The 121896-nt window shown below is 35.2% G+C and overlaps 10 protein-coding genes, 1 long non-coding RNA gene and 6 pseudogenes across 37 annotated transcripts; 5 read left to right on the forward strand and 12 right to left on the reverse strand.

The window, feature by feature from the left end:
* Positions 1 to 2961: 2961 nt before the first annotated feature.
* On the reverse strand, positions 2962 to 6387 carry LOC147938787 (CDPK-related kinase 6-like). Its single transcript, XM_087463714.1, has 11 exons — positions 5599 to 6387; positions 5372 to 5502; positions 5219 to 5260; positions 4982 to 5090; positions 4818 to 4896; positions 4414 to 4710; positions 4220 to 4329; positions 3867 to 3971; positions 3694 to 3756; positions 3421 to 3588; positions 2962 to 3350 (listed from the first exon to the last, which is right to left on the reverse strand). The coding sequence occupies exons 1-11, from the start codon at positions 6163 to 6165 to the stop codon at positions 3210 to 3212; spliced, it is 1812 nt and encodes a 603-aa protein (XP_087319840.1). The 5' UTR covers positions 6166 to 6387; the 3' UTR covers positions 2962 to 3209.
* Positions 6388 to 7284: 897 nt separating this feature from the next.
* LOC104711447 (protein IQ-DOMAIN 15-like) lies at positions 7285 to 10622 on the reverse strand. 2 transcript variants are annotated; one of them, XM_087466326.1, is made up of 5 exons: positions 10482 to 10622; positions 8761 to 8927; positions 8260 to 8499; positions 7918 to 8121; positions 7285 to 7830 (listed from the first exon to the last, which is right to left on the reverse strand). In XM_087466326.1, exons 2-5 carry the CDS (start codon positions 8902 to 8904, stop codon positions 7393 to 7395), a joined length of 1026 nt encoding a protein of 341 aa, XP_087322452.1. In that variant the 5' UTR covers positions 8905 to 8927; positions 10482 to 10622; the 3' UTR covers positions 7285 to 7392. The 2 variants fall into 2 exon arrangements, with proteins under 2 accessions (XP_087322452.1, XP_010426448.1); XM_010428146.3 differs by having other exon boundaries at positions 8761 to 8930.
* Positions 10257 to 14085, reverse strand: LOC104711446 (polyadenylate-binding protein-interacting protein 10). Of its 2 annotated transcripts, XR_755285.3 has the most exons (12): positions 13754 to 14072; positions 13107 to 13658; positions 12315 to 12422; positions 12189 to 12233; positions 12017 to 12089; positions 11832 to 11944; positions 11686 to 11745; positions 11519 to 11566; positions 11355 to 11420; positions 10952 to 11013; positions 10482 to 10628; positions 10257 to 10407 (listed from the first exon to the last, which is right to left on the reverse strand). XR_755285.3 is itself a non-coding variant. In XM_010428145.3 (11 exons), the coding sequence occupies exons 2-11, from the start codon at positions 13590 to 13592 to the stop codon at positions 10580 to 10582; spliced, it is 1110 nt and encodes a 369-aa protein (XP_010426447.1). In that variant the 5' UTR covers positions 13593 to 13658; positions 13754 to 14085; the 3' UTR covers positions 10257 to 10579. The 2 variants fall into 2 exon arrangements, 1 of the variants encoding a protein (XP_010426447.1); XM_010428145.3 differs by having other exon boundaries at positions 10257 to 10628; positions 13754 to 14085.
* A 10198-nt stretch (positions 14086 to 24283) lies between these two features.
* LOC147938788 (uncharacterized) lies at positions 24284 to 24901 on the forward strand. The gene is made up of 4 exons (XM_087465763.1): positions 24284 to 24301; positions 24398 to 24584; positions 24667 to 24763; positions 24838 to 24901. The coding sequence occupies exons 1-4, from the start codon at positions 24284 to 24286 to the stop codon at positions 24899 to 24901; spliced, it is 366 nt and encodes a 121-aa protein (XP_087321889.1).
* A 2413-nt stretch (positions 24902 to 27314) lies between these two features.
* Positions 27315 to 32934, reverse strand: LOC104711448 (uncharacterized). 4 transcript variants are annotated; one of them, XM_087467226.1, is made up of 16 exons: positions 32641 to 32934; positions 32468 to 32552; positions 31972 to 32074; positions 31795 to 31879; positions 31637 to 31723; positions 31363 to 31442; positions 31154 to 31223; positions 30278 to 30695; positions 29979 to 30060; positions 29466 to 29639; positions 29327 to 29380; positions 29103 to 29195; positions 28947 to 29012; positions 28807 to 28853; positions 28030 to 28728; positions 27315 to 27936 (listed from the first exon to the last, which is right to left on the reverse strand). In XM_087467226.1, exons 9-16 carry the CDS (start codon positions 30045 to 30047, stop codon positions 27531 to 27533), a joined length of 1608 nt encoding a protein of 535 aa, XP_087323352.1. In that variant the 5' UTR covers positions 30048 to 30060; positions 30278 to 30695; positions 31154 to 31223; positions 31363 to 31442; positions 31637 to 31723; positions 31795 to 31879; positions 31972 to 32074; positions 32468 to 32552; positions 32641 to 32934; the 3' UTR covers positions 27315 to 27530. The 4 variants fall into 4 exon arrangements, with proteins under 4 accessions (XP_087323352.1, XP_087323351.1, XP_010426449.2 ...); XM_087467225.1 differs by having other exon boundaries at positions 29466 to 29615; positions 30274 to 30695; XM_010428147.2 differs by having other exon boundaries at positions 30274 to 30695.
* A 159-nt stretch (positions 32935 to 33093) lies between these two features.
* Positions 33094 to 37965, forward strand: LOC104711449 (uncharacterized). The gene is made up of 16 exons (XM_010428148.3): positions 33094 to 33210; positions 33403 to 33565; positions 33788 to 34028; positions 34148 to 34237; positions 34323 to 34413; positions 34590 to 34656; positions 35180 to 35222; positions 35337 to 35508; positions 35592 to 35690; positions 35830 to 35898; positions 36071 to 36209; positions 36374 to 36575; positions 36964 to 37085; positions 37167 to 37206; positions 37332 to 37573; positions 37726 to 37965. Exons 2-15 carry the CDS (start codon positions 33431 to 33433, stop codon positions 37535 to 37537), a joined length of 1716 nt encoding a protein of 571 aa, XP_010426450.1. The 5' UTR covers positions 33094 to 33210; positions 33403 to 33430; the 3' UTR covers positions 37538 to 37573; positions 37726 to 37965.
* A 2666-nt stretch (positions 37966 to 40631) lies between these two features.
* On the forward strand, positions 40632 to 44361 carry LOC104711450 (serine/arginine-rich splicing factor SR34A). 5 transcript variants are annotated; one of them, XM_010428150.3, is made up of 14 exons: positions 40676 to 40761; positions 41385 to 41667; positions 41822 to 41942; positions 42055 to 42120; positions 42208 to 42282; positions 42383 to 42524; positions 42615 to 42661; positions 42745 to 42802; positions 42960 to 43009; positions 43093 to 43149; positions 43440 to 43588; positions 43679 to 43759; positions 43872 to 43920; positions 44025 to 44361. In XM_010428150.3, exons 3-14 carry the CDS (start codon positions 41856 to 41858, stop codon positions 44043 to 44045), a joined length of 882 nt encoding a protein of 293 aa, XP_010426452.1. In that variant the 5' UTR covers positions 40676 to 40761; positions 41385 to 41667; positions 41822 to 41855; the 3' UTR covers positions 44046 to 44361. The 5 variants fall into 5 exon arrangements, with proteins under 5 accessions (XP_010426451.1, XP_010426453.1, XP_010426454.1 ...); XM_087466831.1 differs by having other exon boundaries at positions 43706 to 43759; XM_010428149.2 differs by lacking the exon at positions 41385 to 41667 and having other exon boundaries at positions 40632 to 40761.
* Positions 44362 to 57365: 13004 nt separating this feature from the next.
* On the reverse strand, positions 57366 to 58195 carry LOC147938789 (uncharacterized). Its single transcript, XR_015565493.1, has 3 exons — positions 57890 to 58195; positions 57595 to 57653; positions 57366 to 57504 (listed from the first exon to the last, which is right to left on the reverse strand). It is a non-coding gene; the product is annotated as an uncharacterized LOC147938789 (long non-coding RNA).
* A 2791-nt stretch (positions 58196 to 60986) lies between these two features.
* On the reverse strand, positions 60987 to 62117 carry LOC147938790 (F-box protein At3g49450 pseudogene; annotated as a pseudogene).
* A 186-nt stretch (positions 62118 to 62303) lies between these two features.
* LOC147938791 (protein kinase STUNTED-like) lies at positions 62304 to 65231 on the forward strand (annotated as a pseudogene).
* Positions 65232 to 68837: 3606 nt separating this feature from the next.
* LOC147938792 (putative pentatricopeptide repeat-containing protein At3g49142 pseudogene) lies at positions 68838 to 71424 on the reverse strand (annotated as a pseudogene).
* Positions 71425 to 80139: 8715 nt separating this feature from the next.
* Positions 80140 to 80922, forward strand: LOC147938793 (putative F-box protein At1g53550). The gene has a single exon (XM_087465764.1). The coding sequence runs from the start codon at positions 80140 to 80142 to the stop codon at positions 80920 to 80922; it is 783 nt and encodes a 260-aa protein (XP_087321890.1).
* A 977-nt stretch (positions 80923 to 81899) lies between these two features.
* LOC147938794 (putative pre-mRNA-splicing factor ATP-dependent RNA helicase DEAH3 pseudogene) lies at positions 81900 to 85944 on the reverse strand (annotated as a pseudogene). Of its 6 annotated transcripts, none has more exons than XR_015566540.1 (6): positions 85688 to 85883; positions 85096 to 85166; positions 84917 to 84943; positions 84725 to 84821; positions 83951 to 84081; positions 81900 to 83425 (listed from the first exon to the last, which is right to left on the reverse strand). The product of XR_015566540.1 is annotated as a putative pre-mRNA-splicing factor ATP-dependent RNA helicase DEAH3 pseudogene, transcript variant X6 (transcript). The 6 variants fall into 6 exon arrangements; XR_015566539.1 differs by having other exon boundaries at positions 84917 to 84971; XR_015566536.1 differs by having other exon boundaries at positions 84917 to 85005.
* A 16129-nt stretch (positions 85945 to 102073) lies between these two features.
* LOC147938795 (F-box protein At3g49450 pseudogene) lies at positions 102074 to 103377 on the reverse strand (annotated as a pseudogene).
* A 4418-nt stretch (positions 103378 to 107795) lies between these two features.
* On the reverse strand, positions 107796 to 110775 carry LOC147938796 (tubby-like F-box protein 1). Of its 12 annotated transcripts, XM_087466285.1 has the most exons (9): positions 110375 to 110711; positions 109926 to 110250; positions 109737 to 109859; positions 109522 to 109587; positions 109342 to 109365; positions 109123 to 109255; positions 108967 to 109037; positions 108376 to 108756; positions 107796 to 108267 (listed from the first exon to the last, which is right to left on the reverse strand). In XM_087466285.1, coding segments are annotated over exons 3-8 (324 nt in total). In that variant the 5' UTR covers positions 109765 to 109859; positions 109926 to 110250; positions 110375 to 110711; the 3' UTR covers positions 107796 to 108267; positions 108376 to 108754. The 12 variants fall into 12 exon arrangements, 11 of the variants coding, with proteins under 11 accessions (XP_087322411.1, XP_087322413.1, XP_087322416.1 ...); XR_015566465.1 differs by lacking the exon at positions 110375 to 110711 and having other exon boundaries at positions 109342 to 109355; positions 109926 to 110067; XM_087466287.1 differs by lacking the exon at positions 109342 to 109365 and having other exon boundaries at positions 110375 to 110775.
* Positions 110776 to 111238: 463 nt separating this feature from the next.
* LOC147938797 (paraxanthine methyltransferase 1 pseudogene) lies at positions 111239 to 112259 on the reverse strand (annotated as a pseudogene).
* Positions 112260 to 117677: 5418 nt separating this feature from the next.
* LOC104715465 (large ribosomal subunit protein P1-like) lies at positions 117678 to 119168 on the reverse strand. The gene is made up of 3 exons (XM_087465765.1): positions 119100 to 119168; positions 118711 to 118800; positions 117678 to 117791 (listed from the first exon to the last, which is right to left on the reverse strand). Exons 1-3 carry the CDS (start codon positions 119166 to 119168, stop codon positions 117678 to 117680), a joined length of 273 nt encoding a protein of 90 aa, XP_087321891.1.
* Positions 119169 to 121896: the final 2728 nt, after the last annotated feature.

Consider the following 121896-nt stretch of genomic DNA (forward strand, 5'->3'; position numbering starts at 1 on the left):
ACTTCTACAAAGCTTGTAATACATTTTTAGTATACTTATCATTATATTTAGTTCTTGTGATCCAACATATAACTATATAAAGATCATTATAATGTATTGTCAAAAAAAAAAAAGATCATTATAGTGTTTATTTAGTTCAAATTTTGTACTTAAGAATTCTATATTAAATTTTTTGATATTCCATGTACAATCTAGCTTGTACTGCAAATATGAAGATATTAGAATTAAACCTAGCAATATATACATGAAGGGAAATATAAAAGAGATTAAAAATAAAATAATCTTTGGGATTTTTTTGAAATTTTTGATTGTGCTTCGTATGATTTTTATTGGAAATGTATTTGATTCGTTACTTAAATTATAATAAGGATTTTAATTATTAATTACTTTATTTTATATTGAAAACTTAAACTAAAATACTTTAATATCATAGAAAATTTTCATTTTTCTTATTAACATACCATTAACAATGTTTTTTTTTCCTTTAATGCTCCAAATACCTAAGAATCTTATTATATAAAGCTTGATGTCAAATTTATTCATTATCAAGATCGTGACATGTGTCAAATATACTGATTAGATGTTGACACATGCCAACATAATTTTTTTTTTATAAACGTGGTAGGACAACTAATTATATTTAAAAAGTTTTACATGTTTATATGTTAAAAATTTATTTTTCTAAATCAAAAAAGAAAACTAAGAAAATCAATATATTTTCCATTGTATGCTCATTATATTTTATGTGTGTTCTCAATCAAATTTTACATGTGTAAGCAAAAACTTAATTTATTAAGCATGTATATTAATCAATAAATAATAAATAACAAAGTTAAAATAATAACATAAGTTATTTAACACAATTTTAGTCGGATATAAATTGTATTTATCGTTGTAATATAAATTTTTATTGTAAGCAATGAACTTAAAAAGAAAAAATTTCAAAACATGATGTGTATTAGTATAGTTTTACATGTTTTATTTTAAAGATTTTAATTCATGTAGTAATATGAGAAACCTGGAAAAAAATAGAACAAATGAGTTTGTAGGAATGAATTTTTGGTTAATTGATGAAAATTGACAAAAGTATTACTTATGAAATTATCACATATAGAAGAATAATATTTTGGATATTTTGGATCTACAAAAGAATTGTGGATGTTAACTGATTTTTTTACTGATTAGTTTTATTGTTAAATTTAAAATACTAACCAATATACATATTATCTCATATGATGCGAATATTATTTTTGTTATTAAAATTTTAACTCTAATCTATGAAGAAGTGAATTATGGTTTTACGATGAAATAGATAGTTAAATTTGATTACTAAACTGAATGTATAACAATGAAATTTATTTTAGATTAATTTTTTCAAATATTAATATGTATCATTATAAACAAAATTCATTTAAGAATATTAGTAACTTTTTTTTATGTTTGATTTTATAATTTCAACACATGTATTTTTGTAATGCATATGTTAAAACATAAGATAATTCAAAATAAATTATAATTTATAGGAATGAATCTTCAGTTATTTGATCAGAAAGTCTCTATTATCTTTATATATGTATTTATTTTATCAATTTCACTCATTTAAAATTGATTATGACATGAGATAAGTACTTATGAGATAACAACATAACAAATATATCTTAAATAATGTTGATTCAGTTTTTTTGCAAATTATATTATGTTAATTTTTATTTTTATTTTCAATTCTTACTGAGATATAGATTTGATATGATGTATTAATTGTGTTTGATATAAAATATTTAGTTCTATGCATTAAGATGAAATGCGTAATTAAACTTAAAATATGGTTTATTATGATTGTATATATATTTAAATGGTACTCATTGTCCTATAAGAGTTTTTGGGTAAAAGCACAAAGATTAATAAACAATAAATATTATGTCATTTATAAAACTTAAACCAATGGAAAAATATACTGCATAGTTCAAATAGTCATAAATTTTATATTAATAAAAATTGTACATAGAAATTTGAGAAAATGTTATAAAATAGAGCAAAAACAGCCTTGAAACTCTTATATAATGAAACTAAGAGACTATTAAAATGAAATATGAGAGGTTTTCAATATTAAAATGTTACAAGATAAAATCTAAAAACATGTATCTTACTACTTAATTATTCTCAATAATTTTTTTTAAATTTTTACCTGCGTAATAACGCGAGCCTTATCTAGTACTTTTATAAAAACTGAATTATAAAAGAAACATGTATGTATGATTATATATAAATAATTTATATACTTTGATATTGTATGATTAAATAAATAAAAGTGTAAAAATATTTTTGACATTTAGGAAATTTATTTGTTATATATATTTTTATGATTATTAATTAAATTAAATTAAATTAATAAACATACCTAATTATACAACAATCTGTACATATGTTCGGGTTATTACCTAGTAACAATGATAGATAACCAATTAATATGTCTTTTCAATTTGATGAGATTGTGTTAGTTCTCTTAGCTTTTTTTGTTTGTGATGTTGATAAGAGTTGTCTCTTTTGGAGATGTTTAAATTTTTTTTCTATGGCTATAAAATTCTAAAGTGAGGTGACAACTAGTAGAGAAATCCACACACACTATCTACTATCTACTGCTCTCAAAATGCAGAAGACTCAATATGATATGCTATATTTACTTGAACATTTATTTTAATTCAAAATTTTGTTTTACGTTTATTAATTTCTTACAACAAAATTTACCATGACTTCCTTTCACTTATAAAAATAAAATTAAATGATTGTATGGTAACAAACCAATTAGCTCAAATTTTAAGTAAGCAAATGATATGGATTGTTTTATTATTTCAAATTTTTTTTGAAAATGTGCATAGTGCAGTTATCAGCTAGTTTAGAAGAGGAAATGATATAATTAATTTTCGAATTAGCACAAATTTTGAGTTTTTAGCTAGACTTTGATTTATTACACCTCCAATACCATTGCATTGCCTTAGTGGACAGAAAACCACAACCGAACCACAACAACTCAACTAATGTTCTATACAAACAAGAATATATGTATCTTCCTTTTTGTTTGTTTGGATTTAGTATGGTTCCCCTGAAAACAAAATGCTTAATACAAAAGAGGTACCTTTTCTTCCGGTCGATGTTTTTTTCCTTGAATCGACATGTTTTAATGATTCGGGTTTGACATGCAAAGTTAGAAGTCACCTTGTTGGTCTCGAGCTCGAGCTTCGAACAGTCACACCATGTAAGAACTTGGCGTAGCCTAAGAAATTCAGCTTTCCATCTGAACTTCTTATCCAATCCTTGAGCAGAGGATATGCATTTGGTCCCAAACTCATCTCCTGCATATGCAAAAAGATATTGGTTTCACAGAATTACAGATCTCAGGGATATATTGAAGTCCCTACATACCTCTGCGAGTTCTTGGACAGAAATGGCTCGGCTTCCTTCACGTTCAAAGTTGTCAAAGGCTATCGTTGCGATCTGTTCCCATTCTTCAAGAGCCTCAAGTTGATAAACGCTGACCGCAGCCGCACAGAACTCTTCAAAATCAAGTTTTCTATGTGCCAAGGGTTGCATCTTCAGTCAAACAAGAAGGAAACACACAGAAAAAAAAGAGTATTACAATGTATATTACAACCACAAACTAGAAATGCTGCGACTTATAAAGATATGTTGATGTACCATGTTCAAAATGTCAGGAAGCCTAGATTCGATCATAGCATCCGTAGCATATCTTGTCAGAGCCTGCATTTAGCATAAGATAAGAAGACTCTCAGATTCATAAATTGAAGAACAGTGACACTAAAAGCCTATTGTTAGACCAGTAAAGATGAGTGTGGAAATCACCCACTGACCGTGGTGAAATTGTGTAGATGCAAGCCTCCATCCTCTGGGTCGAGGAGCATAAACTGTGCTTTAAGGAACACGAGTTCTTCTTCGGGTATAGCTTTCGATAGAGCCTGTGGTACAAGTAACAGAAAAATAAAGATAACATAAAAGACACGTTATCAACTCAATTAAGAACAAAAGCTAGGATCAAACAAACTAATGTAAAAAAAAAATATGACAATAATCCTAAGAAAACTGTTAAACTCTTGACAAGATCTGAACAACTTGGTTAACAAATGGATCTGATCTATTCTGTCACACATGTTATCGTATTTGCAAGGGTAAACTACAACACATATGTTAATTATTAGAGAATCACCTTAAGTGCTGCTCGTCTGAAAGGCGATGCTCGAATATAAGACTTGACCAATTTGTAAATAGAGAAATCAAGAAGTAAACCAGGGTTTTCATCTCGAAGCCATGGATGAGCTGCAAATTTAATCATACTCATCATTACGTTTCCATCAATCAATGTCACTAGTTTTTAACACTAGTGGTTAATTAGGAACTTACCTAAAGCTTGAGCAGCTGTCATTCTTTTCCTATGGTCTTTGTTCAAAAGCCTTTTCACAAAGTCTTTGGCAATAGGAGATATTGAAGGCCAAGGCAAATCTTCGAAATTAGGATTCGCTCTAAGCACACAACGGAAAATAGCAGACTCGGTTCTTCCATAAAATGGTCTACTTCCACAAAGTAATATGTAAGATATGACACCAATACTCCATATATCTGCTTCAGTGCTATATGATCTGTGGAGTACTTCAGGTGCAACATAGTATGCACTTCCTACCACATCGTTGAGACGCTGATCTGATTAAACACCACCACAAAGAAAACATTCATCCCTTTAAGTCGACATAAAATTCTACTAAGCAGAGTCATGTATAAGAAAGAGAAGTAAAGAAATAGATCATTACCGAATCTAGCGAAATCAGACAAACCAAAATCTATAACCTTGAGTGTTGCATCCTCATTTTTGCTGGTAAAGAGAAAATTCTGGATAAAACAGTACAGAACTTGTTAAAAAACACAAGCAAATCATGATATATTATTCAAAAACTGGTAGAAGCAGAATGTGTACCTCCGGCTTCAGATCACGGTGCACAACACCTTGAAGATGGAAGAAAGCAGTTGCAGATAAAATCTGCACAAGAATACGCTTTGCATCTGCTTCCGGGTATCGACCACCTCTGCAGTAAAGAGATATATAGACATTACAAGGTGTTATACAACACAAAGCTACCTCTTTAACCTATATAGACCAAAACTGGAATACACAAAGAAATGAAAACAGAGGAAAGACTAGTTTTGATTTTACCTCGCCAAAATTCTATCCAATAGCTCTCCACCTTCACATAACCTGGAACCATAATGGAGTCAATACATATTCATTAGAGAAAGACCGAGACAAGTGTTCCAAATCAAAAACAGAATTGTTATACATAGAAAGCAATGAAAGAGACATACTTACTCCATAATAACAAAGACATTATCAGCATCTTCAAACACATCGTAGAACTTAACCATATGACTATGCCCTGACAAAGCTTTCAACAACTTCACCTCTCGACGAACATCTTCAATTGATAAAGCTGATGTCATCTGAAAACACCACAAAACACCCCACATTGTATCAACAACACAAGAACCAATTCTTATGTTTCCAGTAACTTTGGAATCGATCACATTGTAACAAACCTTAGATTTAGAGATGATTTTGACAGCAACAGTTTGACCTTTGATCTTGCCTTTCTTAGCTTTAGCCCAACAAGTATGACCAAAATGCCCTCGACCCACCTCTTTCCCAAGCTCATACTTTGTTTCAAAGTTCTTAGCAAACCCGAAATTTTTGTCCAACCTCCCTCCGATCCCGCCTCCGGCACCGCTACCTCCGGCTCTTCCGTGATCGACTTCTTCCCTATCCTCAGGGATCGGACCATCTCGCGGCTGTGGTGCTGCACCTCTTCGCCGTCTCAGAGCCGCCATGATCGGTTTCGCAGGTGAAGGAGGCGGGAACGGCCATTTGAATTTTCTTCCCGGAGTACTCGCCGGAGATGGAGCTACTCCAGCCGGTAACGGGCTTTGGAATGGGCTGATATTGTAAGGGTTGACTTCCGAAGCAGCCGGAGACTGGGGAATCGACGATGAAGTCTGGTGGTTGTTGTTGTTAACTGAGCGACGATGACGTAACTGAGCGGTTACGGAGGGGATCTCGTTGTCGTCATCGTCGACGGTGGAAATGTTCCGGCTGTAACAGTGACCCATCGTCGCCGGATTGTTTGAAAGTCAAAGTTTAGTTTTTTGATCGGTGAGAAAACAAAAGTCAATACATCGGACGGTGAGGAGACGAAGTTGAATAGTGTAAAGCTTTCACAGAGATCATTTCAAACCCAAGAGGAAAAAAAAAACAAAACAGAGGTTTGAATGACCGCTGGAGAAAAAAAAGAATTAATTAAAAAATCGAAAGAACATAAATATAACAGTAACGGAAGAAAATGCCGGTGGTTTTGCTATAACGACAGCGGAGGAAACGTGATTACTACGATAGCCACGTGAGCTAGTGACGTGTGATTAATGATTATATTTATTATGTCTTATTTGTCTCGGATTTTTTTTTTTGTTTGCTGAAACTATATTTTAAAATTTTAAAAATAATTATGTTTGGATATATAAGATTTTTTTTGGCTAAACACAAAAAGATTAAAAAATAATAATAATAATAGTTTTAATAAATTGACTAGTATTAAAAATAATTACAGACTTCATATAGTTATAAACTATTATTACATTAATATAAAGTCTGTAGAGATTTTGAAAAAACCTAATAAAATTGTACAAAGGAAAATGTTTAAAATATCTTAGGGACAGAAGGAGTATTAATGTTTTTGAATTTGAGAAAATGGATAGGTTATCAATTTTATAGGTCACGATCATTACTCATTTAAAACATATTTCCAATCTAGTTTTCCATTTTCTGAAATTCTGAAATGAAATAATTATTCTAAATGAAGTAATATTTCATTAGAAATTGTGTTTTTCAACGCAAGTGGAGAAATCAAACTCCAAAATGGAATTATGATTTAAAATTTTTCAACTAAAGGAAAAAAATTCTACATTCTTATTTCTTATTTTACAGCTGAAAAAATTAAGGACGGTTGGAGGAATTTGACTTCGAGAATCGAGTTTGGATAAACAAAGTAAATATGCCAACCATCAAATAAATAAAACCGGTTTAAATCCACTTGGTATGCATTCAACCATCGGTTTTGTTCAAAGCTGCGGACGTTTGACATCGAATTAGTCATTAGTCACGATGTTTTTAGCATTGAAGAAGAAGTCTAAATTGATAATTGTTTGGTGCAATATTAAAAAAAATATTAAATCTTGGGTCCAATACTTATAGTATAAAATAAAATATCTTTGATTGGATCATCGGTTCAATTCGGCTACTCAATAACCGATTCGGTTTATTTAATAACCTCGTGAGCATTCCTACCAAAAGTAACCATCACCGTCATTATAACCGTGCGATTGCGTATTATCCTTGTGAAATGACAATCGCTTTCTAATCAATTGTAATCTTGGTTCGTTCTTATCTAAACCGGTACGGTTTGATCTCTGCTTTGGTACGCTTTGTGGCCGGCGGAACCTAGCCACGGTTGAGGCAGTGTTAGACATGTAATTTGGCATTGAATGGACTTGCCGTGTGAAGCAAGACTTCCCACTTGGTGTCTGGTCGTTGAGTCGTTGGAGGTGGTCTGAGTACGTATTATACGTATCGATCTCAACTGTCTTGACTGGTTCAACGATAGCCTGATCAGTTGACATTCTCCTTCCGGTTTCTTGATAACCGAACCGGTTTAACCTACTCGGTCTTGTGTCCTCTAATTCGCTTTCACTGTGAGCTTCTCTCGTTGTGGTTCTCCACATCTTTGATAGTTAACCCAAAGCGTTTGTCTATTAGTAAAGTTGTAATGAAAATTTAAAACAAAATGGTAAGTTCGATATTGGTTGAACCTGTTTAGAGAAAGCACGAGATAAGGAATTTTCATCGACGGGGTTGGTTGTAAGTTTTCTCCGGTGGTCTAGAGCTCGAGCCTGGAACCGAACCAAAGCCTGAACCCGAAGCAAAGTGATGCTAGTTCGTCTACGCACGTTGTGGCCTCTCACTAGGGCTTGTAGTTTCACAACTCCTTGTAGAGCCCTAAATGCCGTTTTGGCCTTCATTTACAAGTCATCGAAATCAAGCTTAGTTTCGTCAATAGAGTGATACAAATATATGTTCATTAATTAATAATCAACCTCATTAAGGTAACAAAAGTATAATAAGGGGCTATACAAGTAAATATTGATTTTTACCAGGCATCCTCGGAAAGCTGTCTGAATGAGAATAGCAGCCACGTGTCTTTTGAGATAGACAGACGTCCGACAGAAAAAGACGGTTTCCTTGGCCGTCGAAGACGCAGTTTTCTCGGTTTCCTCTGCCACAATCACGTCAACAGCCGTCGAGTTAATGTTGCCGGCGTTTCTTGTGTTTGTGACGTCTATTGCAGAAGGATCAGAAGAAGCTTTCTTAAATAGCCATTTTTTTCTTCTCATCTTCACCAACAAAATTATTAAATATTTAACAAAATTTATATATTTCATTAATAAATAAAATCTTAAAGTTAATTAGATTATCAAAAATCAGGTTCTCTCTCATGCTGATGAAGTTTTTTTCTAAAAGTTATATAGAGCTATCCAAACTTACAAGTAAATGTTGGTGTATTAAGTTATATCATATAGTTTGAATTAACGAAGAGTAGGGAAAAAAAAAGAAAAACAAAAAAAGAGAGAAGTAATTGAGTGAAAGGTATATACCGGTCGTTGGTGTTGTTCGTCCTCTTCTTCTTCGACGAGGTCGTTGTCTTGTCGACGAATTCTTCTTCTAGGGATTATCTTCTCGGGCGATCGGAAAACTTTCTTAACCGCCGTGAACCATGAGCTTCCGCCGGTTTTCCCCATGATTCAAGATCAATCAACTTCGTCTGCTGCTCGATTTATGTTAATTATATATTGTCACTTTGTTGATAGTACATATGGAATGAGCTATATAAGCTAAAGGAACACTCACTGTCCTTTATGTAGAACAATAACCTTTTTTGTTCCCCAATATTAAATTTAAAAGGTCAGTACATATATGTACATGTATATTTTGGCATTTTGCGATGGTAGATGCATTGATAAGTGAAACTCGAAACTAGGATTTATTTATTGATCATAGGAGTTCAATGGTTTATATGATTTTTTTTTTGTAACAGTATTCCTGATTTCTTATTCATATTGGTATTTCTACAATTGGAAGAAATATATGCATCATAATGTATCGGTCAAATGGAAAATGATCTCTAATGTAATCATATAATGGCTTTGCATCCGGAAAAGCAGCAAAAGAGGAAAAATGTTGGAATAAGAAGAGTAACGAAGCCGGAAAATAAAATAAAATACTAATAGATACTACTCCATAAAAGATAAAGAACAAAATGAAAGGAGGAATGTAGTACTAGTAATATAGGTAGGCATGCTTTGTGTTTACAAATTAGATAGCTTTTGTGTCAGAAATAAAAATAATAATTGTAACATGAAAGACTGTGTCAATGTTGGAATGCAACTATCGAGAGTGCATAAAGTTGTTCCTTCTCTTCTTTCGTATATGTCTTTTTCATATATAATAATTTCTCACAAAAAAACCATTAACGTCGCTATTTAACTCGTTTATCATGATTTCGTGTATTCTCACTCTTTGTAGCTTTGATTGTTTTTGATAGATAGTGATTGAGCTCCACAATAAAAGAAAAGAATATATACTGTAAACACTTTGTACAATACTATTACAAATTGTAAACCTTTTTTTTTTTTTTTTTCTTTTAATTGAACCTAAAAACTAATCACGATATTAGTGCATTAGAAGTATATGATTACATTAGAATTATATGTTTAGAGGAAAAAATTATAACAGAAATATTTGAGTTTTTTTCTTTCAAATATTTATTTTGCATCAAAATCTTTACGAAGTACGTACATAGACCATTAGTACGTAATTTGTAATTGCATGATTTCTTTCGTCCGATTGTTTATTGAGCAATAACTGTAATTCTCGTTTTATCCTATGCAACAAAAAACACTCGTAGTAATTTGAACGTTTTAAAAACTATACATTTTTCATCGGAAAAAGGTAATATACTAGCCAGAAAAACATATGTTTTGATGTAACGAACGCTAAGAAGGACAAAACAAAGAACAAGAAAATCAAAACTAGACCCGCATTCAGACAAGACCTAAACTGAAATCAAGAAGTACTAATAAAGAAAAGGAAATTTCTCCAAATGTCTTAAATAAATCATAGAAATATTCAAATTTGTAAATTTTAACAACATGATTTGTGTTTTTTTTTTTGGGGAGAGTAAATAGAAAGGAGAAAGTTTTAGACCAAAGTTCTTGAGTTGTTCAAAGATACCCGGGCAGGCTCTGCGACCGCGAAGCAAACTTAAAAATAAAATCTAAAAAGAGTTTTAAATATAAATACAAAACGCCTCAAGTACCTTCTTCTTTAGACTTCTTCTTCTTCAGCTTTCTATCTCTCTCTTTTTCTATATAATTTTGACATCTCCGGAGAGAAGAACGATAGTTTTCACTTGAACTAAGCGCGGGGAAAGTGCGGCCTTACTGGTGTCTTTGATGGGCTTACCCTTCAAGAACAGATAAAACCAACACAAAGATGAATACAAATCTTCCAAGAAAAAGGACAATACTAGATAACTAAAGAGATTGGTTATACTATCACTCTCTAATCATGGAAATATATTTAACATACATAGAACTGAGAAAGATGTCACATTTTAGGCAAATGAACCAGAAATAGAATTAAGTGAAGAGCTAGCCAAGTCCTATCGATCGATATCAAGTTAGCTTTTTAGTAATGACTAAAACAACAACCTACCATTCAAAATTTGACATTTAAGGGGATATGGTAGAAAGATGAAGAAAAAGGTTAAAATGTTGAAATCTTTACCTTAGTGGGAGTGCCCCCAAGAACATACCACTGCAGTGAAGAGCAGCAATTGCACTTTCCGCCTGAGAGAACAAAGCAAAGTACATGAATCCCGGATTAACAATCCAAAACGAAGTTTGAATCTTGGACCGTTTTACGTAAACTTCAGATTTGAGTTTATGCATCTAACTCAGAGATTCAAAGAAGCTCAGAAGGGGTCTTTCAAATGTAAGAAGATATAAGAAATGCAACGACTCAAGTAACTAAGAAGGGGTAATCAAGTTTCCTTAAATGGATCAACCCGGCATGCAATTCTAATAGTACAATCTTTAGTTTTTTACTAGCAACCGAAACTATTCAATCATCAAAACTAAAGTCCATAATAGAAACACTTTAGTTGAAAACCTAGGCAAAGAGAGTTTACCAGCGCAAACTCAACAAAAGCAATACGGGTTTGGTGATGATAGTCTCCAAGCCTCAGACGATGAACCTAAAAAACATATATAACAAAAAAGTTGATTGCAGAGCAGAAAACAGTACTTAAGAAAGCGTAAAAATATCCTCGCACTCCAAAACCAAAATCCATACCTCCCCACAAAACATTTCAAAGAAGCCTTTCAAGTCAATCTGAGTGATCTGCAAATTTAAGCAATAAGACACTGAAGAAAGTTAGTTTCTCCAATACTTAAGCTGTCAATGGTTTCCAATATAAGATTAAATCTCATCGAAGAAATGGTAATTGGATATAGACTTACCCGCTTGTCAATGTTGGTACAGTAAACAGTCCTCACACACATCTCACGCTCATCCTCAGACTGAGAGAAAGAGAGCACCATTAGGCTCAAGAATGATTAAAATGACAAGATTTTTACCAAATTTAGTCATAGTTATGTGAACTTACTCTTGGAAGGAAAGTTGGGTTAACAGGGGCAATAGCGGTTTTGGAAGGAAGAACCTTAAGAGGGTAAAAACCAAGCACAGTACCTGACATGCTCAAAGCAGCCCTAGCTCCCTCTGCAGCAACATCTCTTGATTAGATGTAAGAAAATCTCAACTAGAGTAAACAAAGGTTGACGAGGAAAGTACCTTCATTGGTGAACTCAATGAAAGCAAAACGAAGGACAGAATTTGGGTCACCGCATACACGACAATCAACAACCTTTCGATTCCAAAATGACAAAAATATGATATGAGGAAACAAACTAGTTACTGCAAATAATCAAAACATTTGGAACATATTAAAGATCATTTCAAGTACCTGTCCACAATTAATAAAGACACCTGCGAGGTTCTCCTCAGTAACCTACAAACCAAAACAAAGTAAGAGAGGCAATTCCTTTACCAGAAAAATGTTTATTGAAAATAGCTTCTTCCCTCGTTTTACCTGTTGGTCGATATCAGAGACATATACAGTTCTCCTGATCACATCATCCTTCTGAGCCAAGCTTGTCCTTTTGTTCATTCTTCGCTTCCCTTGACCAAAACTCCTTCTCTGTAGCAAACAGTAAAAGAAGAAGCACATGTGTTACAAAATTGTTTGAAGAATGTGTCCAACACATCTGACAGGTAATACCATTGTTTGAAGAATGTGTCCACAGAAAAAAATGAATACTTTCTAGTTAAAAACCCCAAAAACTTCAAAGCTCATACAAAAATAGAAATTTCTACCAAAGGCAGTCATTTTCCTGAAGTGTAAGTGATAAGAAAAAGCAAACAGTAAACAAATAAAGTTTAACAAACCCACACACAAAGTGAAACTGCTTATGCATCAATGATCAAGCGATAGACACAAGAACACGTAAAGCTCAAAACTTTTTTTCAGTTATCTATATGCTGAATGTACCAGCATACAAGCGTTCTCAATCAAGAAACAAGCTAAAAATTAGCAAATCATGGTAAACAAAAAACACACAAAAGCTCAAAACTTTAGATCACCAATTCTCTGCCCCTCACTGTATCATCAAAATCTTCAGAATATTAAAAAAAACACAAAGATCGGAACTCACACACTAATGTAAAAAGGACATTTCATACATCAGAAACACATCCATTTACTAGAGATGTAACAATCAAAACATCGCAAAACACAAACTTTATATCCATCCAGAGAACAAAACGAAACAAAACAAAACAAAGCACAGAGATCATAATTCAGCAAGAATGTATAATAACATACCCTTCTAGGAAAATGATCAGTCCCATCTGCAACAACAAGTTTAGGTAGCGCTGCAAAATTGTTAGTAAACCCTAATCCATTCCTCAAAACCCCAGATTGACTTCGAGAAAGAGAAGGAGGAACAAATTCCTGAGCCATCGGATTAAGCTTAGAAAACGCATCAGCCAAATCTTTGATCTCACTCTTGAGACTACCTCCATTGTTCTCACCACCATTCTCCGATTTCGTAGACTCGAAACCATTTCTGCTAAACCCATTCAAAGTCTGACCCTTTTGAGAAGTCTCATTGATCCGATCGTCTGTTTCTGGAGCCGAATCAATGCTAGGAGGATTCGATGAGTCAGATTTAGGGCTCTGATCATCATCAACATCAGGACATGGCGGCTTCGTCTCGGTAGCTGATGAAGCAGTGTTGTTGTTGTTGTTGTTGTCTAAATTCTGACCAGAAGAGTCCACTTTGACACCAGCATTCTCAGCAACAGCCATGATCGGACCAAAAAAGGTTGAATCTTTGAAAGATCAGACAACAACTAGTTACGAACTCGCCGATTCCTGTATAAAAAGCAACCAAACTAAGACAAAACTCAAAAAAAGAGAGAGAAGAGAAGAGAAGAGAAGAGAGAGAGAGATCAAGAAGTGATACGAACCCTGATAGGCTTATCTCGATCAAATGGTTTAAGCCATAAATGGAGAGAATCCAACTTAATTTAAAGGATCAATGAGCAGAAGAGAGGACTGAAACAAAAGAAAAATTAGAATTTTTTTTTTTTTTTTGTAAAGGGGGATGATTAGAATAGAAGGATCACAACACAAGACCGACCCTTTGGTTATAAATTAAAGACTTTAACTAGTTTATACTTTTCTTCTTCAATATTAAGCTTCTTGTTGTTGTACTAGTTTCGATGATGGCCTTTGGACATCATCCTAAATGAATATCTTTTTTTACTTTATGTTCTTTCTCACTAGGAGGAAGCTTCCTACTTTTCATATGTAATTAAGACATAAATATATTTTTATGAATACGTTTGAATAGTGTTTATAACTGTAAGAATTTGCTATCTGTATTATTGGTTAAAAATTATCTTTAAAATTTTAGTACTTATAAGTTTTTAATAATCATATCAAGTGGTATATCCAAAAGAAATTTAGAAATGATACTGTTAATTAACTGTTTTTTTTAATATTAATTAATGTTAGAAAATATGGCTTGCACTACCATATATTTACAGTGATTTTTATTTTTTTCTGTTTTGAAATTGATTCTTTATTACAGAGTCATATCCCTTGATATTTAAATATAATGCTTCCATTGTAACGTAAGTTAGTACTTAATAAAGATTAACTTCACCTTTTTGGTATAGTAACATATACTAGATTCGGAGCCGCACGTACATGCCAGGTTGATTTAAAAAACTATGTTTGCTTTATAATATATTACATATATATGAAGTTATGTTTGTAAATGTATTATTTTTTAGAAATGTTAGACACATTCAATATCTATATTCTACCAATTTTGATTTATTTTTAATTCGGTTTAGACAAAAGAGTGATTGGATTTGTTTCTGTTATCAACAAAGATAATCACATTAAAAAAATAGTAAGAGAAATGTGGTATGTTATTTTGGGACAGTAAATATGTCATGCCCATTATATGTTAAGTTTTTATTTAACTATTTGATATTGTATATTTTAGTCCAACGAATAAAGAATATGTAAGAGATTTAAACATGCACGTACGTGCCTAGATACGGACCCGCACGTACATGCGGTGTTGTTTTCATAAGTAATATTTGATATTTTGTAACATATACATAGTTGTGCCAAGAGGAAAACTTTGTTTACTAAGTCCTGTTCAGAAAAGATGAGAAAGGGATATATATTTCTTTGCTTACCCTAAATATTTATTAACTTTTTAAAAAACCTTAATTGTTGAAGTAATTGTTTTCTACTCACTTAATTAAGCCCATATCAAAGCCCAATATTTGTTTCGTATTTATCTATATTATTAACACATTATTTTAGCATAACCATTCAGTCTCATATAAACATAAGTTTATTAGGACTAAAGTCTAAATAATATATGCTCCTAATATTTTCTCCAAATTTTGATGCCCTAAGCGAATGTTTCTTTTTTCCTAACTATGGCACGGTTCTGAACATATAGTTATGTTGTTGTTAATAGAAATGGTTATGGAAACTTCTTAAATATAATTTTCATAAATATTGGGTATGAAATTATTGATATACAAAAAGTTTATTTCAAATAGTTTAATATGTGTGGATGGATGCACTTGCTCCTTAATACGATTACATGTTTTCCCATTTAAAAGTCTAAACACAATAAAATCAATCACAAGTAGTATAGTCTTCACATCACAATTAAAGTCTCTTAATTGTTGTAACATCCGCGAACCGGACTTTGTGATTTTGAAAGGAGTGTCGATCGACACCCTAGTGGCATCGATCGACACCACTAATTTCTGGGTTCGGCCGGTTTGATTAATTGCCGAATTGGTTTGGTTTGGTTCAATTAAATCCCTAAATCGTGTTATAAGTGTCTAAGGACGAATTTGAGGGTTTTGGGAGTTCTTTTTGGTCGCCGCTTAGTGAGAAAAAGAGAGAGACAGAGAGAAAACGTTCTTGAGATTTTTTCTGGGCTTGTTCTTGGAGATTTTGGAGAGATCTGAGGCAGTAGAAGTGTTAGCTGTTGCTGGAAACGAAGGGGGAGCTTCTGGAGGTGTTGTTTTTCCACGTTTCTCAACCCAATCTTCCTGTTCTTGAGGTATGTGACGTGGAATCATGGCGATGAGGAGGAGGATGAACTAGGGTCTCGTTTGTGTGTTGTTGGTCTTTGTTATATTGTTTAGGATGGAACCTTGGATAGAGATATGTTAGGTTGCTGGATAGAATGGATAGAAATGCTATTGTATTGGTTTTGTATTATTGATATGTTTCCGCTGTGCATGTAATTGGATGTTGGTTTATTATTGGTTGGTTACCGGGTGTGGGTTGGTTTGTTTAATTAAGTAGTATGGGATACTTAATTATATATTGTATTTAATTATTAAAAAAAAAAAGGTCGGGTTGTTTCATTTTGATATCAGAGCCTTTACGGTTCTAGGATGGTTAAATGGATGGTTAGAGCGGTTAGGAATTTAATGGGGTGAATTATTTTCCTTTTGCTTGATGCATGATGTTGTGTGATGGAATTGATTATGAGTAGTTAGTCAATTTGTTTGCGGTATGGAGTCCTAGTATCATCCTCTTCGAGCCTTCAATGAGATTCCACGGTAAGATGTGTACTCTATGTGCGGTTTTTGAATTGTGTGCTTAGCCTTCTGTTCTGGGTAGTGCAGATGGCTAGAGAGGGTGCTGTTGGTCGCGGTCGTGGTCGTGGTCGTGGGCGTGGTCGTGGTCGTGGTCGGGGACGAGGTTAGGTTCCTGAGGCCAGTGTGAGTGTAGCCCAGAGCATGGCCAGTGAGGAGGTGGCGGAGTCACAGGTTCATCCTAGTGTGTCTGGAGACCAGGCTGGTTTGGGTGACGGCAGGGCGGATGGGCCCGGTGTCGGTCACGGTGTTGCCCCGGGTGTGGGGGTTGCAGCGGGAGGTGCTCCAGGCAGGGAGGATGTCTTGATGGACTTGCTAGCTCAGGTTTTGCAGCGACTTCCAGCAGTTGTGCCGCCAGTGGTTGGTGGGCAGGATCCAGTAGTGCCGCCAGTGGTTGGTGGGCAGGGTCCAGTAGTGCCGCCAGTGGGTGGTGGGCAGGGTCCAGCGGTGCAGCATGTGGCGGGTTTGCAGGCAGGTGTGCAGCCAGGGGCCGAGGTAGTGGATGCACAGTATGTGCGGATGATGGAGCAGCTGCGGCATGTGGGAGCCGGGTATTTCTCAGGAAGTACCGATCCGAGTGTAGCGGATGAGTGGAGAGAGCGGATGGAGGAGATTTTCCTTTCACTTAGGTGTCCCGACCGGTACAGGGTGGATCTGGCAGTGTTTTACTTGTCAGGAGATGCTCGTGTGTGGTGGAGGTCGGTGACAGCACGGAGGGTGCAGCGGGGTATGTCTTGGGGAGATTTTGTGGGGGAGTTTAACTCCAAGTATTTTCCTCAGGAGGCTCTTGATCGTATGGAGGCACGGTTCTTGGGTTTGACTCAGGGGGACCGTACAGTGCGGGAACTGGATGCAGAGTTCAGTCAGCTTGTGGGGTATGCAGGCCGGGCTTGGGAGCCAGAGTCAGCTCAGGTGCAGAGGTTCTTGCTGGCTTTGCGAGATGATCTGAGGACTCGGTGCAGAGTGAGGAGCTATGCCACGAGGGCGGAGCTGGTTGAGGTTGCAGCTGGGATAGAGGATGACTTGAGGTCACAGTTAGTGGTGGTCAGTCCAGTGGTTCGTTCAGAGGAGACATTGGAGCAGAGCATTCCAAACAAGGATAGGCAGTTGGAGCAAAGGCGTAAAAGGAAGCGGGAAGAGACGACAGTGGCGAACCAAGGTGGCCAGAGAGGTTATGGGAGCGGGAGCATGGATCACGTGTCGGCAAGCGGGGCCAGGGGAGGTGATTCGCAGGAGTACCGTCGAGTGTGTTATCATTGCGGGGAGGAAGGGCATATCAGGCCTTTCTGTCCTAAGAGGAGGCAGATGATGGAGGTTGCGGCGCAGCCGAAGGGAGGACCGGGTGTCCATTCCGGCGCTTAGTTTTAGCTTATGTATTCTTTCTTTCATTATGTATTTTCATTTGGAGTTGTAAACGATTATTGCATCTGAGGTTCTAATAAAAGTTGGAGTTCTTTGGTTTTGGGATTTGTGAAAAATCATTGGAAAGGAAATAGCACGGGAGTCTATAAATGGAAAGTTTCCATAAATAGAAGGTTGCTATAAATGGAAAGTTTCTAAAAATAGCAGTTTCCAGAAATGGAAAGTGTTGAGGTAGATCTAGTCGGGAGATACTCGTTGACATCGGACTTATTTGCTCAGGATTATGTGGGCCCAACTCATGTGATACCGATAGCTCACTGGACTTTGTGGCCAGAGAGTGGGAGTGGTATGTTTGCTTCGGATGACGATCCGTGAGCGCGCTTTAGGGTGACGACCTTAGAGCGGGATTTTGAGACTCCCTGGATACCGTAGCTGTGAGCCGTGGCTCGGCAGTGAGCCGGTATGTCTCGAGGGTTGCGACCCGAGAGCGGGGGGAGTGGGCGTGTGAGACTCCCTGGATACCGTAACTGTAGGCTGTGGCCTGGCAGTGAGCCGGTATGACTCGAAGGTTGCGACCTGAGAGCGGGGGGAGTGTGTGTGTGAGTGACTTCCTGGATGCCGTAGCTTAAGGCGGTTGGTCTGATAGCGAGCCGGCATGATTCGTTGGTTGCGACCACGGACGGGGGAAGCACTGAGTTGTGAGCAAATAGTGTCTTTGATGTGAGTATATTGACTAGAGGGAGACCTCGTGGTTCAGTCGGAGGTGTGCGGGCTGTTGCGACAGTGCACGGGAAACCTTGGCTGACGGTATTTAGTCCGGTCGGGGACGTGCGGGCCGTGTTGACGGTGGCACGGAGGTCCTTGACAGTTGGACGGTTTTGCGGGATTCGAGCACGAATCCATATTGGTGGGGGAGAATTGTAACATCCGCGAACCGGACTTTGTGATTTTGAAAGGAGTGTCGATCGACACCCTAGTGGCATCGATCGACACCACTAATTTCTGGGTTTGGCCGGTTTGATTAATTGCCGAATTGGTTCGGTTTGGTTCAATTAAATCCCTAAATCGTGTTATAAGTGTCTAAGGACGAATTTGAGGGTTTTGGGAGTTCTTTTTGGTCGCCGCTTAGTGAGAAAAAGAGAGAGACAGAGAGAAAACGTTCTTGAGATTTTTTCTGGGCTTGTTCTTGGAGATTTTGGAGAGATCTGAGGCAGTAGAAGTGTTAGCTGTTGCTGGAAATGAAGGGGGAGCTTCTGGAGGTGTTGTTTTTCCACGTTTCTCAACCCAATCTTCCTGTTCTTGAGGTATGTGACGTGGAATCATGGCGATGAGGAGGAGGATGAACTAGGGTCTCGTTTGTGTGTTGTTGGTCTTTGTTATATTGTTTAGGATGGAACCTTGGATAGAGATATGTTAGGTTGCTGGATAGAATGGATAGAAATGCTATTGTATTGGTTTTGTATTATTGATATGTTTCCGCTGTGCATGTAATTGGATGTTGGTTTATTATTGGTTGGTTACCGGGTGTGGGTTGGTTTGTTTAATTAAGTAGTATGGGATACTTAATTATATATTGTATTTAATTATTAAAAAGAAAAAAAAAAGGTCGGGTTGTTTCAATTGTACTACTCCCTGGTAAAATGGTTTTGTACTTGTTTCTTTTGTGATCCAACATTCTCCTTGGCTAAAACTCTTCATAAACACACCCTAATTATTAGCTAATTTAAATACCAAACAATAAATTACTTAATGTGTTTAATTCCCAAGTCCAAAATATCAAACCAAAGTTTGCCATCCTCAAAAACAAATCTTCAAAAACAAAACACACAAATTAATGATACATTAAAAATAACCTTTACTACAATTAATTCAAACCATAATTGATGAAATTTTATTAAAGATTTTAAATTATACTATTATTCGTTATTTATTTTAATTAAATATAATATTTTTTATAAAAATAGATTTTAGACAAAATTAGAATTTAGTAGCTCTATTATTTAAGAACAATAAAATATTTTCATAACAATAATTTTCGGATATATATATTACCTATAATTTAAATATATTCTTTTTAATCAGTTTGAAATCAATATAAAAGACCATATTCCTTTTATAGTTGTTTCATTAGTCATTTTATTATTATTAATTATTGTTTCATTTTCATAAAAAAATATGATTAAATTTTAAAACAAATTTGAAAATCTAACCTTTAAACAGAATGAAAAAGCCAGAATGATGTAGTCATGCTTCATACCATCTAGCTCGATTACTTGATTTGAGGATCCATGTTCTACCAACTGCTCTTCTTTCTCTTATCCATATCCTGATTAGTATTTAATAAAAACTCGATATTTATGATTTTTCAATCAAGGGTGTGTCATAAAAAAGAAAGATCAAACTTTAACATAATATAAAATCTACAAAGTCAATAAACTAAGTAAATTTAAAGAATAAATAGATCAAAGTACCATTGGTTTGAAGAAACAGTGACACACAAGGTGGAGAAACAACCATTTCCATGCTCTATTCGAACGCTGAAATCAAGAATATAAAACTCAAATTAGATCTTCAATTAGCAAAAAGAACAAAAAAATTATGTGCTATTAAAATTGAAAAACGAAAAAATATATTCTAGGCTTAAACAAAAATTTTCGTTATACATAGAAAAATGGTATAGAAAAAGTTCAGTATCTGTCTATGATTTTTCATTTATTATTAAAATATTGTTTGCCAAATATATTGCTTAAATTTCGTAATTGTTCGTTGATAGTTTCCACAAAATTCGCCATCATATCGCCTATATTTTGTTTGAATATTTGTTTCATAACTCAAAATAGATTTTAATCACACCATAATCGATGAAATTTTATTATAGATTTTAATTTATACTATTAATCGTTATTTATTTTAATTAAATATAATAATTTTGTAAAAATAGATTTTAGACAAAATTTAAATTTAGTAGCTCTATTATTTAAGAACATTAAAAACTTTCATAATTTTTAAAATAATAATTTTTGGATATATATATATATATTACCTATAATTTAAATATTTTCTTCTTATTAATCAGTTTGAAATCAATATAAAAGAGCATACTCCTTTTTTAGTTGTTACATTATTTATTTTCTTATTATTAATTATTGTTTTATTTTCATAAAAAATATTGTTAAGTTTTTAAAGAAATTTGAAAATCTAATGTTATCTATTTCTATTTCTGATAATTCTATATTTACTTTCTTTAATTAACCACGTCATTTATAGTATCAAATTAGGTTTGACTAATTCAATTCCTTATATAATAAATTGTTGTTTCCAGAAATATATCTAAATATATTACCAAGTTAAATATGTTTACATATATATAATTCTGAATTTAAGTGTCCGATTTTTATGGTAATAAATTTAATTTTCATAAATGTTAGGTAATTTTTATTATTAGACTGTGATCTATTTGGAAACCGATTTAGAACCCATCTTAATTGCACCCGATTTTTTAGGGTTATATCTTTTAATTTCGGTTCAGCTAATACCACTAATATCAATCTGTTTGACTCCTATTAAATATCAATATGTTTGGATACATGATCTTTATATATCCTTATTCTGTTTTCAGTGGCATTTCATGTAATAATCTCTTAACCTATGTCTATTTGTTTCATAACTCAAAATAACTAATTACTTCAATTATCTTCAATTAATTCACACCATAATCGATGAAATTTTATTATAGATTTTAATTTATACTATTAATCATTATTTATTTTAATTAAATATAATAATTTTGTAAAAATAGATTTTAGACAAAATTTAAATTTAGTAGCTCTGTTATTTAAGAACATTAAAAACTTTCATAAGTTTTAAAATAATAATTTTTGGATATATATATATATATATTACCTATAATTTAAATATTTTCTTCTTATTAATCAGTTTGAAATCAATATAAAAGAGCATACTCCTTTTTTAGTTGTTACATTATTTATTTTCTTATTATTAATTATTTTTTTATTTTCATAAAAAATATTGTTAATTTTTTAAAGAAATTTGAAAATCTAATGTTATCTATTTCCATTTCTGATAATTCTATATTTACTTTCTTTAATTAACCACGTCATTTATAATATCAAATTAGGTTTGACCAATTCAATTCCTTATATAATAAATTGTTGTTTCCAGAAATATATCTAAATATATTACCAAGTTAAATATGTTTACATATATATAATTCTGAATTTAAGTGTCCAATTTTTATGGTAATAAATTTAATTTTCATAAATGTTAAGTAATTTTTATTATTAGATTGTGATCTATTTGGAAACCGATTTAGAACCCATCTTAATTGCACCCAATTTTTTAGGGTTATATCTTTTAATTTCGGTTCAGCTAATACCACTAATATCAATCTGTTTGACTCCTATTAAATATCAATCTATTTGGATACATGATTTATATATATCTTTATTCTGTTTTCAGTGGCATTTAATGTAATAATCTCTTAACCTATGTCTACTTATTAAAAATGCTTCCCTTTTAATAGTATATATATATATATATATATATATATTAGATTTTTTATTATCCTTGATGAATTCTTTTCGTATAATTCTTACTATAACACGTTAAGTAGTAGTAGTATTACCAGATTACAGAAACACTAATTATATGATATGTGTATAAATTTGTAGTTGTACCAAAACTAGTTTATTAATCGGTAATGAGAAATTTTACGTTATAAAAATCTCTATTTTAATACTATTAAAAGAGAAGTACAAAATTGAAAATTGTACAAAATTTTCAAGATTACCACTCAATTAAGCATGAAGGAAAATGTTTATTGAAATCGAGAGGGGTAAAATTGGAATTAGAAAACTTAATAAAATAATCCGATCCAATGAGGAGGATCCGCGTGTTTTCCAAAAACCCGACCCTCAATAATCTAGATGTTCATGTTGGGCCTCGGTCCATCCAAAATCTAAAATTGGGTGAGTGTAAGCAAATAAGATTTAAAATTAAAACAATCGAGTCATTAATGATACTTTCGACATCTATACTAGTATTTTTGCAGCAGTTTTTGCTCAAAAATACTAATATGGAAAGTTTTGCAATTAATGCTCTTAAAAGACATTCAATGTCCTAAATTTTATGGGTCTATTAAAAGACATTCGACCTCTTAGAATTTTATGGCCTCTAGATGATATTCGGTTTTCATAATTCATAATTTATGGGTCTCTATTTGTTTAGGTTGTAGTGGAACACTCATTTGCTGTACCTTAGACATAAATGATATACCACCAATGGAGTAGACAAAATATACATAATTTTCTTTACTATAGGAAGTTCATTATACAGCGTAATAAGGAATTGACAATATTTCCTTAAACAAATTGACAATGTTAATGTTTCCTAATGACATAATAAGGAAGAAAAATATTTCTTATAAAATTGAACAAAATCATCATCGATTCCAAACATTGCTCAATCAAATTTTCCACCGATCTCATACTTGGTCACCAAGAATAACATTAACTACAACCTTTATCACGATACTCTCTCCAGTATAAATAATTCTACTGCCTAGGCCTGGGCATTCGGTTAACCATTCGGTTTCGGTTCGGTTGTATTCGGTTTCGGTTATTTTGGATATAGTAATATAGTAACCATTTGGATATTTTTGAAATTTCGGTTCGGTTCGGTTCGGTTTCTTTCGGTTCGGTTTCGGTTTGGTTATTTAAATAAATAACCATAACTAACATAAATTATATTAACATTAACCAAATAAACCAAATATAACCAAAACTAACCGAATATAACCAAAATTAACCAAATATACAATAACAAAAATACAAAAAAGGGAAAAATATGGATTCAATTTTACAAAATAGTATTTAACTTTGTAAATTCAAAATAATAACATTTACATATATTGATTATTTAAAATATTTAATTGTTTTGAATCTAGAAATAATTTATATTTTAAGTTTATTTTATAGTTTTGCATAATATTAAGTATATAATATTTGATATCTTCTAGGTTTTCGGATATTTCGGTTAACCATTTAATTGTCGGTTCGGTTCGGTTCGGTTTCAGTTAGTTTGGATATAGATTTTTACTAACCATTCGGGTATTTGAAGAATTTCGGTTCGGTTCGGTTTGGTTTTTTTCGGTTCGGTTTCGGTCGGTTATTTGGTTATCGGTTATTTTGCCCAGCCCTACTACTGCCTATCATCTTACCTCACATCTTATCCTAACAAATTTGCATATATCTTACAAGTAAAACCTTCTTCCTCTATTCAATGGCAGCTTCATTTGCTCTTCTCCCTGAATTGCGTCCCTAAAAATCTTCATGGAGGGTCCAAGTCAAGATTTTCCATTCATGACGCCAATACACTGTCTAAACAGGATAAACATTAGAGATGGTGCTTGTAGATACACAGTTCAGGACTTAACAAAAATACTTGCAGGGACGTTTTTTATGGTATATGTCTAACTCTGCTAAGGTTTCATCAATATTTTAGGGTGTTAAAATACATGCAAGCGTGAAGAAGGATTTAGTTCCGCGTTTTGCTTCTCATGTTCGAGTTGGTGAGTGAAAGTTTGTAGAAACCTTCGGACTTACTCATTCAACTGGTCAATTTTGTCGAACCAATCATTTCTACAAGATTGGATTTCAACCTAGCACTGTTGTCTCACGTTGTGAGAATATATCTGAATCCAACTACTTGACTCTTGCTAAGTTTGAGCCAATTTTGAATGAGGAGATTAATCCATGTATGTTAGTTGGTAAGTTTATATTTTTATTAACAAGTATATGCTCATATCGACGTATCTTCTACTATTTATGAAAATACCATTTGTTTTGTAGATGCAATGGGCCAAGTTGTTAACATAGGAGAACTGGAGCTTAATGAAACTAATAACAAGCCGAATCATAAGCTCGATTTCGAGTTGAGCGATGAAAAGTAAGTTGTATTTTCAAAATTTCGACTAGCAGTCAGTACACTTTTATTTATTTAGTAACTCAATTCTTATACAGGGATGTAAGGCTACCTTGCACACTGTGGGGTTCACATGTCGAAGAAGTGTTTAAGGCTTGCTAGGAAGCTAATGGAGTAATGGTGATCTGTGTGATCAGATTTGCGAAAGTTAAAAACTATAAAGGTATGCTTCCTTTTTAATCATGTTGAGTAAATGTATGCAGTGAATCATATTGTTCTTCTTGGTAAAATGATTCTTATCAACTCATCAAATCGTCATGTTTTTCAGGGGTTGTGAGATTGTCTAATTGTTACAATGCTACACAAGATTGTCAAATAAGATCAAGTAAACAAAACAATGGCCCAATAATGTCCACCAAGTAAAATAAAATCAAGTAAAAAATAATTATTTATACTATTAGATTAGAATATACATAAAAAATATATCATTCAGTTATATACATTAACAGATTAACTCATATTATTAAGTCACACAATGATGCAAGATAAATAGATTTTTAAAAATAATTATACAAGAAACTTAGAAACAAATTATATTTTAATAATCTATAGATTATATTTATAAAAAATAAAATAAAAATTTGTCCCGCGGTGTACCGCGGGTCCTGATCTAGTCTTTCGGTATTTTTATTAAAACAATTTTGATTGAAAGCATTTATTGGTTCAACAATTTTAGAAAACAAATAATATGATAAGATTATGGAGGAAGTTTCGTTTAATTTCTAACTTTGCACCCAATCTAAAAATTTTCTATTTTATTAAAGCAATAACATCAAGATTTTCTCGAGTACGACAAATCCAACCCTAATCATCTACGACATGTATAAATAATGGGATCTATCAACAGACCCCAAAAAAAAACAGCACACCGATAGAGAGTTTACCTTTTACAATCACAAAGCTTCTTCAAATTTCGAATGATGCATTTGTTTCAGTCTTTACAAAATCATGGCGAGTCTATGTTGAAAGATCCTGCATTCATGGAGGCATACACAAGAAAGGTCGTTGATTTTTTTTTTTTTTTTTATAATAATTAATTGTATTTAAAATAGATGATAGTGAACTAATCTATGCTTTTTATGTAGTGAGAGAGAAACAAAATGTGTATTAATATACGACAGTTAGGGTTAGGATAGTACAAATGTGAAAATGATTGCTTTTAGATTTCTTGAATTTACAGTATTATACGGGTTATTTTCTTGATTTAAGATTTCTAAATCATCATCTTGACATGTTTTTTTTTTTTTTTTAATTTACAGGTTAAAGAATATAACTTTTCTGAAGACAAAACAAAGTTTTGAGTATAAGACAATCTGATTCTCCTGGGATCTGAGAATAGTAATATATATTAAGGGCATATATAAGCTATGATACGTGAGTAAAATATTAATCTTTTTTTTTTTTTGACCTCTAGTGAAATATTCATCTTTTTTACTAACACAACTAATAACAATATATATCTAGATATAATATATATATATATATATATCTGTCATTATAATCGTCTTATTGAGAAACCAAGACCAATATTTTCTATATATATTTACTTTGGTTTATGAGTAAACACAATCCGCTAAATTTACAAGTCTAATATAATAGTTTCTATAGATATTTATCATCGGTACTAACCTTTATCATGTATCTATATTAACATTTTTTAAGTATATTTTGGTTTATGCCCTTTAAATTTTTTTTTACAACATTAACCCCTAAAACAATTCCGTTATTATTAATAACATTGCAGAGAAAGTCAAATACTAAACTTTCTTAAATTAACTTATTTTGTTTATTTTTAAACTTGATAAAAAAACTTATTTTGGTTATTTTTTTATGCAAAAAACTTATTTTGATTTTGATGAGACGGGTTGGCATTAATTCGTGAGTTAAGTGGAATTGTTTTTTTTTTAAAAACACTTTTAGATGTTTACTAAGAGATAAATGTATTACTAAACTATACATATACCACATGGGTTAAAACCTTGAAAACACTACAAAAATCCTATATTTTGAATACTTATATCAAATACATGTAAAATTTTATATTTTTGAAATTAATAATAAAATAATAAATAAATACAATATAAATTTTAAAATTTTAAAATTAAAAATATTGTCCCGCGGTGTACCGCAGGTTAAATCCTAGTAGTTGTATTAAAATTGTCAACTTATAGTAAGTAATCCATCTTGTCAATTTATCGTAATCCATCTTAACCCGCAAAATGGTTTACATTAAAGTGAAAACATTAGTGTTGCTAAAAATCTCGGTTAGTCTTCTCGTAATGTTTTAATGTTTTGTACAATAGTCCGTATAGCTCAACTAGTCTCTACAAAAATAAAATATGTTTTTGATAGCTTGTTACAAACATGTGAATTGTATGACTCGAATAACGTACTGAAACTATTCCAAAATTGGCTAATGAGATTTTTTTTTACTTTATAAAAGTTTAAAGGTTACATCAAATATTATGAAATTGTAGTTTTCTTGTAGAATTACATAGTTCATAAATTATCATTATTTTTGGAAAGTTAAGTTTGTTTAATCGTGTTATTGACAACTTTAACAACCGCTTAGTTCAGTGTAAATCCAACTTTATCTGTGGTTGGATCAGTTTCGACTCTTGAATCTCGGTTTGATACTGATCCGGATCATATATGTAAAATACAAGACTACACACATAATAATAAAATACAGTTTTATCTACCTAATCCTATTTTTCCTTATAACTTATTATCACACAGGTGAAGCAGACAGCAGAAACTCAGGCTGCTTTCTCTGCAAGAGAATTCCACAGAAGAGGCAGAACGGTTTCGTGGCAACTTTGCTAAAGGAAGATTCTGGAAGCGATTTGAGATCACTCGGGAACGAAGGCAATGCAAATAAGGTCTCTGGAGCGAGTTTTAAAGTCATTCGGCTGCAGCATTTGCAGAACCACAAAGGAGTTGGTGGACATACTTGCATTGAGACACAACACCTCTCAAGCTTGTGGCTTTGATCATGTCTCTCTTTGTCTTTGCTCTTCTTCTTTTTTTGGTGTGGAGATTCGCAAAAGGCTTCCTCTGCTGACTGGAAATTGACTGGCGATGTGCAATAAGGACATTTCTCTTCCTCTAATCTAGCTTCTGTGCTATTGCTTGATCTGTGATGAATTAGAAACATAAAAGATATGAATTGTAAAACATTCTAGTATCTATTATTACGGGAAGAAGAAGAAGGTATGTGAGATACTTACCTTATTAGACTAGATTTCACTTCTGAGGAAAGGGTTTCTAGCTGACTAGGGACAATATCATGATTGATCTCAACCCATTGCTGCAACTGAGCCAATCCAGCTGGACGCCAATTCCAAGTAGAAGGCGAAACAGTACCCTGAGATGACTCCGCTATTAGATAAGCCGAGAAACTGAGACCAACCAGTCTTTCTCGGAGTTCTCGTTCGCTTTCTTCAAGTAGTTTGAGCCAAAGATCAATCTCCTCTTCATTGTTCATTCTCTGACCTTGCAGTTTTCTGTTGACTTCCTCCGTTTTGAGCTCTGATAACATTACACGTCTGGAGATTACATTGAGAATGTGTAACAGCCTGGAAGGAACAGCAGAGAAGCGTTTGGAGATCTTTGGCACGAGATCTTCCATGGGGATATCAGCATGAAACCCAAGGTATGACACAGAGAGCCATTTGGTTAATACCAGTTCAACAAACTCTGGCATTGACTGTTTGAACGCCAGCATTGCAGCTATCATATCCCAAAGAACTAGAGGCTTATTCAAATCTTTGAATTCTTTCAATGACCAGAGAAAATTAGTTTCCCAATATGCAAATTCATTCTTTGAGAAACCCAGAATAGCTTCGGTTACCATCTCTGAAGAATCTTCAGACTCACCAGATTGTTGTGCACCATTCCAGAGGAATTCTACAGCAGCCTTCTGCGACCTGAAGTCAAGAAAGAATGAACAGTCAGGTTTTGTAACGAGCAGGACACAGAAACGCTACTTAATGAATGAAAATCACCTGGCTTGGTACATCGGATTCAAGAGCTCAACGTTAAAGCTGCGGACCTGCAAAATTTCAAGAGAAATCTTAGTTTTCTACTTCTGAAATTCATGCTAGCTTATTAGTCACAGAAAACCAAGTTTCTGGGAAGATCATACCAAAGCAACAGCAAGGTTTCCAGGGGACAGTGCCACACCAAGGCATGATAAGAAATCATCAGGAAACTGCAGAGTTTTTTTTCATTGTTTGTAAAGATAAATTAGAGTAAGGGATAAACAAAGAGACAATATTAAAAAATTCACATAGTGACGTACATCAGTCGTGCTATTGAGACCAGGAGTGTTTGCAGGAATTGGCACTTCAGAGATGGTATTCTCACATAATATCCAGTTCCGGACATAATTATCCTGCATATGACAAAAGTAATAGATCACAATGTAGCTCATAGCTTAGTTTTTTAGGTAAGAAAATCATGTTTGTTTGTCTGGCATAAGATAAGCAGTACAAAAGCTGTTTTTACAGAGAAGCAATATATTACCTGACTGCAACTGTACAAACAACGGCCATCATATGACCAAGCTAGACCTGTAACCTAAAAAGAGTGACATATGTATCAATAAATGGAACACTTCTATTGTATTTAATAAAAGGTTTACAGTAACAATATAATGACTTACCACGTGGTTATGAGCATTAGTTGAAACAATTTGTTCAATCTTTCTTGTAGATAGTTCACACTTCCATACTTCGAAAGAACCAGATCCTTTGCCTATTGCCAAGTGCATTGCATTATAATGGTTGCTTATAACAAAAGAAAGCGTTGAAACCTGAACAGGATTCAATGCTACAACCTATAAATAGGCCGGAAAATGTCAAAAAACAAAACTTTTAGTGTTTGCTCAATGAAAACAGCCTATACACTTGAATAGAATGCAATTAAAGCGAAAAGCGGACTGAAACTGATAGATTCACAAACAAGGAAATAGATACATATGGAGTCAAAAACACAAGGATCTACAGACACAAAACGCAACAAAAATCAAACTTACTTACAGAAAAACTACAAAACGGATCATAATCAAAATTCACGATGGTCTCAATCACAATCAACTCAGATGCTATACTCAATCTGTTCCTAATCAGAATATCAGACAAAGTAGAACACATAGGGAAGAAATAGAAAGTGTTACCTGTTTCAATAGAAAGAATGAAGATTTATAGACCTCCACAGATTTTTGCAAGTCTTCTTTATTGCTCATCCAAATTTTTACACTGCAGAAAATGTGGAATTAAATGGACCGAAAAGTGTTAAATAAAAAAAGACTCCATTGAGAAGCATATGCAAATGGATGGACATTAAACTGGCTTATTTCCAAGAGTGAGAGTCTCAAAGAATTTCTAACACTTATCCAATCACTGACGACAAATTTGTTTGTTATGGTTTACAAATATTCTTTTATTTCTTGTAAATTAACACTAACTTACCTACCATCGCAACTTCCAGTAACCAACACCATTTTCAGATTCGAAGAGTCACAGCCAGAAATTCCCCAACTCATAGTTGAAACCCATGAGCTATGGGCCTGAATTATAGCAGTAAGTTCCACGACGGGAGATAAATCGCTACGTTCAATGTGATAGCATTCAGGTGCATGAACTTTCCATATGGAAACGCTACCGGACTTTGAACCAATTGCCAGAAGAGAGAATCTTAACATATTCTCACAAGAACTTCCTGATGAGAATCTTAGTAGAGATGACCAGGCGACGGAAAGGGAGGATAACAATGCCTCACGAGAAACATATGTTTCTGGACTTATCTCTTCACTGAACTTTTTCGAAGCTTTAGGCAAATAATGACAATCTTGGCCATTGCTTGCCTGTTTATATACTTCAATCTCAAGTACCTGGGAACATAACAAATCGAGTTAGATATGAGTACAATGCAACAATTTGATTCTTACTAGATGACACTTGAGAGTAAGAGTGTCAAAATTTCTGAGAACCATATGGGGTGAATGATGATGCCTTAAAGGATTCAGGTGGAATTCAAAAGCATGACAGGACTCGAAATGCATAAAAAAAACACGCACACATGTTCTTCTACAAGAATACTGGAGGGAGTTATACAAAATATAGCAATATAATAATTTACATGATGAAATGACCTTGTTTCCTATTAATTACTAATCCTAGCAAAAACGAGTTTCCAAAAGAGACAAGGATAAGATACAATCTGCAGGGACAGAATTAGAATAGAAAACACCAAAAAGGTAACATAAATAAGTTGGAGGAGTCATGATAGAACTTTTCCACAGAAATACACTACAGCAGAAAGAAATTAGTGAAGAGATATGAACAATACATTATGCTCTGCTTGACTGTCTTGCTTGGAACATGATGCACGATCTGTATAATTCTTTTCTTGTAAGTTGCTAGAACGAATTCACAGATGAAAGTAAGTTAGTAAAGTGAACAAAACAGAACAAAAAAAGAGAAAGATTTTTTCTTATCTCAGACCACTAGTATGCATCTAAGGAAATTTAAGAGTGAAAAAAAAAAAATGCTCTTTACATGTTGTTTGCGCTTGTTTTTCTCCGCTTACGTGTCTTTAGACTCGAAATCCTTTCATCCTCTTCATGGTGATGTTGATCCTGTGATAAAAGTGTTGTCCATTAATAACTGATAACAAAATATGTTAACAATTTGTTAAGATGAGCCCTTCTCTAAATGTAAAGGTGATAGTACGAAGACTATCTAAGTGTCCCAAATATAGTTCGCGAGAGTAGTAAATTGTCCTTCACGGTGAGAAACTTTTTACTGAAAAGTGTTAGGAGATACACGTTACCTTAGATGATGAAGTAGAAGGACTGTTGGACTCTCCAAAGTTCATGCTTGATAGATTCTCATAAAGCATTTTAGATACATCAACAATCTGTGAAAGAGAGGAAAGCTACTGTAATGCATGAGATAGTTATAAAAGGCAAAAGAAAATTTACAACCTACCTCAATCCACTCAGCACAGAAATCAGAATATGGAGGTCGGTATAGCTTAACCCTTCCTTCCGCTGTGCAAACAGCCAGCAAACACCTGAGCAGCGTTGTTTAAAATCACCAACTTAGGGAATAGAGACTAAACAAAACTAAACATGTTACAAGAAACTATAAGATTAAGTATAATACCCGTGGTTTGGAGACATTCCTATATCAGACCATGAGAGAGATCGAGCACAGGGATGTCTTTCCCGTTTTAAACTCGAAGGTAAGAGTCCACCAGTCAGCAAATCTACAAACACATCATCACTTATATTGTTTATCCAGAACTCTGAATGATCAAAATCACAGAAACAAATGTCTTCCTGAACACTGAACACAGGCAAAATTTTGATTTTTTTTATTCGCAAATCTGAATTAATACATGCGAAGTCAACTCAGATTTACACAGAAACAAATAGAGATTTGATCTGCAAAACACAGCTTCCTGAACACTGAAAATTTGAAAAATCTTGAATTTTTTAATCTGCAAATCTGAATTGGCACATAGTAAAGGTAGGATTTTGAAACTAGTTTCATAATTCTGTAAATTCAAAGAATCTGCACCACTTGATACTGTAAATTAGACAATTCATAATTGAGATTCTGTTATGTAACAATGAGCAGTAAAAAAAAAAAAAAAAACCTTGAGAACGAACACGGCCAATCTGATAAGGCTCAGCATCAGGGATAGTGATCAACCCACGAGGTCCAGCAGGCAAAGCCGGATTCTAGAAAAAATTAAACAAGTCTTTTTTTAAAAAGACTCAAACTTTAACCTCAAAAAACGAAGCAGAAGAAGAAGAAGAAGGAACTTACAATGATGATAACGAGGTGACCAGCAGCGACGGCGATCAGATTTTCCGATGACCAAGCCACTGCGTTAGGATACGATGGTGAAGTAACCAATGAAGCTTCCTGGAACCGCGACGCCATTCAAATTCCGACGAAACTGAATTTTGGAGGGAAACAAAACCAAAGCTCTGCTTTGCTTAGCTTAGCTTTTGACAACAAAACTGGATTCAAGTACGGAAACCCTAGTTCGAATCGCAGTGACGCGCAGATGTGATCCCTCTATATTTTATTTAATTTCTTTCAGAGATTTTTTAATTTAAAAAGTCAACGTGTTGGCTTAGAGATGTTAAAACGGTGTCGGCTAACAAAGTGGGCTTAGCCCAAATTATTTGAGTCCACTAAAGAAATTTTTTGACCGGAGTCAACCGCAGTGACGACGAAGGGAACGGTGCCGTTTAGCGACAGAGGCCCAAATATGTAAAAACTTAAAAAATTGAGGGTTTTGAAGCCGCCAGGAAAAATATTCGCCGTCGCCGATGTCGGGAAACAGAAGAAACTGAAGCAATCTTTTACAACTTTACGAGTCTTTTCCCGGTGAGTCTGAACTTACCGAATCATAAAGTTTTCGAATTTCTTTTTGATTCAATAGTCGTTATCCAAATTCTCTGGTGGTGAAGGCAGCACAATGAAGCACACATTAGTGAAGATTAATAGGAGTATATATAAAACTTGTAATCTTCCAATTGCATTGGCGTCGTATTTATGAGTTTTTTTTTTTTTTTGTAGTAGGAAAGAGTAGATAGGGATAGAAACAATGGGAATCATAGAACAAGGAACAATCTCAGGTACCTTGCCAGGCAAGGAGGCGTTTGTTGTACACTTCCCTGGCTACCCATTTTCTATTTCCAAAGCCATTGAAACTCTTGGAGGAATCCAAGGAATTACACAAGTAAAGCTCTTAACTTTTTCTTTAAACACTCTTCCTTTTTTACTGAAATTGTTACCATATGGTAGTTATTAGAGAGTCTATATTGCTGTTACAGTCTTTGGTATATGCATCCATATAGCTCTAATCAACACAAAATTTCAGATTTTTCTTGGTTTAGTAACAAGCTTGTGTTAAAGTATTGCACGATTTATTCAGTTTTTGAGTCTTTGTATAATTGGGTAGGCAAGGGAATCGATTACAAACAAACTTGAGCTGCGTTTCCGGCCTGAAGATCCTTATGCACATCCTGCATTGGGTGAACAACGTCCTTGCAATGGTTTTCTGTTGAGAATTTCTAAGCAGGATACTAAAAAACCTGAAAGCCAACCTGTTCTTGCCACTAGTGATGGATCTTTAGAGGAAGCTAGTCCAGCTTTGTGTGCAGATATTGTAGCTCATGTGTCTGAATCGTTTCACTTTGATGGTAACAACGTACCTACTCTTCTTTTGTTTGGTTCTTATGCATCTGAAATTTGTCTTCTGTATGAGAGTTGAATTGATATCTTAGTGTTTCAATATTTTCTTCTCTTATTCATTTTCTAGGCATGGCTGACTATCAGCATGTTATTCCTATTCATGCGGATGTTGCGCAGCAGAAAAAGAGAAAGTGGATGGAGTTGGATTCCCTTACAGGTGACACTTGCATTTTAGGTTTCCCTTTTCAATTTATTCCAAATATCTGGTGTGATCACTCCCCAATCATATTGCATTTATGCAGGAAATACTGATTTGATGGGCCTGGCTGATGAAGATGTAATGATGTTGTTGCCACAGTTCTTTGCACCCAAAGATATACCAGACAACGTAGCGTAAGATTCCAGTGCCTTTTTCTAATTCTTTCAATTGTATCCTTTTTTATTTGGTGGCTTAAGTCGTTCACTTAGTTTTGAATATGTTAGTTATGGTTGAAAGATGAAAAAAAAACATAAATGATTGAACTGACTTCAGTTATTGTGCTAATTTTAGTTTTCCTGGGTGATTTCAGGTTGAAACCTCCGGCAACAAATGGTCCCAAAAAGAAAGATGATGCAGAGACTCAGAACTATTATGAGGTAAGATAAGGAAATGGAAACATCCAAGTTTTCTAAATAAACTAAACGCTGACTGTTGGTTGCACCATTAAATAAAAAATAGACTGTTTGGGAACAAATTCGACTTTTATCATCTGATCTTCATCGATAGGGACATACCACTGTTGTCCATCTGTAACTAATTGTCTAGTTGAGAGTCTTAATTTACTGATGATTAAGTACTGGGATTGTCTTGATGGGTTGGCATTTTTAAGCCAAACCTACAATTGGATTTCGGGTGCTAAGAAATAGGTGGTTTAATTTCTACTAAAGAATTGTCATAATAGTCGTTAATTCGCAAAAAAATATATCTGAATCCTCAATCCTGCTAATGCAGTAGTTATAGATTTGAAGCATGTAAAATACTCTTATGAACCATCAAGCATACATGATTCGTTCTGTTCCATTTTCGATATTGATAATGCCGTGAAAATTTCCTTGTAGTTTATTTCCTGTTGCTATTTGCTAATTGATCTTTATGATGATATGTTCTCTTATGATGCAGATTGATGTTGGCCCAGTATTTGCAATTGATTTCAGCGTCAAAGATATCCTTTTTTTATATGCTACTTCTTTCAATTCTTTTTTTGACACTTTCTCTTGTGGATGATGCGAGTAGAAAGAGCCGTGTTTGCTTGGTCTGTCCTTAGCTTTCTTCATACAGATTCCAAAGAAACTAAATTGGGAAGACTTTGTTTCTCCCAGCTCCTTCCACTGGCAATGGCAGGTATGTGTGTCTGCATTGTTTAACGAACGGCCTATATGGACAAGGGATTCTGTAGTTCAACGACTACTTGATAAAGGTCTGAAATGTACACATCATATGTTAAACAGGTGAGACAGCTTTTTAATGCAGGTTTCGTATACTCAGGGTGTTTTTAGTACTACATTCATTAACTTGTCGTGAACTCTTGTAGGTTTCTTCTCAGGGCTGCTTATTATTTCTCCAATGGTCCGTTTCTTAGGTTCTGGATTAAAAGAGGCTATGACCCACGGAGTGATCCTGAGTCTCGTGTGTGAGTTAATATCTTCAGAACTTGATTAATGTATTCTTGCTGCATGGTTTGTGACATGTTAGGTAAAATGGTGATACACACAAATGGGTGCGTAATGATTGATTTTGACATGTATCTCCATTGAATAATTGTGTATCAGATATCAGAGAATGGAATTCAGGGTTCCACCTGAATTACGAAGTTATTGCGATGCCAATGCAACTAACAAGTAAGTCTTTTTTTTATTCAGGGTTCCACCTGAATACTCTCCATAGCATTCTAAGATAATTGTTGTAGGACTGTATCCTAGATTTAGCGTGATTTGTTGGGAAATTTGCAACTGAACCATTTGATTAATGAAGAGGAAAGTTTGATTATATGTTATTTTCTCTTTGCTACAGCTCAAAGCCAAGCTGGAGCGACATTTGTGCTTTTAAGATATTTCCTTTTAAATGTCAAACCTTTCTGCAATTATTTGAACTTGACGACGAGTACATCCAGCGAGAGATAAGAAAGCCTCCTAAGAAGACTTCTTGTAGCGTGAGTTCTCAGCTGAGCTTTTGTTCATGAAGTCAATACCCATTAATCATGGTCTTTTGCCCGTTATGTTAAAGATTAAACGCACACAAGCTGATGCATCTGCACCAATAGATAAACTTTGGCAAGTTCTAAAGTTTATGATCTAATTTGTTTTTTGTTTGCAGCATAAAACAGGATGGTTCTCTGAAGCCATGCTTGATACTTTGAGACTCCGCGTAGCTGTGAGGTTTGTGTCTGTGTTTCCTGAGCCAGGGTTCGAAGATGTATTTAAATCCATCCAAGAGGAGTTTGAGAGGTCAGGGAAGATACAAATTCAGAAAGAGACACTTAAACCATCTCTAGTGAAGCACCAGGAGGCTACTAAAGGTAAGCTCATCAATAATATTATGTGTTTCATTTCTTTGAACGTTTTAGGAAGTCTGTGTGGTGTACGTTCAGCAGATTCCTTAATGTATTAGACCCTTATACCTTCGCGTTTGTAGAGAGTATTTTTGGAGTCTATCAAATCTTATAGAAATTCAGTGGCCTCAATTAGTGAATTTGACAGCAAAAACTGGTTGATCGTACTGCTCTACGAGTATGTGCTTACATATATATTAAACAGAAATTTGTGTAACAAGAATTCTGTAATGAGTTAAAGTTCTAAACTAATTTTGATACATTCCGCATGATATGCTTATTGTCTTTAGTCATGGAACATGTTTTCCTTGAAGACTCTGAAGTAACAGCTACTGAACAGTATTTTAATTCGCAGGTGCTGAAGACATGGAAAAGTGTAAAAGCGTAAACGAAGATGTGGATGCTAATGTTAATGAGGATGGATATGATGAAAACCTGGATGGCGAAGAAGAGGAAGAAGAAGAAGAACTCGACATGGTAGTATTAATGTAAATGATTTTTTTGTTGTTTTCTTCATCCGGTAGGATTCACCATTACTATGTTCCTATTCTTTTGCAGGCTGCAGGAGACAATGAGAAATCTTTTGATTCCCATGGATGTATCCTTCAAAGTTTACCCTTTTCTTGAGTTTTGGGAATTAAGACCAATCAATTAAAGCTTTGTGTTTGGTTCTAACACCGTTTTGACTCTCTGTTTCCTTAGATTTTCCTTAACTATTAAAAGATCTTGAGAGTGAGAACAGCTCCAGGACGTACCTTCAAGGTTTATTTGATAGTTTCCCAACCAGTGAACCTGGTTTATACGGAGATTTAGCAGTTGATGATGGGAGTGATGGAGAGTTTCAAATATACGAAGAAGAATCTGAAGGAATGTATTCCATTGATGATAATAATGATGACGAAGAAGAAGACGATGATGACGACGACTGATGAGTAAAAACGAAAGATCATCAGTTCACACCACAGGTACTGTTTCTTGTCTTTCATCCATAACTTGATCAAAAATTGACAACGAAAAACGCAATCTTGTGGATTCATCTTTGAGCATTTTGGTGTAATCTAGTGGGATTGGTAATTTTAACACTACTTTTGTTGTTGTTTCTATTGTGATGTTCCAGGTGAAGTAGGCATTGTTCTAATGAATCTTCTTCGTCCAGAAATGAGACGTCACCAGGCCTCAGCTCCATCAATTCAATTGGTTGCAAATTGCAGCGAAATGTTTTAAATGGAACTCCTTTGTTTTTTTTTGGTTTTCCCAGAAGAAAATTAGTTATAGGTTACATATCAAACTTTGACCAAAAAAAAAAAAGTTGCATATCAAATTTTGAAACTAATTAAAGAAAATTACAGTAGAAAAAGTCATTGTATAAACCAACCATTACGCATTACATAACGGATAATTCTTACGAGATGAAAAAAACCTTACAATAAGTTTAGTTTACATATATATGTAAAACAGTCCATAATAGTTTACATATAATATGTAAAGCTCCAATAGCAATAATTCTGGTTGTTTTACATGTTTTTTTTTCGACTGAAAATTCAAAATATCGATCGGGTTTTTACAATCTGACTACCAAAAAATTAGTAAGGATCAAAGACAATCAATCACCGCAAGAGAAAACAAAAACATTACATATTAAGAGCTTGACTGGTTCTCCCGCTAGCTCCCGCAAACGCTGCGTTTGCGTTTGCGGGCGGTTGCTAGCGTTTGGGGCCAATCACACAAATCGCTCCCAATCGCTCCCAGTCGCTCCCAATCGCTCCCAACCGTTGAATTCCAAAAGCTGGTTCCCGCAAGCGTTTGCGGTTGCGGGCGTTTGCGTTTCAAATTTTTTTTTTTTTTTTTAGAAAAAATTTGAAACAAATCAATGATAATGAAATATATTTTATATATATTTTTTACCTAACTATTTTATTCATTAAGGATGAGAGAAAATGAAGTACGGATAAGATTAAAAATATTAAAAAAATAAATAATTGGAAGAAAATAATATTTCAATTAACAATAACCCAGAAAACTTGATGTAAATTTAATGGCACATCGCACATAAGTTCAAAAAAATCTAAATAAATATAACGTTTCATCAGAAATTTAAGAAAATAAGATTATTTGTGAAAAATAAAAACAAATCACGAGTGACTCTTCTCAACTCTCATTTGATCATTACTACCGATGCAAATACTGCCCCACAAAACTTATTGAGTGTGTGAGATTTAAGAAAGAAGATCTACGATCTAAAACATATGTTTTAGTCATTTATCAAATTACTTAATTAAAGTTTTGGTAAAAATCCAAATGCATAAAGTAATAAGTATTTCATTATGAAATTTATTTATTTTTAATAATTATTTTAGTATTTTTAATGAATTTTAATTATAAATCAAGTTTAATAAAGTTTTTGATATTTTAAAACATTTATATAATTATATATCACATTTATTATGTTCCAACCGCTATTGCACCCGCTGGTCAACCAGTCGTAAACCTCCCGCAAATGCACCAATTTTAAACCGCTAAACCAGTCGTTCAATACGCTTAATAACGTTTGAAACCGCAATCGCCCACTTCCGCAATCTCCCGCAATCGCAACCGCAACCGCAGCGTTTGAACCAGTCAGGCCCTAAGTAACGTACATCTCTTCAGTGAACACTTCATGCAACCACGAGAACCGACGGCTACGTATGATTGTCCACAATATTTTTATTTATTTATATATTGACTTATTAGACACTTTGTTAAGGTTTAAGAGTATAAAAAAATATAAAACTAAAGACTTTATATTTTAAATTCAAGATTAAAAGCCAAATAATTTTTAGCAAAAATATCTAAATTCTACTTGAATATAATTAGTTTGTATAATAGAACTTTTGGTTTTTGTTTTTTAGAAATCATTTATAAACTCATTCACGACAAAAAAATAAAAATAACATATTGTGGACAATCATACGTCAATGTTTGTATGTAGTGATCAACTATGCATCTCTAACTTAGACACATGTAGGAAAATAAATATCCACAAAAGAAGTACAAAATGTGTTCAACACTTCCATGACAAACGGGCTGTTTAGTATAGGCGAGGCATGCAAAATATATATCCGAGATTGAATTGGATCACCACAACATTGAATCTTTCATACTCCTCGATAAAGGTTAGTCTTTAATGACAGATTTGATGTGAGAGCGATATGAGATCTCTGCGAAAACCAAAGCTAAATTTCTGATCGATTCTGGAGAAGACCTAACCAACACTTCGTTGATTAGGTCATGAGGAAGACGTTCGATGTTTCGTAGTAGTGGATTCATAGTTTTTGTAGGAAATTTTTTCAAATTTATTTTCTTTTGTCGATTTTTTAAATAATTGATGTTATTTTTAACTTAAAAAACTAATAGCAACAAAAAAAACTAAGCTACTAAATCCGATCGGATTATCCAATTTGTACTGATTTTTAAACTTAACAACTTTTTTTTCTATTCACCGCTTATTTAAAAATAATATTCATTACAACCAAATATTAAAAATGGTCGGTTGGCGTTTTTTAGTATTTGCTTTTATAATATATTTTTGCAACAACTCACCTTAAAAATAATAATTTTTGGTCAGCTAACTTTCATTAATTAAGTCCAAAATAAAGAGAGTTACAAGATGAAAACGGAGTCCAACAAACTAAAGCCCAATCATAAATTTAATAATCTAATACAAAATACAGCAAAACACAAATAAGTCTAGAAAATGACACATATTGGACATGTGTTGATTTACAAAGTTGGGGTGGAAAAAACGACTGAGTTACACCACCTTCCACCGGAGACTCAGCTCCGATCAGATCTAATAATTCCGGTTGTAAAATAACTTATGTTATTTGTTTTATACAGTATATAACTTAGTGATTTTGTTTGACCAAAAGAGAAAGAAACAAAAACTTAGAGGTTCTATTGGTAAACAAATTGCTTAAAGAGGGACCGAAAAATAAATAACAAAAGAATTGAATGGATCGACATAAGGGTATTTCCGGTAATTCAATTAAGTTGAAAGACGATAATAAAATGATAAAAATGAACAAACCCTAGTTTAAACTTTCACGGCCGACCTATCTGTTTAGTTCGTTCGTGTGACCAACATCTTCTCCGGCGCTATAGCGACGATTCTCCGGTACGAAGTCATTCACCTCTCTCTCTCTCTCTCCTCTCTCGTTATCTTTCTCTCTATCCTCTCTCTGAATTTTGGTTTCTGTGTGTTCTGCTTTTGTCTTTCTTGTTTTCGTCGCACTTGTATGGATACAGAACAATCTGGGATTTGGACTTGTAGATGTTCAATTTTGTTGAGAATTCTTGTTTGGTCTGTGTACATGTTCTACACTCTTGTATTTAAAGCTTTTATCTTTAATGTTCTTGAGTTGTTTAAAGTGATTTGATTCAATTGAGGCGTCTTCGTTATGCTAAGAGATGTTTATCTTCTTACTTCGCACATTCTTTTGATCATAATTCTTAGAACGATTTCGTTTCAGTTACGAAATTGTTCTTAGTTAACTTCGCATTAACTATGAATTGGGAGTTTTTCTATCTTCTACATTGGTATAGGTTCCATGTTTCTTGTTTGATTTTTCTATGTCTTGAGGAGGAAAGAGTTTAACTTGCGTTGTAAAAATTAAGTAAACAGTAGAATTTTGTGCTGTGTGTTTGTGCGGTATGAATGTTTTGAGTAAGGAAGCTGAACAAGGTAGATGCATGAGTCTATGTTACATGATGTCATGACACATGCTTTCTTTATGATAGATGGCAAGCGCTTGGAACATGAGCATTGCAATGGTTCATAGGGATATAGAGAGGGAATGGGGGAGATCAAATGTGGAGTTGTTTCTTTTTGTTTTTTTTTTTATTGTTATTGGAGATTCTTGCTCTCTTTGGGAACCAGTTTAGTCATCATGGGACGTTCTGGAGAGAATATATATTTCAAATTTTATAATAGCTTTTGGAGCACATTGGAGAGCAAATAAGCATTTGGAGCTTGTGGAGCAACTGCTCTGACCAAGGATTGCTCTCACTTGGTTTGCTTCATGTATTTTTTGGTCTTACCACGCTTTTTTTATAAAATCATCATCTCATCTTGATGCTAAGGCTATATGGAAAGCTGTCTGAGTGGAGATTCTTTGTCTATAGCAGTATAGCTTTGGTCCTTTACTTATCTGTTTCCTTTTTATTCACATGTGCAGTAACCTCTTTGGTTTATTTTAACCTTTGCAAACAATGAGTGGGCGATTTTCTCGGTCAATCTATGTTGGTAACTTGCCTGGTGACATTAGAGAACATGAGATTGACGATCTGTTTTACAAGGTCAGTTTTTAGTTATTTGTTTGACTCCATTATCGATATTATATTATCCCTATAAGATAAAATGAAGATTCTGGAGCATCTTTTGTGTTTACCTTAATGCTCGTGTTTGCAGTATGGCCGCATAGTGGATATTGAGCTGAAGGTTCCACCTCGTCCTCCATGTTATTGCTTTGTTGAGGTAAGCTTATTCGCTTAACGTACATTTTCCTAACTAAATTTACAAGATATAGTTTCACTCAACCAAGCTTTGTTGAACGTTTTGTAGTTTGAGCATTCTCGGGATGCTGAAGATGCCATCAAGGGACGTGATGGCTATAATTTTGATGGCTGTCGCTTGAGGGTAATCAGACATTCATTACATCCTTGCTATCTTTCAGCTGACAGGAGTGGTTTGGTGTTTCTATTCATTAGTCCATAGTTTATAATCAGAACTTATGCAGGTTGAGCTTGCCCATGGTGGCCGAGGACAGTCTTCAAGTGATCGTCGTGGTGGCTATGGTGGTGGAGGAGGCTATGGTGGTGGAGGTGGGGGTGGTGGTGGATCTGCTCGGTTTGGCGTCTCACGACACTCAGAATTCCGAGGTTTGTGTAATTTCCTATGAGAAGATGGTATGGATTAAAAGTTTGGTTTTATATTTGCTTTTTCTAATCCTTGGATGTCTTATTTTACAGTTATCGTGCGTGGGCTCCCATCATCTGCTTCATGGCAAGATTTGAAGGTTTGATGACACTTCATGTTTTTACTGTACCATATTGGCTTCTACTTCCTAGTCTTAGTTTTCGTGTAAAACCTTCATTTCAGGATCATATGCGGAAAGCTGGTGATGTGTGCTTTGCTGAGGTCACTCGAGACAGTAATGGTGCGTTTACAGTTTCTTATGCCCAATTAAGTATATAAATGGCATACTATCTTAGCAATATCTTACGTTTTTCAGCTTGAAGCAGCATTTTTGTTTGGGATATATTTTATAGTTGTGTCTTTTTCTTACACATGACTATCTTTAATAATATGATCAGGAACTTATGGTGTTGTCGACTACACCAATTATGATGACATGAAGTATGCTGTAAGTTGAACTATGTTCTTCTCTCTTGCTGAATAGCACACTATGATTTCTGTTGTTTCTGAGATTCGAAGTTGTGATTTCAGATAAGGAAACTTGATGACACAGAGTTCAGAAACCCCTGGGCTAAAGCTTATATCCGGGTACCATTTCTCTCTGCAGTCTTTTTTTCTTTGCTCCTTTGTCATTTTACTTATATGATTATATCCGACACTTGACATGGTCAGATTTGATGTGTGGTAGTAAATATATGCTTCTATATTGAAATGAATAGTGAGAAATGGAGATACTTTTAACTAGATGGAAAAGATGAATATTAGAAATTACGTTTTTAGGGTTTTAGGTATCTCAAGTCTCTAAACAGTATACTTTGGTAGATGCTTCATTCTCTCCCCTCCCGTTTATGTTATGTCTGTCTTCGGCTCATATTCAGGTTAGGAAATATGAAAGCTCCCAATCAAGAAGCCCAAGTAGAAGCAGGAGCAGAAGCAGAAGCCGAAGTCGTGGCCGTGGCCATAGCCGTAGTCGCAGCCGTGGTAGCCGCAGCCTTAGCGGTAGCAAGAGCCCAAGGAAGGATTTGAGGTGCTATGTTTGTTATCACTGAACCTTATATATCTCCCATTTTCAACAACTAAAAAGTTGGAGTTTTGTGTTTATGAATCTTTATCGCAGTAAATCACCAAGACGATCCCTTTCCAGGTCGATATCAAAATCTAGATCACCATCTCCTGACAGGAAAAAGAGTCCCCCCAGGCAAGTTCTCTCCTTTTGTTTTTGGTGTTTGCTCCTTCACCGTGTTGGTATTTTTTTGTCTTTCTTTTATTTCTCCTGTGATTAAGTGTGGTTTTTTTTTTTTCCAATTTAGGGCAATGTCGAGATCTAAGTCCAGGTCCCCATCAAAATCTCCTCCCAAGGTATAATAAATAAGCTGCATTTTAGCATAGTTTTCGGGAAATATGCCAAGTTATAGGCTAAAGACCAAAGAAACCAAGATTTAAAAATTGTTTTTGTTTCTCAGGTTCGTGAAGGCAGTGAGTGATTTATTAGGCGGTGAAAATGGCCAGAAGAAAAGACTGCTTAAATTCTCAAGTCAAGATCCAATCTGTGACATTGTTGTTTTTGCTGTTTTTGGATAATTGACTTCTTCTTCTCCTTGTGTTTCTTTGCTTTCAAATCTTCTTTGCACTACTCTCTTTCTCTCTTTTATGTTATGGATGATTCCGTGAAAATCACCATACCTCTTGAACTTTGTATGATTAGACTTGTTCGTGTCCTTTACCATTTTAATGTCCTAGCGACCCCAGATTAGATTTCTTATGATATTTATGAAATATTTGACTGATTTATTTGATAAATGGCATCCAGTTAGCAATGTTAAAAGTCTTATGAATTCCTCAGCATTTCCGTAAGCTTAGATTTGTGGCATGGTCTATAGAGGTGCAAATCTGTTGACCCATAACATGTTCAATGGCTTGGATTCCAATTTTTTACCATTAGCATGAGGCTGTTCAGTTTCACCTCTACTGGTCTGAGACTGGTCATCCCGACAATGTTTGATATTGTTTTCCTCGACTAGGTTCTTCCAAAAACGTTGATATCCCTTGACTATTTCTATTGATCGGCATTGTCTAGAATCAACAACTCGTGAACATGATAATCGAGTTAGGATGAAGTGCACATTATCCACCATTGCTTATGCTGATATAGCTAAATAAGAGGTTACAACGTGAAGAGTAGTGCTGGGCACGGGACGGGTACCCTTGAATTTTCTCCGACCCTTTACTCGTCCCGATCCTAACGGGTAACAGAAAAAATTTACTCATACTCGACCCTTAAATAACGGGTACCCGGAAAAATGGGTACCCGGTAAAAAATAGTTGACCCTTTACTCGTCCCGACCCTTTATTATTACCCGGAAAACGAGTACCCGATAAAAAAATGTTAATAATCGCAATAATAATTTTATCTTTTGAAATCCAAAAATGAAAAATTCATAAATTTATGCAATATATAGTTCCAAAATTATAAAATTACGAATTTTGAAAATAAAAATAATATATTAATTCAGTTAGGCTAAGTTGAACTTAGGTTTTAACTCTAACTCTATAATTAATAATAAATAATAATAATAATAATACAAAATATTAACGGTTATTTACGGGTCGGGTAGCAAAACGGGTAAAAGGCCGAGTAACGGGACGGGTATTGAAAACTAAACTAATACCCTATACTCGTCCCTTACTCACGGGTAATATAAATATAATACCCTTTACTCGACCCTAAAGCTGCGGGTACCCTTTTTTTTGGGACAGGTACGAGCCGAGTAACGGGTCGAGTAGGGTAACGGGTATTAGTGCCCAGGCCTAGTGAAGAGGTTAGGTATAATGTAAACATTTTAGCAAATATCTAATATATTAAAGGAGAAGTCGAGAGAGCTCACAGCCAATCTCACAAAAATTGACCTTATTTGCCCTTAATGAAAAATACCCTTAAAAATATTTTGAAGAAGATTTTACACTCTATTTAGGTTGCTGAAATGCACCACATTCATCATCAGACTTAAGATTACTAATTTACCATTAATGAGATTCAAAACTGGACCTTTTTACCCTTTTCTAAATTTTATTAAAAAAAAAAAAAAAAATCGAAAATTAAAAAAAAAACGAATTTTGTTTTACAAAATCCGAAATCTAATATATTTACACAATATCTCTTTTTAAAAAAATGAAAGATAAATATTAGAATATATTACGAATATTTGTTTAAAGAAATTTTCTATTTTTTAAAAATTTAAAATGGTAAAGTTAATTATGACGATTTTCCTTCTAAGCTATATATATATATAGAGGCTCACCCAAAATAGTAGAAGTCGGATTCATTAAGCTAAACATATATTTTGAGAGTATAATATTTTTTTGTATTATTTTGGTTCTAATGAATCAACTTTACTATTGTGTGATTTAGATTTTTTTTTTCATGTTGATGTACTATCCATATGCTTTGGTGCTTTGCATGATTAATTTTTATGCTGCTATAATTTTTAATTATTATGTTGAATCATATCAAAAGTTTTACTCATTTTGTACTGTTTGGCTGTGTTTTAGGTGTACCTGCTATGGACCATGGATGTTTTTTTGTATATCAAAAACAAGATTGGACGAACAAGTTGATGAAGCAAGCAAAAAATCAAATCGGTAAAGTGTTTTTATTAATTGTAATATTTATTTTTTTATAGTGGTGATTGTTATTCAATTTTATTCTCTTGGTTAAACATGATCATATTTTTATTCCATGATTTTTTTATTCTACAAGAAAATGAGCAAAGACAACTTTTGAAAATTTTATATGATTCATCAGATACTAATTTTTCTGCGTTTTTTGTTGTAGTGGTTGTTTGGAAAGCAAGATCAAGCAATCATAGACTTTGTCTATCTTTAAAAAATATAGGTTGTATTATTTTCTATATTTTGTTTTGTAGTTTAGTAATTTGAAATAAAATTTTATATGTAACCTAATACATATTTTTTTGTTTCAGTTGAATTCATGGATGATCATTGATCATAATTGTGGATCTACAAAACTGGATATAATAAAATTCAGGTATTAATTTTTGCTAATCTGAATCTTTATTTTTCTAAAAACGAAAATTAGAAGAAAAAAAACATAAATCAAATATTCATATCCAATTTAAATTTTTTTAAAAAAGTGGAAATAAATACTTAAATCTTTTGTAAATATTTGTTTCAAGAAATTTTATATTTTCTAAAATGTTAAATTTCTGTAGATAATTATGACGGTTTGATTTGGATAGAAGGAATTGAAAATCTCGAGAGGATATATTAAAAATATCCATTTAATTTGATGATATGATACAATCTTTTGTGATATCGACAAAATCTCATAAGGTTGATGTAAATCTCCGGAAAACCCATGTTATTCCGGCTGGATACTCTATCACCAAAAGGAGGAACAAAGATTCTAAATAAGACAAAAGGTCCTGACAATTAAAATGTATATATATTGAAAATATAAATGAGTAATTTTAACAAATTATTTTTCTTTGACTTTTAAAAATAAACTGTTAAAAAAACGTATTATTATTTTTAAAACAAAATTAGAAAATCTCAAAAATAAAATAATCGAATCCCATTTTAAATTATTAAAAATGGAAAATAAATACTGTTTTTGAAAATTAAATTATAGCTTCTCTTTTAGTTAATTCTTTTCCATTTACATTTTTGTTGGAATCCTTTTTAGCCTTATAATTAATTTAGTTTTTGGTTTGTTAAATTAGTTGAACTATTATATATTTGCCCACACAAATTTATAAAAGAATTGAATTAGTAATATATATTTGACCACAAAAAAGTTTAGACAATAATTCTTTTTAAAAAAGTTTTTTCCCGCACAAGTCAAATTGTTATTTGGTTAATTGAATGTAATTTATTTTTCGCAAAACAAAATTATAAATAAGTGTTTAACTTTACTGTTGTAGGTCTAATGTTGACACATGCTCAGATAGAAAATATATGTTTAACTGAAATAGAACTGATGCTGCGATCGAATGGAACGTCTCTTACGGCGTTTGAGAAAATGCCTAAACCAGATAATAGTATGATAAACACATGTGTAAATAGGCTTATCGCAGATGAGAGAATATATAAACCTCATAAACAACAGGAATTGTACAATGAGTTGTTACCTATGCTAACTGAGGAGCAAAGACGTGTTTATGAAGAAATCATTCACTCTGTGAATCACGACAAATGTGGTATGTTTTATGTTTATGGATTTGGTGGTACTGGAAAACTTTCTTGTGGACTATTCTTGGTGCTGATATAAGGTCTAAAGGTAATATTGTTATGAATGCTGCTTCAAGTGGTATAGCTGCTTTGCTTTTGGAAGGTGGTAGAGCGGCTCATTCAAGATTTGGTATTCCAATCAATCTTAATGAATATTCTGTGTGTACTATCGATGCCGAATTGGATCTTGCTGACTTAATTAGAGAAGCAAAACTCATAATATGGATATTGAAGTAATAATTTTAAGAAATACTAATATTAAAAACATATCTAAAATTCCATCTTTATTTTTTTATTTACAGGTGAGGAGAGACGATATCTTAGGTCTGATAGTATTGAAACGTCAGATAAAAATGCTCATGATAATATGATCTACGCTCAGAAATTTCTAAACAGTATACAAGTTTCTAGATTGCCAAGCCATATTTTAACGTTGAAAATAGGAGCACCTTCATATTGCTAAGGAATATAGATCCTAAGGGAGGTTTGTGTAACGGTACAAGGTTAATTATTACTCAGATGGCCAATCATGTAATCGAAGCAAGAATCGTGACAGGAAAAAAGATTAGTGATAGAGTACTTATCCCTAGGATGTATATTAGTTCACCTGATGCAAAGTTTCCCTTTCGTATGAGGCAACGACAATTTTCTGTTACTTTGGCGTTTGCAATTACTATAAACAAAAGTCAAGGTCAGACGCTAGAATATGTTGGATTGTTTCTACCAAAACTGGTTTTCACACATGGACAGTTTTATGTTGTCTTCTCTCGAGTCACAACCAGAAAAGAATTCAAGGTGTTACTTACATATAAAGATGGAAAATGCCAGAATAAAACACTTAATGTTGTTTTCAAAGAGGTTTTTGAGACTGTATAATGATGGTTTGTAGTTGGATAATTGTTTTGGATATTTAGACTTGAATTATATTTCTTCTCTTAAATATAGTGATTTTTAATATCTTTAACACTACCTCTATTTTATAGTCAGATATAGACTTTGACATTGGAGAAAACCATTTTCTAATTTAGACTTATTCTATATTATAAAATAATAGATGAATACACTATAGATGGTCTAAGAACATATTATTTAAAATTTCACATGATTATATCTTATTTGGTTTCAACAATGTTGTTTGAAAACATATAATTGTTAGCTGTATCATAAAGTGTATATATAATTTTACATCATATCTATTAACTACAAACTTTACCTTTAATCTGTAATTATATATACTAGGATTTCAGCCCATAAGTTATCGTACGGAAAAATGAAAATTTAAAATGACTAACTTTATGGTAATTCTTTATCTGTATAGTATAAAAATCATAAATAATGACTAAGATTAATCAACCAAATAGTTAAATAAAATATTTGTTGTATATATAAAATGAAAAATCGATTCAGTGAAAATAAGAGAATAATGTTAAACATATATAAATCTAAGTCTACTGAATCATACTCAGATAATCAATTTTGAAAGATATTCACATTAAAAAAAATTAATCATTATTCTATCAAAATTTATAAAAAATAATAAGAGAATCAGGGAGAAAGAGCTATAGCTGCAACAAACTAAATTGACTAAAAAAATAAATCTATAAAAAATTAGAAATCACAATTAATTACCTAAATTAATACTTGGAAGAGATGATCAATACAGGTAGATGGAAAACGACACCAAATAAAAGTTAGATGAATAAATCAATAAATAAAACAATTCAAAATTTTTTAATAAAGATGAGTGAATCAATGTTGATTAATAAATTGAAAGAAAATAATACTTATAATTTTTAAATTTGGAGGTGTTAAACAATACTCAAAGAACAAAAACTCTTTTCAAGGTCCATAATATATATATGTCCATAATAAATGTGAACACTGAAAGTTGTGAATACGGCGAAGAAACACAATTGTTGGATCAAAATATTACAACTTTTAATATCATTAATAAATTTAAACATCTAGATGAGATAATAAAAACAATCTTATCCCTTATATTTAAATTGACACCTAAAAGTGAGTTTGCTATAATATATAAACATATAAATCTATGAAAAATTAATAATCATAATCAATTACCTAGATTAATAATTGAAAGAGATGATTGATGCATGAATAAATGGAAAACAACATCAAACAAAAGTTAGATGAATGAATCAATAAATAAAACAATCCAAATTTTAACAAAGATGAGTCAATCATGTTGATTAATAAATTAAAAGAAAATACTACTCATAATTTTTAAAACTTGGAGGTGTGAAATATACTCAAAGAACAAAAACTCTTTTCAAAGTCCATAAAAATTTGTATATATATAAAAACAAAAAATGTGTGAAAACAAAGAGGTGTGAAACAAAAATGTGTAAAACAAAAAGATGCGAAAACTAACAAGTGCAAAGATTGAAAGCTAGGGTACGAGGAAGAAACACAATTATTGGATTAAAACATTGCAACTTTATATAAACAAAAAGATGTAAAACAAAAAGGTGTGAAACCTAACGGGTGCCAACATGGAAAGCTGGGGATGCGACGAAGAAACACAATTATTGGATCAAAACTTTGCAACTTTTGAGATTATTAACAAAGAGTGAGATAATTAATGATATTCAAAGAGCAAAAACTTTTTTTAAAGTCCATAAAAATCTGTATATATATAAAGACATATATATAAAAACAAAAATGTATGAAAAATAAGAGGTGTGAAACAAAAAGGTGCAAAAACTAACAAGTGCAAACATTGCAAGCTAGGATACGACGAAGAAACACAATTGTTGGATCAAAACATTACAACTATATATAAACAAATAGGTGCAAAACAAAAAGGTGTGAAAACTAACAGGTGCCTACATGGAAAGTTGGGGTGCGACAAAGAAACACAATTATTGGATCAAAACTTTGCAACTTTTGAGATCATTAACAAAGGGTGAGATCATTAATAATACTCAAAGAACAAAAACTCTTTTCAAATTCCATAAAATATACATAAAAACAAAAAGGTGTGAAAACAAAGAAGTGTGAAACAAAAAGGTGTGAAAACTAACAAGTGCAAACATTGAAAGCTAAGGGTACGAGAAGAAACCCAATTTTTGGATCAAAACATTGCAACTTTATATAAAAAAAATTATAAACAAAGAGGTGTAAAACAATAATTTGTGAAAACTAACGGGTGCCAACATGGAAAGCTGGAGGTGCGACAAAGAAACATAATTTTTGGATCGAAACTTTGCAAATTTTGAGTTCATTAACAAAGGGTGAGATCATTAATAATACTCAAAGAACAATTTTTTTTTTCTTTCAAAGTCCATAAAATTCTGTATATATATGAAAACAAAAAAGTGTGAAAACAAAGAGGTGTGAAACAAAAAGGTGTGAAACAAAAAGATGTGAATACTAACAAGTGCGAAAACTAACAAGTAAAAACATTGAAAGGTTGGGGTACGACGTAGAAACACAATTGTTGGATTAAAACATTGCAACTTTATATAAACAAAAAAGTGTAAAACAAAAAGGTGTGAAACCTAACAAATACCAACATGGAAAACTGGGGATGCGACGAAGAAACACAATTGTTGGATCGAAACTTTGCAACTTTTGAGATCATTAACAAAAGGTGAGATAATTAATAATACTCCAAGAATAAAAACTCTTTTCAAATTCTATAAAAATATGTATATATAAAAACAAAGACGTGTGAAGACAAATAGGTGAGAAACAAAAAGTTGTGAAACAAAAAGATGCGAAAACTAACAAGTGTAAACATTGAAAGGTAAGGGAATGACAAAGTAACACAATTGTTGGATCCAAACATTGCAACTTTATATAAACAAAGAGGTGTAAAACAAAAAAGTGTGAAAACTAATGGGTGCCAACATGAAAAGTTGGGGGTGCGACGAAGAAACACAATTGTTGGATTAAAACTTTGCAAATTTTGAGATCATTAACAAAGCGTGAGATCAATAATGATACTCAAACAACAAAATTGTTGGATCACAATTGTTGGATCACAACTTTACAAATTTTGAGATCATTAACAAAGGGTGAGATCATTAATGATACTCAAAGAGCAAAAACTTTTTTCAAAGTCCATAAAAATCTGTATATATATAAAAACAAAGATGTGTGAAAACAAAGAGATGTGAAACAAAAATGTGTGAAACAAAAATGTGCAAAAACTATCAAGTGAAAACATTGCAAGCTAGGGGTACGACGAAGAAACACAATTGTTGGATCAAAACATTACAACTATATATAAACAAATATGTGCAAAACAAAAAGGTGTGAAAACTAACATGTGCCCACATGGAAAGTTGGGGTGCGACAAAGAAACACAATTGTTGGATCAAAACGTTGCAACTTTTGAGATCATTAACAAAGGGTGAGATCATTAATAATACTCAAAGAACAATTTTTTTTCTTTCAAAGTCCATAAAATTCTGTATATATATAAAAATAAAAAGTGTGAAAACAAAGAGGTCTGAAATAAAAAGGTGTGAAACAAAAAGATGTGAATACTAACAAGTGCGAAAACTAACAAGTACAAACATTGAAAGGTTAGGGTATGACGTAGAAACACAATTGTTGGATTAAAACATTGCAACTTTATATTAACAAAAAGGTGTGAAATCTAACAGGTGCCAACATGGAAAACTGGGGATGCGATGAAGAAACACAATTGTTGGATCGAAACTTTGCAACTTTTGAGATCATTAACAAAAGGTGAGATAATTAATAATACTCAAAGAACATAAACTCTTTTCAAAGTCCATAAAGATATGTATATATAAAAACAAAGACGTGTGAAGACAAATAGGTGTGAAACAAAAAGATGCAAAAACTAACAATTGCAAACATTGAAAGGTAAGGGTATGACGAAGTAACACAATTGTTGGATCAAAACATTGCAACTTTATATAAAAAAAGATGTGTAAAATAAAAAAGTGTGAAAACTAACGGGTGCCAACATGAAAAGTTGGGGGTGCGATGAAGAAACACAATTGTTGGATCAAAACTTTGCAAATTTTGAGATCATTAACAAAGGGTGAGATCAATAATGATATTCAAAGAACAAAATTGTTGGATCACAACTTTGAAAATTTTGAGATCATTAACAAAGGATGAGATCATTAATGATACTCAAAGAGCAAAAACTTTTTTCAAAGTCCATAAAAATCTGTATATATATAAAGACAAAAATGTGTGAAAACAAAGAGGTGTGAAACAAAAAGGTGTGAAACAAAAAAGTGTGAAACAAAAAAGTGTGAAACAAAAAGGTGAAAAAACTAACAAGTGCAAATATTGCAAGCTAGAGTTACGACGAAGAAAAAAAATTGTTGGATCAAAACATTACAACTATATATAAACAAATAGGTGCAAAACAAAAAGGTGTGAAAACTAACTGGTGCCTACAAGGAAAGTTTGGGTGCGACAAAGAAACACAATTGTTGGATCAAAACTTTGCACTTTTGACATCATTAACAAAGGGTGAGATCATTAATAATACTCAAAGAACAAAAATTCTTTTCAAATTCCATAAAAATTTGTATATACATAAAAACAAAAAGATGTGAAAACAAAGAAGTGTGAAACAAAAAGGTGTGAAAACTAACAAGTGCAAATATTGAAAGCTAGGGGTACGAGAAGAAACCCAATTTTTGGATCAAAACATTGCAACTTTATATAAACAAAGTAATAAACAAAGAGGTGTAAAACAAAAATTTGTAAAAACTAACGGTGCCAACATGGAAAGCTGGGGGTGCGACAAAGAAACATAATTTTTGGATCGAAACTTTGCATATTTTGAGATCATTAACAAATGGTGAGATCATTAATAATACTCAAAGAACAATTTTTTTTCTTTCAAAGTCCATAAAATTCTGTATATATATAAAACAAAAAGTGTGAAAACAAAGAGGTGTGAAACAAAAAGGTGAAAACCCTAATTTGAGAAAATCATGAGATTCGATAAAATTGTTGATCTTCTTCCCGGAAGAACTAATTGGCGTATAAACGCCAAGGTCTTACATTCTTGGAGTATCAGCAAGTTCTTTACAATAAAAGTATTGCTTCTTGTGGATGTACATGTTAGCGTTGTTAATTGAACATCATTCTTACTTAAATTTCAAATTTTAACAGTTCTTATATATATATATATATATATATATATATATATGAATTCTTACATAATTGTTATTAAACTGTGAAGGGTAACACAATTGAAGCTACATTTTTACACTCGCTAAACTTCAAAAATATATCGACGATGGTGACTGATATGATATTAGAACTTTCAAAGTAATCAATCCAACTCTGAATGAGAGGAATACTCATCATCCTTATCAAATTAAATTCACGGACGATACTACTATGACGTTGGTCCAACAATTGAGTCCAAAGAATTACTTTTGATTCGAGGATTTGGATGATATATATCATGGAAGCACAGTTAATATTGATATGGTACAATCTGTGAGTATAGTTAATTGTAACTTTGTGTTTGGGAATCTAAAATCATTATAAGATTTGTTGTAACTTTGTGTATTGGCCCCTCTCTTAGAAAAGTATGAATTAAACTTTTACAAAATGTAGATTTGCAACACTTTGGAAAACTAAATTCTATCTTTTCCCCAAATTAGATGTTTGTGGGTGTATAGATGTGGAAGATAAAAGAAGACCTGAGAGTGCCATTAAACGTAATGAATTTGTTTTCACGTTGTTGAATTGCAGGTAAAAGACATTTACTCTACCTTTAGGACAATTACGTTTTAAAATTGTCTCTTTTAAGATTTTTTATTAATTTGATAAACATGTAGGAATGAAACTGTGAAGTGTCGTGTCAAAGATAACTACGCTTCTGAATTCATGTCTAAATGGCAATCAAACAGGTGCCATCTCATATACAAAACCGAACCTGAGTCTTGTGTAATGCGGTTTGTGAAAGTCGGAGAATATGAAGGTATGTAACATAAAATAGTTCTGATATAATCATCATAAGGTAACCAATATATTCTCTCTGCAAATGTTTATAGGGGCACCATGTATCGAAAACACATTGACCTCTTCGAAGATCTTTATAAACCACAGTTCGAAGGACTGGTAAGATTTGATTATGTAAAAATAACTTTGTACACTTTATATATGATTATGTATGATGTTAAAATAATTTTGTTTCATACACTTAATATATTTATAGGTCTGAGTTTGCTGGACGTTATTACATAAACCATGTAATGGAGCATCAAAGTGAGAGCTCGGAGATTCAGTCATAAAGAATGGACTCAGAAATGAAGTTACCGTGGCTTAATGAACTTTTTGTATATGCAAACTTTAGTATAATTTTGAATGTTTGTAGTACCAAATACAATGGTCTAAACGAAAGTATATTTATGGATTGCTTAAAATATTATTTTAATGGTCTAAACAAAATTACATATTATATTGTCCCAAATTATTATATCAAGATAATTAAAATTGACCGTAACAATTGTATTTGGCTCATTTAAAACTTTGTTACGGTCAATTTGGGCTTAAACTTTATAAATGAACTTTAAAATTTTAATAAAACTTTAAAAATGGACTTTAAATTCTAATTTATATTTTGCATATGTAGAGTAATACTATCAATAAACATTTTATTAACTATTCATTTTGTTATTTTAAAAAATGAAAAAAAAATATTTAATACAAAACTTACAATAAAATAATTTATGTCTGAACATACGAACTAATATAAAAATTAAAAAAAATTAAACAAGCTTTTTTTTTCTATTCAGTTGGGTTTTCTATTTTGAAAACCCAACTTTATATAATAAGATTTTTTTCTCAATCAGATTTTGACAAGTATAAACAAAAAAATAATTCATTAAGCATATATATTATTATTAATCAATAAATAGTAAATAACAAATTTAAAAAGAATAACATAAGTTATGTCAAAAAAAATAATATTTTTGAAATTAATTAAGAAAATAACATTATATCTACACAAAAATTATGTTTGTGAAGTGGTCATCCCTATATAAGTAAAAGAGAAGTACAAAATTGATTATGGGTCGGGTCAATTTTAAAAAATAAAACGAAATAACCCGAAATTAAAGAAACGGGTACGGGTGAGAAAAAACCGTAAAGTAATAGTTGGATCATCCGGCTATTAAAAACATTCTTTCGATTTATTTCCAACTAGTATTATACCCGGTGCTATGCACCGAAATTATATTATATTATCTTAATTGCATTACAAATTTTATAAAAAATAAACAATTGTAGGAATTTTTTATTTTTATGGTTAACAAACCCAAATTACAATTGCATGGCACACATTAACTAATTTTATAATATGTCACAAAGATTAGTGATAGCAAAAGAAAAATCTTAAAAATGCCATAAATTGTTGACTTAGTAAATATGCTATTAACTAACATAGAAACAATTTTACTTACAATACAAAAAAGGAAAATGTTCCTTACCCAAAACATGGTATAATTAAAAATTATTTGGCTGCAAATCTTTGGAATTGATGTTCTACTTTCACAAACGTCTCCAATATGAAGATCTTAACTTCCTTTGACTTTCTTAAAAATGGTTTTTCTCTCTAGTTTTTAGTGATTATTGGAGAAAGATCAATGAAGGAAAAAAAAATGGAATAGAGAACTCAGAAAAGAAGGTGAAAATGGTTTTCTTTCTACCATAAAACGTAGTAGTAAAAGGAAAACTGACACTTTTTTTATCAATTAATTTTGTTTTTATTAATTTACGTTCTGTTTAATTTTGATAAACTTGCCCACATGTCAGTATTTAATTGATCAACTAACTTATATTTAGTTGAATAAATATGTAATTTGTTTTGTTTTTCTTTTTTTACCACGATTTTTTTTTTTCGAAAATAATTTGTTTTCACATTAACTGTATTTTAGGAATTTGTAATTTTAGGAATTTGTTTCAGTTATGTAGTTTTGCTTTTTTTTCTCCACGATCTTTTTTTTTAAGTTTTATAATAGTTTGTAAAAATAATTTTTTTTACTGATGTGTCAAAGAATTATTGGTTGAGTGACTTGTGCTTTATAGTATAAAGGATTAGAACATCATCCAACTTCTCCTAACCGCCCTCGATCACAATCTTACCTTTATCATTATCATACCTCACCAAACTTCCGCGCGAATCACTGAAACCATTTAGGAAAATCAATTATGAACAAATATATATCATCAATCTTCAACAAATATTATACATACCAAATATACATACCCAATTGATCCTACTTTCGAGCAGCAAGATTTGATTTAACTAAAAGATTTGCAGTTTAAATACTCATTAATTATTATCCTAAACTAACAAATCTCATATATTCATAATTAAAAGAGAATTTCCATAGAATATACCCTAAAACTAACCTAATTAGTGACCGATCTACGTCTTCCTATAAATACCCATCAGTCATTTAGGTTGAATTCATCATACCTTCTACAATTTCTTTGATTTGTTCTTTCAAAGTTTCAATACTCTTTACAAATGGCGGCCATGGCCATTGTTCAATCAAGCCATAAAAGACTGGCTGGATGATTCAAGTCACAATTGTTCATTCTTGGTCACAATATACCATTTTCTCTGGTGAGACCATTGAAACGGTCTTAGGTGATATGGCGGTAGGTTTAGCTCAATGTAATGTTAAATGGCTCCACTGAGATACATGATATGTGCTGTCATATATGCAATACAGAACAAAATCTTATTGCAAGAACTTTAGCGCAGCTACGAATTAAGTAACCCAGTAGGAAATATAAACTTACATATCATTACGGTTACTTGGTATATGTTCTTCATCTCGATTATTGCAATTTTGTATACACTGGAAACATAAGAAATTGTATATTCATCACATACAATACAATTGCAAAGCAAAATACAATACACCCATTAAATTTGCCACTTCTCTTATTTACTTCAAACATATAACAAATGAAAGTTATAATAATAACAAATTGGTAAACTGTAGACAATATGTTTGATTTAATCACGAAAAAGATGTATTCTTATTCTACCTATAATATTATAAAATGAATGAGTGAATCATAGGCAGCTTACCAGATTAATTGTATTGACAAGGATCGGGCCAATAAACCAAAACCCAATACTGAATCTGCCGATCAAGATATCGATTGACTACTACATCTGGATGATCTTCGAATTTTCGAATTTGGGCTTTTCCGAAAACAATTGTAACAGATAAAATTCATCTCAAAGCAATCAATGTTCCATAAATAGAATAGTTGTCAGACTTGAGAAAAGCAAAGGTTTGTGTCAAATATATTTTGGAAAGTCGAGGGTTTGGAAATCGAAGGAAAACGAGATGGTGTTTAGGGAAAGAAGATGAAAAAACAGTTCTCTTTCGGTCTTTCCAATGGAGATCCGATTCATAAATCGGTAATAAAAAAAGAAAAAAGGCTCTCGGCCCAAAAGAAGCCCATTTAAATGAATCTCTGATGATCCATTGGTATGGAAATATGTTTTACAGCCTTAGATCCAGATGGATAATTACACGCAACAAAAAAAAATGTCATAGTAATTAAAGCCTAGCTTCCCAAATTTGCAACAACCATCTCGCTATTAAAATTTTAAAGCTAACATTGATAATTTTATAATGTAAATATCAATAACTCTCATAAATTAATAATCTAAACACTTTTGTTCAATTAATTTTATACAAATTAAATTATTTCTAACATTTTTACTAACAATATATACATAGAAAAATTTAACTAAATAACACGTAAATATATTCATCATTTCTCCGTGCTGTAACGGCCTTAACTGATCATTACTTTATATAAATCATATTTTTAATTTCAAACATTAAGACAATTTACTCAATATTTTTATTCTTATTTTATTTTATCCAAATTCATGATAATAAAATAATATCTAATTTAGTTTATTTTATCAAAACGCATCATATTGCCATTTACTTTTTCTTTCTACTGTTTTATCCAAATTCATTGTATAAAAATATAATCCACCATAATATATATATATAATCGATTGCACTATACTAAACTGAGAATGTAACATATTCCAATCCGCTATAGACCGAATGTATCTATGAATATTCCCCCGCGCTGTAGCGCGGGTCGGTCTCTAGTTAGTAAGTCTAATTGTAGGAGGTGCCATCACACTAGGGATCGAGTTCCGCTATCTACGAATGTAGAGATTTGGCTAATGGGTCGATCTGTTGTGGCCCAAATGTTGAAAAAAATATATTATATGTTTATAACGAAAGATTACAAAAAAGATATAAAAATATAATATTTGCCAATGGGCAGGCTTTCGATAATGTAGGGATCTATTGCGTGGGTCTTTGATTCATGTGGGTTCTTCAATGGAAGCTATCAGATAAAATGAAATGAAATCAAAGTATATAAAGCCCGCTAATTTAATTGAGGATGAGACACTCATGGAGGTTCCAAAAGTGATCCTACAGTTAGTACCATTATAAGTTTGGAAGATTAGTCGGTGAATGATGTTTCTGGTCAAAATCAAAAGTTTTTTCATTCTGAATAATGTTGATAATTCCGGTACTGAAGTAAGAGCTGCTTGATCGAGTAATAGAGGAGCGATTTTCAAATTTTGGAAGTTGGAATGGTAAACCGTATTAAAGTTGGAATGTGGTTTTCTATCGGATTTGGTTCGTAAATCGTTTAAACCCAAGTATATGGAGAAATATATGAGAACTTTTGGTTTGGGTAGAAATAAGTTGAAAATTTACGATTCGAGAATATATGAAACGAGGTCATAATTTTAAGTAGTTTTGATACAATGCGATACTTCTGAGGAGTAAATAGGTCGTCGATCACTAACTTGATTATGACATATGTCATGTTTTAGATTGTTTATAAAATTTCTATTTTGTATATTTGAATTAACTAAGCCTTATATATAGCATCGTAATTATAATTTTCAAATTTTAATTTTTATTATGTTATATTAACTTTTTCTCACTTTCACAACTTTTATTAGGTTGGTCATAAAATCATTGTGATAGAGTAGATAATTTTCTCCAGTTGTTCATCCAAAATATCTTTAGAGTAAAAAAAATTCATGTTTAAAGAAATTATGTCACAAAACAATTTTAGTAATTATTAGAACTATAATTATGCCAAAATGAAAGTAAAGCAACACAAAATTTGTATAATTTGTTCAGAAGATATTTTATAGGTGGTGATAAAAAGTATATTTTAACAATAAAATAATTTTGGATGTAAGAACATATGTAAAATATAGAGTAAAATTGTACATTCTTACTAATTAGATTTGTCTTGATGAATTATTTGCATGTAAAATATTTTGTGAATAAGTTACAAAACGTTTTAAAAATTTGACAAGAATAATATTAATGATGAGTATTTGGCAAAAGTTTTGGTGGGATATAATTTAGCTTTAAATTATTGTAATAATTGTTATAATATATTAAATATAGATATATAAATAAGTGTATGAAGGTATATAAATACAAATATGATTTTTTTCTCTAACTAAAATTAGTTTTCTATATTTAATTCAAAAAATAATATTTCTTTTTATATTTTTAAAAAATTGTTTTGGATCCAGAATTTATTCTCTTCAACAATTTTAATACCTGCACATCGTGCGGGTCCTTATCTAGTATATATATATATCATAAACATATGTTGAACTTCTTATAAACATAATAGCATATGCTACACACATGTTGAGTTCTTACATAAAGTTTATAAGAATTAAATAAAAATGCAGTAATTAAATATTAATATTTTTTATTATTATTTATTCTACTTTTAATTGTCATTAATCATTCATTAGAATGCTATAAATACTATGGAGGTGAAAAAAATAACATTTATATGTATTCAGCTATTTCTCTATAAAATTTATAAATTCTATATATGAAAGTATATTTTAGGTATAATGTAAACATTTTAGCAAATATAGATATCATAAGAGATTAATTTGATCCAATCAGATTTTTCGCATCATATTAGAACTTATTAGTTATTTTATGTATCATAAACATAATAACGTCAATTGTGTATGGTCAACTATGATCATATATATAAACCCTTCATGAATTAGAGATCGAGTCTGTAGGGTAAATAGAGGCTGTATAAGATCCCCAACTTACAAAGCAAACTAGCTGCTATATAAAGTCTCATGAAGCCATAATCGCATTCACATCTTCTACATGGTCTAGAAATGTATAAATCTTCCGACCCTTAAAAGTTTCAATCCGTTGGATTGTAACTCTTATAATAGTGTTCCTCTTCATATTGTAATAGAAAATATGGAAAGGATCATATAAACCAAGCAAAGTCAACACAATTTCACCAGTACGGAGTCATCCCAACGATATATATAAACAGTAATTTGCGACCACATTCTTCCACAAAGGCGGCAATATGTACAAGTGCCTAGACTATTTCTGTTCGTTGACATCATCTAAAACCCACATCTCGATGCATGTAGTTCTTTTATTAAACATACCATCCGAATCATTGATAACGGCACCTAACTTGCCCTTGTAATTAATCAGAGTCCGAAGCATGCAAGAACTGGATCTGAACACCATGTTTATCAATACTAATAAACTTGAACTTTTCTGACCGAACCTCAAAGCAAACTATCATTAACCGATGTCCCATAGCTTTATAAAATAAAAGCCCATTTATGCATATTGAGGAATGGAACATTCAACCATGCATTCTCCATAATAATCTTCCTCCATTTTCTAATGTCAGAACTTGATGCTTTCGAGCTTCTACTGATACACACAGCACTTTATGCTGTCTTTTAATCGGATCATACCCAAAATAGCTAGGTTTTCTTCAAATCAGTGCTTTCATTGCTTGGCGTATAGGGTAAGGTTAATTATGTACTTTACTGTGCTAGGGTTACATATCATCAGATTTGTATCTCTATTACAGAACAGAGCAAGTCACATACAGAAGGACAAACCTCAAAAAACTCAAAGGAACATGGTAAACACATGTGAGGATCTGCAGCTAAAGTCGGAGACGAGAGTTCTTGTCTAGATTTTAAAGGCTGAGGTGATGTGAAAAAGAAGCCATCTATCGTCAACATGTAAGGTAAACAGAAGACGTGGACGAGCAGAGGAGTTGGTGAGGTAAAGCTCGGTGAAATATGGAAGGCTGAGGATTGAAGCCCATTGCTTCGATAGGCAACGGAATCTTGCTATGGATTTCGCAGGCACTCTCGAGAGAATCTCAAAGACGAGATCATTTGGTATCTCCGGCAAGGAAGATTGTGAGAAGGTTAACCCCATTGAGAAACACGGTACCGGTTTAGGCTATAGACTATAGTACGTACTCTTCCACGAGTTGTATAATATATACAGGCTAGAAATTGAAATGATGTCTAATAGGATTTTAAGATTTGTAGGAGTAAGTGTTTTTGTAGATACTATTAATAAATTAAAGTTAAATATGTGTACAGGAGAAGGATCGATCACACTTGAAAAATCGACAACACCAACAACCTCTCTCTTTCTGTGAAAAAGGAAGATGATTGAAAACGGCGGAGAGAAACGGAGCTCCGTCGAGGAAGAAGAAGGTGGGTACGATTCTTGTCGGCGTGAAGTTGAAATGATTCCTTAGAATTTTCTCCTCTTTTTCAGGTGGATCTGAAGCTGAAGCTATGTCGTGGTTCGAAAAGCCAAATCGTTTTCTGCATCGAAAGTTTTAGTTGGGATTTCAAAAAGGCACCACACGATTCGTTCACCAGCTTCCGTAGCTAAATACGTAGCCAAGAAACTACCAAAGGATTGTTGGGTGATTGCGGTACACAATGGTAAAACCGTGTTCCAGAGAGAAGGTTGTCCATTATCTACCATCAATCAATCTCAAGGTTTGACCTTTTTCTTTTTTCTCTTCCCAGTTTCTACATTTTTGTATCTTAGTGATTTGGTTTTGGATGAGTTGTTGAATAATCTGTCTGTTATTGGGTGTTGTTATAAGAAAGGAAGATGTTTGGAGGATTACTTTGTTGAATGTGCTTCAAATATCTGTTACTTTGAATAAGACGACTAAAGTAGTTAGCCATTCCGAGGAAGATTCAAAAGAGGAGGATGAGGTTCAATCCAATGGCCAGAGTCTACAGCAGGCCTTAGCTGCTGCGCGTTTTGAGAATTGCGCGGTTTGTGGTTCCTATTCTTTGTCTCTAAAAGATACAAATACTCTTGGAAATGAAAGGAGTGAAGATGATGATGATGATGAGTGTCACAAAGTAATGGAGGTTATGCGGCCTGTGAATGGTCCAGAAGATTCAGGCGGTTCTATAACTATGTTGGTTGGGAAATTGCCTGAATCTAGGCCAGGTTGGCCTTTGCTTCGTCGTGCTGTTTCTACATTAGGACAGTCTATCACTACTCCTCATAGTTCTTTGTCGAAACAGATACCGGTAGTTCAATGGGCTCTGAAGCTTCCTCCGAGGGACACTAATCAACCTGGTTATTATTCTTCTGAAGACGTTTTGTCTAGCTTAAACGCAGTTGTTCCGTTTGGTATCAACTCTGTCACCAACAAGTCATCTCCCGACAAGTAAGTCCAAGAAAATTGCCGGAGGAACTAGAGGGACTTTATGAGAGGTTCTCTTCAACTTGCCGGGTTTTCAAGTACAAGGAACTCGTTTCAGTAACATCGAATTTTTCCACTGGTTGGTCCTTCTCTCATTCATTTACTTATGAATGACATATTGACATGTTGAAAATTTTCAAGCCTTATAACTACGAAATCGGATCTGATTTCAGATAATTTCATTGGAAGAGGAGGCAGAAGCCCGGTTTTTAGAGGTTGTTTGTCCAATGGGAGAGTGGTTTCTGTCAAAATTCTCAAGCAAACTGAAGATGTCTTGAATGATTTTGTGGCTGAGATTGAAATCATCACAACATAATTACACCATAAGAATATTATCTCACTCTTAGGATTTTGCTTTGAAGACCATAACCTATTACTTGTATAGAATTATCTTTCAAGAGGAAGCCTCGAAGAGACCCTTCACGGTACTTGTTAGACAAGCTCTTGCCTTTTTAAGCAACTCATCAGAGATTCTATTATGATCATGGATCTAACATATGCTTGGTTTCATAACCAGGAAACAAGAAAGATCCACTTGCATTTTGTTGGAGCAAGAGGTATAAAGTAGCTGTTGGAGTGGCCGAGGCATTGAACTATCTGCATAACAGTGCTTCACAACCCTGTCATCCACAGAGATGTTAAGTCATCAAATATACTATTATCTGATGATTTTGAGCCACATGTAAAAACAAATTTTATCGGTTTTTTTTCATATGTCAAAGAGGCAAGAATACTAAAAAGTTATATATACCTTGTTCCCAGCGTTCTGATTTTGGGCTTGCGAGGTGGGCGTCTATATCTACAACTCATATAATCTGAATCTGGTTTTTGGCTGATGTTTCATGAGAGTTCTTGAAAATGTTCTTATGGTAAGCTTCTGTTTCTTGTTGCAGATACTTGGCTCCAGAGTACTTCATGTATGGTAAGGTAAATGATAAGATAGATGTCTATGCATTTGGTGTTGTTCTCCTCGAGCTACTATTTGGAAGAAAAACGATTAGCAGTGGATGTCCAAAGGGACAGGAGAGTCTAGTCATACTGCATACCAATTAAGATCAAAACCAAGCTTTTTTCTATACTCTTTATTGAAAACAAGTATGTATGATGTTCATGTACAGGCCAAACCAATTCTAGATGATGGAAAGTATTCTCAGTTATTAGATCCGAGTTTGCGGGATAACAACAATAACGACCAAATGCAGAGGATGGCGTTAGCTGCTACTCTTTGCATTCGACGTAGCCCTCAAGCTAGACCGAAAATGAGCATTGTAAGTCAAGGTTTTAATCTAGTAGCCGTTTCATAGCTCTATGTAGTAATTATCTTAACGAATGTGGAATGATGCAGGTCCTAAAGCTACTTAAAGGCGATGAAGACACGCATGAGTGGGCACTGCAACAAGTGAGTAATTCGTCAGAGATGCTCAAGGATGAGCAATGTCAAAGATCTAACTTGCAGTCACACCTTAACGTAGTGCTTCTTGATGTTGAAGATGACTCTATCTCCCATGGGAAGCATCGAGCAAGGCGTCTCTGTTGAGGATTATCTAAAAGGCAGGACAAGCCGTTCGTCGAGCTTCGACTAATAACCCATTTTTACTGAATCTATTGTGTGTGTGTAGAAATGGAAGGGTGCTCTTTGAAAATGGGTGGGTTGGTGGAATCGTGGAGTTCTTTTTAGCCCCTCCTTCCTCACCTGTTTAGTAAGATTTAAATGGGGTTATTGTTAAAATAGGCCTTTTTTACCCAAAAACTTTTAAATTGGGCATTTCTGTCCGTGCTCTCGGTTTAAGACATTTCTTGGTGAAGCAAATGACGGTTCTATCCTTAGTGATTAAGAAACAAAAATTCCACTCATATCTTATAATTTTTCAGCGTTCAATAAGTTTGCAAACTTCATCATTCAGCGTTCGATCATTATTCTGAGATAAAAAAAAAAAAAAACAGGAGTCCAAAATAGAATAATGACATTTTTGATATTTAATAAAACGGGATTGATCGGTAATTATGAAGCAAATAATTTAGAGTCGAAACGTCGAGGGGAATAATTATGAACAACGAACACAGACTTCACTATAAAAAGAAATAAATCTGCAAGTAGACAGCTAAGCTAAAATAAAATCTTATGAACAACGAACACAGACTTCACTTATCTTCGTGCCAACTTATTCATATTTTGTTTTTCAAAGTTGAGACTGGAAACATAAATGATTTTCAAACTGCTTAATGACCTCATTAGGCACTTTTCTTCACCTCTGCAGGCTGCAGCCTTAGTGATGTCGATAAACTTAGGCTGCAAAAGCAAGAATGAACAAATAAGTTGTGAGAGCCAATTTCCTGAGTTCATCGTGTACCTGTACATATATAAATGTAAGAAGTTGTGAGAGAAAATAATTTGGCTTTCCCATCATATCATGACCATATGCAATACGAGGAAGAAGGAATAAACTAAACCCTAAGGCCGACAGGTATCCAGAACCCAAACATAATCACACAACAACCGTTCATATCAGATATATAACAAACAGAGCATAGAGATCGACCAATCAAATAACTCTAATTGGTAAAGGAAAGTGTCAACCAACGAAGAATCAAATAATTAAACAGAGAATACATTATATAATATAGACATGAGATACATCATGGAGGAACAAGGGGTTTAGTAAACCCTAAGGGACAAAGGCAATGGGAGGTTGGGAACCCAAACAAAATGAGATAAGACATGATATTGCAGAGAGACCACATTAAGCATAGTAACACCAAACTGTTTTAGCAGATTATCTAGCCAGTGAGGAGGCACAAGGGGTTTAACTCCAACCTTCTTGTTTGGGATGTATCTTGCTATTTCCGGTAAGTCTTTTTTGGGGATAATGCTTATAGCTGTGGTAATAAAAACGAGAGGGAAATGCTTGTTGTTGGGACTTTGGTAGGAAAGAAAAAAAGTGCTTGTACTTGTCTTCATTGAGAATAAAAGAAAGAAATCGTTTTTTTTTTTTTCTTTCCTGTAAACAGTTTACACTTATTTTCTCGTATTTGTATTTGTAAGTATTGATCCTTCAGAATTGCAGTTTGCTCAAGAGATCCCTGATGACTGGTTCCAGAGTGTATGCCTGATTGTTATTATTGTCTCCAAGGTGATAACTTTTGCTGTAAGAAGTCTCAGTTTGCAAGTGTTCTCATACGCAGTTCTATTTCTGACTTTCTCCAATGCCTAATGGGGGAAACACACAGTAATGTAGGTAGGGTAATACGTTTCCAGTGACAAGTGTTTATAGAGAATAATACAAGTTGCTTTCTCATTTTCTGGGGTGAAACACAGTGATGTAGACCCATAAATGAAATCTTGGCTTTTAGGCCTTTCTTCAATTTGTTAGTTCGCTTCCAAGCTTTATAGAGTATATATAAATACTACAGTTTACAAATCAAGATCTGCAGATTACTACACAGATCTGCAGCTATTATAATATGAAGTCATAAACTACTACTACTAGTAGTCTACTCACTACTACCATACAGTGATGAACCTAAAAAGAAGCCTCGAGATTGCAAATACAAATCTTGTAGGATCTCTCGTTTTGCTTCATATCCAAGACTTTCTTATAGAGTCTTTGAGTGTCACTTAAGATGTACTTTAAGAGCAGTGTGGTGCGGAGTTACTTGCTGCCTAGTGCCTACAATATCTATGCACTCTCTAGCATCAACACGCAAATTTGTCAAACGTTTTTCATGTAGCCAGGGTTTGAACGCACCTTCAAGAACTATGTTCTGCAAAATAAGCAAACCGCAAAAGACATTAATCCATGGCGCATACAACTCTTACATTCAATTTGTTATTTTGATAAAATTATGCATTCAAGGTTTTATGGTAACAAGGGGGTTTACGAGACCAATGAAAACTCACAACTTTGCACATGTTGTAGCCAAGAAAAATCAATGAAACAGAAAACTCTACCTCTAAATAAAAGAAAAATCCGCGCAACAGGTTTAAAGATCGAGGAAGATCCCTCAAATAACGTTGATAAATCTTGTTGAAATCTGCAGAATCAAACCGAAGTAAATTTAATATGGTTACAATCGAGTATATGTTCACTGGAAAGCAAAGGTAAAACTACAGGACATGGTGAATTAAATTCCACCAAGAAAGTATCACGAATGGAATACATCATTTCTAGCAATACTCAGATTATAGTAATAAGCAGATATCCCAACAATTGTGAATATCCAATTAAAGATGTATGATCTGCCTAAATGTAAGAAATCCTTCAGCAACCTTTCCTCTAGAGACTTAGAGTTAGCTGACTGAGCCTCAAGCTAGCCTTTTATATAGCGCAAAACAATTATCTATTCGTTAAACAGTTTTATCTTTGAGAAGATAGTTCAACACACTACACATCCACAAGAACACATTGTACAAGTTGTTTGTACCTGTATACTTTTCGAGATATGACAGTGCCAACTGGTCTTCAACATTGTATTCAATCTCTCTTCCATCTCGTAATTGCCTAGACCGAGTCAATTGTCTCTTGAGTGATGCCTCAGTATAGAGTCGCAATTACTCTTTCTCATCATAGGGATTTCTGAGAAGTTCCATTAGCCTCTTGCTAAACGAAGAGTTGAATAAATCATCAGGTTCAACACCATCTTCAAGATCCTTGGAAATCATTACAACAAAATGAAAAATGTCAGCATAGAAAATTAGAAAGAATCAGAAAAGACAGATTTCAAAATAGAAGTAAGAGAATATAATGAAGGTATTCATACTATCACTTTGCCGTCTTTCGATGCCTCGAATGGGGTATTGCCTCCATCCGGAAACGGGTAATCACTGACTGCAATAATATCAGGATCTGACAAACTCGCTACATCTTTCACAGGTTTTACTTGTCGACCAGATTTAACAATGGTAATGGAATTTCTCAGATAAGCTACGTAATATAAATAGCTTTTCTCTATTGACGATAGGCTCTCTTTATTTTCCTTCTTGCCAGGTTTGAAAATGTGAAATAACTTGTCTTTGACATGACCTCTAGACTTTGGTTCATCATTGTGCTTGACATGACCTCTAGACGTTCATCTTCATCTCTATATAAAACATAGAAGCAAACAGACCAAAAGGAAAACAGAGAAATAGAAACCCTAACAGTTTTTTCTATATCAATTAAATAGGAATTTTAAACAAAAAGGAAACGTTCCTAATACGTATCAGAAAACAATTAACACAACCCATAAGGTCCCAACAATAATGAGAAACTAGAGGAGACAAAGACATATACATTGATATATATATATATATATATATATATGTTGTTAGGTAATGTGTAGGGATTTGTGAGTGAAGTAGCAGACTCGTATACAACAAAGCCATCTGTTCTCATGAGTGAACATCCAAAAGCTGAAAAGCGTATAAGAAGAGATTGATCAATTTCGAATATTATTTTGTAAAACAAAATCAAAAGCTACAATATGTTTAATAGGTTGACACAGAATCAGACATATATACAGTAGATATTAAAATTAACCTAGGCATAACCACTGAGACAAGAAACGTTAAAAAAAAAAAAACCACACACAAATCAAGTTCGTGAACAACAAAGCATACAACAAATCAAAATCCAGGAAAAACAAATCGTGGATATGTGTTTATTCAGAATCATATCTAAGCAAAATAAGTTGGAATTGAGACAATTTCTCAATGAAAATATAAAACAAAATCCGCCGAAACTCTTATATTGAGAGGACAAGAAAGAACACGAGTGCAAGAGAAAAATACCTTTAACATTTAGTTTCTCAGTCACCAATAATCACCACAAGAGCAAACACCAAACCGCGGAACACATGAAATCTATTGGTGTCTCTGATGATGATCTCACGAGAAGTTATCTGCGAGATAAGCTTTGCTGCAACATGAAAATCTCCACAAATCCTAAGATTCTTCGTTATTCTTATGGCGTTATTACTGTCTTCTTCCACTGTGTTAATGAGAGCAAACACAATGGCTAACTTCTCACTGTGAACAGCTAAATGAGTTTCTTTATCTTCTTCTTCTACATCGTGAAGTGCTGATTCTGAATCAGGAACATAACCTAACTCTTTCATTTTCTTTACAAAAACATCCAGCTCTCTGTATATATCTCGTCGGACTGCGGGTGTGTCCTGTCGCCTACTAAGAATGTATGAATTTCTCCATTGACCTCAACATTGCTTGATCCGGGATTTTTCTTTAACCCTTTGCTCTTCATTATATGTCTGATGTTTGTCACTTGTTCCCATCTTCCAGCCTTTGCGTATGCGTTAGAAAGCAATACGTAGTAACCAGATTGCTCTGGTGCTAACTGGAAAAGTTTATCAGCTGCTAATAGACCGATGTCTGTACCAGAATGCACCCTGCAAGATCCTAATAGGGCTCCCCAAACTCGTTTGGTTCCATTGACATTTTCTTGTATGAATTTGTAAGCTTCTTTCACTTTCCCGGCTCGGCCAAGAAGATCCACCATACAAGCCAAATGCTCTAACCTAGGAGTGATCTTGTAATGATCTGTCATGAGTTTGAAATAACTCCGACCTTCTTCTAGTAATCCTGCGTGGCTACAAGCAGCGAGCGTAGTGACAAACGCAATTGAATCAGGGAGGAGACCCGAATCTTGCATTTTCGAAAACAATGCCACTGCGTCACAGCCTCTTCCGCTGAATCCATAAGCTGAAATCAGAGCTGTCCAAGACACACAACATCACGTGACTTCATGTTCTCAAACACATCTCTCGCTCTGTCTAAACATCCACACTTCGCATACATATCGATCAGTGCGTTCTCTAACAACAGATTTGGTACTAGCTTCTTCCTCTCAATGTATCCATGGATTTTCTTACCAAGAGACAGAGCAGATGTATCTCCACAAGCAGGTAAAATACTTGTGATTGAGACTGCATCAGGTTCGAAAACCCATCAGCCTCCATTCGGGAATACAACTCCACGGCTTCAACAGGCATCGCGTTTTTCATATACACACCGATCATCACATTCCACGAAATCAAACTCTTTTTCCCCATTTTGAAAAACATATCTTTAACATATTTAACGTTTTCAGGAGTTGTATTGCTCACTGCTGCTAAAAGACTAGCCATCGTGCCAGCATCATGGCTTATCTTCACAGACTCCAGTTCCTTACAAACTTCCAAAGCATCATCAAATCTCTGATTTTGGGCATAACCAACAACTAACGAGTTCCAAGAGACCACATCTCTTCTTGTCATCTCATCAAGTACAAGCCTTGCTTCAGATAAAAATCCACACTTTCCATACATAGAAACTAAACCGTTCCCAACAAACAAAGTGGAAGAAAGCCCAACTCTTGTAGCGGACCCATGAATCTTTTTCCCAATGACAATATTTCCAGAGCAAGAACACGCCTTTAGAACACACGGGAAAGTATAATGATCAGGTTTAACATTACATCCACACATCGTTCCAAACACTTGAATACCTTCACGATAAAACCCATTATTCACATAGCTTCTGATCATAACATTAACGATGATGATTACGTTTCTCTCAGGAATTTCCTCGAACACCTTACGTGCTGATGCTACATCTTTTAGAGAAGCATAAGCTCTCATAAGTTTAACACCCAAAGAAGAATTGTGGCGTAAATCTTTCATAATGATCCTGGAGTGGACTGTTCTAAGTGTTCTGAGATCTGGGTAAGTGTCGAGTACCTGACCAAAGCAGGAGAGCTGTCTCCTGTGGTGATTCCTCATCGAGTTCCAATTTGGGTAGGGACGAAGATACTTTTCGTGATTGAGATTCTCTGAATTTCGGAAAACGGAGAAGACGGAGATCGACATTGATGCGTTTCATGAGCTTTGAAATCGAAACCTCATCACTATCATCAACGCGTCTAGCAACGGTAAGTTCGGTTAACGAATAACGATGTGTGTAAGCCGGTTATAGAGGTTCAACCATCAAATATACTTAACCCGAATCAGACCGGTCTCACATGGCCAATTGTGGGTTTTAATGTTTAATTTGATGTTTTAACACAGTCGTCATCTTTGAGCTTTGTAATCATCAGTCACAACTCACAAGGTTCATAGCTTGTTAATTGTTAATTTGTATATGTCCCATTATATTTTTTTACTAAGTAGGTTTAAGAATTTTCAAGGATTGTTTTACTTTTTGGTCATTTTATTTAAATCAAAAACTTTTGTTGTGTAGATAGAATTATTGTCTCTCTTCTTGGTACTTAATTGAAATCTTTAACAACTATTTCAACAATTTTATTAAACTAGTTTTACTTTTCCTATAATGTCATATTTTCTAAGCAATATATATATATATATATATATATATATATATATATATTTTGAATATCACCTATAAGAATTATTGCTATCAACTATTTTGGACTGTATTACAGATATTCATAAAACAAATAACATAAGTTATTTATTAAAAATGTTATAAAAGCAAATACTAGAGAATGTCAACCGACCATTTTTTTTGTTTTTAATATTAAAGCAAATACTAAGAGCCGTTAGATGGGAAATGAAAAGAACAAAACTTTATAATAAGAATTTTTTTTTTTTTTTTTTAAATATTAAAGCAAATACTAAGAGCCGTTAGATGGGAAATGAAAAGAACAAAACTTTATAATAAACATTTTATTATTATTATTTTTTGACAAATCAACGTCTCGACTCATCTCTCTCTTTCTTTCTTTCTCTCTCTCTCCTAGAGTTTCGTCTTCCTCTTCTTGATTCTTCTTCCATTGCAAAAACCACCATGAATCCGCTTTTACGAAACTTGAAACGTCTTCCTCGTGACCTAATCAACGAAGTGTTGATTAGGTCATCACCAGAAACCATAAAGAGTTTAGCGGTGTTTGCAGAGATCTCTCCCATCAAATCGGCTATTGAAGACCCAGCCTTTATCGAGGAATATGATGAAGATATATTGGTCTTGTTACTGGTTATAAGAATCAAGAGAGATGATCAAGAAGCAATGGGTAAACCTGATACAACCGAAAGTACAGACACAGATGCAGTGAACGTTGCAGTTAACAAGTCAGACACAAACATATGTTGAGAAACAGAAGCATTGATCAAGTTGGAGCATGTGTAACCAGCTACAGACACAGACGCAGTAATTCCTCAGATAGAAAATCAGAGAATCTACCACAGCCAAGACAGCTCAATGTAAAGTCACATGGAATGAAGTGACGTGTTGAACCTTGGAGTCTTAGTGAGAAGATCCAAGAAGTGAGAGCTCAAACAATCATGCTTTAAGCTCATGAGAACAAGTCTTTCATTAGCAGTTGAGTAACTCTGAAAGTGCAACAGAGCAGAAAGAAGGTATCAGCTGCATCATACAACTTAGCAGAAGTTTGTTTAGCAGTTGAGTAAACTTGAAGTGCAACAGAGATGAAAACAGAGCAGACAACTTGTAGTGACTGTGTAGTGCTACAGAGCTGGAAACAAGAGATGAATCGTGAAGAGGTTGTGTAGTGCAACAGAGCAGAAAAGCGTCAAGTTGCAGCAAACAGTGGAACGGCTGTGTTAGAGAAGCATGCTTGTGTTAGGTACGACAGGAACAAAAGCATGGGTCAAGTTGACAAAAAGAGAACAAGCTTTTACCCAAAAGACAAGAGGAAGAAGCTTGTGGAATCTAGGGTTTGTGGAGAACTCTAAGAGGTATAAAAGGAAGAGGTGGTAGCAAGGAGAAGCTTACGCACCCTAGACCTAAAATTGAGAGAAGCACACATGTTGTGTGTGGTGTTGTCCCACCAACAAGATAGAGAATATGTTGGTGGTTTTTGTAGAGGTTCACACTCGTTGGAAAAGACAAAGAGTGGTGGTTCCTTTGGTTCATGTAGATAAGAGTGGTAGGCACAAGTGTGTGCTAGATACCATTGGCAAATGTGACTTTTGCGTTCTTATTCTAGTGAATGATTCTGGACTTGGTCCCGGGGATGTAGGTTATCCGAACCCCGTTAACAAATCTCTTGTGTCGTCTCTTCACTATCCTTTCATCTCTCTGTTAAGCATCGCTCATACATATCTGTCATACAAGTCTGTAGATCTAGCACGCATCTCATTCTTTTAATTGGTATCAGAGCAGGAAACCGATTTGAGATTATACTGTCTCTAACAGGTTAGATCCTGAGATGTGTCTAGATGAGGAAGAAGAGCTATGATCTTATTTGGAGAAAATCAAGTGATGGGTTCTATCCAGGTTGGTGAAAATGAAGAACAAAGAGATGAGAGAAAGATGACGACGGCGGATCTGTTTTCAAACTCGTCCGAAGTTGTTTGTACAGTTCATCGGATTTTTCAGTGTCATCTTCAAGATGTCTTGGTTCTCGTGCTGTGAGAAATTGTAGTCGAAGAAAGGAGAAAGGTTTTCTCACATGGGTATTTTGTGTTTTTCGTCGGCTTTCATCTAAATTCGTAAATCAGGCCCAATAAAAGCCCACAAGGAGTTGTTTTAAGGTGTTGGGCATGTGAAGGTTTTTACCACGTGTGGATCTGGTTTAAAAAAATCAACAAGTCAACGAGAGTCTTCTGCTCCAGTTTGGTGTTTGCCATGAAATTAATAAAGGATCTGTTGATGCTCAGAGATTCTTCGTTGTATGTGCGTTGTCACAAGAAGCTGGAAGCAATAGGTATGTTTCCTAAAGCTTCTAGATTTGGTTTGGTAGATTAGCCTTCAAGTTTTTGCGATTTTCTTCATCATTGCTTTTGAAGTTTATGTTCTGACGCCGGAAATGCTGTGAGCCGTTGTGAATTGTTTCTTGAGCATTTCATAAAATTCACTGGAGATTATGGTAACAATATGAAGTATATATCATGGATTTGAGGTGGAATTACATCATTTTTGAAATTATAAAGTGAGTTGGAGGCTAAGAAGATGTCACATGATGCTCATTGTTGATAACCCAAATCTGGGGTGAGTCCTTGTTCTGTGTCTCTAACGGTAAAGAGAGAGAGACGAAGTGTTGTGGTTTACATCTGATTTTGAGTGAGAGAAGAAGACGTTCATCTCTCTGCCGCTGAGGATTCAATGGTCGTTTGATTGGTTCCTTGCAATCACAAGTGTTACTTGTGTTGGGACTTTAGAGAAAGAGTTAATAACACAATCTGGTTATTTTCTCTAATTTGAAAAGAAAGGAAGTGATTCTCGGCAAAGAATTATGATCTCTGAATCTGGGTGTCTATGGAAGTGAAGAAGAGCTTGTGTGAGGAATGAAGCTTGATCCTCACTAATGTTGAAGTTTGTCGCTGATGCCTCTTAAGAAAGATGAGGAATTGATCTTGTGTGGTCTTGTGTTATGTTGGGTTTCTGGTAACTGTGCAAAGGCCTAGTGTGGTATTATATCTAAGCCCATTACAGAAAATGGTGAAGATAGGTCAAAGCTGCAGGTGACTGTGGAGTTCGACATCAGCCACATGTTTGGGTTCAGTTTGAGCCTGTATGTATTCTTGAAGAAGCTCGTGGAGTGTTGCGATCTAATGGAGATAGAAACAGTATGGTGAAGAAGTGATCAGGGAAGGGCTGAATTGCATGAGTTGTTTTGTAGAGGTTTGTCTCAGCCTATCAAAGATGCTCCTAGCTAAAGAAGAAGACTTGAGGTCATATTGATTGGTTGAGATCACAAGAAAGGGAAGTATCATCAAAGGATAATCATTTGGATTATGGGTCTTATGAATGTTGCTGGCTTTTGAGAAGAGATCAAATGAAACATTTTTTTCAGATACTGAGATCTACAGTCGTGTTATAATTTCATACATCAAGGAAATTGTGGTGTCTCTGGTATGTGTTCTTCTTCTACATTTTCCTTTGACTTCAGATCTTGGTTTCTAGTGCTGGCAGATCTTTTGAAAAATTGGAAATGAGATCTTCTCAAGGACATAAAGATCTCATTCTGGTTCTCTGTGATATTATTGGAATCTGCTTTTAAAGTTGGTTGTTTGCAGAGTTATCTTCTGGATATGTTTTGGGGATTTGGTCATAACTTCCAAACCGTAACCCCAAACCATGATCTGCTTTCACATGTGGCTTTGTATCTCTGATGTTGATCTTGCGACCAAGTTGCAAAAGTCTCTGGGTTGAGTTGCTGCTTCGTTTGTGTCGTGGATCAAGAAATGGTGAAGAATTTTTTATGATAGATATATCAAGGTCTTTGAAGTCTGCAAACAGATGAGTCTATGTTGATTGTGTGTTTCCTATGGAACAGTTTTTGGTTGAAACACATAATCAACATTGGGGAGAAAAACAAACTCATAATGTTAAAAGAAGAAGATATGAAGAAGTTATGAGTTTGATGGAGTTGCAGGCTCATGAAGCTGGGTTCTTGTCTGACTTTGCCTCTGCGTTTGACTTTGCTGTATACCTCGGATTTCTGTATTGAAGGATGTTTTGGAATTTTGAAAGCAGGATCTTCCCAATGATATAAAGTTCTCCTTCTGATTTTGTGTCATTTGATAGGAAACTGTTCTCAAATTTAGCTGTTCGCAGGGTTTTAGCAGTTTGGATATGCTTTGGATTTTGGTCTTAACTTTCAATCCACAAACCCAAATTGTGATCCGCTTTCTCCTGTGGCTTCATATTGCTGTGCTTGATCATCCCACAACATTTTGAAAATTTCTGGGCTGTTTTGTTATTTCGTATATGCTCTGCATCAAGGCAGGAGAAGAAGCTCAGTTCAAGACCTCATGGTTGGAAAAAGAAACAGGAGTTATTAATGTTCCTAGGTCAGGTAATCACAATCAAAGTATTAAGATCCATCAGTGAGTAAGACGAAGTTAATTGTGAAGAAGTGTGGAAAGTCATCTGATCTGAATGTGAATATCTTGCACCAAAGTCTGAAGTGGTCAAGGCAGACATTCACCTCTATGTCACTACCTCAAACGTATGTCAATATATGTAAAATCTTCTGCGTGATGGAATATGTTTACAAGGAATTAATCTCTGCTGGGAGTTAGTGTCACGAGAGAAGTGTTACTATGGATATGTGAAACACATTTGTTTCTGTTGAAAATTCTTATGGGTCTTGGAGGTTTAAGGTTTTAGTGAGGAATGTCCTTGAAGCTCGTATCAGTTGATATTGGTTTTGTTCTCAGTTGTGCCTTGTATTGGTTGGGATTGTTTTCAAGTAAGTTGTTGCAGAATATTCAAGAAGACATCTGGGTGTTAGAAGAGAAGAGTAAGAGCGCTAGATTATTAAATTTCAAGAGAAGGATTCACTTTCACTAGTAGTATAAGATGGTCGGGATCAATCTGAGGTAGAATACTCAGAGTTGTGTAACTCCAGTTCAGTTCTGCAAGGTTAGCTTAAGTGACATCTGCAAGGAGATGTTGGTCGGGATCAATTTGAGGTAGAATACTCAGCTTTGAGTAACACCGGTTAAGTTGTAACCCAGGAAGCTGAAGTGCCTTGTCAGTGAAAGTTGGGACATCGTTTTTGAAATTCAAGAAGTTGTTGCTGCTCCAGGTTTTAAAAATCTGAGGATTTTATATGAGTTCCTTCTTATGTGTTTTTGAAGAAAGACGTTCCAAATATTGAGATAACAACTGCTACAGAAGCTGCAATCATCTGTCTTATTCATTGGTTCACAGTTGGGATCACAAGATGTCGTTCAAAGGTTGGCTCAAGGTATGTTCATCTGGATTTATCTCAACGTTGCTCTTAAGCTGAAATATAGTTTTCTGGTTAAAGTCGGTGTGCACATGTGGTTGATATTATGGTCATGATGTCTTGTTCGGTGTTGCAAGAAACTGTTGTGTGCGTGTGGTTTTATACCCAATCTCTGGTTTGGTATATTGCTTGAGGTTCAGGAGGAGTTTCAAGAAAAGCATAGGTGTGATCTGTATTGTAACTAGTTGATATGGAAGAGACGTCTACTTCATGAAGTACAATATCTGGATATCTGATCTGACTTAGTAAAGAAGAGCGTTTTGAAGCCTATATTTGCAAAAATGGAAACAGCTCTAAATCAAGGCTATTTGAGCAAGCAAGTCTGCAGAAGCTGAGGCTATTCAGTCAATGCTACATTTCACAAGATCATCATGGTTCGAGAGAATTGTCTATGTTTCCGCTGTGACTACAAAGGTATTAAGTTTGATGATCATGTTAGTTTCCATTGTTCAAAGGCTGAACTTCAAAATGAAGCACAATGATTGCTAGTACTAAGAGGTTCTGATCAAGTTAAGATTCATGAGGTTCAAAGGGGATTTTAAGATGTTTGACAATTGTGTTCTCAAGGAAGTGTTCTCGGCTCAGTACTGGTTTGTGTTTTTGTCTTCAGAAATTAGCTGTTCTGTGCGTACAGCAAGCTTTGATCCTGATCCTATTGGCGACAGCGGTACATTTCTGAAGATGGGTTAACTAGTTCTGAGCTACTCTCATCTGTGTCATTGTAACCAAGTCATCATTATCATTGGTTTGATGGCTGATATCATGTTCTGGTTTTATGATTTTGGTATGTGTGAATTTTCTGCAGTGTTCAGGCAAGTCTGAGCAGACTCTTAACATCAAAGCAAGAGGAGGATCAATATTTGCTTAATGAGTTCCTTATTGGACTATGCTCTTGATATCTGTTATTTTTTACCTTAGTTATGCACTCAAGCAGCCTTGCAGGATGAGTTAGTGCCATTGATTGCTTGAGTATCAAACTGCGCTAAAAAGGGAGAGTTCTTGTATTTACTCCCATTTGCTAGTTGTTGGGGCTGCTATGCTTGTGTCATTGCTGCTGACACAACTTGAAGATGTTTGATAAATGCAGAAGATGGTATTAATGTCAAGTCCAAGGTTTGATGATGACAAGTTGGTTCATCGTATGAAGTTGAATATCAAACTGAGCTTTAAAGGGAGACTCTCTGAATTACTCCCATATGCTAGTTGTTGTTGTTGCTATGCTATGTCGTGGTTGCATGCAACACTTGGAGGTATTTGATATTCACTGAAGATGTGATCAAGTCAAGATCAGGAGCTTGATGGTTTATGATTAAGGGAGAGCTAGAGTCCTTCAACTCAGTCAACAAGGGAGAGATTGATTTTTGTGTTGACCGAGATTGAAGTTGTTTGAAATAGATATGCCAAAAGAAACAAGAACATGATATCTAGAGGTTGCAGATCATCAACGTTTGTCAGTCCTACAACTCAGTCAACAAGGGAGAGATTGAAGATACACTGTGTTGACAGAATTGTAAGATTGACAACAAGGCGTAAAGGAATAACTATTGAAACAGAAGAGAGAAGATCACAATGACAGAATCCTCTCAATGTAATGAAGATGCCAAAGTTTCAGTTACATCATGAAAGCTTGAAGATCATCAAGTGCAAGAATAGAGAAAGCTTGAGTTCTATAACTCAGTAACAAAGGGAGAGATTGAAGATATATTGGTCTTGTTACTGGTTATAAGAATCAAGAGAGATGATCAAGAAGCAATGGGTAAACCTGATACAACCGAAAGTACAGACACAGATGCAGTGAACGTTGCAGTTAACAAGTCAGACACAAACATATGTTGAGAAACAGAAGCATTGATCAAGTTGGAGCATGTGTAACCAGCTACAGACACAGACGCAGTAATTCCTCAGATAGAAAATCAGAGAATCTACCACAGCCAAGACAGCTCAATGTAAAGTCACATGGAATGAAGTGACGTGTTGAACCTTGGAGTCTTAGTGAGAAGATCCAAGAAGTGAGAGCTCAAACAATCATGCTTTAAGCTCATGAGAACAAGTCTTTCATTAGCAGTTGAGTAACTCTGAAAGTGCAACAGAGCAGAAAGAAGGTATCAGCTGCATCATACAACTTAGCAGAAGTTTGTTTAGCAGTTGAGTAAACTTGAAGTGCAACAGAGATGAAAACAGAGCAGACAACTTGTAGTGGCTGTGTAGTGCTACAGAGCTGGAAACAAGAGATGAATCGTGAAGAGGTTGTGTAGTGCAACAGAGCAGAAAAGCGTCAAGTTGCAGCAAACAGTGGAACGGCTGTGTTAGAGAAGCATGCTTGTGTTAGGTACGACAGGAACAAAAGCATGGGTCAAGTTGACAAAAAGAGAACAAGCTTTTACCCAAAAGACAAGAGAAAGAAGCTTGTGGAATCTAGGGTTTGTGGAGAACTCTAAGAGGTATAAAAGGAAGAGGTGGTAGCAAGGAGAAGCTTACGCACCCTAGACCTAAAATTGAGAGAAGCACACATGTTGTGTGTGGTGTTGTCCCACCAACAAGATAGAGAATCTGTTGGTGGTTTTTGTAGAGGTTCACACTCGTTGGAAAAGACAAAGAGTGGTGGTTCCTTTGGTTCATGTAGATAAGAGTGGTAGGCACAAGTGTGTGCTAGATACCATTGGCAAATGTGACTTTTGCGTTCTTATTCTAGTGAATGATTCTGGACTTGGTCCCGGGGATGTAGATTATCCGAATCCGTTAACAAATCTCTTGTGTCGTCTCTTCACTATCCTTTCATCTCTCTGTTAAGCATCGCTCATACATATCTGTCATACAAGTCTGTAGATCTAGCACGCATCTCATTCTTTTATATGAAAGATACAATAGGACAAAAGAAGAAAGAGTTCTTCTTGTCACAAGGGCAGATAGAGGATGGGATTTCACAGTCTCGACAACTTTGGATCCAAGATCCGCCTCTCTCCTCTGTTCCTGGTCCAAGCGGACGATTGAGATGCATTATGCCCACGGGTTGATTGTTTCAGGAATGGGGCCAGTTGCTACCCTAATCAATCCAGCAACTGGAAAGTGTACATGTTTACCCAGGTTTCCTTTTAAAGCTGGAACCTTTGATTTTAGGGTGAAAACGAAAACGTACATTGGTTTTGACCAGGAGGGTTTGAAATTCAAAGTTTTGGGTTTGTCGATTGGTGAAGAGGGGGAAGCTAATACATACCAAATTCTGAGTCTTGATCTTGATGTTGAGTCTTGGAAGTGGAGAGAGGTGAATTGCCCTATTGAACATTCAGTACCAGTGATATGTGACACCAATTCGATTTGTATCAATGGGAATCTGTATTACACAGGCCGCCTGCCCAATAGAGAGGCTGCGGTGATCCAGTTCGATTTGGCTACTGAATCTTTTTCCTCATCAAATCCCATACCCGAGAAGCCAAGATTGGGCATGGACATGTATAGCTGGGAGTCAGGGTTACTTAACGTGGATGGAAAGGTTGGTGTTTCTGTAGCTCTGCCACATCATAAGTCCCGCCTGTGGGTTCTTGAAGACCCAGTGAACAACAAGTGGTCGAGCATCATTGTGTCCACTCCCCTCTCCATCCTCGGGCCATCCACATTTGTCAACCGCATAATTTTCCAGGGTTTCACAAGAAAGGGGCTCTCTATCTTCTCACAAGGGCAAGGACCAACTCTATGTCTCTATTACCACAACAAGGAGACAGAGGAAGTTCATACTGATCATATAGCAAGAGCCTACATGTGGCAAATGTTCACTTTCTGGAATTATGTTCACACTTTCATGTTTGCTTAGCTCCTCTATCACATGGAGAGTGAAGAGTGCAGACAAAGAGAATCCTCCTGCTGCTTCTTCTTATAATTCTTTCTTCTTGTCTACTGCTTTTGGCTCTCATTAGGTTTTGTCCTTTATTTTCGTTTTTGTGAGACTTATAACTTGTACATGTTCAGAGAGATGTAAAACTTGTCTGGTTACATTGCATATAACACCAAATAAACAACATCTTGGTGAAGATTTTTGTGAATGTTACCGATTTCAATGTTTTACATACCAATGCTGCGTCTTGACAAGTGTGCACCATGGAATGTAGCACGAGATTGTTTGCTTTTCTTAGATTCTTGACAAGTGTGACTAATGATTGAACCACTGACCCACTACTGTTTTTAGTTGGATACATTTTCTGGCACTTATTCAAAATGTTGTCCTATGGCTCATAGCATGTAGATTTTGCTGATATAAACAATCTATGTTGGTTGCCATGCCATTCAAATGTCCTGTATCAAAACAGAATGCTGGAAAAAAAATGAAGATGCAGTGGCCGTGTCTCTCTTTCCTGTGTTTGCAATGCCCTCTTATATGCTTTAATAGCAAGTTTGTATTCATATTGGTTTCGTTGCTTCTTCAATGCAAAAAGTGCCCTTTTGTTACCTTTGAGATGGCAATTTGAAAATGTCTACAACCCTCCCCCCTCCCTCAGCTTCTAGACCTTCTTTGTGACGAAGTAATGATGAGTTATGGTCTTGCGATTTTGCTGATTTAGAGAAGTTGAGGTTTGGTCATAAAGGCGTTTTCTTGTGCCAACATGTATGTAGTTTTGGACCCTTTTAAGATTTGTACTTGGAAATTTGCGTTTCTTGTTTGGTCATAAAGGCGTTTTCTTGTGCCAACACGTATGTAGTTTTGGACCCTTTTAAGATTTGTACTTGGAAATTTGCATTTCTGGTTTAGTTAGAGAGTTGTGTGTAGGTACATACATATAAATATGGCTAGAGTAAGCAAATGATAATGTTATTTAAAATTTGTAGTTAAAGTTAGGTGCATAATGAAATTAAGTAAGTATCTAATATCAGAAAAATAGGAACAATAAAGGGGCTAACATCTCGATTAAATCAGCTTTTAAGTATCTAATATCAGAAAATTAGGAACAATAGTACATTCGAAGGGGCTAACATCTCGATTAAATCAGCTTTGATTAGACCTCCAGACTCATCATCTCGCCTATCTCTGTCAAGTTACCTTCATCGTCCATTGCTCCCAGGTCAAACAAATCCGTCAAGGCCCGAACGAGGGTCCTCTGGGAAGGAGGATCCATAAAGTTCAAGGATAACAAGTCCTTCACACCCAGCCTTTTCAAGGCCAGAACTGTGTTTACGAGGTTTGCTCTAAGCATCTCAGGAACCGCCAGCGGTATTAAACCACTGTAAATTTCCTGTGTGTATAGCCTGAAACATTTACCAGGCCCTGTTGTACAGGCACGACGTGCTCTCTGGTCAGCACTTGCCATGGATATTGGGGACACCACCAAGGAGTCTAGACGAGTTTGCGGGTTGTAGTATTTCTGCATGGAGAAACCAGGATCAACGACGTAAACAATCCCGTCGATGGCTAGAGAAGTCTCTGCAATGTTGGTGGAGACGACAATCTTTCTCACCGGATGTGGTGTGGGATCGAAAACCCTCTGTTGCATGGCAGGCGGGAGGAAGGAATACAGTGGCACGACTTTGACTTGATCTCCGAGCTTATGGAAGATCCTGCTGCAAGCATCTTCAATCTCTTCTTCCCCGGTTAGGAAAACAAGAACATCACCAGGTGGCTCACACATGTGAATCTGGATAACTTTGCGTACAGCAGCCTCGAGATAGTCCGTCACAGGATCCCGAGTATAAACGATCTCCACTGGATGGAGCCTACCTGGGACTTTGATGAGAGGCACATTATGACCGCTAAAATAGTGGCGGAGCTCGTGGGCGTATCGGGTTGAACTCATCACAACCAGCTTAAGAGCAGGCCGGCTAGTCAAGGCTTTCTCAAGAATACTAAAAAGCAAATCCGTGGCTATACTTGTTTCGTGGGCCTCGTCCAGAATGATGGCTTTGTATTTTGATAAGAGCGGATCCACCAGTGCTTCTCTCAGAAGCATTCCATCGGTCAGGTACTTGAGCACGGTTTTGGAGCTGCTGCAATCGTCGAAACGGACTGTGTAACCGACTTCTTCACCGATCACTGCATCCATCTCTTCAGCAACTCGGCGGGCCGCAGACATCGCTGCAACTCTACGAGGCTGCGTGCACCCAACCAACCTCGCAGTCCCACCAGGATTAGGGTTTTCATAGACCACAGCTTCTAAAACGAACTGTGGGATTTGCGTTGTCTTACCACTGCCCGTATCACCCACCAGTATCACCATCTGATTTTCCTTCAGAGCTTGGAGAAACTCGTCTTTGTGTACCCATACTGGTAGGTTCCTACGTTCCTCTTGTATTTCGAAATACCTCGCAGAGTTCACCATATCGATTCTCTTCAACAAAACCAAAAAAAAAAAACAATAATAACAAGTTAGGAAACCTCCTCCAGTATTTATAGCCCAAGAACAAAAAAAAAAACCTATATTCCTTTTCCGAGAGTATTTGGAGATTTTCCTTTTCTGCATAAGCTCAAAATTGATTATTCTATTCAACAAAATAAAAATAAAAAACAATAATAACAAGTTAGGAAACCTCCTCCTCCAGTATTTATCACCCAAGAACAAAAAAAAAAAAAAAAAAAACCTATTTTCCTTTTCTTTCCCGAGAGTATTTGGAGATTTTCCTTTTCTGCATAAGCTCAAAATTATGTTGAAGCTAGAATTTTCTACATACGCCTAAGGTTTTCTTTCTAGTACCAATCTATCTAGTCAGTAAATCCAAATCACATGGATTGGACAAGGTATTAAAATGATGCTCCGTTAACCAATTCTCAAACATCTTCCACTGTCAGAAGAATTCTACACATATATTGATTATTCTGTGACAATGAGGCTCTGATTTCTTCTGAAGGATGATACCTTGATTTGCCAGTTAGCTTTTCTGGATCTGAAGCTGAATCTACGTACTCTGCTGTGGCTTGAGTTCGATTTTTGCTTGGGAGTTTTTTTTTGTTGTTAAAAAGTCACCTTTGTACTTCAGAAGTCCACTCCTAGTAAAGTGCATATAAGTCAATTGATTTGTTTTACAACAAATATGAATGTGAGAATTTAAATATATGAGAAGAAAGCCTAAAGAAATTTAATATCTAAGCAAAAATTCAAAAGAATCGATCTTTGAGACTTTGACTGGTTCCAAGGTTCACAGACAAAGTATCTAACGTAGTACTAAATTTGACATTCAAAGTTGACTAGAAACATAACTACATTACTACCAAGTATCTATAAACTAAAAATAAGCTATAGAAAAACTAGAATCTAACATCATTATGAAACCAGAACTCACAAAAAACAAGCCCAACCCGTGAAACTAATATCTAATTCAATGACGGAACAAAGTCAATTTATCAGTACCACGCAAAAATTATGAATATGAATGTGAGAATTTGAAATATCTAAGCAAAAATTCAAAAGAATCGATCTTTGAGACTTTGACTGGTTCCAAGTTTCAGAGACAGTATCTAACGTAGTACTAAATTTGACTGGCACTAAATTTGACATTCAAAGTTGACAAGAAACATAACTGCATTACTACCAAGTATCTATACACAAAAGATAAGCTATTTAAAAACTAGAATCTAACATCTTGATTAAACCAAAACTCACAACCCGAACAAAGTCAATTATTCAGTGTACCCATCAATATGGTTTAGACGTTGAGGCTGAAAAACGCGGCGAGAAGCAAAATGGAAGCAACTTCCTCCTTCTTCCGAGGTCGAATTAGAACGATACTCTGCAAAGTAATATAAAGCTTTCATGAAGAATGAAAAGAGAACATTCGAATAACATTAGTTGAACAGAGAGAGGGATATAGAGATTATAGATTACGGAGTAACGCCGTCGAGGAGCAAAATCCTGTGGAGAGACGTACGGCCATAACTATCTACTTGATTGAACCTCCACAGAAACATAACTAACTATAACAAACCCACACAAGATACCGAAAGAAGGAATTCAAAACAAACAAAAAGAAATGCGAAGAGAAGAAAGAAGAATTGTGTACAAACCGATAGTTTGGATTGCCTTTCCGCGAGTCTGGTTTTGATACTCAGGTTCCAAGTTTGGGGTCCCCTGGCACCTTTATGCTCAAAGAATCATAGAGTAATCAGGTAATATATAAAACGGGCATATAATCTTCGAACAATGCAACCACAAGAAAAAGAAAAAAAGCACCATAAGAGACAATAGAGCTAAGAACAAAATGTCTCTTGGAGACACAAAAAAGCGAAGAAATATTTATTAGGAGAAGCCAATAAACTATATCATCTTCTTCTCTAGAGGATTAAAGAGGTAGTTACAGCCTAGATTCAATCCATCACATGAATTGAAAAACAGAAACAAAAAAATTGAATCTTTGACTAAATTGCACAATATTGAGAGATGGATATTGTACAAAACCAGAGAGAGAGAGCGCGCTTAAGCCATAGATAAACCAAATTAACTCGACTAACATTTATATAAATGGCGGCGGTCAGATGGAGAGGCATCGATCGGCGAATGGTCAGAGAGACTCGTTGGTAGAGAAAGAGATATACAAAGAGACTTAAGGAAAGAGAAAAAGATAAGATAAACTAGTTGCCGAGATCGACGATTGCTAACCTTTGGGGGTACGGTCGCGGTGGTGAGATCGCAACTGGCTAGATTGTGGATGGTGGTCGATTGAAGCTCATCGCGAGGGAGAAATTGGATGCGGAAGTCTCGAGAAACAACAAGAAATGAGTGAGGGAAAGTAGAGAGGGTTTCTGCGTGTTATTATTTTTATTTTTTTGGTCGGCAACGTAACTTTGTATTAAACAAAGATTAAGGTACATTGTTCCATGATATTACAAATTTTGATTTGGCTACTATTCTATCACATTTAGCTAGATTATCAGCGATAACATTTAAGCTACGTGGTACTTTTATAAAAGTTATGCTTCATAAAATTGGGCAATGTTCTTAATGTCATGCACATGTGTAGCTATTAGAGAATATGCTCACTTTGATGGTGTTGCTAGTTATCAATGGAGAACTGACCCATCTTTTTGTATAGAACTTCTGCATCTCCGCAAAATATAACATTGTTGTAACCCAATCGGTTAACATGAAGAACCACCAATCTTAAAGTTTCAGCTTCCACTTCAAGAAGTGTATTCATAGAAATAATGGATGACTTACTTCATAGTATAAACTGCTCGTTTTTGTTATATAAGACCCATCCAATTCCAGCACATTCATTTGGAGAGATCCAGGATCTATCAACGAAGTAGCAGTAATCTCTGGTTTGCTGTGTGATAGAATTGATCGGGTTCACGTGTGTCATAGACTGATGACTCCTATGTTCTGAAGCTTGACAATTTTGCAACACTTGTTTGTTTGAGCTTGAACTTTCCGTCCATTGCTGAAAGTCAAGTAGAGCCCTATTTATAGTATTTGGGATGGACTATTTTTTATTATTAAATAGGAAATCATTTCTCGTTTTCCAGATATGCCAACTAATAAAAGGGAATAAGCTTACATCCTTTATGTGATTTTTATTTAGGCTCAATAACAAATCGATATTTCGACTTATAATTTTGAGGAGAAGATAGAACCTGTGGTATGTGGATTTGTTGTAAGGCCCCAAATTTCTTTACTGATTCTGCATTGGAAGAGGAGATGATTAATGGTTTGATTTTCTGAGGTATCTTATGGGACCATAGCTTTACAAAAGGCTCAGTAGAATATCTAGTCTTATATGTAGTATTAGGAGGGGTTATTGGTTTAGGATTTAGAAAGAATTTGAATGATTTTAAAAGTTATGTAAAATATGTTGTTATTCAATCAAGACTTTTTAAAATTCTTTAAAAATTTGGTGTTATTGGTTGTGGATTTGTAAAAAGTTATCTAAAATCTTGATAAATCTAGTGTTATTGGATTAAGAGTCTTATAAAGTCATTAAAAGTTTTATGTTATTCAATTAAAACAAAAGAATCATGGATTGTTAATGAATTCAAATTTTGTGTTATTGGTTTAGGATTTTATAACATTTCCTTCATAACAAAAGTCATGAAAACTCTCTCATCAAATAGAAAGATTTTGAAAGATTTTATGAAATATTTTACAAGATTAGGAAACACAAATCAGCAAGATTTAAAATAACTTCCTAAACAATCTCTTATAGAATCCTTCATTTTTACTTTCTAATTTTCTATGATTTTAAAAATCAGCAAGATTTTTAAAAACACAAAATCATTAAAACTCTTTCTAAATCCTAAACCAATACCTCCCTCTTATTGTTATTGGAAGAATGGTTTTGAGAAATCTTATGTTGAAGGTGATATCCAGACTTCACTGAGTACTTCCCCTCATTAGTGTGAATCCAAGTGATTACATCATTAGCTCCGGTTATAGATGGTCGGATTTTTTTGATATGAGGAATATCATCAGGGTGAATGATGTTATGCAATAAGCTTTTATTCCAACTACCTTGAGACAATAAATCAGTAACTTTTAACTGTGAGTTCAAATGAATTCCTAACCCTCTTGGTGGTCTAGATGGGTCTAAAGGGAGCCACAGATTATACCAGACTTTAATTTGTTGGCTATTACCCACCATATACTTAATTCCTTGAGAGATGAGTTTAGTAGCTTGGAAGATACTTTTCCAAGCTTAACTTGAGTTCGGCTTGGTTGTGGAGGTTAATAGACTTGACTTTGGAAAATATTTAGCATTTAAGACTCTAGCCATAAGTGAAGAAGGTTGTTGAAGGATCCTCCAGCTCTGTTTAGTTAAAAGGGCAATATTGAAATTTTTAAGGTCTCTTATTGCAAGTCCTCCAATCTTTTTTGGATTGGTGATTTTTCGGCATGCTATCCAAAAGATTTTGTGCTTATCTTTTGTGGTGACGAGTTAGATCGATCTCGGTGGCTAGATCAAGGCCAACGAAGATCAAGGCCAACAGAGCTGAACTCTTTAAACACCTTGTTTATATTTATGGAAAACTTACTAAGAGAAATCAATCAACACATGCTAAAGCCTAGACTTCCCCAAGTAGAGTAGTGATCCTTGTTAATTTGGTACCAAACATGTTTTTGATGCATGTCAGCGTCTCCGTAACTAAATTCTCACCGAGCACTATAACTGCAGTTTATATAGCAAAAGTTCCCAGCTCACTTACAAACTAAGAAATTAAACGGTAGAAAGGAAATAACCCTAACAAAAGAAATTAAACGGTAGAAATTTGGATTCCATGAAGATCAAGGCCAACGTGCACCAACATCGACTCTGGGAGTGTTGTTCTTCTTCCCGTCTTTGGGATTGTGCTAACTCTCATCATAGGATTAGGATTTCCCATGGTCAACTCTTTTTTCTTTTTTTGGAGGAGTATTCCTAACCTTTTCATATGCATAGTTGGGATTTTATGGGCTAATAATTTATTGGGCTTTTTATGTTGCATTTATAATTTAACATTAAATTAAAATCTTATTGATCATTTAGATTTTATTTTTTATTTTTTTCTTTGACGTCAAATTGTAAGAATTTTAGTTAGTTTTTTTTTTTTTTTTTTTTTTTATGCAATAACACTGCTGATCCAATTCAGTTGGTTCTGCTAAAAGCCAAGTTGTTAAATTGAAAAGTTTCAAAATCTATTAATTCATTAATTATTAATTTTGAAGTTTGATAAGTTAATATTAATTCATCGTTATTGAGGAAGTATTTTTTACATTAATTAATTTTAATTTGTGTGAATACTTTAAAATCAAATTTTTATGAAGTTTGTATGATTAAGTGATCGTTGAAAATCCACATGGCAACAAAATGAGAGGGTTTGTTGACGAGGTTTAGTTTATCTTGCATTTTTATAAATTTATTCAAAACAGATCTGATAGAAATTTTTAGATAAAAACAACAGTTCCATATGGTCTCAAACACTCAACTAATATTATTTTTCTCAACTTAGCCAGCAATATATATTGTAAATCGTTAAAGTGGAATTATAATTTATACATGATAGCAGACTGCACGAAGAACGTCCAACGGTGGAGAAAATGCTAATAACATGTTCAAAGGTGAACTTATCTTCACATTATCTTATTATCTCTTATAGATTTCACTTGACTTAATAATTGTTTTTCAAAAAAAAAAATGAGGATTTCTAATATTCTTTTATCAACAAATTTTTTTTTCCAAAAGTTAAGTGTCTTTGAGCTTACTTCGGAATTAACTCATGTTTGTAGAGGATGGAGAGCTGCTTGTTGTGATCCTATTCTGTGGAAGACTCTTGATTTGTCACACATGAGATCTAGTTTCATCAAGATCCCATTAGAGCCTTATGTCTATGTTGAATACCGCTCTGATGAGGCCCTGACCTGCATCCTGAAAGTCTCCATGAACCTTAGCGGAGGAAACACGACACTACAAGAAAAAAGGATTATTGCAACAAAAAATTTGCAATGATTATATTTATTAAGATTTTGCAACAAATTGTGCTATATTTTTGCAATGATGACTATACGTCACATTTTCATTACAAATTTATTGCAAAATAACAACAAAAGTTTCCGTTGCATTTTTCCGTTACAAATTAGTAACATTATCATAACATATAAAAATGTCTTGCAAAATTTATAACGATTATTCAACAATAATAAATTATGATTATTTCGCAAGAAAATTTCAGTATATACATGTGACAAAATATGTGACATCTTTGTCACTGTATTGACAAGAATTTATAACTCTTTTGCAACATATACTTTTTTATAACAATTACGTATATATATATATATATATATATATATATTATGTTTTTTTTAAGGGTCTTCTTCTATATTACATCTTCTTAACTCAATTACTAGATGTTTTTTTTTATTATTCTAATAAAGACTAAGCAGACTATTACCATCAAGGACCGAATAAGAGACAACCTGGAGAAATTTGAAGATAAAGAGAGGGAGAGATTCTGCCCCCCAAAAAAAAAGAGTTAAACCGAAGAGATCATGGCATTGTGGGAGTAGATGGGTTTAAGGTTGAAACTTAAGCTTGTCGATACATATTTCTTATTTTTTGAAGATTTGAAATTATTATTATTACTATTTTTTTCTTGTAGTAATGACAAACATTTTATTGAATTTTAGTTTAGCTGATGTGGCTTCTCCTAAGAGTTTTTTATTTTTATTTTGATGAGGTGGACATTCTAAGAGAGCTCAAATTGTCCCTTTTATTAACAGTAATATAGTATTAAATATATTACCTGTATAAAACTGTTATTTCACACTTTTATATTTTTTAAATGATTGTTCCCAAATACATTTTTGGTTCTTATACAAAGATCGATATAAATAAAAATGATAAAAATACCATGTAAGAGATGTGCATATATAGCTGAATACTATATGTAATTAAGATTAATGTGAAGCCCAATGTCTATTGTGTAAAAAGGAGGCTACGGTGTGGAAGAAAACGTACATGATGAGGACAAAAGAAATGCAAATTAGTACTAATGTCCAACAAGGGTGTGATTCTCGAGTGCTTGAAGTTATACGTTAAAACAGATCAAACATAGAAAACCAATGCCGCGAGTGTGGTTGATATAAACAAGAGCATGTATGGACACAGCAACCAGACAAATATGAAGGTACATCAAAGTAATTATAACATAGTCATTTATAATAACTGAACAATGGGAAAACTACATGATAAAACAAGGATTGTCTTAAGAATTCATGATATTATACTTGATGAAATAAATTAGGAGGAAAATAGCACTGATCTTAACTTTTTATGAAATTTAAATTATTAAGAACTTACATAATGAGCTTCAAATTCTCGACATGGTTTAAGTAGACATAGTTTTTTTGACCGTTAACAGGTCTAATCCCTTGAAATCCAACTCTTCTGAGAGTGTTCCTGATGCGAGCACCGGACGTCGCGCGACTTGGTCCTTGGGTCATGCCTTCGGGCCGATCGATGTAGAGGCGACGCTGCTCGGGCCAAACGTCGTAAAACGGTTGTGGGAGCTAAATGAGTGGTGGAAACGAGGTTTCGTGGAAAAGGAACGAGGGTTTTGTGAGTTGCATGATAGCCTCGGACTTGCTCGCTAGGACGGATCGATGCGGATGGACCGAGACGACACGGGGAAGCGATAAGCGGATCTAGAGTGGTGGCACGAGATGGAACAAGGGGGAATCGAGTGACGACACGCGAGGGATGGCTCGCCTCGTGATACGGTCGGCTAGCGACGACGAACCCGGTTCGAGTCGGCTAGGGTTCTCTCGGTAGATCAATCCTGGATTGGATCTAAGGAAAGGAGTGAGACAAGAGTCAAAGAATCTCTCTTTGGAAATGTTTTTATTTCAATCAAATCTAAGGTTACAAGAAGATAAGAGGGAGTTTAAATAGAGGTAGGGTTAGGAGAGGCTTAATGACACGCGGACTCGCAATGGTCCGCACACGTTGCCCTTTGACGTGTTCTCTTTGAAATAGAACATGTCGCTCCCTAAGAAATTCAAACATAACCACAAACACTCTACTTAACGTTATAAAGGGAAGGATCTAGAGTTTAATCAAAATGCATATCATAAGTAAAGATAAGGACACGTCTTCGGCCTTGACGCGGAAAACGACTTGACTTCGGACGTTTTGCATTAAAGCTCCTTGCCTCATTAAAACTTCCTCCGGTAAACCTCGTGGGACAAACCCGGAGTGAGGAAAAAGTGTACGATTCCTCGCTCTCAAGACTTGGTTGCCTTCATCCTTGGGTAAGGATGAAGGCCATGCGAACTGTTTCTTCACGGACTTCTTCGGTTGGGTCGTAGTCTTGGACGAAAGCTTGGCAAATAGGTTGATCCTCTGCTTGGTGGGCTTGGAAGAACTCTTAGACCTTGTCGTGGCTCCCGGGAGGATTTCTGGAACGTTGGCCGGTCGTTTTCTCGTGCACGGTGCAAGCGTCTCGGTCGCGCCCGGTGCATCTCGGTCAGGCGTCTCGGTCATGTCCGGTGCGTCTCGGTCAGGTTCTGGTCCTGTGCTCACATCATTCCCTCCCCCTTGAAAAGGTTTTGTCCCCAAAACTTCTTTGTCGTCACCTGCGTCAAACAGAACAAGATCAGTAACGTTGAACGAAGTTGAAGTATTATACTCACCTGGTAGTTCGAGGAGGTAGGTGTTGTCGTTCATCTTCTCGATAACTCTGAATGGTCCGTCTCCGCGTGGGCTAAGCTTGTCCTTCCTTTTTTGTTGAAAACGCTCCAGCCTTAGGTGTAACCAAACCCAATCTCCAGGCTTGAAGAGCATAGACTTGCGTCCCCGGTTCAAGAAACACGCATACTGTTCGGTCCTCCTTTCGATATTTGCTCGCACCTCCTCGTGAAGCTTCTTGACTAACTCTGCTCTCGCGGCTCCGTCTTGACTCTCGACTTCGTCTGGTGGCAAAGGTAAGAGATCCATCGGCATGAGAGGCTTGAAACCGTAGGCGACCTCGAACGGTGACTTCTTGGTGGACGAATGAACGGCCTGGTTATATGCGAACTCAATGAGGGGAATGCACTTGAGCCACGATCCTTCGTTGCTCGCGATCGCTGTCCGAAGTAAGGCTCCAATAGATCGATTCACGACCTCAGTCTGGCCGTCGGTTTGCGGATGAGCAGTGGTGGAGTATAACAACTTGGTGCCGAGCTTCTTCCACAAGGTTCACTAAAAGTGACCAAGGAACTTCGGGTCTCGATCGGAGATGATAGTGCGCAGTAAGCCGTGAAGCCGTATTACTTGATTGAAGAAGAGGTTCGCCAGTTGAACAGCGTCGTGGTTCTTGTTGCACAGTATAAAGTGCGCCATCTTCGAGAACCTATCCACCACAACCATCAAACTGTCTTTATGGTGTATGAGAGGTTAGCCGAGAACTAAATCTATCGATAGGTCGATCCAAGGTGCTGTCTACACCAGTAGAGGCATGTAAAGGCCGTGAGGATGAGTGGTTGACTTCGAGGCTCGACACACCACACAGCGACCAAAGCTTGCTTGGTTTTGAAGGCAGTTTTCTACTCGTCTCCTTCTTTCATCCGGACCTGGTGGTAGCCTCTCTTAAGATCGATCTTCGAGAAAACGCTTAAACCGCTTAACTCGTCGAGCATGTCGTCCAGCCTCGGTATGGGATGCCGATACTTGATGGTGATATTGTTCACAGCTCCGCAGTCAACGCACATACGCCAGGAGCCGTCTTTCTTCGGCACGAGTAGGACTAGTACAGCACACAGGCTGAGACTCTCTCGGACGTAGCCTTGAGACATGAGCTCCGACACTTGGCACTCCAACTCTTTTGCTTCCTCTGGATTGACACGATACGCGGGCCGGTTTGGTAGTTGAGCTCCAAACACGAGGTTGATTTGATGTTCAATGCCTCGTATTGGTGGTAAACCTTTGGGTAACTCATCAGGAAACACGTCCTTGAAGCATCTAAGAACATCGCGGATCGCCTCCGGTAGCGCCTCCACGGTACCTTCAAGCCTTTCAACCAATAAATCTCGAAAAACCATCAGTAAAACTTGTTTGGAGTCCTTACGGGACTTTCTAACATCACTAGATTGAATTAGAAAGTTTGTTTTAGACTCCGAATCCTTAGACAGTTTTGATTGCATTTCATGAACTTGTGTGGGGCTCAACGGTTTCAAACAGATACGCTTATTATCATGAACAAAATAATATTGGTTGGTGTGGCCACAGTGAGTGGTTCTCTTATCAAACTGCCAAGGACGCCCTAAAGGAGGTGGCTAGCTTGCATTCGAACCACATCACATAAGATCTGGTCTTTGTAAGGACCCACACTAAACGGAACCATGACTTGTTCTTTCACATGAATCAGGGTTCTATCATTCAACCATTTTAGTCGATAAGGTTGAGGGTGGTTTGTGGTGTTGAGAGATAATTTCTTGACCAGACTAGAACTTGCCACATTAGTGCAGATCCACTGATGTGATCACGGGATCGACCACTCGGCCGTGAACACTCGATTCTCTCGGACGTCTCTCAACCACCTCTCGGACAACACTTGGACGCCTCTCGGACACTTATCGACAACTTGGAACCGGCCTTCCTAGTGATGCGCGGTACCAACTAGTCTCCAAGGATCATCAAGGAGGAGCAAGTAAAGTCATCTAATGGGCTTTGCAATCCAAGCTTCAACCCTCACACCAATGGCTCATGGCTAGCATCACCACTGAAGAGCCTTGAGTTGCGACCAGCTTTGGGAAGCTTAGTTCGCGAGTCTTCACCATCGCGCAAGCGTGAAGACGCCCCTAAGTCATTAGAAGGAGCTGTACTCTTTGCCCTACTTTGGGTTTGTCCCAATGGGTTTACCAAAGAGGTTTTAACGAGGCAGCGAACTCTAGTGCATCTCCACTTCGTTCCCGCTTGGCTCATGACTTGGAAACAATCATTGACAAGTTTAGGAGCCAAGGAAGTGAAGATCCTATCACCGCGTCCAGCCAATGACATGGCTTTTCTATCTCTCTCCCTTCCCTTCCTTTGAATTTCTTCTTGAACCTTCTATGACCGTTGGATTGGTCTTTCCTTTGTTTTACTTTTGCTTTTGCTTTATGGCCAAGTGTAAGGATGAGATCCTGGCCGCGTGTCTAGGGTTTTAGAGTCTCCCATTTGTAAGCCTTCCTATATAAAGGCCTAAACCCTCATTGTAAAAGGCAGACTTGAAGTATTGAATTAAATTTCACAAGAGAGAATCTTGTTCTTGTCTCACCTCTCTCCTTAGTCCAAGTCCGGGACTTGACTACCGAGAAACCCTAGCCGATCTCGAACCGGGTTCGACATCGACTAGTTGACCGTATCACGGGCCGAGCCATCTCCCGTGTGTCGTCGCATCAAACAACCTTCGCGTCCCTCTCTACCGTATCACGTCCGGTTCCTACCGCTCGTTGTACTTTCGCTTCCACTCCACCTTCCTTATCGCATCACCGAGAATCCTTACCGCATCACCAAGGATTCTTACCGCCGCGTTGCCGAGAGCCGTTCCCGCAGTTTACCTTCAAACTCCGGGAATCAATTTCCGCATCGTCCGTACCGCGACCGAGACTGCTCGACCGAAGCCGAGACCAAAGGCCGGATCTCTCGATCCGCTCGTTCGTTTCAGCTCATCTCTCGCATCCACCGTTTGTTTCCTTACTGGATTCAAATCTCCGAGCTTTGTCCGAGGAAAGCCTCATCTAAATTCCTCGGCTCGAGAGAGTTTCGTTCCGTCCGTCCGCAGCGACCGTCCGTCCGTGCGACTCGGTAGACGACCGCGTCCGGCGGTCACATCAGCTTGGTATCAGAGCTCTAAAAGCTCCTGACTCAAAGGTTGTGTCTTTCTAACCCAGAAACTCCTTCCTTTGTTAAAGCTTTCGTTTTTGTGTCTTTGCGGTTCATTAGTTTCATCTTTAGCGTCGTTAGGTCCGATAGTTTTTGTTTTATGCTTAGTTTCCTCGATAGATCGTTTGTTGAGTCGTCGCTTTGTTTATTTCTGAGTTTTGTTCGTCATAGTTCTTGCCTAGGACTTGTTAGATCGATAAAGTAGCGCGTTTGCTTTTGGGTTTGTGTTGTGGTCCCAAAAAGTTTTGCTTTTTGTGCGTGAGTTTGCTTTTAGGCGCGTGTAGGTTTCTTTTTGCTTAGTCATAGTTTGTCATCTTGTGTTGCTGTCCTCAATCATTGACTGCCTAGATAAATATCTTATCCATCATGTTTTGGACGCGTTTTTGCTCACGAATATTCGTTTTGCTTTGACGAGGTACCATCGCCACGTCACGACCGAGCACCGATCGAGCCATCCGCGTATCACCGTCCAGAGCACGTATCATCACCCGCGTATCATCGTCCAAGCCCTTATCGCGTATTGTGTATCATCGTCTGATCACTATCGAGCCACCGGACGAGTCATCGGCCTTCCGTATCAGCCGATCACACCGGCTATCCGTACCGACGTCCGATAACCGTTGGCCGTCCGTACCATTGCCGCACCAGCCGACTGTGTCATCGACCGACCCCCGTCGGCCGACCGTACATCATCGGCCATCCGTATCAGCCAATCGTGCCGGCTATCCGTACCGCCATCTGAACATCGTCAGCTGCCGTACCAGCCGTCCGTCTCAGTCGTCCGTGCCGACGTCCGACCATCATTGGCCGTCCGTACGAACCGTCCGTACCAGCCATCTATATCGTCGTCCATACCGACGCCGACCACCGATTGTCGTCCGTACCGTCGACAAAATCCGACAGTCGTCCGTACCATCGACGATCTCCGACAGCCGTCCGTACCATCGACCATACTTCGTTTCCAAGACCGCGATCAGTATGCAACACTCGATTCAATACTGATCAAGCATGGATTTTGACGGAAACGATTCCGAGTTGGGATCATGGTACGATGAAGATCATGACTTTGGTCCGGAGCAAGAGGTCACCGAGGACGAGCCATGGAACGACGAACACACTGGTACCGATCCGGAGCCAGCGACTACCGAGAACGCGTCTTGGTACCAAGAGGACTTTGAAGAAGGCTCGGAACTAGAGGAACACGAGCATGGATCACCAGACTGCTATTGGCCGTCTATGTCCCGAGCTACGCGCTATAACAAGCCAAGGTCGAACCGCTATGATGACTCCGACAATGATGACCTGGGTTCTTACTATACGCCGTCCGCATATCATCGAGAGCCGCGGAAGGAATACTCGAGTTGCACCCGAGCAATCCCAACCTTTCCATCGCACGCATCATCGAGCAAGTCAAGTGCTTGCCGCACTCGGAACCAAGGACTTCCGAGCTGGTCACCACGCGCAACACCGATCAATCCGTCAAGTCGCGACCGAGATAAAGCCAAGGCGAGCATTGTGGTTTCTCGGACTAAGTCAAGGGAGCAGACCGCAAGGAAGCCAGCGCAATCTCCCGGAGCACCAAATTTCACGGACGAGTTGATCTCTATCCGATCTGAACTCCAACACCTTGGAGAAATGTTGGGCCAGGCAGCGAGATCTTACACCCAGGGAGAATCATCACGGCACCAACACTCGGCCCTTGTAACTGTACCAACACCAGTCCCGCGAGTTCTTCATCAGCCGGAACAAGGTGACTTGACGCGGAACAAGCCGAATACCGACTTGATTGAGAACGCCGCACCAACGACGCAAGCTAACCGTACGCTGAGCCTAGGACGTGATTTCGATCGACAAGTCTGTCCAGAAGAAGTCATTAACTCGGGAGGAATCGTAGAGAAGCCAGCCGAGCCCCCAGACCGACAAGTTCTTACACTCGGAGGTCCAAGTTCGGGTCATTACGCAGACCACGGAAAACTCTTTACCGCTCTCGATCGAGGCTTAACCGACACTCGACCGCCGCGTCCGGAGCCGACCATAGTACGCGAATCCTTACCCAGGACGCGTACCGAGCCATCAACCGAAGTCCAAGGAGATTCTGGCCGCGCAATTGAAGTCATATCCGGTAATCACTCGGTAATGGGGAGTTCCAAGTTAGCTAGGCCACCGGAGATGGCCATTGATGGATCTTTTCACTCGGTATTGTCCATGACTACTTCAAGTAGTAAGCTCCAGCTGGGAGTCGCCTATACCGTGCCATCCTTCTCCACCCTTAGCGCCAAGGCCGTTACCGCACAAGGTCATATGGCGATGTATTTGTCCAACTTTGGTGCGGATCAAACTTATGTGTGGCATCCTGGAGAGTCTCAGCAAGCAACCACGGTTCATGAAGGGATCCGAGCGACCAGTGCCGCTGGCCTTACCGGGGAAGTCCTATCCTTTTCTCTTAAGGCCTTACTGTTTCCTTTTGATCCCGGTAAATTAAACCGCGGTTGGCCTTTTGATGCTGCTGATTTGGGTTTTCCTTTTTGATCCAGGTGATGAGCAAAGTTTTGAGGCCAAAACTTCTATAAGAGGGAGGGAATGATGTGATCACGGGATCGACCACTCGGCCGTGAACACTCGATTCTCTCGGACGTCTCTCAACCACCTCTCGGACAACACTTGGACGCCTCTCGGACACTTATCGACAACTTGGAACCGGCCTTCCTAGTGATGCGCGGTACCAACTAGTTTCCAAGGATCATCAAGGAGGAGCAAGTAAAGTCATCTAATGGGCTTTGCAATCCAAGCTTCAACCCTCACACCAATGGCTCATGGCTAGCATCACCACTTAAGAGCCTTGAGTTGCGACCAGCTTTGGGAAGCTTAGTTCGCGAGTCTTCACCATCGCGCAAGCGTGAAGACGCCCCTAAGTTATTAGAAGGAGCTGTACTCTTTTCCCTACTTTGGGTTTGTCCCAATGGGTTTACCAAAGAGGTTTTAACGAGGCAGCGAACTCTAGTGCATCTCCACTTCGTTCCCGCTTGGCTCATGACTTGGAAACAATCATTGACAAGTTTAGGAGCCAAGGAAGTGAAGATCCTATCACCGCGTCCAGCCAATGACGTGGCTTTTCTATCTCTCTCCCTTCCCTTCCTTTGAATTTCTTCTTGAACCTTCTATGACCGTTGGATTGGTCATTCCTTTGTTTTACTTTTGCTTTTGCTTTATGGCCAAGTGTAAGGATGAGATCCTGGCCGCGTGTCTAGGGTTTTAGAGTCTCCCATTTGTAAGCCTTCCTATATAAAGGCCTAAACCCTCATTGTAAAAGGCAGACTTGAAGTATTGAATTAAATTTCACAAGAGAGAATCTTGTTCTTGTCTCACCTCTCTCCTTAGTCCAAGTCCGGGACTTGACTACCGAGAAACCCTAGCCGATCTCGAACCGGGTTCGACATCGACTAGTTGACCGTATCACGGGCCGAGCCATCTCCTGTGTGTCGTCGCATCAAACCACCTTCGCGTCCATCTCTACCGTATCACGTCCGGTTCCTGCCGCTCGTTGTACTTTCGCTTCGACTCCACCTTCCTTATCGCATCACCGAGAATCCTTACCGCATCACCAAGGATTCTTACCGCCGCGTTGCCGAGAGCCGTTCCCGCAGTTTACCTTCAAACTCCGGGAATCGATTTCCGCATCGTCCGTACCGCGACCGAGACTGCTCGACCGAAGCCGAGACCAAAGGCCGGATCTCTCGATCCGCTCGTTCGTTTCAGCTCATCTCTCGCATCCACCGTTTGTTTCCTTACTGGATTCAAATCTCCGAGCTTTGTCCGAGGAAAGCCTCATCTAAATTCCTCGGCTCGAGAGAGTTTCGTTCCGTCCGTCCGCAGCGACCGTCCGTCCGTGCGACTCGGTAGACGACCGCGTCCGGCGGTCACATCATCCACCGTCAATGATCAATCCACAAACTTTCCCACTTACAGTGCATCGAGTGTGAAATATGTTGTCGCGCTGGCTTGCATCGTCGACAGTCGCCACGCTGGTTTTGAGGACACGTCGGATCATCAGGAGCTCTCCTACTTCTGGTTCGGCTACGACCTCTTCCAGCTCCGCTTCAACTCGAACGTTCTCTTCGACCGCTTCTCCGTCGGACTCGGTGATTATCATCGTGCACGCATTTGGACATTCACGAGCGTAATGGCCTCTTCCTTGACATTTAAAGCATACAATGTCGCGGCTCCGGACGTCGTTGGTTTTACATCACGGGTCTTGACGGTCGTTGGTGGCTGGCTCTTTTGCTTTGAACCTTCTATCGACGTTGGTCGCTCTTGGCTTCTCTTGTTGCCGGCTCGAGGTTGACGCATTTGGAGACCAGCTTGGGGGCGACTTGAGGCGGCGTTCTTCTTTTTGATATGTCCTTCAATTTGCACCGATATGTGCAATAACTCCTCGAAGCCTTGGTAAGGCTGGCGTTCGACCTTGCGCGCGATCCGGTCTTGTAATCCGTCAAGGAACTGCGCCATAAGGGATTCTTCAGTGTCTTCGACTTGGAGTCGATAACGTAAGTGTTGAACTCCTCAAAATATTCCTCTACAGATCGCTTGCCTTGTGTGAGCCTCCTAAACTTCTTTTGGAGCTCGCGGTGGTAAAATGGTGGAACATATCGCCTCCTCATCTGGGCATTCAAGACCTCCCAGACGGTGATTGGCCGGTCTCGATTACGGTGTTGCTCGGCTACGAGACGGTCCCACCAGGTGAGGGCGTAATCGGTGAATTGGGCTACGGCGTAGTTGACTTTGCGTAGCTCCGGATAGTTGTGACACGAATAGAGATGATCCATTCAGCTCTCCCAGTCAAGATAGGCCTCCGGATCAGACTTGCCGGCGAATGTTGGCGCCGTCATCTTGTGGACAGGCTCGTGGTGTCTTGGAGCATCGTCATATGGGTTGTCACGTCGGTGGCGTGGCCTGGGCCGCGGCTCATAATCCTCGTCGGACTGGTCGCTTTGTTCCAGCTCTTGACGTGGACATCGCATGGGCAAGGGATCTTCTCTTGGAGGGTTTAATAGTTTGAGTCGTGTCATACGCTCTGCCAATTGTTCAATACCATTGCGTAGGGCTGCGAGTGTGACTCCAATCTCTGGTGGAGGTAGAGGATTCTCTGGTGGTTGTTGATCGGCCATCGTACGGACGGTCAATGATGACATGGATCGACACGATGTGTGGCTTGGCTGATTTTAAACCTCGTCAAAAAGCAAAAACGAATATGCGTGAGTATCTTATGTTCAAAGGACCACAAATAGATATTTTCTATCGACTCACAATGATTGATTACAGCACACAAAAGCAAACCTATGACTAAACAAAAGTAAAAGCAAAAGCGAGTAACGACAAAAATTTCTTTTGGACCAAAACAAGACTACGATAGCAAAACACTAACTTTATCGATCTAACAACGTTTATGCAAGAACACGAATGAACAAGATAATGAACAGGTTGAACACTAAACAACCTAAACGAACCACTAACAACACTACACATGCACCAAATTAAACCAAATGACTAAACGAAGCATGCGAAACGAGATAAAGCTAACAAGACTACTAGATATGCTCAAGATCCAAACTTTATTCAAAGGAAATGAGTTTCTGGGTTAGAAAGACACAACCTTTGGGTTTAGGAACGTTGAGCTCTGATACCAACTGATGCGAGCACCCGACATCGCGCAACTCGGTCCTTGGGTCACGCCTTCGGGCCGATCGATGTAGAGGTGACGCTTCTCGGGCCAAACGTCGTAAAACGGTTGTGGGAGCTAAATGCGTGGTGGAAACGAGGTTTCGTGGAAAAGGAACGAGGGTTTCGTGAGTTGCACAATAGCATTGGACTTGCTCGCTCGGACGGATCAATACGGATCGATGCGGATGGACTGAGACGACACGGGGAAGCGATAAGCGGATCGAGAGTGGTGGCACGAGAGGGAACAAGGGAGAATCGAGTGACGACATGCGAGGGATGGCTCGCCTCGTGATACGGTCGGCTAGCGATGACAAACCCGGTTCGAGTCGGCTAATGTTCTCTCGGTAGATCAATCCCGGATTAGATCTAAGGAAAGAAGTGAGACAAGAGTCAAAGAGTCTCTCTTTGGAAATGTTTTTATTTCAATCAAGTCTGAGGTTACAAGAAGATAAGAGGGAGTTTAAATAGAACTAGGGTTAGGAGAGGCTTAAGGACACGTGGACTCGCAATGGTCCGCACACGTTGCCCTTTGACGTGTTCTCTTTGAAATAGAACACGTGGCTCCCTAAGAAATTCAAACATAACCACAAACACTCTACTTAACGTTATAAAGGGAAGGTTCTAGAGTTTAATCAAAACACATAGCATAAGTAAAGATAAAACACGTCTTCGGCCTTGGCGCTGAAAACGACTTGACTTCGGACGTTTTGCATTAAAGCTCCTCGCCTCGTTAAAACCTCCTCCGGTAAAACTCGTGGGACAAACCCGGAGTGAGGAAAAAAAGTACGATTCCTCGCTCTAACGACTTGGTTGCCTTCATCCTTGGGATGAAGGCCATGTGAACTGTTTCTTCATGGATTTCTTCGATTGGGTCGCGGTCTTGGACGAAATCTTGGACAAATAGGTTGATACTCTGCTTGGTGGACTTGTTAGAACTCTTAGACCTTGTCGTGGCTCCCGGGAGGATTTCTGGAACGTTGGCCGGTCGTTGTTCGTGCGCGGTGCAAGCGTCTCGGTCGCGTCCGGTGCGTCCCGGTCAGACGTCTCGATCGCGTCCGGCGCGTCTCGGTCAGGTTCCGGTCCTGTGCTCACATCAGTTCCTCTTCATATCTAAGTGAAATATGTAGAACAGACTGGACAAGTGGAATGGAGAAAACACAACTTCACTTGTTCCATTAACCATCCCAACAATGTAAACTCTAGTCTCCGCAACTAGCTCCTTCCACATAGGCGGCAATATGTGAATATGCTTTGACCATGTACGTTCTTCATCAGTTGCATCTAGAACCCACAATTCAAAGCTTGCAGCTCCTCCGTCCATAAAATTACCGATTGATGGATGAAAAATTGCTCCTAAATTACCCTTGTAATTTATTAAAGTACAATGATACTCCATATCCTAAAAATTAAGAAAGTAATTGAACTTCTCCAGCTGAACATTAAAGCAGACTATCATATCGTTTCTAGACTTACGATTCATAGCTACGTAGTACAAAACCCCTTCGATGCATACATCGCTAGCATAAGGGTAATGGTCTACTGAACATTCAAGCATTTTCCATTTCAGTTTGTCAGTTCCTAGCGTTAGAACTTGGAACTCTTCCGCTTTATACAAAAAGGGCTTTTCGCGAATTGTCATGCACAATACCTTATACTGTCTTTCGACTGGATCATACCCAAGATAGGTTACAACCCGACCCCTCCTCGATCTCACCTTGGGTAATGATTCTGTCTTGTGCTAGGGTTACATATCATCATCCTTGCATCCCTCCTTCCACTCAATTCATACTCATCTCTCGTACACAACAATCCATAAACAGGCTCACAAAATCGAAAGGTGTAATCTCTAGGGACATCCATATGGCTATCCACAACTACGAGATTTGAATTGTTGTCTGAAATCAGGTACTTAGGTGCAGAGAAGATAGACCACTTACCCTCAGCTTCAAAAGTGAAAAGGAGACGTCGCCGAGTAGAAGACCTCTTCAGGAACAGGTCGGTGTAATGTGGGTTGCATAGAAGAGAATTCCAATTCGGCAATTCGCTGACACACAACGAGACCTTGCGATGGATTTCACAGGCAATCTGGAGAGTATATCGACCAGGAGATCAACTGGCTGCCTACCATAATTTTCTCTTAACCCATCCGTTGATGATATGGAGACGTGCTCCTTTCGTTTTTTCTTGGTGGACATTGCATGAATTAAAAGGAAATAACCCTTTCGAGTATTGAGTATCGATAGTCAAACACAACTTGAGGTTATAAATGGTCTTCCAAGATTTTACAATGAAACCTAAAAGGTCCACTAGCCTGCCACCTGCCACCTGCCACCTTTTGACGATATGTTTTACATCTACCACTATTTTTTATCTTGACTCTTTTGTAACCTTATCTTCTTTTCTTTAATTTTCTTTTGCAGCAACCTTATTATTATTATTAGTATATATATATAGATTATTAACTATATATAATTACTAATTAATAAATTTTGAATCCAACTCATTAGATCATATTTGGTATATAAATTATTGGTTTCTTATGGTCAAAATATTAAAAGTAAACAATTAAATCATTAGGCAATGATATCGTCTATGTTTTACAAAAAGTTTCTCTTGATTGTCATTTTAAGTTTTTAATATGATAAGTCTTTAAACAGTATTATGTTTTCCTTTTCAGTATACAAATCTTATAAATTTGGTTTTAGTTAATTAAAATCGAGATGGTGGTTTCTGAAATAAAGGTATTGCACATCTCAAAACTTTAAGCATTAATACAACAAAGCTGGATTAGAAAGTTTCACTCATGTGTTATTTTGTAGTATGTGATTGCGAATCATCAACAAATATTAATGATGGTTCAATGGATGTGTCGATTACCCGGTTGTATTAAGATATTATATATCTATTATTAATTAGGTCACTAAGTTCAAAGACATTCGACTTGTTCATACAAAACGTTCTGGTGTAGTAATTCGTAACTTGGCTAAATTAGGATGTAGACAATCATTCTGATTATTTTGACCCTATGTCTTCGATTTTTAGACCCTCTGTTTAAAGTGTTTACTAATAAATATTAGTTTAATTTCAATGAGAAAAAGCAAATCTATATATAATAGCAATCCGAATAAATACTATTAGAAATTGTGATTTTTTCAATCGTACCTTTTAAATAATTTTCTAAAAAATCTTAAAAAAGAATTAATTGTGTATTTTACAAAAAATTGTGATTGTTCATTATAACAGTTTTCTTGTAAAGTTGCAACTGTTCATTGTAGAGTTGTGTTTATTCAAATATTCGTATCTTTTAAAATCTATATATATTTTTTTCTGTTTGAATTTTTTTCATTTTTTTGCCATAACACAAAATAATATAAAATTTTAATCTAAACGGTTTTTACAGCTTTCTAAATTATTATCTAGCATTCATTCTTTTAAAAGTATAGAAATCCCTCCAATTCTTGATTTAACAAAAGACTTTTGGAATGATGAAATCTAATTTACAACTTTTAGTTAATTTTAAATATAAAAATTTAATGAAAATACATAGAATTTTGTTTCCAAGAGTTAGATGAATTATATATTGAGTTTTTGAATTTGACTTTTCAATATGGTAATAAAGATGCATTCTACTTAAAAGCTGTCTATATAGGTTATCAGATATAATATAATCAAGTGCAGACACAACAGTTGCAATTTTTCTTAGTACATTTTCATAAATTTCAAAAAAAAATTCAAACGGTCGTATCTTTTCATTATAGAGTTGTGTCTTTTTATTATATTTTATTTATATTTTTTCATCACAACTTTCATTCTAAAAGGTGTGTCTATTTAAATAGTCATGTCTTTTGAACTCTCTTCGTATTTGTATCTTCATTAGTAACTACCAAGTTTGTTGAATTTTATTTCCATTTTGTGTTGAATCTAAATAATTGAATATTAATATTTAATATTCAACGTTATTCTATAATCTAACTAAAATTTTAGAAATGATCATAGCAATAAAGAAATTTAATACAACTTAATATAGAATTTACAGTTGCATCTATTTATCGTAACTTTTCGCTAAAAAAATAGTTTAATATGTAAAAATAATAATAACAATCTGAATAAGTGTGAACAATAGTTGCAACTTTTCGTAGTATTTTTTTTTGTAAAAACATTGTTTTTATTTGTTTTTTTTAACTCAAACAGTTGTATCTATTTATTATATAGTTGTGTATTTTCACTATACTTTATTCATATTTTTTCATCACAACTTTTCGTTCTAATAGATCTATCTATTTAAATAGCATACCTTTTGAACTTTCTGTATATTTGTCTCTTCATCAATAACTAACAAATCATTGTTCGTTCAAACAAATTTTGTGTTTTATGTTGAATCTAAATAATTTTGATATTAATATCTAATATTCACCGTTATTCTATAATCTAACCAAAATTTTAGAAATGATTATAACAATATAGAAATTTAATAAAACTTAATATACAATTTACAGTTGCGCCTATTTATCGTAACTTTCGCTAAAAACTATTTTAATATTTAAAATTTCTTTTATTTTGTTTTTAAAAGTTGTGTATTTTATTTTAAATTTTTCGTTGATACAGTTTCACTCATTATTAATTTTTTTTTTAATTATAATTTTCTATTACGTTTACTCATTACAAGTTTACAGCCATTAGTTTAATATCCTGAGTTAGGATCACTTTGTCATAATTAATTTTTTAGTTGTAACTTTTTACCATAATTATTCATAAAATATCTTATATATTTATAATACTTTATATAATATTTTTAAAGTTGCGTCTATTCGACACAATATTTTTTGTTAGGTTTTCATTTTGATGGTTGTATTTTTAGTAACAGTTTATGATTAATGTTTATGTATTTAAAATTTTTCTATTACATTCAAATGATTTCATAACATATAGTTTTCAATTTTTTATTTTATTTACTTTTTTCTAAAATATTTTCCCGCGATGTCGCGGGGGGTTTTAGTCCTAGTATTTCTAAAAACAGTTTATAATAACAAAAAAATTTCACTAAACACACAAAATTATGTTTTTTTTCTGCCAACGTAACGATGTTGAAAATTTTTCTTTTCTTAGTGTAGATTGTAAGTATAGTCACACTTGGAAAAAAATTATTTTACGCATGGATTGGAAATTATAAATCGAAATGTGAAACATTCAAACTCTATATTGGCCAAATTAAAACATATGAAACAACGCTATAGGAGTATCTTATAATAATACTAGCAATTGACCCGCGCGAGCGCGGGAGTTAGATAAAAGTGTATTTCAAGTTTTTTGTGTATATTAATTTTTGGTTATGTAAATTCATTTTTATGTCTGTTTTTGTATTTGATTTGGGTGTTTATATTGTTTGTTGGATACTTTTTAAAAAAATAGGTTTTTCCAGTAAGTATAATTAGTGTGCTGTTTACTTTTCAAAATTTGAGATCATCTTCTGTGTTTTTCTAATGTTTTTTCAATAATAATGATGAGAAGTTAACATTGTGTACTAAAAATTGTTGTTTTCCTGTAGTTGTTAGTTGTGATTTATTTATTATTATTTTTTATTTTGTCATTCTCTAGTATTTGGTCCGGGAGTTTGATTAGGGTGTAATATGTGTTTTTTTGGTGGATATCTTTTAATGTGTTTTGTTATTTTCTCTTTATATATTGGTTGCTATATTTTTGGTGTTTTTTTTTTTTGGAAAAATGGTGATTTTTGGTGTTTGTTGGTTTTGAAAAAATGGTGATTTTGGTTTTCTTGCTTTCTTCATCTTCTGTGTTTTACTATGTACTTTTACATTTTTATTTTATATTAGTTATGTTTATTTTAAAATTTGGTTTTGTTTTTCAGTTATTTAAATTGCATATTTGTAGTGTCTGATATTATTTATTTCTAAAAGTATTTGTTAAGTTAGTGGTAAAAAATTTGAGGAAGGGTATCGACTCCCTCTATCTTCATACTCCATTTTAGCTATAAAAAAACAAAAAAAAACTAAAACAATTCAACAATTTTATTTACATAGAGAGATCAAGTCGAGTTTGGTTACATAGAGATGATTTAACAACCACATTTATCTAGAGAGATAGATCAGATTGGTTTCGACCCGGACTAAAGATTTTCAAATGATATATTAATATATAATTTTTTTTTTTAATAAATGGTTGATTTACAAAACAGTTATAAAAAAGTGGAAGTGCAATATACTTTTGTTTCATCACTGATCATCGTCTTGGAGATGAGAAGACTCTTCTTGTACACAGCCATATCAAAACCTTCAGAAGCTCTTATGTTTTTTGGTTTCAGTCCATATTATCCTTGCAAGGAGTTCATGGCTGGAGACACCTTCTTTTCTGAAGGCTTCAATTTCAAAGACTGGAAGGAGTCAAATAATACGTCTTGGTTGTTGCCATTGCTTGCTGACGATAAAGCTTGCTCCGAACACCCCTCACGGCAAGAAGATTTCATGGGAATATGATTACTTTGATATGTGGATGTCTTTTAATGCAAATCAGTAGACGATGATAATGATCATTTTTACGACTCTACTTAATTGTACTTTTACTCATTCTCTTACTTGCTTTAAAGAACATTGGTTGTAAGGAACTAATCAAGATAAAAATAAACTTAAGAGTTCATAGCCTTCTGCACAAACTCTAGAGCCGAGAGAAACTTTACATTTTACCAGTAGTAACTTTGGTTCTGCGGTGACATGACAAACAACATAATTCAAAATGTCAAAACGGTTCTTTTACAAGGGAAAGCTGTACCCATCTTGGTTTGATATCATCGCTCCTTAACACTATCCTGATCTTATGGAACCTTCTTTCAATGAGCTTGCTAACCTAGTCTAAGTTTCTTAATGTTACTTGGGAAATGCACAACAACATAACTTACAGGTAATCTAATGTAAACAGCTCAAGTTCTGCAAAAACCTTATAAGTCACACTGTCACAGACTACATACCACGAAGAGAGGGTGAAGAGGCTAAAAAAAATACCCAAGATTAAGAGAGCCGTTAGATAAGCATGGGGAAGGAGGATGTCTGCCAGGTAATGGTATTCGGAGAGACTTGAGAGCAAACATCTGAAGATCAGTCACAAGCCCATTCAGCTTTGTAATATCTGCAACCTGATCAATAACCACACTTAATTCAAAAAAAAAACACACAAGACCCCAAAAAGAAAAAAAAACTAATCCTTTTAAACACGAGTCATTCAGCTTTCTAAACTATAATACCTCAACGCTGTATTTGACGGCAATGCCAAAGAGAGTATCAAGCTTGGAGACCTCGTGTTCGATATAACCAGCACCGGTAGGAGTGGTCGAAGAAGGTGGAGACAAAGTCGGTGACGAGATACGCAGTATCTTGGAAACAGATGAGGATGATGATGATGATCTTCTCGAAGGACTATAAGGTGCCATTCTAGGATTCTAGGTCTAATCCAAACCATATTGTCTTACAAAAGACTAATCCAAACCAAATCTTATATACAAAACATCAACTACTCTCGTCTCTAATCTCTTCACCTCTCTCTTTTGGGTTCTTACTCAACGTTCACTTCATCATCCTTGCTTGAGGTTGAATGCCTTAGTTCTTTCAAGAACTTTTTGTAGCTTCTGCAAAACAGAGTAAAAAACATAAGTTAAGGATGGTTCTGCAGAAGATATCTAATTACCTGCAGGTGTCCACAGTATCACTACAAGGAAAATAACTTTGTCCACAGTATCAAATATCAATGCATATACGTATCAAACCTTTGAAGTGAACAATTTTTATTCAATTATCAAAACTCAAGTAAGAAAAAAAAGAAGTCAGAAATCACTCACATGTTACGGTGATGGTGCCGTAACCATAACTCGTATCGTAAATTATGAATTTCGTTCCAAGAAAATTAGACCTGAAACAGAGAAAGTGATACTTATGCATAAGCTGGAAACTTTTCACTAATAAAAACGTTTTATAACTCTGGCAAAGTGTCTTACCTGATTTTGCCAATGTAGGTATTGCTTGATCTCGAAATGGTATTTGCGCGCATAGAGATCACATACTCGGTGTAAGTAGTTCTTCTTATGCGTTTTACAGATAGAAGGAACTTTCCACTCTCAACTAACAAAGCTGAAAAATAATAAACAGACCAATGGATAAGAAGTGGTAATGAAAGAGAACAACTTGGAACAGAATCAAAGAAGGTGAAGCTTTACCAGGACTGAGAAACCTGCAATAAACTAAATAGAGATCACAACTTAGTGGGAAACTAAAATTAAGTCAGATTGGTAAAAGATCTATACATACAAACTCCAATCACCCAAAAAACTGAGTTCATTCATATCCTAAGAACAAGGTGAATCAGATAGAGAACTTTTGGCTATGAACTAACTAACCTGTGGTAAGACACTTCTCTTGCCCGCCGGATATGCCTCTTCTCATTGCATTTCCAACCAATATTTCTGCACAAATATCAAGTCCGAGTATATGAAGATTCCATAGAAGATATAATTAAGTAGGTAATCAAGTCCTAAAGAAAAAAGATTAGAATTTAATCAACCCCAGCCACTACAAAAGTTAAACTCCACATTAAATTCTTCAGTATACTCACTAAGAAAACATGCTTCAAAGAGTTCCATAAAGATGAAGTGCCTTCCCTTCAACGACCTCACATTCTGCTTCCACGCCTAAATGCTCATACCTCACCTCTGTGCTCAGGAACTCCACACCGACCCTGCAGGTTTTTTAAGCTCAAGTCTCATACTTTCAAGAAGCAGATTCACAATCATATACATATCACCTGTCCATCCTTCTTCTGATTTTGTTGAGCAGCTTGAGATTGTCATTCTAATTGTGTTTGATGAGCTTCTCAATCATCAGATGACGTTCCATGGCTTTAAGCTTGGTGACATCAACAACCTTTTTCCCTTTCCCTGCAGCCTTTCCATGGTTTTCAACCAGAGAAAACCGCAGCCGTTTAAAAGTGGGAAATCTCTTGATCCCACCCCACTGCACAGCATGCTCTGCTTCATCAACACCATTCTCAAGCTCATTTCTTAGAGAGCTGCTCCTGGAAGAAGATCTGTTGCTTATTCCAAAACTTGTCTAAATCGAATCACCTAATACTTGAATTAACAAACAAAACCCATATCATTACAGATTCATACAGCGAGAAGAGAAGTGAATCAACACAAATGTTGCAAAAACCCCTAAAATCTGAGATAAGCAGAAGAAGATGAGATTACTGACAGAGACTTAGAGATCCTTTTTGTGACGATAGTGGAACTGATATAAATCAACATGGAGGAAACCCAAAGTCGGAATCTGGCAAGAGATTGGTTTATATAACAGAAGAACTTACGACAATTTAAGGAAGAAGTAGTGGACTGTCCATTAAATCAGAGGACATGGAAGAACATAATTAACAGTTACAAACGAAACCGTAGCAATTGTGATGGAAGACATGGAAGGATAAGTGAAAGTGTAGAGGACTGGAAGACTTCAATTCGCATCAGATGGTGAAACGGCATGGATCGTGAGTTAAGGAGAAGAGCAACCAGTGGAGATGGAGCGTCGTCGACAGCGCGGAGGATAGACATTCATAGGTTTAATCAATAAGATAGAGAAATAGCTGGGCTTGATTTAATTCTGCAAAACTTTGGGCTAAGTCCAATCCGAAAAACCCAAAATTTTAAGAAGAAATGCTGATGTGGCAGCACCAGAACTGAGAAAAAGCCAACTTTATATATATAGATAAGTGGAAAGTGAAGGTTTATTAATTTATAAGATATGGGAGAATACAAATACGCAAAGATAAAACTGCAAGAAGAAAAAAATGACAAAGCACCATGATATCGAGGAAACAAGATGAAGTAACAATGGAGTAAAATGCATTAATATATTTAGATCACAGATCAGTTCTTGGGAAGCACGATGAGGTACTGCATTCTAGGTTTGCAATTCTGGAGATTAGACATCTGTTCGCGGGCCTTGACCTCGACAAGTTCAAAAGCTTTCCTCATGATCTCGGTCCCAAAATGTGCGGTAATGAACGCTCCATAAAAGACTTTGAAGGAGATGGCCAATATCTTGGGGTCTAACAGAAACTCATTTTCAGAGTGAATGATCCTCAAAAGCCTCGATTGTGAACTTCCCATTCTCCTCAATGATTTGCCTTATCTCGCCTTGTTCCGCAAAGTAAATTGAGGTTCTGAAAGTGTCCACCTTTTCTTGCTCGGTCACACCCTTTTTTAAACAAAAAAAAGGAAGAAGATATGTTAGTTAAGTACTTATGTAATTGTAGGTAATACTTTGAAGATAAAGTTATGTTATCTACCTGTTTAGTAAGATCACTAAGAGATTCTACGATAAAATCCATTACTGTTCTTTTAGGTGTCTCGGACATCTTAACTTGTCTCTTAGACACGAACCTAAAAGCAACATCAAACCCCCGGGCACGAGCTCTTCAGCTCTAGCATCTAATAGTTTCTTGGTGTTGATAGAGTATTGATCTAGATACGCTTTCTTGACAGCTTGGTTAAACCCAGTGCACTGCATGTCTTTGTTCAATAAGGGAGAGTCACGGTCCATGATCCCTTTGGGAATCTTGGAGGTGAAATGGAAGGCGTAACTCATGACTCCGATGTGGAAACTCTCCTTAGGGAGAACACGATCAAAGAAGGAACCAGGAACTCCGGCGCTGTAAGAGTGTTGAAATCGTTGAGGGTAAAGTCGTTGAACAAGACTTGGAACTCGATGTTATCCACCGGGTTTTGTCCGGTTTCTCTTTGGTACTTTTCTTCTACCGCATCTATTATATTCTGGACTGCCACAAAAGTGTTAGGTCCACTCGCACAACCAAAGTCTGCTACATTGAACCGATTCGATATCAAATCGAGGCTGAGGTTGGCTGAGATCGCCTCGGTCATCTTGTCCTTTGCCGCTTCCAACAACGCTCTTCGTATATGGAGGAGACGGTTAAATACATACAGCTTAGGAGTTAGGACTTAGGAATATAGAACCTAGCTAACAAAGGAATGCAAAATATATGTATTAAAACCTGATACGAAGACTGTTGGTTGTAACTCTCAGGACCATCTCCTCCAACCATGATCCAATCTGCTGTGGTAGTCATAGTGTCTCTCTTGTTTTTTTTTATAACTCTTCTTCTCTTGTTTGATGCTTTGGTTTGTGATGAGAGTAGTGATAATTCATGGACGTCTCTATGCCTATTTATAGTAATATTTCTTGTGAGTTTAATATTATCATATTCAACGTAACTTTACGTGGTCTAATAATTATGTAATTCTGAAACTACACAAATAAGGAAACTATTTTTAGAAAATGACGTCATACACGAACTCAAAGAGATAATTCAAATGTGACCAGCGAGACCATAGCCGGCGAAGAAGATTAAGTCACATAGCCCATACATATATTATTATATGTGTTAAATGCAACAAAAGATATTATATTTGGTCTTTGACAAGTCAAGAAATAGTGTTATATGGATAAACGATACTATCCCTTCATTTCCAACTTTGAAAATGGCCTTTAATATCATATTGCTTTTAGAATTCCTATCCCTTCATTTCCAACTTTGAAAAATGGCCTTTAATATCATATTGCTTTTAGAATTTGTTAGAAATAATTCTTTTAACATAATATTTTTTCAAAATATTCTTTTTGTTATTTTAATTATCCCGTATATTCTCTATATATTAAAAAGAAGCATTCTGGAGAAAAAAACTAACGTTTTGTCGCAAGAGAGGTCCGTACTCAATTTATTGTTTACCTTTAGAGCATTATTACTGGCAGTTACTCATGAAGAGAGTTGCTCAGAAAAAATAATATAATAACTAATGAAAAAGAAGGAAAAAAGTAGAGAATTGTTTCTTGGATTGCTTCCCTAAGAAACGTTGATCAGATAAAAGGAACTTTTATCTTTTTAATGGATACAATTAATAAAAAAATAATAATTTTTTTTGAAAGCAACTTTCTCTACGTTGCTGGGTTAATAATGGTCTTAATATTTCATAAAATTACACAAAATTACTACTGCTATATATATATATATATATATACACAATATTTTTTTTTTTTGTCAACCATTGGGCCACAACTGGCCAGCCCATTAGCCAAATTCCTACATTCGTAGGAGCCGGGACTCGATCCCGGGTGTGATGGTGCCTTCTACAAATGGACTTACCTCCTGCCACTGCACTAAGGTCACTTCACATATATACACAATATTTTGCTCCTATAAATTCTAAAATTGGTAAATATTATTCAAAAATTGATAAATATTATCCCCTACATATTTTCAAAATTAAATTAATTTCACTATATATTGTAATATAATAATATAACTACATTATGAGATGTAAAAATATATATATTTAAAATCATATCTTGAGAAATATAAATAATGTTACCTTTCTAATAATTTTATCAAGCTCTAATGGTGAAAGAATCGAAGATCATTTGAAACTGGCTCAATGTTTATTCTTTTGCTGAAAACAATAACTATATTTTCCCAAAAAAACATATGATCACCAATTAAAATGACGTGAATACATACTTTAATTTGGATAACTATGTAGTTAAACATTATATATAAACTAGATGAGGACCCGCCCGATGTGCGGGTTTTAAGTTTTATAAATTAAATTAAATTTAAAAAAATATATATTAAAATTTGTTGTTAGTTATTTATAAATTTTATTTTTGTTCTAGTACACTGATTTATATTTATTTACAAATATTTTATGTATGTTACTATTAAAACTGTATTTTTTTACACCTAAATATACTATGTGTTACAAATATATTCTTTATCACCACCTATAAAATGTCTATATGAATACATTAAGCCAACTATTTTACTTTTATTTCTGCATAGTTTTTTAATTACTAAAATTGTTGGCTCAAAAAACATTTTGAATAAAAAGTATATTACATAATTTAATAATCAATGATACATCATCAAAATAATGTATGACCACCATAGAGAAAACGTCAGCTCCGCTCTCATCCCTTATGGAGAGAACCTTGCGTGCAACCTCCTCCACCATGGAGAGAACCTTGGCTCCGCCTTCCTCCCTTGGGGAGATAACCTTGTGCCCATCCTTCTCCACCATAGAGAGAACCTGGCTGTGTCGTCCTTCTATGTGGAGAGAACATGTTCACGTCTTTTTGCTATCTCAAAATGGCTTGCTCCGACAACCAATGAAAGTAAAAACATTTTTCTAACGTTACAAAATCTTTTGATAGTAACTAATGTTAAATTTTCTAATGTATTCGTGATAGTAACTATGCAGAAGTGAAAGTAAAATAGTTGGATTAATGTGTTTATATATTACATAATATAGTAATCAATGATGTATCATCACAATAATGTATGACCGCCATAGAGGAAATCTCGGCTCCGCCCTCATCCCTTATGGAGAGAACATTGCGTCCAACCTGCTCCACCATGGAGAGAACTTTGGCCCCGCCTTCCTCCTTTGGGAGATAACCTTGCGTCCAACCTCCTCCACCTCCCTCTCTTAGGGAGATAACCTTGTGTCCAATCTTCTCCACCATAGAGATAACCTCGGCTCTGTCCTCCTCTTGTGTGGAGAGAAAATGTTTACGTCTTTTTGCTATCTCAAAATGGCTTGCTCCGACAACCATTGAAAGTAAAAACCTTTTTCTAACGTCACAAAATGTTTTGATAGTAACTACTGTTAAATTTCCCAATGTATTCGTGGAAATGCCTTTGACACACCATGATGTAGTCTCTGTCTCTGTAACGCCTAAACCGTCACCTTGCTTAGTGAGCCCATGTCCACTCTCAGTCCATGGTCCACCTTCCTAAGTGGGCCCTACATCTATTCTCGGCATTTGGATCCACCCATATTTGATGGCAAGTTTGTTACGTCTGGGAGGCTTTAAAAACTTGTTTACCGACCCTTCAAATCAACAAATGATATTTTCTTGTGTTTTGTCCTCACTCGCATAGTTCCGACAATCACTTCCAGGAAGGTTACCCATCATGAAGTTCTCTGAGGACCCTTGACCAAAAAAATAAGTGCATTTTGGTGACATATTTGGTCATATCAATTCTTTTAAACTTTTTCGCAAACCAGGGTATCAGAGTCATTGAGATCCTATGGATCTATCAACAACAATTTATGTTTTTTCAATTTATCTACCTATGTTTGTTGTAAGCTTGTGTTTGATTAACTTATTTTATCCATCCATTAGGTTGATGAGCTTCTACTCGTTATCTCCATTTGGGATTGAGTGAAAATAATGGTAACAATTATGTTTTGAAAAAAAAAAAAGGGTTTATGACCAACCAATCAAGGTTGAGAAATTAGAAGATAATTAATTTGGCATAATTAAGAAAACAATAAAAAATTATAAGCATGGTAATATATCCCAAATAATTCAAAGATGAAAATATAAATTAAATAAAACAATCTAAAAATACTAAAATAAATTTTAAAATACAGTATTAGGAAAAGAATATGCATATATTAATCTTTTTTAGGTCACCATATTATTCTTACCTATTCCCAACTGGAAAAGGAGAAAGTAGGAGAAAATTTGGTTTAAAAACATAAGAAAAATTTACCTTTCCATTTTAAAAAATTTCCCAGTTAAACAAAATTGAAAGCAATGTTTTTGAACAAATTATTTAAATATGAGATGATCTATGTTTATATAGAAGTGAGTATTTACATAATTTATAATTAGTAATTAACTGTATATTTTCTTTAATCCCTTTTTCTATATTTTTGTCTAGAATTAAAAACTTAAATATTAAAAATAAGTAAATCATATTTTCTAGAATTAATAACTTAAATATTTAAAATAAGTAAATAATATTATAATTTTGAATTTTATAATTATTTAAAAAATTGTATTTTTTATAAATTCTGTAAGTTTTGATAATTATCTTTTTACATTATTAATATTTTTTAAAACAAAATATTTTATTTTTGTTGTAATCAAATTCCTTTTATTAAATATTAATTTTTACACATGTCAAAATCTAAGATTGATAACTTGACACATGTCAGAATCTTGTTAATGGCTAACTTTCAAAACCCAACTTTATATAATAAGATATGTAGTTATAGTGTTTTTACAGAAATCTTAAAATTTAGAAAATCCAGTCCAATAAAAATGAAAAACAAGTAATAATATTGTACCAATAGCTGAGATATCTAGGGATCTAATGACCAATTAAAATTTATAAAACCCAGTGATATAATATCATAACTAAGACCAATTATATAAGGGATTTAATGACCAATTATAGTTTTCCTCCTCACGAAAAAAATTTGTAATTTTATTTCTCTATCAATTATAAACACATATATTACTTAAAAAAACTAATAATATCCAAATTAATAGAGTTCTCCTTAATAAAATACCTCCTGGTATCTCTTATATAAAATATTCACACTTTATATCCCATCTTCTTATTTTCCATTTTCTTACTATATTATTTACATTAAAGTGTCATTAGTATAACTAAGGAATATTTCATTCAATAATTGAAAGAAATCAATACTATTAACTGGGGAAACACTTAAGGGTTAAAAAAAAAAATCATACCAAATATTCATGTTGCCAAACTGACCCAATTTACATATTAAGAAAAAAAAAGATTAAACAACAGATTTATTATATTTTAGGAAATCGCTCAAATTAGTTCCATAGTAATCAGGTTATGAGAATTTTGTGTGGGTATATTCATGTATGAAAAAATATGAGATGAGAATTTTGGAAACAAGAATTCAAGAAGATCATATGCGGACATACTATTTACTTATATAAATTACGAGGAATGGGGTTTTTTGGGTCAAAAAGAATTAAACGTTGCAATCAGACATATTAAACGGATTTGATCGCTTGACAATTATATTTTTTTTTTAAATTATGCAAAAATAACTCCGCACGTACGTGCGGGTCCGGATCTAGTTATTGTTTAATATAAGAGGCACAGACATGTGTGGTTGAAACTTGGATGTGGTTGAAAAGAAAAATCCCTTTTATTAACGTGTTTGTTTAACAAGTTTCATTGTGGTCTTTTAACTCTTTACATTGCCAACGAATGAATGCCTATATATTGCCTAGGGGCTAGGGTTGCTTATGTTTAAGGAAACGTTCTTCCTCAAAATATTACTACTTCGCATATCACATATCTATTACCAACTAAACAGAGATTACGATTAGTGAAGGTAAACTAGAGAATGGTGTCGATAAGAAATCCAACTAAAAATAGTCAAATAAACCGGCGGATTTTGCTGAGAAAGCGTTATAACCTAAAAGAGGCTTCTTAGTCAAACAAGCCGGATACAAAATCATCGTCACTCTCTTCCTTCACCTCCTCCTAAAGATAAAAATATCACAAGAAGAACAAATTAAACAAGTAAATTATATATATATATATATATATATATATATATTATTAGCAGTAATTACAATTATGAGCAGAGTAAAACTGTAAAAGGGTTCGAGGAGAGAAGAATACAATACCTTCTTTTTCTCTTCAGTTTTAGGGCAGCTTGAATGGCTCCTCCAGCTGCAGAGGCAGAAGAAGACACAGACATGGGATGGGAGCAGCAGCAGAGCCACCGACACTAGCGTTCATAAAGAGATCATCGATGTTGAAGATGAATGTGTTGACTGAGTTTTATAAGCTGTCCGGAACATGTCATGGGATTGCTAATGAAACCAAGATCTCATACAACCAGGTGTATATGAAGACAATGAGCAGAACTAACAAAGAAGATGTTGAGGCACTACTTGACAATATTTCGGTAAGAACATATGTGAAGTTCCGAAGTAGTATAGGAGATAGTATGTCAAGTAGTACAGGAAGCCAACTTGTGTGAATGCTTTGAAGAGTTGGAGAAAAAACGTTTGGGACAACTTAGACAAGCAAGGTTAGATATATCAGAGGATGTATCTATCAAGAGGATGTATCAAACGTCTGAACCAGTTCTTGTACTAGTCCGACGTTAATACAGGAAGTAGTATAAGAAGCTGAATTAAAGAGTTTGAGTACATAAGCTTTAAGACCGACTTGGACAAGCCAAGTGGCGGCTGCTGAGCTGGATGAACATCTTGAATGGAAGATTCAAGATGTGATCATGGAGAGAAACTTTCCTTATTCAAAAAGAAAAAGGAAAGTTCTCAATTTCCTATTTGTTGTATAATAGGAAAGTTGCCAACCCTAGGGGTTGGGCAATTGATATAAATACCAAGAGGGCGCTTCATAAAGACTTGCGCGCTTCAAGGTAGTTTTGAGAGATGCACACAAGATGTGTGGTGTTGCCCCATCAACAAGATAGAGAAATCTTTTGATGGTTTATTCATCTAGAAAAGAATGATAGGCATAGAGTGCTTGTATCATATGCAATTGTAATTGCTATCTTGTTCTAGTGAATTTGTTCTGGACTAGGTCCCGGGGATGTAGGAAAAACCGAACCCCGTTAACAAAGCTTGTGCGTTATTTACTTTATGCTCATACAAACATAAAGTCAATCGTAACTACACTTAATCACAATATGCGTTTTCAGATGGTTTTTGTTTTGGCAAAGCTTGGCAAAGACACTAGGCCAGTATGATTCAATGTTCAAATTGGCTGTTTTCACCAGTGTTGAGATCTTATCAGCCTAGTTAACAAGTAACCAAATTAGCTTGAGTATATGTTAAACAAAAAATGCTACAAGTTAAGGATCAAGTAGGTTAAGTTAAAAAACAATGTCAAAATTGAGCCTAGCAAAAGGCCTGATTAGCAACTAAACAACGAATAGGCACCAAGTACCATCAACAAGCCAGACACGCATAGATTGTACTCGACATGGCGAACATGGAATTAAGAAATGGACAGGTTGCTACATACACAAATGACAAAATTACAATCACATAAAAAAAAAAACAAGGCTTGGAGCGGAAGATAAAAAGAACTCACAGTGACATCGATTCCATCATCGTGGAGGATGAGAGAAGCGTAAGTGCATGCGAGCTCACCGTTGGCCATTTATAGCTATCTCGCGTCCCACGAAGGATCTACAAACACACCAACAGAGCGCATAGATTCATAATTTGAACTTCAGATGAAACAGAATAACAAAACTTGTACAAGTCAGAAGAGAAACAATGACCTAACCTTTAAGGCTTTAACCCAAATGCTCTTCTGCCTGAAGCGGAAGTTTAGGGTTTGCGTGCGTGCTCTTTATTTTATTTCGATAGGGTTAGAATTTAGGTTTTGGGAGGATTGGTTATTATATTTAAAATTGGGAACGTGAAATACCATTTTGTGGCATAGAGAAAAGTTAGGAGTTAGGACTGAGGATGTCATGTCCCAAATACACACACAACCTTTTTTTGTTTTTTGGACAATTACACACACAACTTGAAATTTTTACTTTCTAAACCCCCTTATTATTTCCTTGCAAATTTTTTGTTTTTTGAGCAAAATTGTTGTTAATAACCAAGATGTTTCATTTGTTATTTTGAAATGTGAATTGTAAGGGCTAACCTTAATTATTTAAATTATATAGAGTTTGGATGTATTACATATTGAAGTTGTTGGTTGATTGGGAGGAGACATCATGACTCGGCAATCTCTCAACTCAGTGGGAATGACATATTGAAGTTCTCTTTTTTATTATCTCCGCTTCACATGTTCTTTTTTATACTCTGTTTTTGATTCACGACTGTTTGGTGGTGGTCATTTGAAACTTGGTTTTCAATTTCTTGGATCTTGGTCATTATATTGAAGTTGTTGATTGGACACGTACTCGACAGTCTCCACTAAGTGGGAATGACACAGCTTTGTTCTCTTTTTTATTATTTTGGCTTCACATGTGTGTTTTATACTCTGTGTTTTTATTCACAACTCTGTTTTTTATTGACGACTATTAGAACTTAGAAGTATATTTGTGTATTTTGTTGTTTAAATATCATCATAACTCACCTTTATCATCACGACTGTAGCTTTTTAAAAAAATTGTGATATTTTGAATAACAGTAGATTTGAATTGAAATTTATACATTAGTTATTGAATAATAAGATTGTGAATGATTTTAAATGATTTTTATAAATTTCAAATTGAATAACACAGAATTTCAGATGATTTTTTTAAAGAGAAATTTACCCAGGATAACCTCCTTATTATAAGAAATAACTCTGATAACCCATTTATTTTTTTATTTCCTAGATAACTCACATTTTATGTCCAGATTTTTTAATTCCAAATATACCCTTATTAAAATTTGGTTTTTAAAAATAAATAAATAATTGGTATTAATTTCTCTTTAAATCATTTAAAAATTAAATTCAAGTTAATTTAAAATTAATTCCAAAACTATAATCTAACTATTATTATGTTATTGACTTTTAATAGTAAACACATTATACTCTTCTCTCCCATACCTTTACAAGAAGAAAGCTTATTTTAATTTCTCCATCTAAAATCCTTGTTCTTTGTTTAGTTTTTTTTTTCTTTTTTTCTTTATCTTCTTCCAGTTCTTAAAACCAAAAAATTTATGACTTGTTCGCATTTATCTTCCGACTTAGTTCCAACAGAATCTAACAGATCAAAAGGCTAATCAGCGTAAGAATTTTATGGTGAAAGATTGTTCGATAGAGTCGGTTAAAATTATGCACACTTTCTGCAAGTCTCCCAAATGTTCTTAGACTAAATATAAGTCTGCTGGAAAAACAAAAAAAAAATCTGCAGATTTTATGCATGTCTATCACTGTCAGCAGACTAAATGTAAGTCTAGTGATTTAATTTAAGAAGTCTACCGAAAATACGCAGATGTTTTTGTTATTCTGCCAAATGTCTGCAGACTAAATAAAAGTCTACTAGAAGAATCTAAGAAATCTGTTAAAAATATGCAGATTTTATGCATGTGTATCATTTTCAGCAGACTAAATGTAAGTCTAATGCTTAAATTTAAGAAGTCTGCCAAAAAATATGCAGATTTTTTTGTTAGTCTGCCAAATATTTGCAGATTAAATAAAAGTCTGTTAGAAGAACCTAAGAAATCTATTAAAATTACGCAGACTTTATGCATGTCTATCAATTTCAACAGACTAAATGTAAGTTTGATGATTTTCATTTTAGAAGTCGGCCGAACATACACAGATTTTTGGTTAGTCTGCAAAATATCCATAGACTAAATATAAGTCTGATGGAAAAACTTAACAAATCTGTTTAAAATATGCAAACACGATGAGTGTCTATCACTTTCAGCTGACTAAATATAAGTCTGATGATTTCATTTTAGAAGTCTGCCGAACATACACAAATATAGTTAATATTGTTAAAGTTGAAAAGTGGATATAGCCATATGGGTTGAAGATAAGTAACTATTGACTTTTTCTAATTCCAAAATATTCATTTTCTTTTTAATTATTTTCTTTTCCATATTATTTGTTCATTAAAGGATTTTTGTTTCAAAATTCTGGAAATTATTTTAATTTACTATATCTTTTTTATTTTTGTTAAATAATAATTCTGAATATTTAATATTTTAAAGGATAATTTTAAAATATTTATTAGTTATGTAGTTAAGAAGAAAATAAATAATATGTAGAAAGGTAATATCGTAAAAATCTGTGCTGTAATTTTTTAAACTTGATAGGTTACTTTGGTTATTTCTAATAAATATAGGTTACAGAATTAGAATTTTCTAAAGAGGGTGGAAAAGGGTCAAAACGGGTAAGGAGAATGTTTGTTCACACGAGACCAAAAAAG

The sequence above is a fragment of the Camelina sativa genome, chromosome 9 (genome assembly GCF_030686135.1).
Source record: "Camelina sativa cultivar CO46 ecotype springtype chromosome 9, ASM3068613v1".
NCBI lineage: Eukaryota > Viridiplantae > Streptophyta > Magnoliopsida > Brassicales > Brassicaceae > Camelina > Camelina sativa.

Bases quoted from the DNA above. Each gene is read 5' to 3' on its own strand.
- LOC147938796 (XM_087466283.1), bottom strand. From the start codon at position 109,764: ATGGAACTCTTTGAAGCATGTTTTCTTA. The intron at 109,366-109,521 runs GTTAGTTAGTTC...ATCTCTATTTAG, and splicing joins AGAGAAGTGTCTTACCACAG to TTTATTGCAGGTTTCTCAGT. The intron at 109,038-109,122 runs GTAAGACACTTT...TCTCTGTTTCAG, and splicing joins ACCTACATTGGCAAAATCAG to GTCTAATTTTCTTGGAACGA.
- LOC104711447 (XM_087466326.1), bottom strand. From the start codon at position 8,904: ATGGGGAAAACCGGCGGAAGCTCATGGTTCACGGCGGTTAAGAAAGTT. The intron at 8,500-8,760 runs GTATATACCTTT...TTGTTGGTGAAG, and splicing joins ACGAACAACACCAACGACCG to ATGAGAAGAAAAAAATGGCT. The intron at 8,122-8,259 runs GTAAAAATCAAT...TTGTAAATGAAG, and splicing joins CAGCTTTCCGAGGATGCCTG to GCCAAAACGGCATTTAGGGC.
- LOC104715465 (XM_087465765.1), bottom strand. From the start codon at position 119,168: ATGGCCAACGGTGAGCTCGCATGCACTTACGCTTCTCTCATCCTCCAC. The intron at 118,801-119,099 runs GTGAGTTCTTTT...CTTGTTAACTAG, and splicing joins ATGATGGAATCGATGTCACT to GCTGATAAGATCTCAACACT. The intron at 117,792-118,710 runs AACCATCTGAAA...ACATTCATCTTC, and splicing joins CCAAGCTTTGCCAAAACAAA to AACATCGATGATCTCTTTAT.
- LOC147938793 (XM_087465764.1), top strand. From the start codon at position 80,140: ATGGGGCCAGTTGCTACCCTAATCAATCCAGCAACTGGAAAGTGTACA.
- LOC104711450 (XM_010428149.2), top strand. From the start codon at position 41,856: ATGAGTGGGCGATTTTCTCGGTCAATCTATGTTGGTAACTTGCCTGGT. The intron at 43,760-43,871 runs GCAAGTTCTCTC...TTTCCAATTTAG, and splicing joins AGGAAAAAGAGTCCCCCCAG to GGCAATGTCGAGATCTAAGT. The intron at 43,921-44,024 runs GTATAATAAATA...TTTGTTTCTCAG, and splicing joins CATCAAAATCTCCTCCCAAG to GTTCGTGAAGGCAGTGAGTG.
- LOC147938787 (XM_087463714.1), bottom strand. From the start codon at position 6,165: ATGGGTCACTGTTACAGCCGGAACATTTCCACCGTCGACGATGACGAC. The intron at 3,757-3,866 runs GTCAGTGGGTGA...TGCTAAATGCAG, and splicing joins ATCTACACAATTTCACCACG to GCTCTGACAAGATATGCTAC. The intron at 3,589-3,693 runs GTACATCAACAT...GTTTGACTGAAG, and splicing joins TTCCTGACATTTTGAACATG to ATGCAACCCTTGGCACATAG.
- LOC104711448 (XM_010428147.2), bottom strand. From the start codon at position 32,757: ATGGCGTCGCGGTTCCAGGAAGCTTCATTGGTTACTTCACCATCGTAT. The intron at 29,381-29,465 runs GTAAGTCATTAT...CACTCTTTTTAG, and splicing joins CTAATGCTCATAACCACGTG to GTTACAGGTCTAGCTTGGTC. The intron at 29,013-29,102 runs GTACGTCACTAT...AAAACTCTGCAG, and splicing joins GTCTCAATAGCACGACTGAT to TTTCCTGATGATTTCTTATC.
- LOC104711446 (XM_010428145.3), bottom strand. From the start codon at position 13,592: ATGGCTGTTGCTGAGAATGCTGGTGTCAAAGTGGACTCTTCTGGTCAG. The intron at 11,567-11,685 runs GTAAGTCTATAT...TTAAATTTGCAG, and splicing joins GTACCAACATTGACAAGCGG to ATCACTCAGATTGACTTGAA. The intron at 11,421-11,518 runs GTATGGATTTTG...TATGTTTTTTAG, and splicing joins TTGAAATGTTTTGTGGGGAG to GTTCATCGTCTGAGGCTTGG.
- LOC147938788 (XM_087465763.1), top strand. The intron at 24,585-24,666 runs GTAAGTTTATAT...TTTGTTTTGTAG, and splicing joins TAATCCATGTATGTTAGTTG to ATGCAATGGGCCAAGTTGTT. The intron at 24,764-24,837 runs GTAAGTTGTATT...ATTCTTATACAG, and splicing joins TTCGAGTTGAGCGATGAAAA to GGATGTAAGGCTACCTTGCA.
- LOC104711449 (XM_010428148.3), top strand. From the start codon at position 33,431: ATGGGAATCATAGAACAAGGAACAATCTCAGGTACCTTGCCAGGCAAG. The intron at 34,029-34,147 runs GTAACAACGTAC...TTCATTTTCTAG, and splicing joins TGAATCGTTTCACTTTGATG to GCATGGCTGACTATCAGCAT. The intron at 35,899-36,070 runs GTAAGTCTTTTT...TCTTTGCTACAG, and splicing joins GATGCCAATGCAACTAACAA to CTCAAAGCCAAGCTGGAGCG.